Source organism: Leiobunum rupestre, chromosome 6, assembly GCF_980474605.1.
Source record: "Leiobunum rupestre chromosome 6, qqLeiRupe1.1.hap1, whole genome shotgun sequence".
Taxonomy (NCBI): Eukaryota; Metazoa; Arthropoda; class Arachnida; order Opiliones; family Sclerosomatidae; genus Leiobunum; species Leiobunum rupestre.
Window position 1 is genome coordinate 65,152,200 of NC_143389.1, and position 144,179 is coordinate 65,296,378.

General features: G+C 34.0%; 2 protein-coding genes across 3 annotated transcripts; both read left to right on the plus strand.

Annotated features, from left to right (window-relative positions):
- Positions 1–7,545: 7,545 nt before the first annotated feature.
- On the plus strand, positions 7,546–66,244 carry Msh6 (DNA mismatch repair protein Msh6). 2 transcript variants are annotated; one of them, XM_090180168.1, is made up of 32 exons: positions 7,546–7,857; positions 9,329–9,530; positions 9,596–9,771; positions 13,670–13,726; positions 17,453–17,607; positions 17,903–18,040; positions 21,990–22,087; positions 34,680–34,767; positions 35,503–35,562; positions 35,850–35,924; positions 36,816–36,954; positions 37,032–37,171; positions 38,033–38,101; positions 38,402–38,473; positions 40,167–40,374; positions 40,459–40,649; positions 40,841–40,946; positions 41,660–41,822; positions 42,252–42,428; positions 42,950–43,034; positions 43,976–44,030; positions 48,674–48,774; positions 49,051–49,277; positions 51,583–51,709; positions 53,490–53,585; positions 62,245–62,352; positions 63,028–63,115; positions 63,182–63,271; positions 63,339–63,493; positions 64,094–64,225; positions 65,255–65,322; positions 66,145–66,244. In XM_090180168.1, the coding sequence occupies exons 1-32, from the start codon at positions 7,656–7,658 to the stop codon at positions 66,203–66,205; spliced, it is 3,909 nt and encodes a 1,302-aa protein (XP_090036294.1). In that variant the 5' UTR covers positions 7,546–7,655; the 3' UTR covers positions 66,206–66,244. The 2 variants fall into 2 exon arrangements, with proteins under 2 accessions (XP_090036294.1, XP_090036295.1); XM_090180169.1 differs by lacking the exons at positions 9,329–9,530; positions 9,596–9,771.
- A 65,743-nt stretch (positions 66,245–131,987) lies between these two features.
- On the plus strand, positions 131,988–132,724 carry LOC149943183 (uncharacterized). The gene is made up of 2 exons (XM_090179574.1): positions 131,988–132,441; positions 132,499–132,724. Exons 1-2 carry the CDS (start codon positions 132,104–132,106, stop codon positions 132,722–132,724), a joined length of 564 nt encoding a protein of 187 aa, XP_090035700.1. The 5' UTR covers positions 131,988–132,103.
- The last annotated feature ends 11,455 nt before the right edge of the window (positions 132,725–144,179 follow it).

Genomic DNA, 144,179 nt, shown 5'->3' on the forward strand with positions numbered 1-144,179 from the left:
TGGAAATTATGGTAAAAAGAAAACTATTTCTAACACTAACCTGTGAAAAGGTGTTTTCTTTTGTGTATTTACTCTTACATGATTTAATTACGCAATTTTGACCCATTCTTTAACTTTAATTAAACATAAGTCGCTTTAAATATGTAAAAAACCGCGTTATCGTCGAGCTAAAGTCGGCCATTTAATGAGGAATGTCAGCCGAGGAAAACTTACCGATAATGCGAATTACGTCCAAGTATTTATAGGAGCTAAAGCGAGGATGTAGATAATTATGTATTCTTGGTAAAATGTGATTTTACGAGGTAGTTTAAGTCGTTCTATATCTATATCTCTCGAAATCACACTCTCGCGCGTTGCCGATAGCATTTACTGCTATTTACCATCATCTATTTAATACAGTCGTATCTGTTTACGCTCATATTTAAACCGAAGTTTTATGTGTTGATAGTGGTTAGTTTAACTAAAGTTGTTATATAATACGTTTGGTATAAAGTGGAGGACATTTTTTCGAAAAGTTTTTACCTTTTGGATAAGTAAATAATTTGTTATCTGGTATTTTCCAAAACTTTGCATCGTCGAAAATTCGCAGTTTTAAGCCTAGATTTAGGTTTCAGTTTTTAATCGGTTGCGCGAGTTTTAAAACGTGGCGCATTTCCGCGCGCGAAGTGATTTGAAATAATTATGACTCAAGAACAAAGCAAAAGAACGGCTAATGGACTTGATGACGCCTTGGCTTCGAAATTGTGTTGTTCATGCTGTGATCAGCAAGTTGCACAGAAGACCAAAAAAGTAGTGTGTGCGGAATGCCGCTCGGCATATCATATCAAATGTGTTAAAGTGTCAGAGTCTCTCTACTGGGCTCTCGAGGAGGACGAGAGAATGCAATGGTACTGCCATTTGGATGGCTGCGGTTCTACGAAATCAAACCAGTCGAGAACTGAATCACCCCAAAAACAGCAGATGGACGACGTCTTCTTTTCAAGGATGGAAGCCTTGTTCGACAAGAAACTCAAAGAGCACCAAGGTTCGTTTAAGAAAGAACTGGATTTGGCCGTCAAAGAGAGTGAAGACCGTATGACAAAGAAGTTCGAGCTCGCTTTAAATAACAGAGACGTCAGAATGACGGAATTTGAGAAACGAATAATGGGTGATTATGGTAGCCTAAGTGCCCAGAAAGGAAAAGAGGGGACAATTGAAACTCAGCCGGCGGGCCGTGAAGAAGTTAGTCAGCGCGTTAAAGCGGAACTGAAGTCAGAAATAATTGAACTCAATAAGCGTCGAGAGAGGAGAACCAATGTGGTGATTTTTAACTTGTCTGAAGCCGTATCGGCGGAAAATTCGATTGTTCAAGAGTGGTTGGAAAATACGTTGCACGTCTCTGAGATAAAGGTTTTTCGGTCGTACCGTCAGGGACAAAGTCGCTCTGGAAACCCAAGACCTTTAGTAGTGACTCTGGATGGGGTGACAAGTCGTAACACGGTACTGTCTGCGTCGAAACTCTTAAGAGAGCTCGAGGGACCCCAAATTTACATTGGAAAGGATCTAACGCCATTAGAAAGGGAAGAAGACAAGGCCCTTCGCGCCGAATTACGAAAGAAGAGAGATGGAGGTGGTGATTGGATCATTCGTGGCAAGCGAGTTATTCGAAAGAACAAAAAGATAAATGCTGAAAATAGTGACAAGGCGGATCCAGGCGAAGCTGCAAGCAGTAGTCCCTTTCGCCGAAGACACAGTCAATAGAGTGAGAAGACGCAATCGGAAAAGGGGTCCGAGGAAGGCGGGAAGGGAGAAGGAGAATAAATCATTCGACGAAGTTTCTTTAAAATTTGGTTTTTTAAATATGTGCGGTGGACGATCAAAAAGAAAATGGACTGAACTTTCTGAACTAATGTTCTTTCAAAACTACGATTTTATGGCTGTTACTGAAACACATTTACGAGGGGAGGAAATGCCGAATATACCAGACAATTTAAAGTGGATTGGCTTGAACAGAGATGGTGACAAAAAACAGGGTGGAGGAATTGGAGTTTTGTCAAAATTTAATGATTTAGTAGTAATAAAAAAATGCCATGAACATTTGTGGGTTGCACTTCCGGATTACCCGGACATTGCCTTTTCAATAGTGTATTGCGCTACGGGAAACACCTCGACTACAACGGAATGGAACAGAAAGATTTACGAGTGTTTGTCGCAGGACGTTCAAGAGTTAAGAATTGTCGCTGGGAAGACAAAATTGTTTGTAATGGGTGATATGAATGGACATATCGTTGAATTGGACGGAACAGATGATTCTAACGGGCGCTTGTTAAAAGAGTTTAGTTCTTACAATGATTTGGTAATAGGTAATCTAATGGACGTGTGTGACGGTAAAACTACTTGGCAAAATCACGGTTCCAGTTCGTCTATTGACTATATCCTACTGAGTGAAAACTTGATACTGAACGTTCAGTCAATTTCGATAAACGAGGACGGTTCCAACAGCCTGGGAAGTGACCATAATTTAATTACGACGTCGGTTTTGTTACCAAGGACCACACGTACCCGGAATTCGAGAATTAAAAGTGCACGATCCGCTGCTGGAGTGAGAGTCTTTTGGGATTTTTCTGATATGGAGAAGGTGGCGAATTATGCTCAAAAAATGGAAAGTTGGGCGACTGAGTCAGGAAGGGAGTGCTCATATGGTGATTTCGTAGAAGCTATTAAATCCACAATGGAAGTGACACTTTCTCGTTTAAAGAGCAAGGGTCATTATACTGGACAGGACAAATGTCTTAAAAGCTGATGGGATGATGAAATTAAGGAGGCAATAGCTGTTCGTAAAGCGGCATGTCGAGCTCACAGAAAAGCATTACATCAAAAAGAAGAAACGATCAGGACTAAGGCGAAATGGGATTTTTACATGAAAGCTAGACTTGACTGCAAGCTCTTGATTGATAAAAAGATACGCGCCATAAATAAAAAGACAGAGAAGGACATCATGACCGCTGGAAAAGAGCGCGGAAAGAAATTTTGGAAGTATTTGAAGCGGTTGCGAAAAACAGCGCCAACTTTGACAGCGGCCACGGGTATTAAAGGAAAAAATGGATCTTTGTTATTTCAACGGGAAGCTATTGTGCATCGCATCCAAGAATATGTTCGGGAGCTTGAAAATGAATTATTGAAAGCTTCGTCACTGTCAGCTCGATCTAGTGATGGTGCACCAGACCGACGCACCGCCTACATAGACATTGCCGTTGAGGATTTTTCTTATCAGGAATTGAAGAGTACGTTGCGAAACTTACGTCGGGCAAAGCCGCTGGTTCTGATGGTATTTACGCAGAAAGTCTCAAATCTTTGGGCCCATTGGCTAGGCGGTGTTTGCTTCGCTTATGTAATGAGTGCAGATAAAATAAGACTATTCCGAAGGATTGGACTGAAGCTCGAGTGACTCTTATTCATAAGGGCAAAGATAAACCGGAAGATGAACTAAACTCTTACAGACCTATAGCAGTTGCATCTGTGCTGTACAAGGTTTACGCTATGTTGGTGCGAGAGCGTCTGAGTACCGAACTCGAAGCGGCTAACTCTTTGGATGAGGCGCAAGGTGGCTTTCGAAAAGACCGTAGGATAGCTGATAACATATTTGTCTTGACTCATCTAATAGAAATCTCACGACATCGAAATCTTGACGTTTTTCTGGCTTTCCTTGATATCACTAAGGCCTACGATAGCGTGGATAGAGGTCGATTATGGACGAGTCTAGAAGCGAAGGGAGTCACTATGGGAAGCATCGAACTCGTTAAAAGCCTCTATAGCAGTTGTATCTACACGTATACTCTTAACGATGTGACGACCACACCCGTCGAAAGCAGAATTGGACTACGTCAGGGCTGTCCCCTGTCCCCTTTGTTGTTTATCGCTTTTCTGGATGAACTTGCGTTTCGGCTGTCTTCCCTTGGGATGGGAGCTTGTGTTCCTAAGTACAATGACATGGAAGAGCAGGTAAAAGGGAAGTTTACCATCATTCCCTGTTTGATGTACGCTGACGATATCGTTTTGATGGCAAATCACGCTGGCGATTTGCAGCTACTTTTGAACGAATGTACGAATTTCGCTGAACAGAAAGGGCTGTCCTTCAGCGCCGAAAAATCTAATGTCTTGCCCATTCTGTCGTCGACTCTGAAGTGTAAACGTGATTTCGTCCTTCAACATAGTACGATTAAAATTGTCGAGTCGTACAAGTACTTAGGAGTGGAGTTCTCCTCAGGGAGGAATTATCTTGAACAATGGGAAAAGTCCTTAGTGCCTAAAGGAAATAAATTTCGGTGGTTGGTCCGTAACCTCGCGGAGAAATCCTATAATTCGTACTCCGTTGCCAGAACTTTGTGGAAGACAGTAGCTGTACCGGCGTTAACGTACGCAAATGAAGTTCTCGACGTCTCTAAGCCTATTTTGGAATCTCTCGAATATGCCCAACGTGAAGTCGGCCGATACGCCTTGTGTGCTGGTCCGATGGCGGCGCATATAGCCATTCAGGGAGAAATGGGCTGGAGCTTGATGGTCGAGCGAGAAGCACGCAGTAAACTTAAGTACCTCGGACGCTTGAAGTTCATGGCTCCCCACAGGCTGGCGAAGAAAGTTTATGTAGTCGCCCGCAATTTGAGTCACTTCAGCTCTCGCTTCACGAGACGCGCGGCTATTCTCGATCGCACATATGGCGTTGGAACTCAACGATCTGAGGCACAATCAGAAGTGCAGTGGAACTGTTACGTCGACCAAGATGTTAACCGGCACGCGGAGATAAATTGGCTGAAAAAAGTGGAGAGTCACCGCTCACTTCAAGTGTACAAAACTAAAGCAAGACCGAGTGCTGAAGACTGTTACGATGGTAGCTTTCCCAGTGGCCTTCTTTTTCAAGCTCGGACAGGCGCTTTATTAACCGGTGAACGTTGTGGCCAGCTATTCGGATCTTCGACAAGATGCGTACAATGCGGTGAAGATGTTGAAACTTTAGAACATGTTTTATTGGCTTGCTCAGCTTCGGATGATCTCCAGGAAATCCAAGATTGGAGAGAGGAGACTTTTTATTTACCCGTTGAAGACCTTCTCGGACTATAAGGAAAGGAATGGAACCCCGCTCTAATCATGTAACCGCGTTTAAAATTTACCACCCAGCTAACTCTGGTTATTTATGCAATAAATCTCTTGAAAATGAAGCTATTGTGAAGGTTGTGTGAGTGAAAATGATGGGAAAGTCGGAATAATGGGTCACTTCAATTTAAGTTCATATTTACTGCCGTAAGGATTAAATTCACAAGATCAGTATCAATGCTTTGAAAATAAAACACGACACCGATGAGACTGTTCGACGTGTAGAACGCGAGCGAATCAAACGTATATTAAATTATATTTAATACTTTAAATTAGTATATAAATTGTGTATTATTTCAACGCTAAATGTAGACCTCAGAGCCAGCAAGAATATACTTGGTTAATACCTTATATAATCCTTTAGCAAAGACAGTTTCTCTAAACAAAAGTACATCTAATTTTAACAGAAGCCAACTGAAAACCTACTATAAACTAAGTATTATAAATAGTTAGACCTATGCGACCAAGGTAAAATTCCGAAACAAGCACAGAAGAAAAATTTAACTTTTGGATATGAGCTAGGTTACTAGGTAAGATATATTTGCATAACATTAGCTTACAAGAGTGACAGAATTAGATAGCAAACGCTAAGCCTAACTATCCCTAAATACCGTAAACAATTTTTTAATAATAAAGATAAGTTACAACAATTATTCAAAAGATAATCTATCATCTCGTAAAATAACAAAGAAATGCTGTATTTATCTTTCGAAAAATATGAATCCGAAAACCGCATCTTGCTTTGTACTTACAGCTAAAACCGTTAAAGAAAGTGGAAAAGACCACTAATGAATCAACAACACCTGTAAATGGTTATTTGCATCAGTGCCTACGTTATTCACATAGTAGACCTGATCACTAGTTAAAATAAGCTTCGTGCACGCGGTGTAGATGGTGTTACTGTCGTTTTAGCCAAGAATCTAATCGGTGGTCTGCCAGCCATTCGATTAAGCGTTCTAGTTTGTTATCCGATTTCTATGGTTATAACTAGGGAAAATCGATTTGTCATTTGTAATAGGTGCTTCAATAAAACATCTTCAAGGAAATTGCCAAGAAGTAATATTTCGGAGAGCCCGGACCTGCAATTGACCGATTTCAAAATTACGTTTTTGCGCGAGACAGTACCTTTACATTATGAGGTATAGCAGGCTCATTTACCTGCTTTTATACCCTAACATGGCGATGTATTTTCACGCGCAAAATATAATTGTTAAAATAATGGAAACTTTTAACCAGGAAATAAATCGTTGTGTTTTTGTTAAGCCTTAATTTGTAAAAAAAAAGGCACCTGGTTAAAAGGAAACACTTTTGCATACCGTTCAAGTGAAAAGTTTCCATTATTTCAACAAATATTAACAGTAACTTGCAGGTCAACCTTTACATTATAAGGACAGGCTTATTTACCTGCTTTTATACCCTAACATGACGGCGTATTTTCACGCTCAAAATGAATCCACCAATATTAAAGGCATGGTTCACAAGATAATAGCAAGAATGTATTGTAGTAACTTCAATACATTCTTGATAATAGGCACTTAAATCATTGAGTTGGGAATATTTATCTAGAGGTCCAATCAAAACGTCAGATTTCAGTATTTCGCGAAACAAGTTTTAAAAATAAGAATGCTGGCGTGTGCTCCCAAATCATCCAAATGACGAGAAAACTTTATCATTCTACCCGTGGCGTCGTCTATCTCTCAATTGTTCGTTCAAATAAGACGCGTTTTCCGGCAAAAAGATTTGTTTTTCAAAAATTATGGATGGCGCCACGAGTCATATGATAACTTTTTCTCTTCATTTTAGAGGAAACGACACAATCGTAATTTTCAAAAACTTGTTTCGCGGGGAGCAGATTAGATTGGATCTCTAGATTAATATTCCCAACTCAATGACTTAAATAAATCATCCTCCAAGGAAATTGCCAAGATATAATATCACCGAGAGCCAGGAGTCGCAATGTATTGTTTATATAGTGCTTGGTGATATAATGGAAACTTTTCACATGTAAACAGAACGGGGGGGGGGGGATAGGGTGTCGGTGGAAAACGCCGTTCGTCGCAATACTTTAGGTACGTTCAGTAACAGTAACGGGAAAAACCCCGATGGATTTATACTTTCCACCGATGAGCTTTTTCGTCGTAATGACGATGTAAGTTGCTGAACGCTTTTATTCAGTCACACCATCCTGGAAACCACTTGCTTTTGTGCTTGTTCGGGAGAAGGGAGTTTTTCTTGTCTCTTCTTTGACCCAACTCTAGTCTTTATCCTCTTTTCTGTCTACGCCCAAAATTAATTCGCTGCTGTCAATATATTTATAGAACATGCCCAAATTTTTATTTGTTAATTTTTCCATCTTCGCAAGAATTTTGGAAATATTTTTAAATTGTTATGGACTTTTTACAGAAACAATATGGCAACCCTGTTCCCGCCAAAAGTTCGTGTTTATTTTTTTAATATTTCATCTGTCATTTCGAGTCACGTTGCGTCGCAAAATTTGTTGTCCTTAATTTCGGCTTTTGCTTATTATGTCTAAGAAACCAAATACGCTCTTTGCCTATTTCAGCAAGTCACCCAAAAATGAAAGCCGTGTTTCAAACAAAGTACAATTTAATAATGATTCTGTCAAAAATGGAAAAAGCAATAACAAGTGCAAAAAGGAAGTTCAAAGGACCAAAGGCAATGCAAGCTTTAATGGAAATGAGAATCAAGAGAAAAGTTTACATTTAGGTATTATTATTGCTCACAGATAAAGAATAAACAACTAAGGAGTAAAAGAAGATTGTGCCTCTACCATGTAGAAAAGTTAAGGAGTTGTGTTTTAGAATAGTTTTAACATATTACCATGGGGTTACCTGGAGGTATTAGTGTGGTCTTTGTTCATGAATGAGATGATGTCAAAGCTACCATTTCGCCTCTCTTCTAATGTCATCATGTGTGAAAAAGACAAGACCACGTTATCCCACTGGCATCATGGTGACGCTTTAAAATTGTTTTTCAACACTACTCCTTACCTCAAACTTCATTTTTTTTAAATGTTGAGACATTTTGAATTGTTGCCATACAGATCATAAATATCACAGTTATAAATTTTCCACATGTAATTTTTTAGCCTACAACTATCTAAGACACTTTACTTCTTTTGATAAGGGTCTCATGAACCATAAATACCAAGGCTGAAGTCATTGGGAACTGCAATTTTCTTTTTGGCTTACCCATGTAACTCATTTTGTTAGCCATGATCAGCTCTCTTGATCCTACCATGCCCTAAGAGTATATGCAGTATTGTAGTCCAAATTGGCAGCATTAGAAGAGAAAAACAAAAAAGATGTTTTAACTCTTTTTTTTTTGACATCGGAAGATGAATATTCCTGAAACTAGACATTAAGATCCTCTGTTATTGGCAAAAAAAATTCTTAGCGTTGGGAGAAAATGTGTTTTGGTATGTTGATGTACAAAGATGGGTGCTACCATAAGTGTATTATATTGTTATTTAAGTGTGACATTTCCTATTCTTCACAAGCTAAAGTTTTACTGAGAGCTACTCACAAGACAGACTGCATTACAGGCTTTGTCACCGTCTTGCGTCCGCTTGCTAACGCATCACACGTAGCCTTTGTCAGAGCCTCGCTAGGGGGAGATTTTGTTCTTGTGATGATGTCACTCCATTACTAGCTCTCAGTAAAATATTCCCCAGACTTATAGACTCAGTTTCACTTATATTATTTGCCATCTTGGAAAATGACTGCCATTCTTCTAACTCATGTTTCTTGAAAACTACCAAGGTTAATCAAACAAATGAAATGTCATTCATATTATACGTGTCATACCTATCTACTGAAATTCTAAAGCTGGCAATATCTACGGATAATACTGGTAGCTATTGCTAACTTTTGCTGTTTTAGATATGGCTGAAGTAGTCAGAGGCTAGAGAATTGAACACCAGTTGTAATATTGTGCAAATTTTATAGATGTAGTATTGTTTAGAAATCAACAGAGGATGGGCCACAGTCTGAAAGCTTAGATCTATATATTGTAAATTAATGTTTTTAAAAATCTCCATGAAGTAGCAGTCTTTTACAAAATTTTTAAGTGATTAGAGAATAGATCTCCTTAAAATGTTGTGTAAAAACTGGATAATCCACGTAACTTAAAACGTCCCCTCTCTATTACTTCTATTCATGTAATTTGTTTCTGACAGAGAATGGAGGTATAAATATTTATGACATTGTTTGGGCCAAAGTTGAAGGACATCCATGGTGGCCTGGTTTGGTTTGTTTCGGTCCAGAAACTGATGGAAAAAAGTCATTTTTTCTATCGGATTCGAAGAAAAAAGATGGGGGAATGAAGTATCATATTCAGTTTTTTGATAACCCTCCAACTAGAGCATGGGTGAAAAACAAGTACGTTTGAAATTACCCTCATTTTTAAAAGTCGGTATCCTAAATGTTCTCTTTCATAAATACAGATTTATTAAAATATTCAATGGGCCAAAAAATTCTGAAATACCTAATCACAAAGACCACAAATGGAAGACCTCTGTTGAGAGAGCTACAGAAGCTTATGAAAAATCTTCTGTAGAAAGGAAAAGTCTTGTAGCTGTTTTCGAATCAGAATATTCTCTAAACCAGGAACCCGATTCTGGTTTGTTGTTTTCAATTATTACGAAGCTTTTCTAATAGTTGTTACAAGAGCCCACAAAATGTTTATGGTATAGAATGTATAGTAAAATATTTTACTGCTTTATTTCAAAGAAAGGTATATATTAATGAAGAAAAAGGTTTAATATAAATGAATTGTTTCCAAGATGCAGGCGCGGTGTTACAGTGTGCGGCGCGAGATATGAAATAGGGGCCCAAAAATAGTTTTGCCCTGAAAGCGGGGCCCGCGGAAAGCACTGTGAAGCGGGTTGCCCTAGGCAGTCACCTCGCTTGCCTTGCCCTAAGGCCGGCCCTGCGAAGATGTTTTGCTGGAATCAATCCCAGCCGTTGTCATTATGTGAAAACCTGAAAATCACTCCTGAATAAGTTACATAGTTTGTAAGATCTCTTTTAGTCTTTTAATGAGGTTTCTCTCATATTGCTTGAGTTTCCTTTTTCAAGAATTTTACCGAGGTTAAAAGTGGTAGAGAGCAAATGTGAGAAGAGTTGTATAAATATTTACAAAAACGCAACAAATCATGTATTTTTCTATAACCAAATGCTCAGTCAGGTGTGACCTTGATTAAAAAGAAATATATTAATTATTTAACCAAAACTTTAATGTTTGTAAAGCATCTCTTCACAGTTTAAATTATGGATTAAATCTTGGCAATTAAAAAAGGAACTTGGGGTTTTGTTTTTTTAAATAAAACCATAGTAGGTGGTTTCTTTTCACTTGTTCCGGGATTTTAGAGTAGGTACGAAACTAACGCAACGTCATTTTACTCCGATTCTGTAGTGGCCGAAGAGTTAGAGTAAAAACTTTATTCGAAAATTGTGGCCTGTGGCCTTTTTCGCAGATAAATTCTGGCTAGCAAAGCGACAAAATCTGATTTGTGTGGTTATCACTTTTGCGTAGCAGCAAAAGGAGCCGAGTTCGATCCCAGCTTGTGCCACTGGGTGAAAACTCGGAACAACTCCTGCGTTGAGTTTGCAAGTTCTCTCCTCACTGATTAAAGGGGTTTTCCCACGAGGTCTTCGGTTTCCCCTTCCATAGAAATTTGTTGAGGTTAACGGTAATATTAAGTGTAGGGAGCTGTTGGCTCGCGTGGCATGAAGAGCGTGCCACCACCCTCCTACGCATTGTTACCCCGCAACCTGAATTAATGTCTTTAAAAGTTGCTTGATGACTTAGGTTCCTTGGGTATTAGCCTAGCTGATTATTATTATTACTTCCTTTTAAGAAGGTGTAAAAAGAGTAACCCTAATACTCTGGAACAAGCAAATAGTTTATGGGGCAGAGTCGATCTCATCCCCGGAACAGGCGAATAAAACGTTTTCGGGTATAAAGAGTACACTTTTTAGTCAGAGAGCAGGCGAAAAGAAACCTATTGTTTTGTTTTCAATTAAACTTTTATTCTGCCTTTATCAGGAAATATAAACTGAATATTTCCAAATCGCATTCATTTTAATCTATGAACAGTTTTTTTGTATTTTTTTACTCTGTTTATAATTTTGGTTAATGTTGAATGGTATACAGGGTGCTTCGAATCGCTCTGACTGGGCTTTTTTTCAGAAACTGCAAGAGATAGAGTTGCAAAATCTTCAGGGTATTATATCTAAATCCTAAATTCCAGAAAAATTTAAATAATTTTGGGTTTTTGTAAAATTTTTTCACTGGTAGGTGCTAGAAAAAACGTTTCAATGAGAAAGTTGTAGAGTGCTGTCAAAAATATTAAAAGAAATTGGTTTCATTGGAAAAGAACACTTTTCACGAAGATATGAGTTGATGAAAAAAAAAGCTGTCCATAGGGGCCAATAGCCTTCGCATTTTTGTACGTAAATGAAAGAAATGTCTGAAAGATTTAATTGAACATTTTATTCGAAAAAACATAAGAATTTTACAACTGAGGTTTGGGCACAATGAAGCATGTCTTGAAACGAGCGTCTGATCGTATGAAGAGTGACAAGTTTGAAGGCTGCAGATCTTCAATGTTCTCAAGGGGCGTCACGGAAACTTGTGCTTTGATGAACCCCCACAAGAAAAAGTCCATAGGAGTTAGGTCCAGAGACCTCGCAGGCCATCAAACGTGACAGTTCCTGCCAACCGAACGCTGAGGGAACTTGTTAAGATGCTACACTACACATCTAGGTATGTGGGGTGGTGCGCCGTCATGTTGGTACTACATCTGTCTTTAAGCTTCTAGCGGAATATCTTCTCAAGCGTCTGCTATTTCGTTCTGCAAAAGCGCCAAGTAGCGTTGTCCATTAAGACGAGCTGGGAGGAAAAATGGGCCAATAATTCTATCCCCGAGCAAACCCACCCAAACAATCAGTTGAAGTTGTTGTTGATGATGGTGAGGAAAACCCCAGTGAGGATTTTTGTCACACCACTTGTGGGCGTTTTGATGGTTGAAAGGCCCATCTCTCCCAAAGGAACACTTGTCGGTCACCAGCGTTTGATTGATGAAATTTGGGTCCTCATCGGACATGGTTATTAGCCAGTTGCAGAAATCAAACCTACGTTCCATATCTTCTTCGTGCAGAGCTTGGTACGGTACGAAGTTGTGATTGTGAAGAGTGGTCCACACGTAGTTCGTCGATAATCCAAGATCGTCGCTTGCACCTCTGACGCTTGCTCAAGGATACGCAACAAAATAGGCTAGAACGGTGTCTTCCATGTTGATGTTTTGACGACCTGGTCCACGAAATCTGGGACTGACGTTTCTGTAACTCTGAAAGTCACGAACAGCTCCAAAAACGGTTTTGTGGCTTGGTCTTCTATCTGGATATCAGACGTTGAACAATTCACCAACCCTGTGCGCTTTACGATTGGCCTCACCATAAAATATCTCGACCATAAAAGCACACTGGTCACGAGAATAATTCAGTAGCATGTTTATTAGGCTCAATAAATGTTAAAGAATGGTTGAAAACAAAAAGATTTCACATTAAATACTAATTGAAAACTTGACTTTTGTGCGTAGTTGGCCTACTGATAAGTTTTTAGGCCTAAATTGGCGTTTTGGAAAATTACATGTGCTTTTTTAAGGAATTTAATCTTTTAGTGTGATTTCTTTCATTTACGTACCATAATGTGAAGGCTATATCATATCTTTGTGAAAAAGTGTTCTTTTCCAATGAAAACAATTTCATTGAACATTTTCGACTGCACTCTACAACTTTCTCATTGTAACGGTTCTTTCTACCACATACCGGTGAAAAAATATTTTTTACAAAAACCCAAAATTATTTCGGATACTTCTGAAATTTAGGATTTAAAGCGATCCCACTAGAAATAATACCCTGAAAATTTCGCAATTCTATCTCTTGCAGTTTCTGAAAAAAATGGCCAGTCAGAGCAATTCAAAACACCCTGTATACAGTTAAACAGCATTTATATTATTAGTAGGGGTTGGGTGGTTTACAAAAGCTACAATTAATTTAAGTTAATAAACTACTAAAACACGTGGAAACGTAGAAATGTTTTTTTTTATAAAAAGGGAAGGGGAAGCTAAACCGTAATTAACAAATCTAAAGTAATTACAAAACTATACAAATTACTCATACCAATAGGTCTCCGAGAATTAATTTAAATCTTTACAACCCAGGATCTCTCAGATATTTGTTTCTTAGTTCATGAAAATGCTATACTTTAAGCTAATGTTCTTCTCTTAAAAAAGTTACGTTTGGGAAAGTTGATATTTTAAGCGAGTGTACAAGTTTTAGGAAAGTTGTGCCTGTTATTTTCAATAATTTTATGATAGGTTTTATTGAAATTCTTATAATTTCATAAAAAATGGTATGTCATTTGTCCTAATGCGTTGAACATAAAGTTCTGTGAACATTAGATTTATAAGTGAAAAGTTTTGCATTGTAAATCTTTTTTTTTACATAATTAGATGCTGAATCAATTGAAAATAGTGATAATGAAGAAGACAAGTTCACTAATAAAGCAAGTATTTTAGTGTTTTTTAATCACTGGAGTTTTAAATTTGGCATCAACAATTTATATAGATGTTGTTTGTTGGCTGCTAACTAATTGTACGCAAAGGTGCTCTATGTTGCTGTATTCTATAGTGTGAACAAACATACAATTTCTTTTAATAACCACACAATGGGAGATACAAAAACAAGTTATAAAGCTTTAGTTACTATGGCACCAGACAGCAAAGTGTTAGTGGTTTGTCATAGTTCAGACTTGAATAAATTGAAATGTAATTAAAAGTTGTACAATTAGTATTTGTAACACTAAATCTTTTGATTTAATCCCCATTCAACATAATCCCTATTTCATTAATAGTTAATGTAATTCTACACTCCTTTTTATACCTACAGAATTTTCTACAAATAGAATAAGGTAACTTATACATTCAGTTTCTTCCAATGCTTGTTTAATAATAATAATAATAATAAAGCATGTTTATTCAGGATATCTACTTTAGTTAGTCAACTATTTTTCAAGAGGTCCTGACTAATTTAACTTAATAAATAATATTAATATAAAAATACATAATTTAGAAACTTGGTCATTTAAAATAAAAATCGTTCAACTAATTTTTAAAAGTAGTAAAGTCCGTAATAGATTTCACTTTGTTTGGTAAGGAGTTCCATAAAAATGCTCCCCTGTAAGAGATAAGCTTCTGTAGCCCCTCTGGTGTTGTATTTATGTATTTCGGAAGGACGCATAAATAATTCATTAATATATGTAGTAGTAAGCCCTTACGGGCTTTAAAAATTAGACACGTCAAGTGGAGTTTTTCGCCTAGATTCTAGCATTAACCAAGATAATTGTATATGCACGCTGTTTGTTGAAGTTCTTCTATTAACTCCTAAGACTCTGTTTTGCATGATTTGTAACTGATTTAAAGTTGAATTTTTGGCAGTTCCATATAGGAGGTCACCGTAGTCTAGAATGGGGATTACAGCCGTCTTATACCAAAAATTTAAAACCGTCATCAGAATATAAGAGCGAACATGCCGCAAAATAAATATTTGTGATTTTATTTTACTGATTATATTCTCAATGTGCGATTTCTAACTAAGCTTATCATCGATGTCAAAACCGAGATGCTTGATGGTCCTCACCGTTTTGATTTTTGAAACCGGGAGTTCTGTTACATGATCTATAGTTTGTAGTTTCTCCTTCGGTCCAAAAATATGACGTCAGATTTCGAGGGATTTATTTCAATTTTGATATCGTTAAACCAGTTATATTTATATTCTTTATTAAGGTGTTCAATTACTGTATTACCATTTTCATCATTTGTTGACATAGTGGTGTCATCTGCAAACTGGAATGGAGTAGTATATTGTAGACAGTTTGGGAAATCATTTTCGTAAACAGAAAAAAGAATAGGTCCAAGTACGCTTCCTTGAGGAATTCCGTTATGAATTGGTTTTTCTGATGATCTATGTCCTGAAATTTCCACATTTTGGGATCTTTTTGTCAGATAAGAGTTAAACCAACGCAAGGTTGAAGGTGCGCTTCCATAATTTGCCAGTTTTTGTAGTAAAATTTTGTGATTAACTGTATCAAATGCCTTTGTTAAATCAATCAACAAGACACCTGTTATTTTGCCCCTATTGGTATTTTCAATTATTTCCTCAATGAGATTTATTGTAAGGAACACCGTCGAGTGACCTCGGCTAAACCCTGCTTGCATTTCGTGTATGATTTTATTTTTTTATCAATCATACTGTATGGACGCTGGCTGTCTTTCCCTTTTTTTTCGGTTGATGATTTTACATCAAATGCTCGGCGAGTATCTCCTCCAGGTGTATTCGCAGGGTCGCTCTTATTATTGTTATTATTATTATTATTAATGAAGGGGAGAAGGGCTAAAGACATGCACGTTTGCGCACTTCGACCAGTGGTCCATTGTGCAACCCCAAACCTTATGACTAAAAAATCCCGATATCCGACACAAAACGGAGAATCCTCTTGGCCGGCATGTTATGGAAATCCGAGGTTTCCAACTGATGCATACCAAGGTGCTAGAATCTTTAGGCCGCGTAATAATCGCACCTACGAAGCACATGAGAGGCGGTTTCCTCCTCAACCTGACATACCCTACAGATTTGATCATCATTGATTCCAATCAAGTAAAGATGTCTGTTAAGAAAGCAGTGACCTGTTAGTTGGCCAATGACCAACCTAATATTAGATTTGGAGAGCGAGAGCAATTCGTTAGCTCTCCGCCTAGAGGGGCCCGAGATAAACTCTTTAGCCTGCCTTTGGCCATCCATCTCAAGCCAAAGCTTGAGTTGATGGTCAGTCATAGAGTTAGAGATAAGACCGCGTACTAGGAACGGCGGGTTCAGGACCAAAGAGCCCAGCCTCACTCCGCCTCCTTGGCCAAGACATCAGCCTTCTCATTACCATAGAACCCCCGATGGCGAGGAACACAATATAGCTGAACTTTATTGTTCGTGCATAGCTCCAAGAGGAGATTTAAACAGCTATAAACCATGGTAGCTCTTAAATTGGTTTAGAGGGTCTTATGGCCTTAGCCCATTATTCCCCGTATTGTCACTTTTGACCTTGTAGGTGCTCACTCAAAATAGTTTTATTTTACAACCCTCTTTTCCTTACCATACTTAAAGATAAGAACTGAGAATTGCCAGTAGTGGCTTATTTTTTTAATTTCTAAGAAGTGAATACTTTTGGTTATTTCTTTTTTTAATTGTATCCAAACATCGAAAGAGTTTACAATTAGAAGTTTAAATTTATGACGGGATGCTGAATAATTATGGAGGTAAAGTTGAGAAAATATTATTTTTGTTGGGAATTATCATCCATACCCGTTTAGGCTTATTATTTGATGGCATGGAAATCAATGACAACGAGGCATCCTTAGAACATATACTACAGACTACACAAGTGATAATACGTGAAGTATATTCGTTAGTGCTTGTCATTTTGACTATCAATTTTTAGGTTTTACGATGGGTGATACTGCGAAAGGCTTTATGGCATATATCTATCATGGCAGGCTTTTTTTTTGTCATGATGGAATTTAAGATTTACAACTATAGGCAATCTGGTCGTTTCGAGTCTTTTAATTTTTGGCAGAGAAATAAGTTTTTACCCTTTTCCAAAAATATCGCGAACACTCAAAAAAAAGGAAAACAGCATCGTAAATTATTTGACCACTGGCACGGTCTTTAACCCAAGGGTTTAGATAATTTATGACTGTTATTGAAGTTCTGTGCAAAAGTGCGTGGTAATTAACCTTTGACCAAAAGGGAGGTCACCAATAACTGGTGCCCCTGTGTCATAAACATTAGGTCAAAGCCAACGTCCGTCATAGTTACATTAAAGTATTCCACTTAAGGCTTACTAATGTAGAATTAAACACGCCACACATTATTCCTCAATACTTTTTTTTTTCATGAGTGCAAGCAACTTACATAAAACATTACATGGTTATAATACCGACGACTCTTGAATTTGAGACCTTCAAAAACTTTTATGAACTACCAGGGCCTGTGCAGCAGCCGGATGTTCTGGGACAACCAGGTATCCTTCACCCAGGTTTCTCCTCAAAATCATGTAGTTATCTGTAGTAGTAATGATTCTCATGTAAAACCGAATAATGGTTTTACATGACTGGGCACACACACTTATAAACTGTGTAAAGTGAAGTGTGTTGTAATGATTATCAATTTTGTAATGCAGAGAGCAAATGAAAATACCTCTTCTGCCGTGAAAAAAAGGAGGAGAATTATGACAATTAGTGATGATGAGTCCGCTGATGAGTACATACCAAATAAGAAAGAAGAAGAGTCTGATGATTCATTAAGCGCTGCAGAATCTGTGCAAGAAGAACCTGTCCAAGTGAGGGTTTAGTTTTCACAACCTAATTTTTTATAAACTTCTTGTGAAGATGAGTTAGAGACATTTACGCTCAATTGAGTTAAAGAAGTACAAGCTTATAAAAACAACAGCATTAACGGTTTAGTGAAATAATTATTTCAAGAGGTTTTATTGATGTTTTTCATTTTAATAATTCAAAATTGAAGTTCAATCCGGTTTCTTAAATCTTTTTCCTAATGAAAGAGACATATAAATTTGTTGTACTAGTCCCAAAAATACTCATAATTAGAAAATAATATAAAAATAATATTTTCAGAGTCAAAAAAGAAACTCTGCAGTGAAGACTTTTAGAACACCCAAAAATTCTTTGACTGTAAAGAAAATTGCTGAAGCGACTCCTCTAAGTGATGCTACGAAGTCAAAGCTGTCCACTTTTTCTCCAACAGTAGAAGAGGTATATCAAAGGGTTTTTCATCATGTGGGCTTAAGTTTTACTTAATGCAGTAGTATTGTGATTAGCAATTAATATTTCGGTTTAAAATGTAACGTTAACTTTCAGTTTCCTGTTGACTGTGCTAATTTTAAGTTAGAATACCATTACATATTTTTTCCAAATTAGTAGGAGATAAATTATGCTAGCTATGGCTTATAAGATGGGTCATTCCATGTCAATTTGACTAGCGGAAGTGAGTTTCTGAAAGTTTTAGACGTGTAATTAAATTATTTGCAACGTTATTATATTTTTATTATATTGTCACAGACAGACTACGCTGGCAAAATACGTAAGACACATGCCACAGACCGGACGTACCAGCTCTCCCTCTCGCGGGCGCTTGGTCTATAGGGTCGGGCTCCCCGCTTGCAAGAGACCTGCTTCTGAGGAGAGAAGAATAAGAGTTCCCCAGCAAATCGCTATCACCACCCTACGTTTGCTTTGTAAATTAAATGTAGTGTATATATTTCTGTAAATAATTATTCCTTGTATATAAACCAGTTTTCCTTTAACCCACGTCTCGTGAATTTATCGCGTGAAAATGTGGGCTATTTCGATTATAAATTACAGAATATTTTGATATGTCCTGGTGTAAATAGGGGGAGTGATCATTGGCATTTTGAGATAGGGCACTTTTAAGTAATTTTCCCGCCTTTTCTGACTCTCTCTCTCTCATGCGTTTTTAGTGTAGGTCTCGCTTTTTAACGCTCCAAATTTTTAGAGTATATTTCCTGTTTAAAGTCCTTTTTAGGCCCAGTTTTTATTTACTTCCTGTTTGTGAAGGTACCATCTACTCTGTGATATAAGTTTCTTCCCAAATAAACCGATATTTTCGGTTTTAGGACCGTCTTTCGAAACTTTCCCTTTTCCTGAAAAGTCGGTTTTTAAGGCTAGTTGCCTTTTGAAACTTTTTTATTTCGCTCGCGCTAAATAAAAATTACAAATCTCGCGGCTATGGCTTCTAAGCCTAACGTTGGAATACTCGACTTTGCGTCTTACAAAATGGCTTTCTTCCGAAACCATTTTGGACAAACTAACCCAACCATCTCTAACAGACATTTCCAAGCCAAGCCAAGACCTCCCGATTCAACTGAAGAAAACTCTTTCGATCTCGACCCAAAGACTCCTCTTCCACCGGCACTTCCATTATGAAAATAACAGCTGCTCATGGTATCCTTATTGACTCCTCCATCTATGCCTACTTTGATTGAAGAACGCTACTAACCCCGTCTCAAATCTACTCCTTTGGCCTTAAGCAAAGTACATTCCAACTGTTCTTTCCAAGACCAATGGTCTCCTGATGCCCGACCACTTAATGGTACAACGCCATGTACTTGGTACTCCTCCAACGCGGGTTGTTGTACCGGATGTGACAAAATTGACAAGTTTCTTTTGGGGTTGGAATTGGCTGGGAAAACCGGATAAAATGGAAAAAACCCTATTCAGGCTATATTAATCAAGGGCATATCTAATAAGTTACTAATTTGGTCATGGCAAATAGGAGAAATGAATGAAAATTGAATTTTGCCACCAGATGTGGAAAATTCGTTTTTTCCATACAGTTTCTAACAGGAAAACAACAGGTGGAAAAAACCACGTAAAAAAATGGTTTCCACCCGGTTTTTTCCTGGAAAACACTGAGGTTTTGGGCACCTTTGTCAAAATTGTGCCAACCCTGGTTTCTCTGTCGAAAAGAAGCATTTACTGTTGGCTAACATCAATGAACTTAATAAATTATTCAAAACTGTAACAGGATTCAATGTTGGCCTTTCCAAATTAGCTGAACTTCGACCTACAAACTGTGTAACTGTTGCTAGTAAAGGCTCTCACTTATTTTGCGTTTGCGCTATTCATCAAAATGTGAAGTTGATGTTGTCCACTATTGGTATATCTAACTATATGGAAACGATGGTGTTGTTTGTTTGCTCAACTGATTCAAAGGAATACATGCTCCAAAGCTGTAGTAACTGCCTGGGGCGATCAATATTCATAAAGAGGATTGTAGATCAAGTATGGGAGGATCGAGAGGTCCGCTGATACGATCAACAGGTAGGATAACTTCAATCACTCACCAAATGACTTTTCACAAATTCTTAGAAGACTTGACTGATAACACCGAGATTCTCCTTACTCATAATTACATGCTTAACATCAAGCAAAGTATTTAAAAGAACTCCAAGGTAAACTGTGTCGAGGAAGAAGCTATTGTTCTGCTTGATTTTGCTGAAACATTTTCGTTCATTGTTCAGTACGATGCTCAAGGGTATCATTAGGACAATAGTAAAGCTACCATTCATCCCTTCATAGTGTATTACAAAAGTGCTTCTAATATTCTATGTCACAGAACTATAATAATTATAAGCGGATGTTTGAAGCATGATGTTGTTGCTGTAAATTTTAAGAGACTCACAGCAAGGCAAAGAATTTAAGTCTACAAAATACATTGACCAACCATGTTTTAACTCCAAAGGACCTTTTAAACTGGGTATTGGTTAACATAAAAGGAATGTCATTTTACAAGGAATAGATGCTCATTCTGCAAGGAATAGATACTCATTCTAAACTCTTGGAAAAACGGCTTCAAGACACCATAACAGTACAGGGCACCAGGAATCACCATTCATTTGTACCAATAGATACCCATCATATGACTATATATATAAATATATCTAGGCTTTATGGAGGTATCTAAAATTTCACTATCCGTTGAACGTAATAAAGCAATTGAAACAATTATACTAACTGCATTATCACCAGGGAATTTTTTTGCCTGTGTATATGATGGAAAGATATATTGAGGGCTTTTAGTTGTAACCTGTCCACCTGTTTAAAGGCATTAAAATTTGCTCAAGGACTTGTTGGTGCCTTGGGTATAAGCGTAGCTGATTATTATTATTAAGTTCCTGATGAAAAAGATGAAGCTTTCGTAACATTTTTACACCCTCCCGGTTTAGTAACATCAAATCACTGGCGAAGAAGAGAGGACATATTGGATTCGTGAATGTAATATTCTTTATTGCAGTTGAATGTCCAACGGCTTCAATCGGGCAGCAATACAAATTTGAGAAAGTCTCGTGGAAAAGGAACTTGCAAAGTTTATTAATTAATTAAATACTTTTTGTTTTAAAAATCATTTCTCGTTGATGCCATTTATAATGTAAAGTAGCGAGGTGGTTGGACTAAATATGTAAAATATAAAATAAAATTAAAGGGCGAGTACAAGTGAAAATTTTAAAGTAATTTTAACCCCAAGTAGTCGGTTATTTTGTTTCCTATTATTGTTTTGAAATTTTTTTCTGCTTTAGAATAATTCCTTATTGATGCAATTTATATATTAAAATAGCTAGACTAGCCCAAAAATATAAAATTTTAAATGTTCTAAAAAACCGATTATCAAAATGGCAAATCTAAAATAGCCCAAAAATTAAAAAATAGCTTTGTAAATAATTTAATTACAAGTCTAAAACGTTACGAAAATCATTTTCTCAAGCTACTATATTTTTAGAAAAATATCATAAAATTTAAAAATTGGGCTAATTTTCTGCTAGTCGAATTGACATGGAATGACCTAGATGTTACTTTCAAAAAGAAACTACCCGTTAAAATGCCCATTCTGATGCAAAGCTACCTTGAATATTGTTAGCAGTGCAAGTAAAGTTTGTCCTAGGTCCAAAAACCTGATTCTGAAATTGGTTAGTATTTGTGCTATTTATTGGAGATCATTGTATGCATAGTTTAGAGTGTAAAACCCAAGGTTTATCTCAATGTCACAAGATTTGCTTTTTTAAATCTAAAACCTCATTGGGTTTAATTTAAATTTTTTGAAATTTTTATAAAAAGTAACATCATGGCATGTAGTTTATTAAGTTACATTTTATTTGTTATGCCATAGTGTTATTTTTAATTCCAGAATTCACGTCTTCATGAATCTGATGTTTTGATTTCAAACGAGGAAAAAAGTTGGCCCCATCTCACTGAATACGATTTTCTTTCTGATAAAAAGATACAGTATGTATTAATATTGTAGAATAACCTTGAATTGTATTTTTCTTGCCTTTTTATGTATATCACGAGTAGCAAACATTGAGGAAAACATTGAAATAACTGTTGAAATTTGACAGCAAAGTATGGGGTAGCGAAGTGGTTAGCACTCTCCCCTCGCAGAAAGAGGAGCCGAATTTGATCCCAGCTGGTTGAAAACTCGCAAACTCAACGCAGGAGTACCCTTACCAAAATTATGTTTCGAAAATTAAACCGTAAAAAAGACTTATTAAAATATACTTAAATGTAGATACAATCAAGTTTCATTTCTGGTTAAGATCTCGCTTTGAGACTCGTTTCAATGTATTTTCATAAAACACCTAATTTAGACTTGTTTTTTGTGATTTGTTTGAAACTTGATTTAAACACCTTTTTCGTGATTTCTGGGAGATTCGATTTAAACCCATATTTTTTATTAGTAGGGACCCAATTTAGTCCCGCATTTTACTATTTGTAGGAGACTTGTTTAAACTTGTTTTTTGCGATTTGTTTGAGACTTGCAACACTATTTCTGTGATTTCTAGGAGATTCGGTTTAAACCCATATTTTTTAATTTTTAGGAGACCCAATTTAGACTTGGTTTTTGCGATTTGAAAGACACTCGATTAAAATTCACTTTGTGATTTGTTGGATATTCCTTTTAAGCCCATAATTTTTTTATTTCTAGGAGCCTCAATTTATACCTGTGTTTTACTATTTGTAGGACTTTATTTAGATTTTACGTGATTTTTAGGAGACTCGATCTAAACTAGGCTTTTGAGGTTTGAAGGATGATAAAATACGTGAAAAGGTAGATTTGTCCATAATAAAAAGGGATAAAACAGCTAAATCCTAAACAAATTTGAAGAAATTTAAAACTTACCTTTTCACGTATTTTATCATCCTTCTCACAGTCCATAGGTGGTTTCTTCAAACTTAACTTTTTGAGGTTTGAAGCAGCTATACAGGGTGTTTCAGATGTCAGTGCAATAAATTTGAGGTGTTATAGGGGTTGAGTAAAGATGTTTGACTGTCTTTGTTGCTATCCTCTGCGACGAATAGGAAAAGCGCTAGAGCGTTAAAGTTTGGCCTAAAAACGCCTAAATGTAAGCTTTCAACAAACATAAGAACCCAGATAGAAAACCGTTTTTAAAGGGGTAGTAGGAAATTTTACTACTACAAAAAACACCATATTGTCGAGTGCAAAACAGTTTTATTTTTTAAAGCAAATGTTCAAAATGTCGTCCTCCAGCTCCTAAACAAAGTCGGCAGCGACGTTCGTACAGACTGAAACACTCCAGCTGTGGTACGAATCTTTTCCGAAGCGGCGTGAATTCGTCAGGGTTGGCAAAATCCTTGTGTTTTCAAAAAGAAAAAACAATGTTTTTTATTGTTTTAAACAAGATTCATGAATAGAATCAGACTCACGAGTAAACTCATTTAAAGAAATATTACGTATCATTAAACGTATTATCATAAGTGGCCTAATTACCCTAAGTGTGTCAATAAGATGAATTTTTCAATGATACCTTGTTTAACGAAAGTGACGTAAATGTCATTTTTCCAGTGACGAAATTTACGTAATGTGTTTGAACGGAATTCGCGAGTCCTACGTTTTGTAGGGGTACGTGAGACCAAGGTTTGGCCACTGAGTTATTTGTTAAATCGAATTGAATTAGAAACACGTTCTTAGGAAAAAGCCTTTTCTTTTAGCCAGCCGAAAACATACAGTAAAACCGCAAGGCAGAAGTGACACCCGGCCTCCTCGACCCGCTCCTTATATTGCATCCGAAAGAGCCCGCCGTCGCTGACCGTTGAACCCCAGATAAGGCCGACCGCCGCCGGACTGGTGGCGCCATCTCTTCACTCCTGAGGGTACTATAAACGTAAACAAACCCACCGAGGCTTCCCGTAACAGCTCCCCGTTACAGTTTCTTTGGTCTGTTTAGAACAAGCTCAAATTGAAGATTTTCTGTGGCACACTTAGGGTAATTATGCCATTTATGGTATTATAAATAAACTCACAGGGGAAGAACCAAAGAGTACACGCTTATTTAAACGAGCCAAGAATTTCGCTAAGTGTTGTTGACCAACCATTGACGGCCTTAGGGTTTTCGATGCCCCATGCAAATACTACCTAACTTGTAGTAGGGTTTTTAATATAGCTATTATCCTGGAATTTTCGGTCGCATAGTACTAAAAAAAGGAAAATAGCTAGTTATCCACCCATTGTTTTTAGATTTGGTTTATTGAAATGTGCACGTCTGCAGTCATAAATCATCACAAATAAACAACGTTATAAAATTAAGAACATAGATACTCCATAATATTTAAACTTCCATCACATCATAAAATTTCTAAAAAATTGAGAAAGGGGACTGAAATCCCTTGATTTTTATCTAGGAGTGCCGCCTAGTCGGTCTTAGCCCGATCTGTCCAGACCGGCCGTGTTTCTTGTTACTTAAAACCCGGCACAACCCGACTAAACAACAACACTACTTTTATCTCGTGCATAGGTAGTGTCTCAAATAGATGTATATTGGCAGCTATATACATTCTATTTAAACCAAAAGACAAAATTCAATGCGTTCGTAGGATTTTTGCACTGGTAGGAAATTTATGAAATCACATCGAGCCCTTTCAGTCGCTCTTTTCAGCCTTGGAATGGTTTTTTCTACCTTTTCCATCATATTGAATAACCAAAATCTTACAAAAAAAACAATGAAAATTTACCTTATATAAACATGTTTAAAACAGATAGTTTAAAACGTTTAAAACAAATTGGTGTTTGTTTAAAATATTTGTTTTAAACGTGTTTTAAACACTTGTTTTAAACATTTTGTTTTAAACTAGCCAACCCTGGAATTCGTGCTACTAAATCCACTTCTGTCTCCACTTGTGTTTCGTAGACTAGTTCCTTCATCCACCCCCACAGAAAAAAGTCAAGTGGGTTTAGATCCGGTGATCTTTCCTTAAAAATACTGTTCAAAGTAATTTCTTACCCTTGTTGTACCTGTCTCGCGCAGTCGCTGATGGACATTCGTGAAAGTTTTCGGTTTGGAATAATTCTGTTCGGGTACCTTTCACGGTAAAGTTGTTGAGCGACATTTGCATTACCATCCGCTCATCCGTACGTAAAATGAATGTCCGCAAGTTCTTCAGTCGTGAATCGAAAACGCTCCATGACGGGTAGTAATCTCAAATTGATTAAGAAGTTTGACCAACAGGCCTTTAAATACCTTTGTTAGTCGCAGTGAAACGAATGAGTAGACATGTTGCTAGCCAAAATGTCTATTCTTGTTTGGAAAAGGTTTTTAAGGGCTGTTTCCAAACAAGAATAGACATTTTGGTTTTCCTTCGTGATGGCTTACCTGACCTTGAAGACGTCCCGTTAGCAATTTTAAGACAAATGTGGTTTCAACATGACGGGGCTGCGGCTCACTTTTCTTTGGGGGTACGAGCGTTCCTCGACTTGCAATATCCAGAGAGATGGATTGGCAGGGGAGGTCCGGTCAACTGGCCTGCAAGATTGCGAGATCTAAACCCACTTGACTTCTTTCGGTGGGGGTGGATGAAGGAACTTGTCTACGAAACACCAGTGGAGACTGAAGTGGATTTGGTAGCACGAATTAACGCCGCCTCGCAAAAGATTGTACCACAGCTGGAGGGTTTCAGTCCATATGGACATCGCTTCTTCGTCGCTGCCGATTTTGTTTAGGAGCTGGAGGATGACAATTTGAACATTTACTTTAAAAAATAAAACTGTTTTGCACTCGACAATATGGTGTTTTTTGTAGTAGTAAAATTTCCTACTACCCCTGTAAAACCAGTTTTCTATCTTGGTTCTTATGTTCGTTGAAAGCTTACATTTAGGCGTTTTTAGGCCAAACTTTAACGCTCTAGCGCTTTTCCTATTCGTCGCAGAGGATCACGACAAAGACAGTCAAACATCTTTACTCAACGCCTATAACACCTCAAATTTATTGCACTGACTTCTGAAACACCCTGTAAACGATTTTTGGGAATTTGTCAGACATACTAGAAGCAAAAACCGTTGAAGCTATATCAAAAGTCATAATTTCAGCCAAAGATTCCAACAGTAGACCATTTTCGACCTCTTGGGGTATCAGTAAAACTAATATACAACCAGGGTGACCTATATGTGAGCAGTCCACTGCAATATATAGTGCAATTCTTCACCAATGATCGCATGGCAGTCGCTATACAGCAGACCACTTTTACAGTCAGATGTCCGTTGAAATCCAACGTTAAGATAATTACGTAACACTGAATCAAAAATGACTACTTTTTCAGCTGCCACGCGCGAATGCAAGTTGAAAAATCTTCAGACCTCAAGGCTGGCTCTAGATGCTAGGCTATTTTTGACTCAGTCAGTTGGTTTACACACTCATACGTAAAATTAATTTTACTTGAAATGAAATATCCTAGTTTAAAAGTTTCTAGTATATTATGTAGTGTACTTCAAATTTTTAAACTGTTATTTTATTAAACTTGTTGAAAGGACAGTCTTGTACATATTAGAATTGATTGAAATAAAACTACTATTGTACAAAAAAAACTTATAATTACAAAACTAAGCTATGGCCGTTTCGGCGGCAATGCTAATGCTAATTTACATAGTAACAATTAAGATATGATAACTCATTAGAAGCAAGGGACAGAGTAAATACAAATATAACCTACATATAACACTCAATCAACTCATGTGTCGTGGATAGAAATCAACAGTATAGATACTGTAAGACAACCTCATGCGCAGGGCCATCTATATTGTTGATAAGTTTATTTTTAAAATCAGTTTGACAATTTCCACAGATTGTCTAATGTTTAATTTAAATGGGTTATTTTCCTTCGCAATTAATTTTACCTGTTCAGTGTCTATGGTATGTGTAGGGCCAGCTTGGACGTGGTCTGCAATAGCCTTGGGTCTTTTTAGTCTCAAGTCTGCTTCGTGTTCTTTAACTCGTGTGGCAAGGCACCTTTTGGTTTGCCCTACTTACCCCATTTGACAGTTACATAACAGTAAATAAATTCCACTTTCTTCCAAACTAGTGACATTGTCTTTTCTACTTGGAAAAAAGTTAACAATTTTATTTATAGGTTTAAATATAGGCTTAACGCCATTATTTTTACAAATGTGGCAAATTGTTTCCGTGAGGTTGCTGTATGGTAGTGGTATAATATTATCTTTTTTGTTGTACAGTAGTGATTTTTATTTTAATCAATACTGTTATTTTATTACAAAAACTCTAATTCTAAGTATGAGAGGGTTTCAAATGAGTTGAGCTTAACCAAAATTAGCCAGCAAATCCCTTATGACAATTTTGGTAGAATCTTCTATTATTTATGTATAATGTCAAACATAGAAATTTTCCTCAATATGTGCAAGACTGGTTTGGGAATCCACCCCATAGTATTGACACTAGAGGGATGACTGGAAATTTTATATTGAGAAAATTTATAAAAAATTTAAATCCATAAGTGTTAAATCTAACGGCTCCTATGCTTGGAATAATCTTCCTCATTCAACAAAGTTAATTGATAATATTCATCATTTTAAAAAGAACTTAACAGCCCTCTATAGAACTAAAAATTGTCTTTTGTTGGATTTTGGGAATTTATTCTTAACTTTTAAACCGTAATTTTATCATTTTTACTTTGATTTTTATTGTTTTTGTTTATTTAATGTAATTAGGGAAGTACACCCAGGACTCTTGTAAAAAAGTATTGTAAGCTACGTAAAAGATGTTCCTAATAAATTATTTATTATTAAACAAAACTACATATATTTATATAATTGGTGCCTCACTGCGCCGCATGAGAACGAAACTCATTTTAGAGAAACCTACAAAAATAGCTAGATAAAGAGTATCCAGTCAAAAGTTCAACATGAAATTTACGTTAACTTTTATTTTAACTTCAAATTGTAACCTCAATTAAGTCTTTCAAGTCCCCAGAAATTAATCTACCCATATCAGACTAAATGAAGTCTTAAATGACACTTATTTTAATCTAATATTGTAACCCATAATCAACTCTCAATTAAGCTTCTTTCAAGTCTCTAGAATTGTCTTCCCAAATGAGGCTATAATGAGTTTCATTTAAATATATAATAATAAAACTCTTAGTGAGGCTAAAATAGATTTTATTTATGACCCAAAATTCTGATCTCAGTTTTTATTCTTACATAACTTAAAAATCCTTGATCCTACATTGAGACTAATTGTCGACTCACATTTCGGTAAGGATAGTTATAAGTTCTCTCCCCACTGGTTAAAGGGGTTCTACTAGGGTTCTTTGGTTTTCCCTTCTTTTAAAACTTGTTGAGGTTAACGGTAATAGTAAGTGTAGAGAGCTGTTGGCTCTTATGGCATGAAGGCCCAACGAAGCACTCTGACCAAAAGCATTAAAAGTCACTAGATGACTTGGGCCTAAGGTGGTGCTTTGGGTATTAGCTTAGCTGATTAAGAAGTAACCAAGCAATTAATAAGTCAAAATAAACTGATTAATATAATATAACGACGTGTTAGGAAAAACCAAACTATATAGAACAAGGCATACTAAATGAAGTGAACTGATTATTGGTTACATGAGGCGAGTATATGTACAGTAAATTAAAGTACAACCGTTATTGTTAGAACTATGTACAAACATTAGGCCTCATAGCGTATTGTTAAAAAGTCATTTTTATTTTCAACTTTCACAGGAATAAGGTGATGCTATGAAAATAGGATTAATTTATTGTTGAAACTTGAAAGACAAGTTGCATGCCTTAAATTTATGTTCAACCCATATTTAGTCTTTCAATCCTCTTTACTTTGGCATCTTATTGACTATTATAAGTTTTATAAATTTCATTAATTACATTAAGTACCTTTTGAAACTCACCATTGAACAGCAAAACAAAATCTGTCATTTATTTAGTATTTAGCAAAGGAATATAGGCGATGAAAATAAATTTTGGATGTAGTGAGATTTTTAATGGGAATCTATGTAGATTAAGGGTTTTACTCAAATCGTCTCTGAGGAAACGTGAAAAAAATTAAAACTCTTCTCCCTACATCTTCAGAGCTATTACTCTAAGTATTCCGAATTGGTTTCATTGTAATGAAATATAATGAAATATTTTAAGCATTATTTATGGCTGCAAATCCATAATTAAATCTCAAAAGTGTTTTAATTGGAATGGCCATTTAGTTAAATGACTGTGGGTGGTGGTCTTAAGCATGATAATACTTTTTAGGCCTTTCAAATGAAGCAAATCAATGACTACCAACTTCAGTTTAACATTTTAATGCCTGTGAATAAGAGTTGGATGATTTCTATGACATATGTAGTTTCTAAAGTCTATTCAGTGGGATTATTAATATTTTAGTTCACTGATCCCAACAGGAAATTTCAACTTTGATTTTAATTAAAATACGTCATATCTGTAAATAAAGTCTTATTCTCCCAGTCTCTAAAATTACAAAAGAAAATAATCAAAACGACGAGGTATTCCCAATAGAAACTTTATGGATAGATATCGACTTTCCAAGTTCAAGTAAATTTGTTATCGGTTTCCTATATATTCCTCCCCAAAATACCATTAATAACACGAGTGTATTTCTGTGACAATATATTGATGAATTCTTAAGTAAAGGAAAAACAAAAATAATCCTAATGGGTGATACAAATTTTAATCTACTTGCCAAGCCAAATTCAGCAAAAACCAAATTCTTATAAAAAGCTTAGTCAACTTTAAGCAACTAGTAACTACTCCAACTTGAATAACCCTTAAAGGGGCATCGCTGATTGGCCATATTTATGTGAATGTACCCGATAGGATCCAGTCAACTACAGTCATTCCAAATAGTATATCTGATCATGATATAATATGTCTGGTTAGGAAAAAGATGGGCCCAAAAATTAAAAAAGTCTTAAAAATTTGAGAAATTATAGAAAAATGGACACTAAGGCTTTTATAAATGCAATTCAGTTAAATGTTTATGATAACGAAGATATATCAAACGTTAATGAAAGTGTGGCAAAGCTGAAAACTGTAATTACAGAACAATTGAATATTCACGCACCAATTCAGAAAAGACACGTCCCTGAAAAACATACCCCGTGGATGACAACTAACATAAATCAACAAATTTATATTCGAGGAAAGATAAAAACAAAAAGTAAAAACGCAGCTACGGGTCATTACTTTATCGAGTCATATAGAAAACAGAGAAATCTGGTTACGAATTTAATCCAAAAGGCTAAAAATAACTACTTTAAAGATAACTTGAGGAAGGAAAAAGGCACCTAACATTTCTGGAGAATTCTTAAGCCACACTTGAAATTAGAAAATAAAAAGATTATCAATAAAATATTACATGACAATAATTTATCATCAGACCCTCAAGATATAGTAAATTACATGAACGATTATTTTATTGGAATAGCTGAACAACTACTGTCTACCATAATAATAATAATAATAATAATAATAAAAGCTTTATTAGGATATCTCATATCAGTTGTATAACTGGTTTACATTGAGGTCCTGTTTACATTAAAATAAATTAGTTAAGTTAAAAGCAATTTAATCCACTATTCCTTTAAGTATAAAAACATTCAGCTTTTTTTTAAATATGTTCAGAGATTTTTGGCATTTCAGTGAATTGTCTAAGGAGTTCCAATTAGTTATTCCCTTGACTCTTACACTTTTGTCACTAATGTTATTAATTTTCTTCTGTACTTTGAAGTTTGTTTCTGTTCTTGTTTGGTACAGATGTTTTATTGTAAAGGAGGGATTGAATATTTCTCTTATGTATGTGGGGCACTTCTGGTGATAGGTTTTATACATCAAGATCAGAGTTTGAAATAATGATCTTTGGTTTAAGTTCATCCATTGCAATTCTTCCCTTGCCTCTGATGCTGATGACCTGAATGGTTTCTTCAATATAGCTCTAGCACTGTTATTTTGTAAAGTTTGAAGTTTCTTTAATTTGGATTTTGCTGCATTATTGTAAAATATATTGCCATAGTCCAAGACTGACTGGACGAGCGCATTATACAAGATGCATAGGGCTTTATGATTTAAACTTGAGAGAAATGGTTTGAATAGCCAGAGCTTTTGTTTGACTTCGGTAAAAGTATGGTCAATATGATAAGTCCATTTAAGTCATTCATCAAAATGCCGCCCTAAGTACTTAAATGTTATTACCCACTTTATGCTTGTATTTCCTAATTCTGTTTTGGTTGAGGCTACCCATCTTTTTGCTTTATCTGGGGAGAATATCATAAACCCTGACTTCTTTTTATTTATGATTAGGCCTTTGGATAATAGTGTGGTACGGAGTGCAGTTACATCTGTCTCGAGGTCTCTTAGAAGGGTTTCCAGGTTCTCATTTGAATTGAGAAGAGCTTCATCATCTGCGTATTCTATTGAGGTAGAGGAGTCCAATGCTTTGTGATTGTCACTGGTATAAAGGTTAAAAAGCAGTGGTCCAAGAACACTGCCCTGCGGTACCCCTGCTTTGATTGGGAGGGGGACATGAATTATAATATTCCATTAAACAACGATTACAGTGGTAAAAATAATGATGGATGTAATAGAGCAGGCCTAAATAGTTTTACTCAAATAACAGAAGACAATGTTTTTAAAGTCCTTAAAAGCATTAAAACGAATAAAGCTACAGGAATGGATGGCCTAGCTATCCCCTACTATTATATGAAACCTAGCAGCAGTTATTGCAAAATTTGTAACAGACCTGATAAACCTCTCCTTTTCGAGTGGAGTCTTTCCGGATGAATGGAAGATTTCAAAAATAGTACCAGTGTATAAAAAGGGAGATGACAGTGACCCATCAAACTACCGCCCTATTAATGTACTGGCAAATTTATCCACAACATGTGAAAGAATAGCTTATAAGGACATATACCTATATTTAGAATCAACGTGTGCCTTTTATGAAAATCAATCTGGTTTCAGAAAGGGTTTTTCTACTACTTCATCCATTTTTAACATAAATGAACATATTCTGGATCATTTAGAAAAAGGACGGTATGTAATTATAACTTTTATAGATCTATCAAAAGCATTCAATACAGTTCAACACAATCTCTTATTAGAAACACTGATAAATGCTGGTATTGATGGGAAAGTACTATAGTGGCTTCGGTCGTATCTGAGTTACAGAACACAAATAGTCATGCATAATGGGTTCTCATCAAAACCAATGAATGTAAAGCACGGAGTACCACAAGGCAGTGTCATGGGCCCTTTATTATTTAATGCATATACAGCTGACCTACACAAATCACTTGAAAACTCCCTGGAAAATGAATATGTGGATGATGACACAATATTAGGAGCGGACGAAAATCTTCAGGTTGAAATAAAGAATATGGAAAAAGACCTAAATAATATAAGCATTAAACTCTTACAAAAGGACTTGGTTTAAATAATTCTAAGACAAATTTCATAATCTTTAGTCCAAATAAAGAAATGAAAAAAATTTCATCAGAAATTGAAACCATCTGCCAGGGTACAATCAAGAGAACAAGCTCATTCTAATGTCTGGGTCTCTGGATAGATGAGAATTTAACATGGGCCCCACATATTGACTACACTGTAAAGAAAATTAAGACCAGACTATGGTTATTAAGACCACTACAAAACTCACTATCCACTGACACTCTTAGAATGTTATATAAAGTACTAATTAAACCAATATTGGATTATGGAAATATATTCTACCTAACAGCCAAAAAATCAACAAAAATAAATTACAAAGCCTTTTTAAAATGATAGTAAAACTTGTTGCAAAAAAAATTTAAATATTCTTCCTTATCAGAAGCTATCGAAATAGCGAATGTAACAAATTTGCAACAAAATTACGAATTAAACTTACTTCTCTTTATATTTCAAGCTAGGCAAGAAAAAGCCCCGCCGTATATTTTGAAGTGGTACAAAGCAAAATATATTAATGATTCTGGACCAGCTACCCGGGGTCAAAGAAATAATTTCCATGTAGAAAAAATGGGAAAATTTGGTGAAAAAAGTGTAAAGAGAAATTCAGTTACTATGTGGAATACTTAAAAGTATAATTCATACAAAGATTTAAAAAATAAAATGTTTTAATATGTGAAAACCAGGAAGTTCTCAATTGAGTCATAATTTTGTCCCACCCCTAAATTAAGTTTTAAATTAATGGACGGTGGACCCTTTTGTAAACAAGTGTTAAACTTAAAAGGTGTTCCGATAAAAAGCATTTTATTATTATTATTATTATTATTATTATTATTATTATTATTATTATTATAAATAGTTAATCTGAGTTCAAATTCCAAATTGCCTTAGAGAAACTTTTTAGGTATATTTAATTTCTTGTAAATTATTTAAAAATGTGCCAACTAGAGGTGTGCAAATACCATTTTTCGGCGATCGAATCGAATATAAAATATTTTTTTCAAGGCACGTCAAATACCAAATCGAATATTTATAACGTCAAATAATTTGGTCGAATATTTTTAGAGCAAAATTTCAAGCCAGTTAACTGATCAAATAACAAATAGTATTTTGAATACCAAATATTTCGACGTATTTGGTTTTGAAATAACCAAATAGTTTGCATAGTTGTCAAAAAAATAAAAAAGTAATTGAAATCACTGTTCATTTTACTTGCAATAGTAAAATACTAAACCAAATGTATAATTTATATTTTATTTTATTTTATTTAATAAATTTAGACTATAATACTAAATTTTTTAAAGAAAACTTTTACAAATAAAATTTAAAATACACATTTTTAAAGTTTAACTACCCCAGGTCCAAGTCAGCTAGCGACTTTTATTTTTTAGTAACTACTAACTACAATTAAAATCTCGATCTTTTATTACAAATAAAAAAATATTTAATTTAATTTATAATAATTTTAAACCAATAATTTAGTGAACTCAAAAATTTAAAACCGAAAAATCCAAAAAGTTACTTACTTCAACCTTTCTCCCAGTTATTAGTTTGGTTTTGAACTTGGTTTACGTTTTAGTTTTACTTCGCTATTCTAGAAAATTCCATAACAAAGAACACGCGAATAATCTAGCCAATAGGCGCGAGAATAAACAGCTCCTGCGTTTCGCTAAGAAGTTTTGATACACGGTATGAGTAATGGACGTGCAAGTTACTCTTTATATGGTCCTTGCCGCTGTGCCCTAAGGAGAGGTGCCAGAAATAAGCACTAGTTCGGAAATTTCACAGCGTTCTCCTCTGATGGCCTTGAAACTCAACAAATTAGAAAAATCCCCGCTGTTATTCGACCAGTTTGCAAAATATTTGAAACTACCAAATAATTTTTTCCTATCTTTTGGAATATTCGACTATTTGATCAAGAAAAACGAATATTCGCGAATTTTCCCAAGTGCTATTCGATTTGACAAATCGAATTATTTGGTCTAACCAAATATTTTGAACACCCCTAATGCCAACAAATTATTTATAATTTATATGATTTCTTGTGGTGTTTTTTGTTATATATATATTTTAATGTTTCTGAATCTATAAATTTTTTTCAATTTCATATAGAGACGCTGAAGGCAGAAAGAAAAGTGATCCTGAATACAATCCGAGAACGTTATATGTACCCGAAGATTTCAAGAAAACACTTACTCCGGTTAGTAAATAGTATGTGTTGGAAAGTAGGCAGATAAATCAAACATGATTGCTAGTAATAGGTCTATTATTTATTCCGTTAAAGTAAAAGTTTAAAATATCATACATTATTTACATGTTGAATTAGTAGTGACCACTTAGGCCTATTATACATATTAGATTCTTGGGGCAGCTCATCCTACACATGTAATCATATCCAGTGCAACTCATACAATGACCCACCTCCAAGCCTACAACATTAGTCAATGTGTCATTCGTTAATATACAATGTCGCCACTAGATGGCGCCACCCTAGGGTTCATTCTTGTTAAGATTAAAGGTCAATAAACTAAAGGGTCAAGGTAAGGACTTATTAACAAATTAGCAGATTAATATACTATTTCTAACAGTATGCCGTATTTAAGCTTTTTTTGGCCCGAGAAAGGAATGGAAGAAGAAATAATGTTGGGATCAATGGTGTTGCATAATAGATTTGAAATAAACGTCTTTAACTTAAAACATTAAATGCGGAACAAAATTTCACATACAAACATTCATGGTGACTGGCTGTCTACAACAGCGGACTATTTACACATGTAGTCTCTAGAAAGATCAAGTTTAAGCTAGATCATTGTGTTCTGTTTTAAACTAGGTCTCATATAAAGTGTTTCAAGCTCAGGCTTATGTTTAATGAAAACTAGCAATAGGAATATTGTTGTGTTTTCTAGTAAATTTTTCATTTTCCCCCCCCCAATAGGCTATGAAGCAATGGTGGGATATTAAAAGTAAAAACTTTGATGTTATCCTGTTTTTCAAGGTACGATGTTTAAATAATTTTTCCTCTCTGTTTTTATTATAATTAATTCAGAGTGAGGGAATTTAATTTGTGTTACAAATGGTTGGTGTGATAATGTATCATTGTACTTTCATATCTTCTGTAAGGTAAAACTACCTAAAAAGTTTGAATGGGGAAACAACTTTTGTGTTTGGGCTTTCACATTTTTTTCATAAATACTATTTCACTCAGTAATTTTAATTTTGTTGTTAATTGAAAAGTATGATTTGGTATTTGTAAAAATGAATCTTTTATTACTTATATTATAGGTTGGAAAATTTTATGAGCTTTACCATATGGATGCCGTTATTGGCGTTAATGAACTTGGTTTCACCTATATGAAAGTAAGATACTGCAATGATGTATATTGTATTACAAATAATTTAAATCATTTATAGTAGCACCAATATTTAAAAAACCATAATGGCTGAAGACTTTTTGAACAGTATTAGGGATGCACCAATATGGGTACAGCTGGCCAATATATTCTAATTTTGTATGAAGAAAAGTTGCAAGAGCATATCCGAATATGTTTATTTTCATTTTACATAATACATATTTTCTATCACAAATCCAATATCTTTGTTTTTTATTTGTTTACACTCGTAACCCCCTGTCTTAAAAAAAGGTATGATCTAGCTTCTGAAGTCTGGCGTGCGTGGAGTGGCCAATCAAATAAAATATTATCATTAGTTAATTAATCACGAATTTTCTTATTTTTAAATGTTTTTCAGAAAATATTTTTCTAATACCGGTAACGGCCAATTTCGGCTTTGCTTAAGCCGGTATTGGCTGATACTGATATTAGAAAAATAGACTGATGTATCGGTGCATCCCTGAACAGTATACATTTGTATGCAGTTGTATTACAATTTGTTTGGGAATGAATCCTTCCCCTATGTGTGATATGGGTGTAACTGGAATACTAATTACTGCTAGATGTGTGATAGAACTGACGCAATGCCTAAAAATAAAAGGCCCTCTAGTGCGAAAAATTTGCAACTTTATTAACAAATTATCATCTTGACATGGCGAAGTGGACATGAATACCACTTATTTCAATATCAAATTAAAATTGGTGGTTTATTTTGTTAATATTGATGTTAATGTTGATTTTAATTACACTAGAATCAATTACAATAAAACAAGGCCAATTTTATTGTAATGGATCTAAAGTTTCGCTTACCTTATACATTTATTTGTATTTGTTTTCATTATCTCATTGCTATTTACAGAAAGACGACTTTGCCCATTCTGGTTTCCCTGAGAAATCTTATGGACATTTTGCTGAACTACTAATACAAAAAGGGTATGAAGTTGGAAGAGTTGAACAAACTGAAACTCCTCTAATGATGGAGGAAAGATGCAAAAAAAGTATATATACCATTTTTGTATTATGTACTGCTACATTATTAAACATTAAATATGATTGTAAATATTTTGTATTACAGCCTTAAAACCTACCAAATATGATAAAGTTGTCCGCAGAGAACTCTGCCGAGTGACATCATTGGGAACAAGGACATATTCATACTTAGAAAATCAAACCACCGATAGTAAAACTTGTTACTTATTAGCCTTAACTGAAAAGGTAAGCAATTTTTTACCCTTTTAGAGTTTTGGTTTCAAATAGTTTGTTTTTGTCAATCTTCTTTTTTGAAAAAATATTTTTGCTTAATTGAAGTACGTTATTACCGATTACACAGACTATTCATGTGTTATTTCACTTAAATTTTTGCAGTGACAGTGGGGTAAAAGGTTAATTAAAATGTAACAATGATAAATGGTTTTTAATGGATCTCTTTCAGATAAATCTGCGTTATATATTATCAAAAATATTATTTGAAAATTTTATACAAATACTACAGTAGATTTATATAATCAATTAGATATGGTCATAATAAATTTAGTAATCTTTTCTCGAAAGTTTTTATGTAGAACTATTTCTTTCAGCTCTGGCTTTAGATTATTCCGTATTATTTTACAACATTGTCGGGACTTTCCAAATTCACAACAAAAATAATATAGGTAGACCTGAATATAGAAGTTGTGTACCTCTATTGGTGTTTTAAAATATTCAATTAATTAAAATAATTTTTGTTCTTATTAACGCAATATTAAAATTTTGAGCCATCTTCATGAAATGGTGGCAGCCAGAAAATTTTGTATAACGGAAGCTATAGGGGTGGAAGAAAAGGCTATAGTGGCTTCGAAATTCCAAATAAAATGGTTTGTTATTACAACTTTATATCTTTCCTTCGGAAAATATTTCGAGCCACAATATCCCTTAAATTTGGTTTGCTAATCAAACCCATAAAAATTATATAAGTTTGGACTAGAAATGCCGAAAAATATTGTTAGTATTGCTAAAAAATACCACTTTATATGTTGTGAATTTATTACAAGCAAAGTAATTTTCAAATTAGCTTTAAAATAATTTAAAAATTTTTAGGTGGATTTGAGTACTGGTGATATCTTTTATGGTGTATGTTTTATTGACACTTCAATTGGACAATTTCATGTAAGAATTTTCATCTTTTTTAATAATCTTATTAGAAATGTATTAAAAAAAACTACATTATTTGAGAGATGATCGATTTTAAGGGGAGTCATGTATGATGATGTATCCCAAATTAAATTGTATTTCATATTAAATTTGTGATGTTAAATATTATTTTTTTACTATAAATTTTTAGACCCAATTATTATTTTCCTAAGATATAATAATTTAAAGCAAATAGTAATGAGTGTATGGCAAATAAAGTATTGCCGATTTCTTTAACGTGAAGTGCTCATTTACCTGTTTCACTTTTCATTTTAGTTTGACCAGTTTTTGGATGATAGAAACTGCTCAAGACTTAGAACTTTAATTGCTCACTTTCCACCCACTCAGGTTTGTATAAATTTTGTTCTGTAATAATTATTCAATTTCCCAGAAACGTGAAGTGTGTGACACTTTTTAAAATAAATAGGAAGTTAATATTAAATTGAAGTTAAGATACGTTGTCCAGGAAAATTAATTAAGATATTAAGATTAACGTAAGTGTCAGCATTGGATAAATATAAATAATAATGAAATAGTGCGAGAGTTAAATTAAGTTACGATGTTATTTAATAAATGAAAACTAAGGTTTACGAAATATTGAAACAAAACACATACGGCTGGTCAGGGCACAAACTACACATATTTATAAAACAATCGAAGATTGTCAAAAAGTGTCCTAGTCAGGTATACTGATAAATATAATTGTTAAATAGTTACAACAACGGTTTCAGTCTGGAAAAGCACTTGGTCCGTTAGCGTCCAGCAACTACACGAAGGGCATTTTGCCCATCCCAACAGGGCGCGCACAAATCACATCTTTTCGGTCTCACAGCTAACTCAATTCTCTTGAAAGTCTTTCGCGCGAAAAGGTTTTAACCCTGTCGGGCACAATGGGTCACCACGTGACCATTAAGCGCGCGAAAGTGTCCGCTCTCTCACTTTCGATTGCACCATTGGTAGCAACTCGATTTAAAGTTTTAAAAGCGTCACTGGTAATACCCTATATATTGACCATTCTTAGAAGGAAATGGAAGTATTTTTAAATATTGGGAGAGAACATAAAGAATATTTACAAAATACGTTACAAGTGGACTTTAAGACCGAGAAGAGAGCAAATTTCCACCCCTCTCATCCTGTACTTATTTTTTGACGAGTGACAACTGTTTGACATCTCTGACAGATTGAGTGATGCTTATTATCGATATTCTATTCAAAAACAGTCGGTCCAGCTGTCCACGCTGTTATTCCTAAAGAAATTTACAAGATCAGTTTTGAGGTGGTCAAAATTCATGTACGAGAAAATAGAATCTCTTCTCGACCTTTAAGTATAGTGTTGAACTGTTGGTTCCTTGAATGCATTCTTGAAAGTAAAAACTGAAACATATATTTTTTAAATTTAAGTTTCCAATAATAAAACAAGATATCCATTGCTACTATTCCTTGAAATGTAGCCTTATCTTGCACGTCAAAATTTGTGGAAAACATTTTAATAATTTTTTATTAATTGGTAAATTACGGGAAATGTTCACAGAACAGGGAAGCGAACCTACCTCATTTCCCTTGCACATCTTTAGTAATTATTTCATCAGTAACATAAATAATATTAGTAATAATTAATTATGGTTTACAAAAAGAAATTCCGGAATTGACGAATGTCTTTAACAAATCTCTTTCTAGATTCTGGTTAAATATTTCCCTTAAACTGGGTTCTAATAATAGCTGTATAGTTTTTGATCTTTGTTTTTTATTTTATAATTTTATCACTTAATTTTTGTGAACATTTTTTGGCACCTACATATCAAATCAAATTTTATTAAAATGTTTAAAAAAAGGGATGGTTTACAAAAAGTTGTAGGGCTAAGTTATCCTTTGTGACTTGTAAGCTCTGAGCGTAAATTATATTTTATAACACCCAAAAATAATATATAAGGCTATTGCCATCAAGGGAAAAGTGCTAACTAAGCTCATTAAAAGAGTGTTTGAAACAAAATCAACATGCTTTTATTTTTGAGGTCTAATAACAATAGCGTTTTCATATTAGGTTTTGTATGAAAAAACAGCTTTATCACCTAAGACTTTAAATATACTGGAGAATTGTTTATCATTTGTTATAAAAGATGCTTTGAAATCTGGATCAGAATTTTGGGAGGCTAAAGATACCTTAAAGTTTTTAAAAGAACAGAAGTATTTCGAAGATGACAGCACTCAGTCCTGCTGGCCAGAATCTCTCCTCGAGGTTATTGATCAAGGTATGTTAAAACTAAATACTTGAAATGACTCACTCGCTCTTTGGTGAAGTATTTGAATTAAATTAAGATATTTCATTCTAATAGATGATCCTTTACATCAGACTGCTAATGAAACCTATGAATTAGCTGTTAAATGTTTGGGAGCTTGTATATGGTACCTGAAATATTCGTATATTGAAGACGAAATACTCACTATGAAGAAATTCATAAAATATAGTCCGCCAGATGAGAAGCCGGTAGAAAATTTCAAAAATGTTCCATTCTCCAAATGTATGGTACGTGTTTCAATTTAGCATATAAACTTTCTGAGATAAATATTGGTCTAAATTTCTTAGAAGTTATGTTCAACTTATCTCATTTTTGTTATTCTCTAATTAAATTTAACAATGCTGGTGTGACCACTAGTAAGCGAAAGTATTAGTGAAATATTTATAATTCTTGAATCCCTTATTTTTCATAACTTTAGGTTTTGGATGGAGCAACGTTATTAAATTTAGAAGTTATAGAAAGTGATTGTGATTCTTCTGAAGGAAGTTTGCTAGCAACAATGGATTATTGCTCAACTCCTTTTGGTTTGTTATTTTTCTGTATTCTTACTTCTGATTATCCTATTTCAGTGATTGCTTATACAAAATGACTCTTCTTTGAAATTGTATCCTCAGTTAAATAATCAAAACTTTGTTTAAAAAATGTAAATTTAAAGGCCAAAACTAAATTCAAATTCAAATGTCCAAGATCAAAGCCTAAGGAAAAATAATACATGGGAAATGTGACCTTTTTAGCAATAATATATTAATACCTATGGAGAATGACTTTGTTATAATGAGACGATCTGCTACCACCATGTGTTATAATTAGACAATCTACTACCACCATGGTTTTCTTCTGCTACTGGTATGTGATAAATTGGGAGATGTAAGCTTTAGGGAACCAATTTTTAAATTGGAAGAAACACTAAAAGTATTCTAAACATAGTCATTATCTCTAAATATAAATAAATACATCCTTATTTATATTAATGATTTGTTAAAAAAGTTTTAGAAATTCAGCAGGGTGGGAATTGAATGTAGTCAAGTGACATTTTTTGATGACATACTATAAATCCACAAGATTTCACGAACATCAACTCTTAAAATGACAAGCTTGATAATTTAAATATCATTTGAGAGGTTCTTGAACAGTTGTTTAATGCAATTTCCGTAGAGGGCTATTAAATCTGAAAAATTCTTAATATTTATAACAAGTTCAGGCAGTACTGATATTTTTATAATTTTATTCATTTAAGGGAAACGTCTTTTGCGCCAGTGGCTTTGCGCTCCTCTTTGTGATTCCGAACTTATTGAAGATCGACTTGATGCTGTTGAGGATTTACGACATAACAGTTCAATTATTGATGGAGTAATTTCTCTTCTTAAGCAAATTCCTGATCTCCAAAGATTGCTGTCAAAGTAAGATGTAAATTTGTTGAAATATGCCTCTATGCCCCCACTATAGTGAAATATTTGTCAACTCGTTAAACCATTTACCAAACACACCTTTTACACATTTATACTTGTGTACTAACAAGGGGAATACCCGAGATGTCTATGGGCAATTTAGTTAAAAGTTGGGTGTTGTGTAGACCTATGTGAGATATGAAATTTCCCAAACAGAGACGTTGCACTACCCAAGCTAGAATATATGTAATGAAAATCAGTTTGCATAATACGGCTATATAATCCAACACATTATCTCTACTTGTTTTCCAGTGTTAACTAGTCGGTTTCATTTGTTTTAAGTAACATATTTTTAAAAACAAAATTTATAAATTGGAGGATTATAGCAAATTTTTAATTAATGAACTTCAGTAAAATAGTTGATTTTCATCTTTTCATTAGAATTCATTCACAAGGTTCTGAAAGGCGAAGCCAGTATCATCCTGACAGTAGAGCAATATTTTATGAAGAAAAAATATACAGCAAACGAAAAATTGAAGAATTCTTACAAGCCTTACAGGGTTTTCAAACATGTTTGGATATTATAACCCTCTTTCAGAAATCCATAGGTTCAATCAAGTAATACACATTTATAAAAGCTTTTTTACTACTGTAAGTGAAACTTAAAACAAAAGCACAAACAAAGTCTTGCATTGGCAATGGTTTTTGTGTAATCTGAGATGAAAACCCTTCGTTCCCATCAACTTGATAAAGCCATACAATCAGAACGAAGATAAATATCAATGGAAAAATAGTGCAGGCTCTGGTGAAAGGCCATGTTTTATATTCTCAACTACTAATTGTACAGCTCAGTTATTCAAATGGACTGAGCACCCTTCAATAAGCACGGGAAACGCTGGGTAATATTCAATGTAAATTATAAATGGTACTTTTTAAAAACTAGCATTCGCAGTTATATTTAAAAACAGCTTATCTTAAAGAGGATAAAAAGCTTTTCAGCTTACATGATTCGAATGTAAGAATTTGTTATTTTTGTCAGTTTATTCGATAGCAATAATATCTCCTAGGCTTATATGCATGTTTTGTACACTTCTGTGTAGCTCTAAAGATATCACCTTTTCTTTTCCCCTCCCCAAAAGGTCAAAGTTACTGAAAAAATGTCTTCAATTTGAAGAGGATGATGGTAATTTTCCTGGAATTAAACCACATCTGGAATACTTTGAGGTATTATACTATTGCCAACAATCTAGCTGGTATCTAGAAATATTGTGGTTATAGTTACTTAGTATTTGGCTAAGGTGTAAGTACCTTATGTAAATGGTGCTACAGGCAAATGTGGTGGAGCTCCCTGGTGGAAAATAAGTTTGTAAAAGGACTAGTGCTGCTGTGCATTACTCCACAGTTAGTAGTTTGCTAGTAGTATAGGAAGTGTCATTCTTATTGTTATTATGTTACTTATGTTATCGCTCTTTTCTGTGATACTTGGTTACAAACTACGTTTTTTTCTAAATCATGAATTGGTTTTAATGACTCATCTATCGCGGATTCTAAAACTGGAAAAACATGTAAATAAACTATGCCAATGGGTTATGCCATTTTTTCCAGAAGATAAAAACTAGCAGACGACTAAGAAAAACCTGTATATTTTTAATAACGAATCAAACGCGAGAGCTTTCACGTCACCAAATTTAACATCATTTAAGGCGGTATAAACGTTTTTGGCCCAACCCATAATGTTCCTCCACTAAATACCACAGGGAATATGGGGATATATTCATTCCAAGTAGCGTTATGGATTCCTGTCTAATGTTGTACATAAGTTATGGTAGTTATCATTTTTATTTCACAAGTATAAGTACAATTTGTAGCCTGTTCTGGGCCTACCTGTTAGTTTCATAACAAAGTGTTTTAGAATAATAATCAAATAATTGAAAGGGTACCTTTGAAAAACCGGGGTCAAATTATTTTCCAAGTAATTTCAGTTTTCTTAACTTTATTTAGACAACTATTTTTACAAAAATTAGTAGAATCATTTGTAAATTATATAATTTTTGCTTCATCACAATTTTATACGTTTATTTTTTGCTCTACTCCAGCATATACTTCTATTTCTTCATTTGAGGCTTTCATTTCACCCTGTAATAATGTTTTATTTTCCAATTTAGAATGCATTTGATCATGAACAAGCTAAAAGAGAGGGCAAAATAATTCCCAATGCTGGTAATTATTTTTTCTAAAATATCATTTTGTTAAATTATAATCAAAGGTTCAAGTAACACCTCAAAAGAGTATGACAACATTCTGAAATTTTGTTTCCTTTATTAGCTTGGTGCTAATTTTAATTGCCAAAAAGTAGTTAATGCCGAAATATTTGAAATTGCCAAACATGTTGAGGAATTTTGTATCCCCCTGTACAGTTTGTCACATTTCTGGTTTTGACATGGTGTTGCCCTTATGGTGGTCAATAAAGTAAAGAACGGTACAAACATTAATTTGTGTTGCCCTTATGGTGGTCAATAAAGTAAAGAACGGTACAAACATTAATTTGTCTTAATTTAAATACAAGTGGAGTGTCTGATAATTCTTCTGTTTTTTATATAATATTGCAAAGTAATTATGACTAACCAAGATAATTTAAAAACATTTCCAATATTTTATCAATTTTTTAATTTTTATTTTAGTCATGCTTTTTTTGCACATTAAAATATATTTTTTAGAAAAAGCTTCTTCTCCACTGACAAGGAGACGACCCGAGGTGATAATCACCGATTTTGTTCAAAGTCGGGTATAATGTACACCTCCATGTAACTTGAAAAACTTGCAAGGGAAAAGTTGCGACGGGCTTTCGTTTTGCCATGGCAACCAAAAACGTTTTTGACAACATGATTTGAAATTATTTCCATTGTAACATGGAAATCTGAAGGATTTTAAGGGTCCCCCCTGTGAAACCTTTTAAAAAATTAAAAATTTGAAAATTTCAAAAACGTTAAAAGAAATTTAAATTGATTTTAAAAATTTAATTTAATCAAGTTTAAATGCAATTTGGTCAATTGGGGGACCCTTGAAATCCTTCAGATTCCCATGTTATTTTCAATGGAAATAATTTCTAATCATGTTGTCAAAAACGTTTTTGGTTGCTATAACAAAACGAAAGCCCCTTGCAGGTTTTTCAATTTACATGGAGGTGTACATTATACCCGACTTTGAACAAAATCGGTGATTATCACCTCGGGTTGTCTCTGTTGTAGATGGGTTCAATAAATATAACTTCTTTATTGAATGAGTAGTTTATTAGTTAATTAATTAAATTAGGCATAGTTAAAGATATACATTTTACATACAGTAGAGTGAACGATTAGCGAACGATATAATGGCTTGGTCAGGAGTAAGACCACGAAAATAAAAACCAGAATGCGGACGCTATGATTTTACAGGGTTGCCAACCACTAATACTAAATATTGCCCCAATGACATTATGGCATAGATCTATTAACATTATCACAGTCTCCTTGTGAGTTCTACTGACAAGGAGACAATCTGAGGTGGTTCTCAGCAATTTTGTTAGGGGATTGATAGACCTAGATGTAACATGAAAAAAGCTAAAGGAAAAGTTAAGCTGGGCTACCGTTTTGCCATGTCAACCAAAAATGTTTCTGAATTTTTAAAATGACAAAAATTCCACGTAAAACAACATGGGAAAATGACTGCCAATTCATTCAGACACACAAGTTTTTCGACCAAGTGTTACATTTATTTGATACCTTGGGTGATGAGGAATATTTTGGTGCAAGAATTATGCAGCGCAAATTTATATTCGCGGAGATATTTAATTTTAAAAATTTAGATTTTTCAATGGATTTTTACTAAAAATTCCTGATTTCAAATCTTTAGATAATGTAGAACACCCGACGACTGACTTCAGCGCACAAACTAACCTAATCTATTTCGTCCAGTTACGATTTTACTACGTTACAATTCCACAACGTTATGCGTTAACTTTGTATGATTTCAGTTTTCACCGCTCATTTGGCGGTTGGACGATACTAGGTGCGTTTGGCTAGGTTCTGTCCTCTAGGTCGCGCTTTAGAAGGCCCATGGTGATAGCAAGAATGGGGTTGGGGTGGCGCCGCGCACCCCCAGTGCTTGAGCGAAGCAAGTGCGAGGCGCCGCCAGGCACCAATAAGGGGAACGCTTGATATTCGTCGTGTATTCTGAGGCAGTTCCGTTTATTATATTTTACATTCATTTGCTTTTAGACGGCGTTTTCGTACGTGTTCTGCTATTTTAATTCGTCAAAAAGAGCAAATTTTGAAAAACCTCATTTTGGTTTTTTAGAAGCTGCTGCAACTTTGCATTCATTTTCTTATCATGCAAGGAATTAAAATAAAAAATTCAAAAAATACAAGTGGCTGTGTACCCTATTTTAGGTGGACTCAAACTAAATTGAATAAATACGTCGTAATTTTAAGTTTAAAACAAAATATTTGTAAAACTTATGCTGTGATTAATTGACAAATATCAATAAAACTCATAGTGCGATAAGTGATAAGACGAGCCTGGCTCCTTTCACTCGAAGGAAGGACTTGTTTAACGATGTTTCTTTCTGAGCTAAAATACCTTGGTGTTATTCTCGACAGTAATTTAACATGGACGCCTCATCTTGATCTTAGTATTAGGAAGGCTAAAATGTTATTCTGGAGAGTAAGGAGTACCATAAACTAGTGATCGTACGGGGTGACATTTGGGTCTGGGTCGGGGAGTGAAAAAACCCAGAAAAACTGGGTCGGGTCGGGGTTTTTTGGAATTTTTATTTTTAAGCGGCCGACTATTTAAAAGTAAAAGTAAAACCATAATTGTATAATATTGTAACATAAGTGTGACACTTCCTATTCTTCAAATGCAAAAGTTTTACTAAGCGCTACTCACAAGACAGACTGCATTACGGGCTTCTTCTCTGTTTTGCGTCCGCGTGCGAACCCGTCACACGTAGCCTTTGACAGCGCCTTGCTAGGGGGAGATTTTCTTCTTGTGATGACGTCACTCCGTTACTAGCTCTCGGTAAAATATTCCCCTTGCCAATGCGTCACATGTAACCTTTGACACCCCTTACCAAAAAATAAGTGGTCTAAGAACTATTTAAGTTGGTTTTAAGTTTGTATTTGAGACAAATACCAACTAAAGACCTACTTAAAAACAACTTAACACCAACTTAAAACCAACTAAAAACTTACTTAAAATGTTACTTAATAAAGACCACTTAAAGCCAACTTAAAACTTACTTAAAATGTTACTTAATAAAGACCACCTAAAGCCAACTTTAAAACTTACTTAAAAAATATGTAATTTTCTGACCACTAAAAACCAACTAAATACAAACTTAAAGAAAAAGGCATTTTCCCACCAACTTAAAACCAACTTATTACCAACTTAACTAGTTTACTGAAATATGCTGACCACTTAAAACCAACTTAATATCAACTTAAATGTGAATACCAACTAAAAACCAACTTATTTTTTGGTGAGGGACCGCCTCGCTAGGGGTAGATTTTCTTCTTGAAAATTCATATAAAATGGGTAAATTTGAATACATTTCAGCAAATTAAAATAATATTTGGTAAGTTCTTATATTAATGGGTTAACTGAAATAATCACGGTTAAATTCATATTAAAATGGGAAACTTATAATGCATTCATGTAAATTCATATAATTTGGGTAAATGGAAATAATATTAATTAAGCTCAAAGACATTGTCTACATTCATATAAATTTGGAGAAGTTCAAATGACATTTTGTGTATTTGAACAATATTTGGTAAATTCAAATAATATTAGGCAAATTCAAATAATCTTGTTTACATTTGAACAATTGAGTAAATTCCGAACGTTAATTGATATAAAATTGGGCAAATTCATTATAAAATTGGGTAAATTGTAATAATATTTGAATAATATTGGATAAATTCCAATAATCTTGTTCAATTCATATAATTTTGTTTACAGTATTAATTTTGACTAAATTCAATTTACATAGTTTAATTCATTTACCATTGGGTGAATTAGAATAATATTGGAAAGTTTATTTATTATTGGGTTAAAATTAATATTTTTATATTGTTAATCAGCTTTTAAATTTTTGCTACGAACAAAATTATATGAATTGCACAATATTACTGGAATTTACCCAATATTATTCAAATGTACAAAATATTATTTCAATTTACATCCGCCATTTTATTAAATGGCGTTGTATTTATATCAAAATGTAAAAGGCTGTTTATATCATCCAGATAATGTCATGAAGAAATTTTCAGATTTATCGGATAAAATATATGGCAGTTATCACAGCATAAGTTTTACAAACCCTTACCAAAAAATAAGTTGTCTAAAAACTACTTAAACCTGGTTTGAAGTTGGTATTTGGAGTTCTCAAATATTTGTAGCCATGGGTGATAACCCTTACCAAAAAAATAAGTTGTCTACAAACTTGGTTTTAAGTTTGGATTTGAGACAAATACAAACTAAATATTAACTAAGACTGTACTTAAAATAGTTAAATAATTTGTTATTAAGTTGGCAAGTAAATACTTTTTTAAGCTTGTAATTAGTTGGTTTTTAACAGTCTAGTTGGTGTAAAGTTGTTTTTAAGTATGGCCTTAGTTAATATTTAGTTAGTATTTGTCTCCAATACAAACTTAAGACCAAGTTCCTAGACAACTTATTTTTTGGTCAAAAATTAAATTTTGAAAAAATAGTTTTAGATATTTACTATTATGGGTGTAAAACTACTATAGGTTGTAGCTTAGTGTACCAAGTGTGACAATTATGGTCTTACGTCTACCAAAGAGTTTTGCATTTTTTTATAGGTGTTGATGAAGATTATGACCAAGCCGTCACTGATATTAGAAGAATTACCAGAGAGCTAGATGAATATTTGGTGACACAAAAAAGACATTTTGGATGTCAGGTAATTTTTTTTAACTGATAAACTGGTACTGATTGTAAGCTTAAGTCAACTGTAGATGGGCCACGTTATAAATATAACTATAATCCACTATTGTGCTCTAAGATTTATTTGTAACCATGGCAGCTAATATTCGTAAATAATGGATTATAATTATTTTTAGCCTGTCTGGTTACGTAAATTGATGTCCTGTATCTATCTCTTGACTGGCATGGCATTTTTGTGTGTAAAACTATCTAAACAAAATAAATTGAAAAATATTAAATTTTGTTGTTGTAGGTTGTCTATTTTGGAACAGGAAAGAACCGCTATCAACTTGAAGTTCCTGATAAGGCTTCAAAGAAGGCCTCTAACGAACATGATAAAATAGGACAGCGCAAAGGATTTAATAGATACTGGACTGCTACTATTAAAGACCATCTAAAAAACTTAATGGCAGCGGAAGATAATCGTGAAGCTGCCTTAAAGGATATAATGAGATCAATTTTTAAGAAGTTTGATGACCAGTTAGTTTCTACTTTCAGTTCATTGATTACAATTTTAAGCCAAATTTCAGCAGTGATGTAAAATGGTTTTAAACAATATTCTTTTATGCAAAACCTTTAGGTTAAAATGTGTCTAGTGTCTCAAATTTCAGGTTTTTAGTCTTGTTCCAATTTCTTTCATACATTTAAAGCAAGTGGTGGCTCCAAACTCCTTTTATGCTTTCTCTTAAAAAGACCCCATAAATTATTGCTTCCTAGCATAGTGGAAATATTTTAATTTTGTCCCAAATACAAACTTAAAACCCAGTTTAAGTAGTTCCTTGATGATTTATTTTTTGGTAAGAGATACTATCTAGTAGATGGTAATTGGTGCTCCTTAAGTAGTTTTTGGATGTAAATGCCCTTCTCTATTACATAGTTGCTTATAGTTCCATCAAGAATGTATATATTTATACTTAGGGAGACCCTTACCAAAAAATAAGTTGTCTAAGAATTGCTTAAACTTGGTTTTAAGTTGGTATTTGGAACAAATGCCAACTAAATACTAACTAAAAACCTTCTTAAAAACCACTTAATACCAACTAGTCCAGACTTAAAACCAACTCAATTTCGCTTAATGGACTTGAAACCAACTTAAAAATAATATTTTCTGACCACTAAAAACCAACTAATTCCCAACTTAAAAAAAAGAAGTATTTTCCAGCCAACTTAATAAAAACTTATTACCTCTTAAACTAGTTTCTTAAAATATGCTGACCACTTGAGCCTACTTAAAACCAACTTAATGTCAACTAAAATGTGAATACCAAACTAAAATCCAACTTATTTTTTGGTAAGGCGAATGTTGAGATGATTTTTAGCATTGCTCCCACCCTTACCAAGAAATAAGTTGGCTAAAAACCACTTAGGACAACTTGTATATCAACTTGGTTTTCAGTTTGTATTTGGGACAAATGCCTACTTAAAAATAACTTAAATCCTCTTTATTAATCAACTTATTTCCAACTAAACCAGAATCAACATTTACATTTAACTACTTAAAAATAACTTAAATCCTACTAGGGAAACATCTAAAAACCAACTTAAAAATATTATGTAATTTCCTGACTACTAAAAACCAACTAACTATAAACTTAGCAAAAGCAGTATTTTCCTACCAACTGAATAACAACTTATTACCCCTTTAATAGTAACTTGAAATATGCTGACAACTTGAGCCTACTTAATACCAACTCAATATCAACTAATAATGTGTATACAAACTAAATACAAACTGAAATCCAACTTATTTTTTGGTAAGGGCAATCTCCCTCATGCTCAAAGAGTAAACTCATAAAATAATCAAATCAGCATGGTATCCCTAAAACTGAAGTCTTTGAACGTGATAGAAGCAAACCCTTGTGACGTTTTACCTTCCATCCATTACCAAAAAATAAGTTGGCTAAAAACCACTTAGGACAACTTGTATTTCAACTTGGTTTTCAGTTTGTATTTGGGACAAATGCTTACTAAAAAATAACTTAAATCGTCTTTATTAATCAACTTATTTCCAACTAAACCAGAATCTACATTTACATTTAACTACTTCAAAGCAACTTTAAAAAAATGTGTAACTTCCTGACTACTAAAAACCAACTAATTACAAACTTAGCAAAAGAAGTATTTTCCTACCAACTGAATAACAACTTATTACAACTTCAATAGTAACTTGAAGTATGCTAACAACTTGAACCTACTTAATACCAAGTTAATATCAACTAATAATGTGTATACAAACTAAATACAAACTGAAATACAACTTATTTTACCAATAATAATGCAAGCCTTTTTATGACCTTCGTGGATTTCTTGCATTTTTTAATTTAATTAATTATTTTTTTTAAAAATTTGCAATTTTCGTTTTTGAAGCAATATTAAAAAAATTGAATTCAGCACAACAATATTTCGACTTTCTTTCGTAGCTGCCATTTATTCTAAACAAACCTCGTGATCACGTAAAGTTCGGAACGGGCTCAGGATTTTCCTGCCAACTTAATAAACACTTATTACCCCTTTAACTATTTTATTGAAATATGCTGACAACTTGAGCCTACTTAAAACCAAGTTAATATCAACTAAAATGTGTATACAAACTAAAATTAAACTTACTTTTTGGTAAGGGAAAGAAAACGGTTATTGGAAATATTTATAATTTCAAGAATTTAATTTAGTTACCCAGCTGATATTTTGGTGAAAATGCAAACCAAATTCCATTGCTAAGTGATATTCTAATTGACACTTCTGATCAAGTAGTAAGATTAATAACAAGGTAAATTTTGTTTTTTAGTATTGAAAATTGGGAAGCAGCCATTGAATGCATTTCAATTTTAGATGTCATGCTCAGTTTCACATTGTACAGTTTAAACACAGGAACTGATATGTGCAGACCTGAAGTGGTTCAATCTATAAATGAGGTAATGTTTGTTGCTATGCATGTTTTTGAATGATTTGATATCAGAAGTTTAAAAGCTGCCCCCATTTTCAATTTATTACCATGTAGAAGACAATTAAACTAGATAACATTTGTAACACTTTTTATAAGTGGGATTAAACAGTTAAGTTAAATTGGTTCGTTAGTAAATTATAATGGTAAAAATGCTGACATAACTTAAAAGTCATAAAAGATTGAGACGGATATTATGACCCTTACCAAAACATAAGTTGTCTAAGAACTACTTAAACCTGGTTTTAAGTTGGTATTTGAGACAAATTCCAACTAAATAATAACTTAAAACCTACTTAAAAACCACTTAATACCAACTAGAAGTAGACTTAAAACCAACTCTGATTTTGCTTAATGGAAGCAACTTAAAACCAACTCTGATTTTGATCAATGGAGGCAACTTAAAGCCAACTTGAAACCAACTTAAAAATAACATGTAATTTTCTGACTACTAAAAACCAACTAATTATTGACTTAAAATAATAAGTATTTTCTAACCAACTTAAAACCACCTTAAAACCAACTTATTACTCTAACTAGTTTCTTGAAATATGCAGCTGGCAACTTGAGCCTACTTGAAACCAACTTAATATCAACTAAAATGTGTAAACCAACTTAATATCAACCAAAAACCAACTTATTTTTTGGTAAGGGTGAATCTAATGCATTTTAATTAATAAGGTATTAGCAACGGAAAGCTACGCAACTCGTTTTGAAATTTTTAATGTTTAGGCTTAGTTTCTCTTTTCGGTGTAATAGTCGCAAGTCAGCCTTCCCGCACGGTACTGACGAGTCCCAAATAGGACGAAACCGGTCTACCGTAGGAAATTCTGGCTATTTATTTAATTTAATTTAGTTTTTCACTCCAAGATCTATTTGGTCCGAGTTTCATGTCATTTTGTTCGTTCGAATTAAGCCCTATCGGTACGAGCTATTTGTAAGTTTTATATTTCTTCAAATTTGTTTAGGGTTTAGCTTTTTTATCCCATTTCATAATGGACTAATCTACATATTCGTTAATTTTATCATCCTTAAGTTTTCTTGACTGATGCGATTGAAATGTGCTATATTCCAACAGTTGTTTGGGACCACATTAAAATCAACTTTGCCAATGGGGATATCCCTCTGAATAATTTGCAATTATTTAAAAAAAGAATATTGTGGGAAAGACTATGTACAAAATCCTTTCGTGAATTTTTCACCCATATTTAGTGCAGTGACAAGAACCAGGTTTCCATTGATTGAAAAACTACAATGAAAGTATTTAGATGCCTGATTAAAATTTACAAATCCTGATAGCCTTCTCCAAAACTAACACTTTCTTTAATTGATACTCACCAGATGGCTTTATTTCTACATTTTAACTTAATTCCCTCTCTAATGTGTACCCTTCAATTTTACTCTGCGATTAACCTTACCTAGATGGTGCCACTACAACACTGAGGTAACCCAGCTGGTGGTGGGAGGGGCAGTAGCAGGTAGATTGCTACACATTAAAGTTAACTATAAATTTAGTATTAATAAATATGGTGTTAATAAGTTTAATTATGTAGGACAGTGAAAGTATTATCCACAGGAGAAAGGTGATAACTACAAAACCATTTTGAAAACGCTCAAATTGAGTGATTGTCACCTTTTTACTTTATTATTAGGGTTTCTAATTTTACTGTAAATTAACTATTACTCTAAAATTCATATTAAAATCATATCACGGAAGTATTTTGTAATGATTGAAAAAAAAAATTTACCAGCCATTTTTAGAGATCCGCAATGGATGTCATCCAGCATTATTAAAACTTTTCCAAGATGAGGATCTAGTGGCCAATGATATAATTATTGGAAAAAATGTAAGATTATTTTATTTAATCAAAATCTGTTGTTTTGATCATGCTATTAAAGGGAATATAACCTCAGGTATTTGGTGTGGAACAACAATGTCTGCCGCTCTTGCCTTTGGCTTTAAAAATGTTTGGCGCCATTGTACATGGAAATTTGAAAAATTGAAGTGGTCTTCCATAAAGATTGCTTTGCAGTTTATACTCCCTTTAATTTTAAACATAATGTAAATTGTATTAAGCGTAGACAAAGAAGTCCATTACTTTTTTGGCCACTGGCATTGGGGTCATTCCAGGACAGATTTTCCCACTTGTTCACCCGACCATCGCCAAATTTCGTGAAAACTTGTATTTAGGGTTATTTTGGCCGTAGAAGTCGATTTTGAAATTTTCAGGAAGATTGATTGAGCGGTTGTTGAGATACAGTGTAGTCACAATTTTGAAAATGACATTGAACCCTACCATTAACCATTTTTTATCTCAGCTTCTACTTAACCCAAAAATTCGAAAGAGGGCTCATTTTAAAGGAATTGAAGAGTGCAATGTAAATAAGCACTTAGGTTCATGCTATATATAAGATAAAATACAATAAATCAAGTTTTAAATATTTGACCTTTGACCCTGAAAATAGCTCATTTTTAATTTTAAAAATTAAATTTTTTTCCGCATTCCCTAAACGCGCTTTAGTTGCAGTCAAAAAACTGCGAGGGTAATATTTTTTTTTCGAGAAAAAAATTATTTTGTATACCCCTCCTTGAAAAAAATATATAGAAATTTAAAAAAATATATACAGGGTGTTAACTAAAAAACGATACAGAGCCAATTACTCAACATGTGTTTTAAGTAAGAATTTTAAATTTGCAGGTTACATAGAGGGTGCAGAGGGACAATTACAACGAAAATTTCCATGACCTTGAACCGGGTCTTCAAGGTCATTCAAATTTTATCTCGAGAACCATTAGGATTAGAAAAATGGTTCCAATTAGAAATGTGTTCTACGTTTAATTTTAAGTCTAATCAACTTTGACCCGATCTAATTTGGCCGAGAAATGTTAGACCAAAAACCATAAGGTCGTGTGTGGTATTCTAATCTTAAATTTCTATATATTTTTTAAGGAGGGGTATACAAAATAATTTTTTTTCTCGAAAACAAAAAATATTACCCTCGCAGTTTTTTTACTGCAACTAAAGCGCGTATAGGGAATGCGGAAATTTTTTTTTGAGAATTAAAAATGAGCTATTTTCAGGGTCAAAGGTCAACTATTTAAAAATTGATTTATTGTATTTTATCTTATATATAGCATAAATCTAAGTGCTTATTTACATTGCGCTCTTCAATTCCTTTAAAATGAGCCTTCTCTCATATTTTTAGGTTAAGTAGAAGCTGAGATAAAAAATGGTTAATGGTAGGGTTCAATGTCATTTTCAAAAATGTTACTACACTTTATCTCAGCAACCGCTCAATCAATCTTCCTGAAAATTTCAGAATCGACTTCTACGGCCAAAATAACCCCAAATAACCCGAAATTTGGCGATGGTCGGGTGAACAAGTGGGAAAATCTGTCCTGGAATGACCCGTTGATGTTTTTCTAGTGTTGATTATAATTGCGGATTAAAATTAGATTAATTATAATAGAATTTTTGTTAAATAATTTTTAGTCATTTTGAAAATCAATGTATAATAGGGGTAAAACTACATAGATGCTACTCTGTGAATTTTAGTAGATTTATATACAGTGGTGTAGTCCAAAAAAAATAGGACTGGGGCGCTACCTAGGTACGGCCAACTTCGATTTCGCGCATGTTCGAATTTGGCTATACCGGTCGCTATAAATGTACGTCCAACTTCGATGTTTATCGTGATTGGAGTTGGCCGTACCTAGGTAATGATTTGAAATTGTTATGGTAGTTTCCTTTCATAGACATATAAAATAAAAAGACCCCCCCATTTTACACGGAGCTGGTGTAGCAGTCGTGAGCTAAAAACTGTGGAAAGCACCTTCTATCGGTGACCAGATTAAATAAGAAATTATATAAAACCATGTGAATTCACGAAGGTCACAGGTGTCGAGAAAATGATTATTTGGTAATCTGATGAAGTTGCTATTTAATTTTCATTAATTTTCAGGTTTATTCTTAGGCTTATTTTATTTTATTGTCTTGGTTTTCTACCAGCAAAATTCATAATAAATTCGCATACCCTTTTTCGAGGTTGAGTGGATAGGCTAATAGTAATACTCAGCATTCCTATGTCACCAAATTCTACGTATAATTTTTGAAATAAAAATTTCTATTTTCTAAAAATCATTAAACGTAAATCATAGACTAGACTATTATTGATTGGGGTGGCAAGCCAAATACCTCGACCTAAGGTCCATTGTGCATCCCCAAACTGGGTGACTTAAATAAGTCCTATTGCTGACACAAAGCTTAAAATCTGCCTGGCCGTGATATTAGAGACGTCTGTTTAGATGGCAGTGGCCTGTAAGTAGGCCAATAACAATCCTGATACTAGCCCTAGAGAGCGAGAGTAATTATCTGGCTCTCTCCCTAGAAGGGCCAAGAGTAAACTCTTTGGCCTGCCTTTGACCCTCAATCTCAGACCATTGTCTGAGTTGACGATCTTGGAGATCAAGCCGCGTACAAGTCCCCGGGAGATGGGGAGAGCAGGTTCTGGCTCCATGAACCCAGCCCTCGCACCTTCCTTGTCCAAGGCGTCGGCCCTTTCGTTCCCAAGATGCAACTTATGTCCAGGTACCCAACAAAGTTGAACTTTATTGTGCAACCCAAGAGCACAGAGGAAATCTAAGCAGCTAAGAACCAGTTTAGAAAGAATACTATACTGGCGGAGAGCTCTAAGAGCGGCCTGGCTATCTGAATAAATCTGGATAACCTTCCCATGATACCCCTGATGTAAACAGTAAGCAACACAGGAGCAAATGGCAAAAATTTCGGCCTGGAATACGCTAGTGTGTATCCCTAGGCTTTCATAAAAGCCAAAATTATTAGTAAGGCAATACATCCCCGCACCAATGCCATAGTGCATGACGATCTCTCCTCTGGTACCGAGAGTCAAGTTACTCCACTCCGCACGGCTAGGGAAGCTGACCTCAAAAGGACCCATTGTCAGAATCGGCATCTGATGGGAAATATCCCGATAGAGCTTGGTGTGGCTATGCTCCCAATTATTAGCCTTTCACCAGCCATTTTGGTTATGCCTATATAGGCACCTAAAAAGGCAGCTTCCTCTATAAAAAGGTGGAGAGGATGCATATTCAGGAGAATTTCCAGAGAAGCGCTTGGGGCTGTTCTCATGGCTCCTGTAATGCCGACACAAGCCAGCCTTTGTAGAGTGCGCAGATCAAACTGCACAGTCCTTAAAGTAACTCTTGGCCACCAGACCACAGCTGCATAAGACAGGATAGGTCTGATGATCATGGTGTACAGCCAGTACACAGCTCTGGGGCTTAGGCCCCAGGTCTTGCTAACTGTACTTCTAGTTCTCAAAAATAACATTTGGCCCTTCTTGACTATAAAGTCAAGGTGTGGCTTCCATATTAGTTTCCTATCCAGGATGACCCCAAGGTACTTCACCTTGGTGCTCTCCACTAGGTTCTTTCCAAATAAGGAAATACCCTTGAACATGCCTTTTATCCTTTTACGAGTAAAGGAACCAAGACAGTTTTATTAGGATTAACCATGAGGTTGACCTCCCTGCACCCAGCTCTCAACTGATGCTAGAGCCCTACTCATTACGTCCTACACTGTTACCGGGAATTTCCCAGTAATGATGATAGCAATATCATCAGGATAACGGAAACAGCGGCATCCTCCCCTGTTCAACCTCCGAACAAGTTCATCCACCACCAGGCACCAAAGAAGGGGAGAGAGAACCCCCTCTGTGGGCAACCACCATAAGGGAGTCCCCCAGCAAGGAGGATGTCACTTTCCGGTCAGTTAACATAGATTTGACCCAAAGGCACAATGTGTCATTGATACCAAACTTTTTCGCAGCCTTAAGTATAACTGCGCTGGAGACCTTATCAAAGGCTCCCTCAATATCAAGAAAAACTGCTAACGCAATTTCCTTGTGCTCAATTGCTTTTTCCAGGCAGGGCGGTCTCAGTAGTCCTGCCTTTCTGATAGGCATGCTGAGCAGCCGACAGAGGAGAGTTGCAAAGAACCTCCTCTTTAATATAGTTGTCTACGATTTTCTCCAGAATTTTTAGGAGAAAAGAGGTAAGACTAATTGGCCTAAATGCCTTAGCTTCCAGGTAATCAGATCTACCAGGCTTGGGTATAAAGATTGCTTGAGACAGCTTCCAGGTGCTAGGTAAATGCCCTAGAGCAATACAAGACCTGTAGATTCTCAGCAGCAGAGGGCATAGAATATCACTGCCCTCCTGTAAAAGGATAGGAAAAATCCCATCTGGTCCCGGGGACTTATAGGGTTTTATGACTTTATAGCCCATATAAGTCTAGAATGCGTGACGACCTTTTTCGCCACTGCCCAATCTTCCCTTTTGGTTCGATTGATCCTGAAAGGGCGAGTGTCAGTGTTACCATTGCTGGTGAGCTTAGAGTCTGGAAAGTGTACATCTAACATATGTGTTAGAGTGTCCTTACTGGACGTGGAAAAACTACCATCTTTCAACTTAATGGTGTCAAGATGCTTAGTATTATCGTGTGCCAAAATTTTCATTAATTTGGCCGTACTGGGAACATCCGCTATGTTCTCACAGAAGTCTCTCCATGAAGCTTTCTTGGCATCGCGGATAGACTTGTGGTAGGTGGTGAGGGTGCGTTTATAGGCATCCCAATCACCCCCCTTCTTTGCCCTATTAAAGAGCCTACGAGTTTCTTTGCGCAGTCTGCCAATCTCGTTGTTCCACCAAGGCACTAGCCTTGGCCGGTTGGCAGGCTTTGCTGGACAGTTGCGGTGATAGGAGTCGATAATGGACTGTTGAACGCGTTCAACAGCCAAATCAAAATCCAACACCGATGACAGCCTTGGCTTATCACCCTTAAGGAAGAAGCTTAGGTCTTCCCTGTAACCGGACCAATCTGTGCCCCTAGGGTTACGAATAGCGGTACAAGCCCATACAGGTTTGACCAGAATATTAAAGCAAATGTGTCTGTGATCCGACAAAGACGGTTCGTTAGACACATGCCAGTTCTTGATTTTATCTGCGACATTTACTGTACACAGTGTGAGATCAATGACCTCACTTCTGTTAGAAGTAACAAAAGTTGGTACATTGTTCTTATTCAAAATGTGAAGTCTGGTACTAACCAGATATTCCATTAAGTCGTTACCACGCTGGTTGCAGTCTGAGCTGCCCCAGATTTCATGGTGCGCATTAGCATCGCAACCGATGACCAGCCTCCTCCCCGAACTCTCACAGTAGTTGACCAATCTGGTCACCCCCTGTGAGAGGGGGGGGGAGCATCGTCGTATGGTAGGTATGCCGATGCCATAGTAACCTCCCCACCATCCGTGATGAGCTTTACCGTGGTAATATCCCTGGAGGTGTGCATTGAGAGCAGAAGGGCATGAATGCCCTTGCTTGTCAGTGCACAAGCCCTGGGTATAGCAGAGTTATAATCATAAAATATATTACCTGCATTTTGGAGACCAAGTATCTTTCCATTGGCAGTCCATGGCTCCTGTATGAGAGCGACGTCGAAGCTCTCCTTTGCAAACCTCCTACAGAGAACTGCAGTGGCTGCCTTGCAGTGGTGCAAATTAATATGCAGCACCTTTACACTCATCTTGGTTAAGGTGAGCTCCATTGCTGGCCTTAGATGTCTATTCAGACACAGTGGTGGTTGTGGAAACCCCAACACACCCACCGGTCTGACTTACATCCCTAGCATGCCCCCCCTGTTGCACCCTCCAGTGGTGCAACCTCTTTAATCTCGTCGGTGTCCGACAAGTCAAAGGCCTTTAGCTCCTCCACGAAAGTATCTTCCATTGGAATGTCCTCTCCGGAGTCCCCGCCAGCCAGAGCCTCATCTTCCATCCTTGAGATCTTCAAGGCAGAGGGTTCGACTGAACCACCCTCCTTTACAGGATCCACTGGAGCTGTCGGGTCAGGTTCATGAAGTATCTTAAAGATACCACTGTCCAGACCCGTTAAAGCTCGGTGTCCACAACAACAAGTAGGAGATTTGGAACCTCAAGGCACATTACCAGGATTACCACCGGGATGGAGCCACGAGGTTAGAATACGAAAGAAGGGAGCCACCAAAGGCAAAGCCGATATCTACTACTATAACCCAGAGTTAAGTAAACTTCGATCATTACCAGAAGTGAAAAGATATCTGGCAGCCAATGAGTTAAAGCACGATTTATCACTGTTTAACTTTTCTAAAGCATCAGCCCCCACTATAGCGATGTACCTCACCGAGGATAACTCTGATGAAATATTCCAAGCTTACTGTTGCGAGTTGACAGTGCCTAGAACACATAGGGAAGCGATGGAATCTCCACAGTCTGACTACTGGCAACAAGCCATGCAGGATGAAGGGGATATCCTGGCAGAACGAAATGCCACTGAACTAGTCGAGAAACCAGTAACTAAGAAGATAGTCGGATGTAAGTGGATGTATACGTTAAAGAAAGACAGTTCCGGACGTGTCTCACGATTTAAAGCCCGATTGGTAGCGCAGGGTTAGACCAAGTAGAAGGCTTGGACTACGATGACACCTTTGCTCCAGTAGTTAATTTTAGCCTCATCCGATTCTTCCTCGCACTGTTTGTGATATGCCTTGGCTGGGTACATTGGCACTTGGATGTGAAAAACGCCTACCTTTATGGTAACCTGGATAATGATGTCTACATTAAGCAAATCCCTGGATTTGAAACTGCAAGTACCTCCACCTATTGTTTACGTCTATTAAAAGCACTGTATGGTTTACCTCAGAGCGGGAGGATGTGGTATGAAGAGCTTGACAAGAGGTTCAAAGCACTTGGGTTTTCCAAACTAAAAGGGACTAATTGCGTATACTATCTACCGATGAAGGCAATTGTGTTGGTATACGTTGATGACTTGGTGCTATTGGCTCGAGATACTGGAGGGTTAGAAGATGTATATATCACCATAGCACAATGTTTCATCATCAAAAACCTGGGACCAATTAGCAAGCTATTGGGTATAGAATTTGATTTCAGGGAAGATGGATCACTAAAAATGCACCAGGAGTCTTATATACGGCAACTTGAGAAACGTTACAGCATTAGAGTGGAAGAACCCATAACTCTACCTATACCTGCTGGAATTGTATTGACGAAACAGGACTCCCCAACTGATGAAGCTGACAAAGAAAGGATGAAAGAATGTCCATACAGATCTCTAGTTGGCAGTTTACTATTCATCGCACAACGAACCAGGCCGGACATTCTGTTTTCAGTTATAGCCCTATCGCAATATAACAGCAACCCTGGACCGAATCATTGGAATAGACTGCGACAGTTGGCAATGTATGTTTTAACCACCTCCAGGAAAGGACTTAACTACATCCCTGCGAAGAACCCTGGGTTGTCAATCCATAGTGACAGCGATTGGGGCGCTGACCGCGACACCCGAAAATCAACTAGCGGATATGTGGTCCGTGTAGGCAGTTCACTGGTAGCGTGGCGTTCAATCAAACAAAAATCCGTTTAACTTTCCACCATGGAAGCGGAATACATTGCAGTATCGGAAGCAACAAAAGAACTTTTGTGGTTGGAACCAATTGTAAAGGACTTAGAACTTTTGGTATCAATATGGGACAACCAGTTATTTTTAGCGATAGCCAATCAGCAATATATTACGCAAAGAACTGTGTAGAAAACCAGAGGTCAAAACACATTGACATATGGTATCACTTCGTACGCGAGGTTTTAAGTAATGATCAGTTTTTGCTAAGATTTGTAGAATCTAAAAAGAACATAGCCGACATTTGTACAAAATTACTAAACAAACAAGACTTCGATAATTGTGTAAATATGCTAAAGATAGCCAACTAATTTATTGTACTATTTGTTTTTACTGGATACCAAAGTAGGGGGAGTGTGAAATATCAAACCTAAATTTCTCTAAGACTTTGCCATACAGTGTACCTTGTTGACTACCCCGTTTTACATTCTTACCACAAGGCGGCGTCTATGATGATGTAATAATGATGACGTCATTAATCAGTTAACAGCTAATCTCTCTCCCCCACTTCTAACTCAGAATGGCGTGGGTGCAGTTGTAATCTATTGTAATTTGTTGAATAATATTATTCCTTTTACATTTTGATTAAAACAAGTTATGTTAGTTATTTATTGATGTTCTTTCTCCACCTACAACTTAACAGTGAAGATTAATTTGTAAATGGATAAAAGGTACTAAAAACCAATATTGTTAATAAACATACATTTTATACGAACTAGTATGCAAGTCACAGCGCCCAAGCAAGTTGGAAAAAAAAAGCAGGGCACTCCCTGGCAAGTTGGAATAAAGAGGCTGGGCGCGCCCTGGTTAAACAAAAAATCTAAAGCGGGGAGGAGCCCTGCCTTTGATAAAAGCCCTGGCCCAACTACACCACTGTTTATATAATTTCTTAGTGTAATTTTTGTGTACATTTTACCTTGCATGGTCTTGTAAGTTATAAATTGAAAGCTTATTACTTTCGCAACTTTCAGAGTCATTCGTCCGTTAATAGTAAACTGGTTCTTGTCACTGGACCAAATATGGGTGGAAAATCAACTTTAATGAGAGAAGCTGGACTTTTGGTAATCATGGCTCAAATGGTATGGCAATATTTTACACAGTAGTATAGTACACATTTGTTAAGTGATAGTGCTTTATAAATGTGGCTTAGGTTTTGAGTTATTAGTATTTGTAAATGCTATGCAAATAAGCCAAAGAAATCTCCACCAGAAACCTATTTAATAGAGCAACCTACGCTTATTAAAATTTTAAGTTTCAGATACAAAAAAGTGAGAACATAAATTTTACTACAATAAACAATTACTTTTTTTTTAATAGTATGACAGCCCATTTTGGCTCATATTTAGAGAAGTTTGTTGCTCTCAAAGTTTTGATTACACATTTGCTCTTCGGCTTCCTTTTGTAAACTGAGTTTTTATGTCATACCTAGCAATCATGTCACTTATGATAACAGTAATAATCATCTCTTTCATTGAGAATTTAATAATTAAACTAGATGGTTAACATTGTTCCTTAGTCTAATTAATTTAATATTAAAATATTAAATTTATTTAAAAATTAAAAATTATGAACTTGTATATCTTAATCAAAACATAAGTGATAAATGTGAGTACCCTTAATATTTTAATGTGTGAAGCTCCTAAAGTGTAACTAGAAAGTCATGGGAGGGTCCAATCCTTCAATGACGAAATAAAATTACATGAGTTGAAAATTTACTACTGGGACCAAAAATAACATGTTTATTTTTTTACTAGGGTTCTTTTGTACCAGCAGAAGTATGTCGTTTTAGCAGAGTAGACAGAATATTTACAAGGCTTGGAGCCAATGACCAAATAATGGAAGGTATAAACAAATATTTAATATTTCATAATGCTCCTTTCTGATTTCTTTCATGTTAATTTGTCTAAGGTGAAAGTACTTTTTTTGTGGAACTAAGTGAAACTGTTAGTATCCTCCAACATGCAACTAAAAACTCATTAGTGCTTATGGACGAATTAGGTATAAAACTTTCCCTTGGTTTAAATTAAGATACATTTCTTATAATTTATACTTCCTTTGATTTTAGGAAGAGGTACCTCTACTTTTGATGGTAGTGCTATTGCATATTCAGTTGTAAATGAGCTCTCTGATAAAATTGGGTGTAGAACTTTGTTTTCAACGCATTATCACAGTCTTGTTGAAGAATTTGCTCACAATACAAAAATACAACTTGGTCACATGGTAATGTATTTAATATTTCCAAAACGTTTTTATGTTGTCAAGTATATAGCACAAACGAACAATTATTTGCCTCTTCTAATAATTTGAGTTAAAGTAAGATTTAGTTCCTAGTATCCAATTTGGTTTCTAAATATTTAAAAAGTCTAAAAAAGAAACTAAAAAAATTAATTGTGGTTGTTAAATAAATGCGCACTTAAGAGTTCTGCGTGAAAGCCCTTCTAGCATATTTTAAACTTCAAAGATTATAGACAATGACATTTTAAATTATTAAATTATTTTATTTCATACCCATGGTTTTTTTTTGCAATGTAAATTTGAATTTTAATCATATTTAGTGGTCATAATGTATCTTAATTTAGTAAGATGATATCTAAATTCACTTTAAAGAACGCAATTCTTTGATTTTGTGCAATAAGATTTTCATTCATTCGGCACAAAATGCCAGGATAAGTCCTTTCAGAACTACTAAAAAGCGCTATTTTAAGTATTTTTAAGAATCATTATCCATCCTCTTCAGTCTCAACCCTGAATTTGATGTTACATCCTTGTTATTTGGTTTCAGGGTCGAAAATTAACAACTCATATAAATATTTTTTACAGTCATGTATGGTAGAAAATGATGATACAGATATAGACCAAGAAACTATTACATTTTTGTACAAGTTTGTTGATGGATCATGTCCTAAAAGCTACGGCTTCAATGCTGCAAAATTAGCTGGTATTCCTGATGAGGTGTGTTCACAATTTCCTTTTATCATAATAACCATAAGTATGACACATATAGCTTTGCCTTTTTTTCTCTATGACCTTTCTTCGCTATAGTCAAATTAGTAGGATTATTAGGAAATCTGTAATAGTTGTGGTGGTTTATTTCTTATTGTTCAGTCAATTTCATATTCATCCAATTTTGTCGTACTCTGAAAATGTAGGATGATCTTGGGGTGTGGAAGTGGCTAGCACTTTCGTCTCAAGGAACAATTTTTTCTGTGAGTCTGCAAATTCTCTTCCAACGGGTTCTGTTCTTCGGTTTCCCATTTGGAAAATTTGTTGAGGTTAATGATAGTTAATAGCAGTTGGCTCGCCTAGCATGAAGGGCAATATAACCTGGCCATCGGGAATAATGGCATTAAAAGGTCACTAGATGACTTGGGCCTGTGGTGGTGTATTGGGAATTAGATTATCTGATTGTTATTATTATTTTACTTAAAAATATTACGTCTGGAAATGAAGAGAGCTAGCATTGTAATTTTTTTATAAGGCATTATTTGGTTTAATTTTAAACAGTATTTTTTCTAAGCCTAACTTAAGGTGAGTGAAGGAGATACATTTAATTCTTTAGCTGGTGGTGATATTTTTTTTGCTTCATTGTTAAGAAATCAATATGTCCCCCCCCTTTTTTTCCTTCCCCGGTTGACCCTAGTTTTCCGTTAGTTCCTAACTCCGCCGCCAGAGTGCACATTTAATAATCGAACAAAGCAAATATTCGGAAACAGGGCGTCCCTGTGTGAAGTACATTAATTAGTCCATGGAAGGACTAGTACGAGTTGGTATTTGCCCTTGCCCTTCTGGTCGCGTGTTTTTTAAACTGTTGCTACAAAAAATAGCTCTAATATTTATACAAACGCCGGCGTACACTGCTGCCGCTGGTAAATTTAGGATGAAACGCCGCCGCCGACCCATATCAGATTGACGCAGACCTCTAGTTCCAGCTATTTTACATATTGTATTTTGAAATGTTTATAAGTATTTTTATTTTTATAGGTAATAAAAATAGGTCGTAAAAAAGCTCAAGAATTTGAACATAGTTTGAACAGAATTAAGTATTTTCGGTAGGTTTCATTTTCTTTTAACACTTACGTACTTACCTTACATGTTAGAGTATCATCTGTTTTACTTGAAGTAATCTAATGTACAAAAGTAAAGCAATGAGATATAAGGTGGTTGCCTAGCACATTTAGCTCAACTCCTTTATCAATTCTCTACTGCCTAATTGTACATTAACCACACTTCACTACGGAGCTGCCTTCAGTAACACTCAACAAACTGTTGAGTGTGGTTTCCAACTGTATGGTTTTGATATTGCATTGTAACGACCCATATTTCATTAAAGCAGAAATTATACCTAAAACCTACAATAGATGGTGCAATGTGTATTTTCATAAGACTATCAAGGCCCCCTAAGTTTGAATTGGCCCTAAAGGGGGCATGCATTCAGCACTGGACTGGTGTGGGAGAAACTAAAATAGAATCCACGCTACCTGGCGGAGAAAAAGAGCAAATCCTCCCCTCCCCCTTATACTACCTCTTGCCATCCTGTAGCATGCATTGAGGGAATTCAGTTTTTCACAACCCGATGGATTCATGACGCCAATTTGGCTGGTCATTAGCTTGATGTTAAAATCCTATTTGTTTCGAACTTAGGGGGGGCGCGCCTTGATAGTCTTATGGAATTTAAGCGTTTGAAAGATTAGGTTAGATAAGAGCCAAGCCTCACCTATGATTTTTTTAATTAATCAATATAATGTATCTAGTTCAAAGATATTAAGACCATACACTTTTCAATTGTATGTCTATCAAGAGGTGACTCCAATTTTACTGAAATGTGTACAGTGGTAGATGTAACCATTATACTAATATTTTTTTATATTCAGGTCTTTATTAACGTCTTCAGATATAAAAGAAACCATACGCAAAGTTTGTGAGCTGTGCTAATTTCAACTGTAAAAATTCAAATAAAGTCATGTTTAAAACTATTTTAATGTGTAAAAATTGAGGCATGCTTAAGCAATACAGGTGTCTGGTTTTGCTCAGAATAATTTTTTATTTAGAAAACGTGAGTTAAATTTTTAGGGTATAAAGTAGGTAATTGCTGAATTTCTAAATTTCAGAGGAATCTAATAAGATTTTTTTGTTTTTCAAAAATGTATGTTTTGACTGGTAGAGCATACTTGAAAACGTACAAATAAAGTTTGTTTTAAAATAATGAAAAATAGCCAGTTGTTCATAGGAGGCAATAACCATGTTAAAAATGTTGGAAATTTACTTGTTCCTAATTTGTAGCTTATCAACATGAAATCAAAGATTATGAGTTAAAAGGTTCAATAATACCCACTTTTGCTGCGATACATGTTTCCGTGCGATGGAGCAAATCTCTTAATGAGCGCTGGATTAACTCAACAATGCTTGCCATGAGCGTTTGGTGTACGTTAAAATCTTTTGACCTTTGAGGCCATCTCATGGGACCGTTCCTTCTAATCGGTCGCTGAGGGAAATTGGTACTAAGATAATATGCAATATAACAAGCTTGGTGTGGTGTGGCACCGTCATGTTGGGACCATGTACGTCTGTAGTTGGCCAACGCCTGCGCTACTTCATTCTGCAAAGAGGTCCAAGTAGTTCTGCCTGTTCAGACGTTGTGGCAGGAAAAAGGACCCTTACGTTGTTTCGGAATTGTTAAACCCATGTCTTCGCTTGCATGAGGGGATGCAATAAAGTAGGCTACTAGTGTCGTCCATATCGATGTTGTGATGGTGTTGCCTGTGGAATCTGGGATAAATATTTCAAATGTTGAAGTCTCGGGTAATGGCGTCACAACTTGGTGTTCTTTCAGGATAGGGATTTTGAAACTTAGTAGGGCTACGGTTTCCTTGACCGAAAAATAATGTGGCTACTAAAGCGTGCTCTTGGTGAGTATAAACAGGCATACCTGATTGTAATGAGAGACTGATGACAGTTACTACTAGTGTCGCTTTAAATACTAAATTGAAAACTGACCTTCGTACAAAAAATTAAAAGGTAAAAATAATGTTATGTAAAATCGAGTTCTAATTAGACAATGAACATTTTTACCAAAGTCTGTAATGAACATTAATTGTCGCTTATAAATAAAGAGGCTGTTTACTCACATTTAACCATTTAATTTTCTCTAAATAATAGAACCTGGAGGGGTTCCCTTAAATTGTAGCTCCCAAGTCCCTTTCTAACCTTCCACTACAACAGCTAGACCAATACTGCCGTCATAGAGCCATATTAGGCAGACTTTATAACATTAACTCCCTAGCGGCGGACTTGCACATAGTTTAGGGGGAAAGCCCCCCCCTGAAAACACCACTGAGTTCCATCAATTACAAAAATAAGAAGAATAAAACATAATAACAAAAAGTTCAAAATGAAAGTCTTCTGGACCAATAGTTTCACATTTACTGAGTTCTTCTGCGCAAGGTACAAAGAACAGCATGTAATGACTGGCACTGGCTACCGCTGGAACCTCCTCCTGATTGGTAGACAATTACTGGGCATTACGCACTAGTTCTTAAGCAAGGGTAGCTCCCTGAGCCGGCCCAGAAAAAACCTAAACATGGTAGTTTTTAAGCCTTCAGTATATTCCAGGTCACCGAGATGCTGCCACATTCTCTCTAATTCCTTCTTTGATCTTAATCTCTTCCTTGCTTGGGTTTTTTACGGTACACCAACTCTAAGGTCCACCCCAAGTCCAACGGTTTCAAGTTCTCTATAGATTCAGAATCCTTCTGTGCCACTACTGTGGACTGTCATCCCACTAACTTCCGATTGCGGGACTTCCGCTGTTGAGAGTATTGTTGGTTCGACAGAGTCAGGCTCAATCAGACTTGTTTCTGAAAATTCCTTATCTGAAGACTTACGCTCTGAGGTCTCTTCATCTGACCTAGCTAAACCTTCGGATTTTAATTTAATTCATCTCTTCTCAGGGAAACTGCATGGCTTCGTCTCCATCAGGACCTTCTTCGGTCGGTTCTACAAAGAATTTCAACTGATTGATATGCCATCTACCTACTTTCTTACCAGTTTTACGTTCTAGCAACTTGTAGGTCATGGGACTAACTTTCTTTATAACCTTAAAGGTTATTCCCATTTTGGCAAGAGCTTCTCCTTAACACCAGCTGCAGTATTGGATGATTTATGATTTATCTTCCAGACTAAATGACATTCTTGTAACTCATCTCCTTGGTACCGCTGATCATAGTAGTGTTTTTACTTCTCCTGCGCAATCGGAGCAAATTGTCCAGCAATCTTCAATTGATCTATGCAGCTCCGTTAGTGGTCTCTTCTCACAGTTTTCTAGAACAATCGGGTCCAATTCCTCTGAAACACTGTTTCCCATTCTACATCAGCTGCAGCTTTGTCAAAATGGCTTTGACAAAGACCTTCAGGTTGAAAGCTCAGTGTTTAAAGTATTGGGTTCAATACACCTCAATAAATTTAATTAGATCCATGCGTGTCTCTTAATTTTCAAATACAAATTTTAGTTAGTTATTTATTCCATGGATATTTAAAAAAAATACTCATTTTAAGTTAATCAGTTTAATTTATGGCTTTCTTGGTTAATTCATCATACTGCTCTTACTTTGAAGTTAAACTTGAACAGGTTACGGGTCCAGCACGCTTCCACTGCGCCGTCTGATAGTCTAGTAGACAGACAATGACTGTATATACTAAACATGACTGTTCGTGAATCAAGTATCTTGGTTTCCGGTAGTAGCACTGATCCTTCTCAACGTATCCTATATTGGATGGTCTTATGCATCAGGACATAGAGAAGCGGTCTGGTCCAGGAAATAGGCGGAGTTAGAAAAGAAAAGCCCTAGACGTCCTTACACTACGAGAAATCACAAAGGACTGCAGAGTCAGTGACGACGTACGAAGCTACATTAAACAAGTTCAATATCGCTCCCACCCACAAGCTTCTAGAAGAGCAGAAGTCGTCGAACGGTCTCCGTAAGCTCCTTGCCGCAGACGTTGACCACACATGTTGCGCGTTCTTTATGGGCAGATATTTTGATGACACCGAAGAAGGATAAGGATGTGTCTTTCTGATTTATTGCTAGCATCTTCGAGTCATTGCCACATGTCGAGTATCGGGAGTTTGATATGCTGTGAGACACTACCAGAACAGACGCAGACGGTTGACAAACACGAAATACTATTCATTGGCCGCGCTACACGTAAAGGATACATCTTTAAAGATCCGTCTGTGTTTCTGGCACGGGGAGCCGAGACGAGCAGTTCCAGTAATGTATCAACGATATCCAGTGCTGAGAACTGGCCGAAGAGTCAAACGAAAAACCTGAGATACCGGCCGAAATGCTTTAATTGAGCAATTCAAGTTGTAAATAAAGAGAAGTTGGTTGCCGATGGAGAAGGAGACATTAGAATCCGTTTCTACGTTGGAAAGACGAACCGCCATGAAGTCATCCGCAGCGTATGGCATGTCATTGTTTTCGCTTGTAACGTCTTCTCCTTGAAGAGCGCTATGAAAAGGAATACCGACCTAGAATTCAAAACTACCGCGACTTCATCAAAGGAGACACCTTCGTCTACCAGGAAAAGTCGAGAGCCTTTTCCGTCTTGATGTCTAAGTAAAACCGCCAACGAATTCTATTCATGATGCTACTGATCCAGGAAAGGAGAGAAACCGGTTTGCCAACGCCACGTCGTCACAGTGTTCAAAAGACTTGGTTACAAGTCACGAGGTCATTGGTCAGAGCAATGGCAAGCTCGGCGAGGCTGTATCTTTGGCGAGGATGACACAGCACAGCACCGGCACCCGAATGGATGAAGCAACGAAACCAGAGCAACGTATACATTCGGATCTCTGGGGGCCATCACCGACGCCATCTATGAAAGGCAAGAGATATTACCTGCCCCTGTAGCAAATCGGAGGTCGAGCTGACGTCGGCGGCAGACGTAATTCGCGTAGTCGGGTGGACGTTGGCCCACTGCACTATTTATGGTCGAAATGTCCTATTTGATTTAGGGTCGGCCCGACGTCATATGTTCGACTTCTGCCGACTCTAAAGTTCGTCCTATGTACTCCGAAACATCGGAGGGCCGACTTGGTCTTATTTTCGACCCAAAAATTACTTAAGGGTGTTAGAACCAGACGAGTGGTGTTTAAGAATTAAAGAAAAATAAGTCAGAAAGCTGTGAAGATAAAGATTTTTAGTCATTTCTTCGATCACGGCGTTCGTCAGCTAGTTTTATCTTTAATCTTGTACACGATTAAAGTAAAGCAATTTGACAATGCATAGAACTTTTTCAATAAATTTTATTTAAAAGTAAACAAAATAGGTCAAGCTAGCACAGTAAAATTTATTGATTTAATCGTTTATCTATAGACGTATTCAAAAAGTTAGCACAGTATTATTTGTAATATTTTGGGTTCATGAAACCCATAAGATGCCCAAAATCTCAATTATCAGAAAACAGTGTAAGGTCTTTTTTAAGTCGGAAATTGCACTATAAATTTCCGTCGGCACCCTGACTAAGAAAAGTCTGAAAAACGTACGTATTATTTTTTAAGATTAAGACTTTTTGGGTCGGCCTTTGGTCATGGACCTAAAACGACTTTTCGACCCAAGACCGACCCGTAACTGACTCCCGTGTGCTACAGGGGTGCTGTTTAAAAAAGTTTTATCTGGTATAAGAGTCCCATATTTCCCGACAGGGCCTTTCTATCCAATGGGCACTGTGCCCAGGGCCTACGAAAAAATTCATTTAAAAAAATGGTTTTTAGAAATAGGGTTTACAAATGGTTTTAAATCGACAGTATTTCCTAACGAAGAAATCGAAATTCGTCGACTTCCTTGCTTTGTGCAGAAGATACAAGCACACTGTTCGAGAGGTGGTTACCAATAACGGTAATGCATACGTGAACGAAGAGTTTCGCCGGGTGACAGCAAAAAGGGCCTAAAGCATCGAAAATCAATACCAGAGCAGACTGGGGTTGCTGAGAGAGAGAATCACACGATCGACCTATGCTGCACTCCAAGCCAGATTTTCCACCGAAGCTATGGGCTGAAGCCGTGAATACGACGACATACATCTTTAACCGTACAGCTCATCCGACAAGTATCGCTGGGAAAACGCTGTATGAATTGGGGACCGGTAAGCCAAATCCGTCAATGAAGCACTTAAGTCTTTGGGACCCATTGCTACATGTACGTTTACATCCCAAAGGGAGAAAAGGAGAACGTGGGAGTAATTGTTGGTTACGAAGGAGACGGTGTTATATCGTGTCTACGATCCGACGGTTCCGGAGATCGATGATGTTCTGTTGTCAGGCCACATCCGGTTTATTCCAGACAAGAGTATCCCCAAGCTACAATAGAAGATAAATTACAGATCAGGTCGGGCAAGTGTCTGACGCCAACAACGATGGCTCTGAAGACGTCTCCAGCCCGGGCGAGCAGATACCCGGAGCAAAGGCCTGTTCCGAGACACCCGATGAACTTCCTACACGAAAAGACGTGGCACCCATACTCGTCAACGAGTTCCAGAAGGAGACAACAGTCGAGACAGTTGGTGCCGTTCTCAGAGACTGTTCAAGACTGAAGAAACCTGTGCTCTGCACACTGTCCTTCTGTCAACAAGGTCTTCCTGGTTTACGACGTACTAACAGCGGCAGAACCATGTCCCGGAGAAACAGCTGCCTGCAGAATCCTACACCCGTCTACGCTAGTGGTTGAGTCTTCATCGAGGGCGAGTATTGAAGTTTAAGAACATTAATAATGCGCTGAAGTCGAATTTTTCTATATGTATAGTATTTTAATAATAACGTATTTTTTATTTTGCTGTATATACAGTATACTCGTCCTGTGCAATCCTTTAACCAGTTCGCACATATTTTGCTGACGTTGAAGTCAAATTTCAACCAAGACGCATTTAAAACTTCGTAAAACCTGGAATCATAAGCCTATCAACCCTAAGTTTGAATCGAAAGGCAGTGTTGGTTCAAGCTAACGACTGTCGAAAGTACAGCGCTAAATCCACCCGGTGGCGGAAAAGAGAAACGTAACGCGTCTCGCAATGCATGATGCCAGCTGCTTCAGTAAGAGAGAGGTGCGTAGAGAGAGAAACGGGGGAAGGAAGAAGCTTCAATTTATCTCTACCAGGTGCCGATACTATCGCCTGATTTCTTCTTTTTCGCCCGTCCAGTGGTGGTACAAAGGGCGCTATGCGCGTTTCAAACTTAGGGTTGATAGGAATGTATAAATTTCAACCATGAATATTCAACCGTTTTCTACCACCTGGGACCTTGATTGGTTGGTGCCGCTCTGGGTTTTACGTAATCACTTGAGCCAATCAGGAGACATGCTTTGGTCGTTGACTTGGTCCATAGGTATACCGGGTGTTTCAAAAGGTTATGCAAAAATTTTAAGGAGTTGTAGGGGGTGAGTTGAGAAGGATGCGTATTTTTTCCCCATTTTCCTACGATGACTTAAAAGAGCGCCAGAGAGCTTCACAGTGTGGCCTACTAGCCCCTGGAAGTAGGCTGCAACAATCGCAGAACCAAGCAGAAGGTAAATGCGAAAATTAAGGTTTGGGTTCGTGTGATAGGTAAAAAAAGATTTTGTAAACAAATCGAGGTAACCAGCGTAAAAAAGTGAACTTAAACAGTATTTAAAGTCGTGATGGACCGTGATTTCTCATAACTTTCAAACTGCAACAATGTAGTTCACTTTGGAAGAACTGGCGGATATTCATTTCGTGTATGGACTAGCGGATGGCAATGCATTGGCTGCTCAACGTCTCTACCCGGAAAGGTACCCGAACCGGCTCATCCTCGTCTCACGGACTCTTTGTTATAATTGGACTTTTTGGATTTTACCACGTAACTAGAACTAATGACATTAACCTTATGGAATGATTACTAATGATGTGGTGAAGTGCTGTGTATACTAATGTTGCCGTAGATAGGTGTAATAGTTATTATGTATTGTGCCTTTGCAGTCTGAAAGTTAGTTGCTTGTTTGACGTGGGTCAGTAAGGCTGTTCCCTCCTCAGCTCAGTATTAACGTTATAATTTAATACATTGTAAATATAATGTTCTAACAATTAAATATATTTACATTATTTATTTGATTGCATTCATTTCCAGTTAATTAGTTAACACTCTTACCAATGTCCATCGTCGATTACGTGGGACAGGCACATCCTGAGTACGTTACTTAATTTTTTACTTGAACTTCTCCGCGACTGGTTCGTTACAAAATGTATTGTTCTGTTCATTTTACAAAACAGGAAGTAGGTCGACCACGGGTTGCCCGCAATGTTCAGTTAGTTTTGTGCTTGTTGCAGTCTACTTCCAGGTGCTAGTAGGCCACACTTTGAAGCTCTCTAGCGTTCTTTTAACTCATCGTAGGAAAATCGGAAATAATAGGCATAAGTAGAGTAGAACTAAATATGAACATGTAAATCCAAGATGGCCGCCATAACACCCCCCAAAAACACCCCCAAAATATTTTCCAAAAACCAATTTTTGTCCTTGGAAAAATCGAAAAACATATTTTTGTTTTCAATCTCAAATTTCACCTTGAAGATGATCCTTGACCTCGACGCTCGAGCACTGTCCACAACCCTGAAGCCTTGGTCTATCACCCCAACAAGTTTGGACACGATCGAACAAGGTCGGCCCGAGATATGGGTGACCCCCCGATTACTTACGCTTATTAACTTTTGATATCGTTTTTTTATTTTTTTCGTTTTTTCGCCATTTAAAATGCTAATTAGTTATTTGCGAGATGGGGAAACCTTCGCTTTATAGCCTTGACAAGTTTGTCTGTCACGTGCTATCGAAATAAAATACATATTTTAAAACACAACAAATTACAATAGGCCTGATTGGTCAATATCCGCCCAATAACTTATGTTTTACCCCTGTTGAAATGAAACTTTATTTACTTTTGGAGATAAATAAATAATACAATAATGACATAATAAACAATCAATACATATTTTAAAAACACAACAAATTACAATGGCGCTGATTGGTCAATATTCGCCCGAGATATAGCCAATTTTGTTTATAATAAATAAAATAAAATGTATTTACTTTTGGAGATACATTTTTTTTACATTTGCAATCCAAATAGGAAATTGGTTTTCAATAGTACTCCAATACATTCTAAAGTAACATAATCAATAAAAATTCCCAAAAAACAATGATTTTATATAATAAATTAATTACATAACCAATCAATAAACATTTTAAAACATTACAATGAACTTAATGTTTTAGCAATTCAAAAGTATAATGTTATCCACCTACAATAAAACGTATTACTTTACCAATATAAAAATAATTCTTACATTTTTGAAGATACAATGTTGTTTTTATTGATACTTTTACTAGTGTTCGCAATTGTTTATTCATTATCCACAAATTTTCCGATTTATTTTAAAAAAGATGGGAAAAAGAATATCATTTTAACTTATTTATGTTTTTTACGCAACCATGCATTTATTTGAATAAAAGCGGTATTTATTTAAGTAATTGTTTGTTTTTATTTAAATAATAGGCTTATTCACTTTCAATTATTTAAACATTTTGCAATTTTTATTAAACTATTAGTTATTTAAATAAATATTGAAATATAGCCGAGCTTATTTTATTCATGGAAATAAATTAATCGACTGCCGAACACTAACTTTTGCAACCCAAAAGACTATAATTTTACCCAAATAGATGGGGTTAATTTTTAATAGTAAAATAATATATTCTAAAGTTGGAAAAACATTTTAAATTACATAATCAATAAGAATTCCAAAACCATTTATTTAAAATAAATAAAAAATTAATAACTTTTTTAAATTAAAAATAGCAACATTGTGAATACACGTGGATAGAATTTTCTCTGACTATACACAGTGAACGAACGGTTGTTTAACGGTGACTAAATTAAAACAAAATTAAGTTTATTAATTTTAATTATTTTTCAAATAAAAAAATACTTACTTTAATTGATTTATAAGTTTATTTTTCTGCTGAACAACGTTACCAGAAACACGCAAAGCCATCGTACAAGACACGGTCTATGAAATTCTGCCGGATTGCGAGCTATATCTTTAAATTCATAAATTATAATTACATCTTGGATAGAACTGGTTCAACATTCTATTGCATTAGCCTTGTAGAAGTAATTTGATACCCACCCCTTAATTATCGTCACGTGTAAACGTTATCAACTACAGTTACAGCCTTGTAAAACTAGTTTGGATTTTTCAACAATTGACTAATTATATCAATTAAACGCAAAAATGTTTATTAACATCTGGTATTATTGATCCTACTCTTTTTTTTTACCCAACTTTCGCATCTCCGCGCCAGATTGAATTAATCAATAAAATTATAAACGCAGATCACGTTTTGCCAGGAGACATTCCACAGAGCCCCGTTATAAAGAGAAAAAAAACTGGTTGCTCTAATAAAACTGATTTTTTACAAAAAATTAAATTTTATTTTGTATTGCTCTGTTGTTTATGTAACTTTTCTCTATATAATACAAGAAATATTTATAAAAAAAGATTTATTTCATTTTATACACAGTGTTTTTTTTAGATTGAGGATAAATACATACCGAACTATATTCGGATTCTATACAATCTGTATCTCTCGAACGTCTTCTATTTCCTCTTACACCACATATTATACAAATTAAATGTTGAGGAAAGATTAATAATGCATCCGATGGAATTCTCATTGATAAACAATTGCCTTGTCTAAAAACAACAGGTTGGTAGTAAATTCGACATTGTTTATTCCAACAATAATATAGGAGTCCACCATAGGTTTCTAACGACTCAGTATATCCAAAACAATAAGGACAACAAATAAAACCATCTTTTTGTACTTTAACAGAACCTCTTTCTAACAAATTTTTGCAAGAAGTCTCGTCCACTGTATAAAATGAAGAAATAATTAAAGAATATTAAAATTACTAAATAACATACTTTTATCTCCAAAATTGAAGAAAAACTGTATTTCTTAATATTCAACTTCTCTCGTTTACACGGCGAATATATTTCTAATGATTAAAGGTATAATTCAAGTTTTTTATACAAATGCTGTATGTGTAGATATTAGTATTATCATAAATAATAATAATTATATAAAAATAAGTCAAGGTAAAATCTTTTTTCATAATATAGTATATTTAAAATCACCTTTAGAAATGATTAATCAAATAATTATGTCTCAAAAATAATTTATATTTTGTAATTATTTTCATCCTTATTGAACGTTAATTATAATACAAATTTATCGTAAATACATGTTCTTTTTATATATTAAAAAGGTTGTTCGTATCGTTGGAATGTGCTTTCCCCCATCAATACACAAACCTGCTAACCTTGAGGAATTTAATATTTTTCAAAATATAAGTTATTTGTTGACCTTGTTTTTTCAACAGGTAGTGGGCCCGATTGAGCTGTATAATATCACTGTAAAAACCTAATTGCGAGTAAATTTTTTTTATTATATCACAGTTGAAATGGGAAAACGCAAGATGTCTCAAAAATCGCCCTTTTTAAAAGTTAAAAAAATGAAGTTATTTATGGGGAAACCAGAATTTAAATGCGATTCACTCGTTGATAATTCGTGTTATTTTGACATGACATGTTGAAAACACGCGTTTAAAAGTATGGAGGGATTTACCTTTAAGGAAAAATGTTGGATTTGCAAAGATTTATTTCTAGACAGGAGAATTTTTAAGCAACATTTAATGAACCATTTAACATGTAGTTTTTCGAATAAAACACTCACTAATAAAAGAGTGTGTGATTGTTTAAATTCAAAACACCAGAAATACACACTTGAAGATAAACTATTAGACGATCAAATTATTGATTATTTGAACGAGTTTATCGTAAAATATCAAGAATGGTACGATGATTTAGTAATCGACTCAAATGTTGAACCAACTAGTAAAGAAGAAAGTATAGATTCGAATATTCTTAACATGGCTGAAGAAACGTTGAATTCTTTAATGGAGTCTAACCCTGTGCTTACAAACGATTTGAAAATGCCGAGCGATAATCAGCTGGAAGCACTTATTTATTTTGAAGAATATTGTAAAAATAATCAAATTTTAATCCCCAACAATGCGGAAACTTCTATTGAAATATTGCAAAATCTTGAAAAAACTTGTAAAATGATTTAAAACATGTAAATAAATCTTTTTTCTATAAAATCCACTGTTATTATTTTCCTACGTAAGATTTCTTTCAAACAAAATTCAATAACAATTTACTTTTGAAGATACAATTTTTTATAATATTTAATAATATTTATTTTGCCAAAGACAAAATTTGTAGGCAACCACAGAAAGTCTATAGGTAACGAATACCATCCTAGTACAAACCACTCAATAAGATTAAAATAAATAAAATTTTACTCGAATAAAATCATTTTTTGCGAAGAATTACAAAATAAATTATACAATTTATAAAGATTTTAAAAATAAATCAATTCCAAAAATCTGTACAAAATAAACCATCCAATAAAGATATTATTAGGAATATGAAAAAAATAATGGTTGTAAAAAACTAGAAATATTATAACGATATAATTAAAAATAATTATAATTACATTATTTCGTAGAAGTTTTTCTTCTTAACTAAAAAATGAGGTATTATGTTTTAGGCTAAAATTTGTAATAGTTAATTACTATAATTATAAGAATATATTGTAAAATATAAACCTAAAAAATTATTTAATTTTATACTCTATCTCTAGTTCTTATACATAAAATATCTATAGATCCTTTTATTTAAATTTATGCACAGTGTTTTGAGATCAAGGATGATTACATACCGAGCTTAATTCGACTTCTACACAAGTTGTATTTTTTTATATACTACATATCTTAATATATCTATTTACTTATAATTGTTTTAACCAAAAATATCTTGCTATTAACTAATTGAAGATAAATTCTCAAGTTTTTATTTATTTTGTGAGATAAATATAAATATATAAATTAGTAAAGAATTTAAATTAGAATGCTGAGAGTTAAAAATATTGATCAAATTTGTGTCAAGGTGCAGTTTTTTAATACTCACATATTTAAAAAACATTTCTAGAAATGATTAATCAAATAACTATGTCTCAAAAATAATTAATTTCTTATAATTATAAATAATAGGTGTAACCTTCTAACTTAATATCAAACGTAAATTATAATACATCATTCTCGTAAATACATATCCTTTAAACATATTAAAAGGGTGATTTCAAATTTAAACAAAAATGAACTATACTTATTTTTTAAATTATAAACCTAACCTTGGATATATTATACATTAAGTATAGTTAATTGTTAATTATCTATTTTAGATATGCGTATTCTTTTGTATAAAAATAGGGCGTTGTCAGATTAAAAAAATTACGGTTAATAGTATTACACATACAGTCACATTCTGTATAAAAAGGTGACATTTCCATGGTAGGAAAGCACACTGACTGACAAATTTGTTTCGTTCCGGGGACGTAGTTCAAATAAGACAAGTGTTTGAACATTTTTCTTACATAAAAGTGAACTAGATTTAAATGGAAATAAAATTTGTAAAAATATCAAAGAATGCTTTCGATCCAGTTCGCGCAACCAAATTTTCAGCAGGCTTAGATTTAAAATCTGCATATGGTTATATATTGGTTTCTGGAGCCAGATTGTTAATAGAAACAGATTTAAAAATTTTACTTCCCGAAAACACCTATGGTCGTATTGGTAAAATTTTTCATAATGTTGTAAAATTTAAGAAATCAGTTCTTAATTTACCATGTTTAAAAAGCTCCTCGCAGTGGTTTGGCCCTTCATTACGGAATTGATGTTTTAGCCGGAGTTATTGACATAGACTATACTGGACCAATTGGTATTGTTTTAATCAATCATGGGAAAGTTGATTATAAAATTTTAAGAGGTGATAAAATAGCGCAATTGATTTGTGAGATAATATTTTATCCATCAGTAGTAGAGTGTGAAGTATGTTTAACCAAGACTTTACCTAAAGTTTTGACATAATATACTATTTCTTGTTATTAAACAGAAATTTAAAGAAACGGAAAGAGGATGTCATGGGTTCGGTTCAACCAACTAACACAACTTAATGTTTATAATTTAATTTATGTAAAATAATCAAATAAATATTTAACCAACAGTTAAAAAATGTTTTATTTAATTTTTATATAAACAAATATTGGTATATATGATTATATATAGAATTTGTTAAAATAGAGTTAATATAATTTTATTACAAGAAAACAACAATGTATAAATACAATTCCGATTAAAAAATTAACTGGGTATATATGACCAATTCTTTCTAAATCAGATCATCCCTTCTATGATTGTTTGATAAATATAATTATTGATAAAATAAGTCTCTCCAAGTTTAGTAATAAAAACTCAATAACGCATAATTTTTATTAACAATTGATAGCATCGACCTCAAACTAAATTTATATTGCCACACAAAATTATTTAAAAGCTTTAAAAATTATAAATGTGAAGCATGAAATATTTCACTGAGTTTTTAAAAAACTGGGATCAGTTTGAATTTTCTGAAATAAGTTGACAACAAAGATAAATCTAAGCGTAAATTAAACTTAAAATTAGGTAAATGAATATTGTAAGGTACCAGAATTTACGTACGTCTTATTATCTGGAATTTTTAGGCATCTTAACTACTATAAGCGTATTAAAACTTAATTTCATGTATTTGTCCGCGTGAAAAAATTTGCATTCGTGAACGTTTCTCTTCGTGTATTGAATAAACGTAACAAATTAAGAATAAATCGTTCTTATCGTATCTTAGTCTGTTTATTGTATTTGTACGTTTTCTGGTTCAATAGGCTACAATAAGTTTTGAAGATGACATATGGAGTTATTTATCTCCCGTCTTTTAATGTAAACAACCTATATTATGTGTAAACTATGAAATACATTTATAATTACATTTATTATTACCACTATTATAATTTCTAGAGGGCTGTATTTTTAATTTGAATGGTTTCTTTATTAAGCGTACAGTCAATGGTTTTTATTGTCGCTTGCTTATGCTTCATTTTAATTATATTTATAATTAATTTAATTGGGTACAAATATTAAATAATGGAAAATTTCGTTACAAAAATGTATGTATGTATTGCATTTTTAATACATACAGCCATCTATTATTATTTTACATTTTAGCGTATACGTCACAAGATTGGTTTAAAGACTTAGTTATTGGCAACAGCAAATATAATATATATAACTTAGATTAGTCAATTTATCATTTTCACAAGCTCGTTGGTATTTTATAACGACAAAACGATCGTTAGGTTTCATGGAAAACGAAATAAAAAGAAGAATTTTATTTAAAACCGGCACTCTATGAACAAATACCAAAAATTTTGATTTTTATGGATTTTGCCTATTTCATTACTTTTGACACATAACAGAATAAAATCTGTTGACGACAGTCGAAAAAAATGAGTGCTGAACAAAATAAAGAATTGTGTAAGGAGAATGAATTGTTGTCACTACAGCATACAATTATAGAATTTAAAAAACAGAAACGAAAACTTCAAGCGGAATATATAGCATAGAGAATACTCCTTGAAAGTTTGTTACCTTTCATACGAAAGGAACCTATCTAACGAATATTTGCAAAGGATTTCGGAAGAAAAAAGATTATTGAGTTAAGATGAATTATCCACCTGGGGCTTTTTTCGCCCTTTCTACAGTTTAATTGTTGAAAGACGGAAAGATTGTGATGCACCATTAATAGTTCGCGGTAATCAGATTCATTTGTGTCCATTTATTCTTGCCAAATTGGAAATGTAAAATAATATCACAAAAAAAGTTTAAAAAAATTATTATTTATAATTTTTATTTCAAGGTGTAACGATAAAATATTTTTGTGTAACCTGTTTAAAATCGGGTTGTTAATGTAGTTTGTATTACGTGGTCTGTTAGAAAAAACAAACCACATCGCTTTCTATACAAACTAGTTTCGCTTTGATTTTTGTTGGCGAATAATGACTTATAAAGAAAATAAGGAACCGTTTAAGGACTATGAACTGATTAAACATTTAAATAAAGAATTGAAAAATCTAAATCGAAGACTTGAAATGGATTTGATTGCACAAAGAATGATATATTTTCAAAAAGAGCATAATTCTCACGAAATGCTTTTGTAAGGAGCCCCAAAAACTGGGTTCTTAAAGGCGATAGACGATTTAGTGGTTTTTATTGATAGCGTGTTAAATGTTATTAACGATAGTTCCTTTGTGTCAACAAAAAATGTTGTAAAATATTTATAAAGTTTTAAATTTTAAATCAGAGTTTTTATTTTAGAGTGTGATAGCTAGAAGGATGTAAGATAATTTAAAAACAAATTATAACAATTTTTTACAAACATATTTAATTTCAGGTTCAGAGTTGAAAATTATTTTATAACATTGTAAATTCATTTTTGAGTTTTATGTTAAAAATAAAGTTTTGTAAAAAAAGTTCTATTATTAATTTTATTCAAATAAGCAACACATTGGCGGTATAAGTTAGTCTTTTTAGATGTAAACTAGATTAATTGTTAAAGAACTAAAACCCAAAAATTAACATATCAACCTCACAGACTAATACGTAGCAGACAGTAAAAGCGAGTCTTAAAATGTATTATAAATCAAACAAATTAACGATGTTTCGTGTAATTGATTTCTTACTATTTTGTACGATCGCTTAAATGTATCTGCTGCATTTTTTAAATTTTAATTAATTTACTTTTGTATTGTCTTTAAAAATGTTAAGTTATATTTTAATAGTTATATTTATAATATGTTGTATGGATGAATACAGGAGGATTTTAAATCGCTATTTGACTTGGCCATCTACCGCACATTTAAAACCGTTTTTACTTGGTAGCGTTATAAATTTACATAATACTATTACATACTAAACAATCAGATAAAACAACCCTCATCAAGGCGGAGTTTCCCCAACTGTCTTAGCCGGCGGGCTATCTTAGCGTGAGGGAAAACGTTACGCGCACCAACTCCAGGGTATACCGGGAGAAAAAGCCTTACGATAAGGAAGAACGGTGAGAAACGCTCTCTATTAAACATTCCTGCACGTGTAACAGTATCAATTTTTCGGAAAGAGCCCGGAATTTACATTTCCAATGGGAACCAAAGCACTATCATTTCCTTGCAAACATGGGACGCCCTCACAAAATCATGGTCTTCAATTATTGAAAATCTAAGCTCTACATCAATAAAAAAAGTTAACCTGCCAATTCCGATCGTTGATCCTTATTCCGATTGTACTTTCCATCACAGTTTTGAAGTGTCTTCCGATGGTGGAAAATTTATGTGGTCATTATTACCTTTTACGCAAAAGTATCTTGAATACGAAATGAACTATTCAACCAGTTTTTCACTTAGTAGAGTGCAAGTGCTAGCTTTAGACGAATTTAAACTGCGTATAGATGAACAGTTAAATCTGTTAAGAAATAGCATGTTTGCTGTAAACCAAATGTTTTCTGTATTGGTTGATAATTTTTCGAAATTTCAAGAGTTTTATAAACCACTGGAAAAGCGAGAAGCACTGTGATTTCGTAGAAATCTACGCCGCCTTTCGTATTTCACAGTATTATCAAGTGGAAGAAGATTTTTTGGATCAATTTATAGGTTATTGCCCATTTGACGTAAGGGAATTAATGGATCATTGTTTAAATGACGTACAATATTTAAAAAGTGTTTTCAGTTTGTAAATAAATAATGTATTCTCTGTCATCACATTTAAATAAATATTTATTAAAACAAAATTTAATAAATTTACTACTTAACAAATTTTATATTTTCGCAATAGTTTCAAGCTTTATAAAACAGTCTTACACGAATTGAGCACACTGTCACGAAAAACATTTCAAACTACCAATTTTGCATAGTTTTTAGTCATTTACACCGTTCTCGAGGAAAACAAGTTAGACGAATGATAATGTCGCACAAAATTAACAATCTCGATTTTTTAAATGTATTTTTGTCTGTAAAAAAGTACAAACCTCCTTGCCTCAGCCAAAATGTTTAGTAAATATGAAATAAGCCAGCTTTATAAGGTTTAAAAAAATTTATTCAAAGGAATTTCAAAAGTTTACAAATTTCTAAATAATTTAAATTTTTCATTATGTTGATAGCGTTGTGTAAAAAATTCGTTCAATTTTTCCTTGGATGTTAACCCTGTAGAAATTGCATTCGGGTGCTTTCAGTAATATCATCCGATGGAGTAACTTTTCAATAAATCTTTGCACATAAGGATTGAAATTATTTGTATAATTGTATATTTGATTGTCAGTTTTGCCGTTTATATAATTTACCAATTTCTTTGATGTTTGACTTTTGTGACCTATCAAAACACTTGCTTGTAACTTGTATGGTGGTTCGTAAGGTTTATATATTCCACACACATTTTTTTAAAGTTTGTAACATTGGTTTTTTAACTTTGAAACATTTTTACTGTTTCATTTTCGGAGTTTTTCGGTAGTTAACTTTTCTTTTAGACACAATTATAAGTATTGAAAACATGTTCAAAAATAAAAGTCTTTCAAACTCATACTACCTTTTTTATTATTCAACGTAATATTTTTAGTCTAAATTACAAACAATTTAATATTTATTTTATCTTTTGTTTTAATTTAAATGTTAACTAAATAATATTTTTTATAGTACTCGATCGACCGATATTTTGCTAAAAAATTAATTATAAAATGCTACAAAATGGTTTAGATTTCTTTCGATCTAGACTGTTAATTAAATTATTAATTAAACAATAGACCAAAACCTTCTCGTTTAAGCTAGAATAGGGTTTTTGATTTGAACGATACTCGCACGGATTATTACCACAGTTCTGCTTTAAAACAAATTTACATCTCGGGTAATATTGTGCATGTTCTTCGAAAGGAATATCGTTCTTTTTCCAGCATAGCAGCTTTCCATTGCAGGAGAAACATTTCACACAATCTTTGAAATCTGTGTAGTAAAAACCAGCTTGTGCCAAATCTCTTACATCTATGTGATCGATCGGGAAATTTTTAAACGATTGTATTCGTACCAATTCAGATCGCATTGGGCTTAAATTCCAAGGATTGTTCGTTATGCGTAGCACGGGAACATTTTCTGTAGATTCAACCTGAACAAATTTGCAATTCGGATACCGCTGTATATGAATTAGTAAAGGATGATCACCCTTTCTACAACTGCCAACTCGTTTACATTTAAAAAGGGTTGCCTTAAAATTTGAGTTGAAACTCTTTATCCTTTTACTTTAAAAATTCATTTTTTACGTATTTTACTGACTGTCAGTCATCGGAAAAGATTCGTTGATAAATGCTGGATGATTATAAAAATCAAGAAAAAGTTGCTGTAGTCACATGATGGTTAAATGTGACTGGCGTCTTCTAGCGGTATTTCCCAAAATTAAATAATTTAATATTATCTCACCTGGAATGACTCTAAAATTTAATAATCACATAATTTGCAACATGTTCTGAAATATCAAACTGATGGACTGTTACTTTTAAATTGACAATCGCATACTACATTAAAACTAACATTATGGAAAAGTTTCCTAATGCGATATTCTACTATAATCTTCATAAATACCGCAAAAATAATGTAATTCATAGTATGTCAAATCTGTTATAATATATTTTACATTTTAAAATTCAAAGCCCATTTGATATATTATTATATTGAAAATGGTCTTTAAGCTTGGTCTATTTATCTAATAATGTTCTTTTGGCATGTAAATATTTTACCTAGGACACCGTTATTAATATGTTAAATTTGCTATGATCAACTTTAAAGGATTATTTGTATAGTATGTGGTAAATCCAACTATCGGAATAAATAAATTAAACTGATTGTAATAATTGTAACATACAATACACATTAATCAAGGCGATGGTCAATAAATCCTATTGAATCACAGAGAAGTGAATTGTGAACGTTCAATAACAGACCGTAAAAATAATACCTAATACCAAGGTGAACAAGCTCGGCAACATGATAACACCCCAGTTTTACTACAGGTTCGATTGACTCCATTTTCATCACTTTTACCCAAAGGTAAAACGACTAGAAGTTAATTACCTATCCATTAATAGTGTGGCCCCCGGCTAGAATGTGTTTTGCGATTCATATACTCTTCTCTCGGTTAAGTGGAACTTATTCTTGCCTGGTTTGAAATATTTTACTAATTCAAGCATTCAAAGTTTTAAATAACACTAAACATCGCGATAATTCTTATAAGATTTAATCATACGGTTATTGCATAATACATCCAAACATGCTTTTGTAGAAAATATAATAAACATTTCGTATAAGTGTAAATTTTCTTGTCTTATGTGTACATTTAACAGTTTCGTAGGACTATGACGGAAATATTTGTCCAAAAAAAATAGATTTTTAAATTAAATTATAATTTTTCCAAATGTGGATCTTGGTACTGGAAAGGATATCTACAATTTCCACGTTAATTGTAGATTTTCTTTATTATAGAATTAGAACGTCGTAAAGATCTTGTATTCGGAACGAAAAATGGTTGTAATGTTGAGGTTAACGGTAATAGTTAGTGTATGGAGCTGTTGGCTCGCGTGAAGGGCTGGCCACCACCCTCCTACGCATTGTAACCCGGCCACCTGAATTAAAGGCTTTAAAAGTCGCTCGATGACTTAGGCCTAGGGTGGTGCCTTGGGTATTAGCCTAGCTGATTATTATTTATTTATTTATTTATGTTAAAACCTTGAGCCACCAATTGCTAATGTTGTTTAAATCTTCAATGTTTGTAATAGAAGTAGTAGGAAACTAAATATGAACATGTAAAATCCAAGATGGCCACCAAAACAACCCCCCACCCCCCCAAAATATTTTCAAAAACAAAAATTTTTGTCCTTGGAAAAATTGAAAATATTTTTGTTTTCAATTTCACCTTGAAGATGCTCTTTGACCTCGACGCTCGAACACTGTCTACCCCCCTAAGCCTCGGTCTATCACCCCAATAAGTTTGGTCACGATCGGACAAGGTCGAACCGAGATATCGGCGGTAATATGTGACCCCACCAAATACTTCCACTTATTTACTTTTGGTGTCATTTTTTTCGTTTTTTCGTTTTTTCGCCATTTAAAATGCTAATTAGTTATTTGCGAGATGGGGAAACGAATTCGCGACCTTCGCTTTATATCCTTGGCGGTTTTGGCCCCACCCAAAATATTTTAAATAATTAAACTAATAAGTTTTTTTGATTTTTCGCAAATATTTTATTATTTTAAAACAATGCTAGTTGAAATAAAAGTAAAAAACAATTAGTTATTATAATATTTAATAACTATAATATTTCAAACAATATATTTTTTTAAACACTTAACAACATATGAAACACTACAAATAAAACTAAAAGCTAACAAATTAAATTAATAAATAATAAAGAATTAAAGAAGGTTGTATAAATAATTTTGAAGGCTGAAAAATATAAAAACACAATGTTAAAAATATTTTAAGTGTATAATTAAAAAAATAATTATAATTACATCAATTCGTATAAGGTATTTTTCCTCTTCGGTACAAAACGACATGTCGTGTTGGAAATTCGGGCTAGAATTTATAAATATAAATAAATTAATCTATTAAAAACGAATATATCTAAATAAATATTTACCACAAGAATTCTTTTTGTTGCTCTACCATCGCACGAATAAAACACTGGTTTTGGTCTTAGTCGCTTCGGAAGTATACAGCTCGAGACTGTCTGAATTAAAACAGATCAAACGGTATGTTGTACAGTGTCAACATGATGAATTTGATCTAACACATGAAGTTCAGACTCAAAATGATTTAAATTCTTGTGATTCCACCACGAAATTTGACGGAGTATTACAAAGATTATACATTCTTACTACTCGAAGAGAGAGAAATTTTAAAGATCGCGGCAAAGAAAGTACAGGCTTTAGATGTAATTCACCAGACATATTGATTCTAGATTTCTTTTGGTAAAATCCTTTACATTGAGATTTTATAGTTTAAACCCGACCTTTATTTTAAAAATTTAAAAATATTGTCTTTGGGAATAATTATTAATTTTTTAATACAACTAAGGTTAACTAATTATCCCTATCCTTCTTAAACAAGTTTTTATAAATTAATAAAAACAATTATATTCAATTTTTAAAAACAACCTAGGTACTAATACAATTTTCAGTTAATATACTAATCAATTACCAAAAAAAATCATAAAACATTAAAGTTTAACCGATATTAGTATAAAAAAGTACATAGAGTACATGAAAAAAATTAAAAAGAATAATAAATAATCAATGGGTCGTTTGATATAGGCGATAGATTGTAGCCCAGATGAACTTTGTTGAAATCGGTTTTAAACAAGAAATTTTCAAGAAATTTTTTAAATAATCATTATAATAATAATAATAAATATAAAAAACTAATATTAATAAAAAAACAAAAAGATATTTATATCAGACAATTAATTTAACCAAAAAAAATTTGATACCTGACAAAAAAGATAAGAATATCATTTCTTGAAAACTTATTGGATAAAAAAGATGAAAACAAAGAATGTTTGCTATAGAAAAGAAATGTTAATAATCTCAGGTAGACTTTTAAGGTTTCGGTTAGGCTCAAGGGTATATAGCGCAAGAGATGAAAAAGCAAAGAGATTAATAATAATAATAATAATAATAGAAAAACATAAAATCTAGTACAAAGCGTACTAATAAAATTTCAGTTAATAAAATCTAATACTATAAATTAAATTAATAAAGCTAAAACACTTAAAATAAAAAATATAAAACATTTCAAAAATTATCACTTTCACCAAATAAAAAAACAATTAAAAAATAAAAAACACAAATATAGTCTTTAAATAAAATAGTCTGTTGAACAATTCTAAAATTTTATAAGATTTGAGTCCTATTTCAAAAAATAAATAGTTTTAGTTTTTTTAAAAAATAAATAATATATTGTAAATACCTTGATTCGCAGTTGGAAAAGTTGCCGACGATCGTTTAAATTTTGATCTGTTCGAGATAATTTGCGACTAAATAAAAATATTTATTTTAATTATTGTAATTATTTTTTAAAATTAAGTATTCCTTACTCTAAAGTTGTAACTATTTTAACTTCCTGTTTATCCAAATCATTAATAAAAAATAAAACTATCAAATAGCAACATTGTAAATAGAATTTTCTCTGACTATACACAGTAAACGAACGGCCGATTATTGGTGACTATATTAAAACAAAATTAAGTTTATTAATTTGAATTATTTTCAAAATTAAACATTACTTACATTGATTGATAATTTTAACTTTCTGCTGAAACACGTTACCAGAAACACGGTCTATGAAATTCTGCCGGATTGCGAGCGATATCTTTAAATTCATAAATTATAATTACCTCTAGGATAGAACAGGTTCAATTGCATTAGCCTTGTAATTTGATACCCACCCTTAATTATCGTCACGTGTAAACGTTATCAACTACAGTTACAGCCTTGTAAAACTATTTGGATTTTTCAACAATTGACTAATTATATCAATTAAACGCAAAAATGTTTATTAACATCTGGTATTATTGATCCTACTCTATTTTTTCCCAACTTTCGCATCTCCGCGCCAGATTGAATTAATCAATAAAATTATAAACGCAGATCACGTTTTGCCAGGAGACATTCAACAGAGCCCCGTTATAAAGAGAAAAAAAACTGGTTGCTCTAACAAACGTTGTATATATTTAATGTGAATTAAAAAACGGGTTTTTTTCAAAAAATTCAATTTTATTTTGTATTGCTCTGTTGTTTATGTAACTTTTCTCTATATAATACAAGAAATATTTATAAAAAAAGATTTATTTCATTTTATACACAGTGTTTTTCTTAGATGAGGATAAATACATACCGAACTATATTCGGATTCTATACAATCTGTATCTCTCGAACGTCTTCTATTTCCTCTTACACCACATATTATACAAATTAAATGTTGAGGAAAGATTAATAATGCATCCGATGGAATTCTCATTGATAAACAATTGCCTTGTCTAAAAACAACAGGTTGGTAGTAAAATCGACATTGTTTATTCCAACAATAATACAGGAGTCCACCATATGTTTCTAACGACTCAGTATATCCAAAACAATAAGGACAACAAATAAAACCATCTTTTTGTACTTTAACAGAACCTCTTTCTAACAAATTTTTGCAAGAACTCTCGTCCACTGTATAAAATGAAGAAATAATTAAAAAATATAATTAAAGAATATTAAAATTACTAAATAACATACTTTTATCTCCAAAATTGAAGAAAAACTCTCTCGTTTACACGGCGAATATATTTCTAATGATTAAAGGTATAATTCAAGTTTTTATACAAATTATGTATGTGTAGATATTAATATTATCATAAATTAAAAACCCCGAAGATTTCAGGTTATATAAAAATAAGTCAAGGTAAAATCTTTTTTCATAATATAGTATATTTAAAATCACCTTTAGAAATAATTAATCAAATAATTATGTTTCAAAAATAATTTATATTTTGTAATTATTTTCAACCTTATTAAACGATAATTATAATACAAATTTATCGTAAATACATGTACTTTTTATATATTAAAAAGGGTGTTCGTATCGTTGGAATGTGCTTTCCCCCATCAATACACAAACCTGCTAACCTTGAGGAATTTAATATTTTTCAAAATATAAGTTATTTGTTGAGTTGTATAATATCACTGTAAAACCTAATTGCGAGTAAATTTTTTTTATTATATCACAGTTGAAATGGGAAAACGCAAGATGTCTCAAAAATCGCCCTCTTTAAAAGTTAAAAAAATGAAGTTATTTATGGGGAAACCAGAATTTAAATGCGATTCACTAGTTGATAATGAATGTTATTTTGACCAGCCATGTCGAAAACACGCGTTTGATTTTATAGATAGTTTTAAATTTAGTGTTAAATGCTGGGTTTGTCAAGCTTTATTTCTGGAACGAAGAGTTTTTGATGAACCCTTTGACATCTAGTTATTCTAATAAAACACTTCTTAATATTGATGTTTGCGATTGTCTTCATTCAAATCAACCGAAATACACAAGCGAAGAAGAAATATTAGACGACCAAATTATTGATTATTTGAACGAGTTTAACGTAAAAAATCAAGAATGGTACGATGATTTAGTAATCGACGGTAAGATTCAACCTTCGAACTCAAATGTTGAACCAACTAGTAAAGAAGAAAGTATAGATTCGAATATTCTTAACATGGCTGAAGAAACGTTGAATTCTTTAATGGAATCTAACCCTGCGCTTACAAACGATTTGAAAATGCCGAGCGATAATCAGCTGGAAGCACTTATTTATTTTGAAGAATATTGTAAAAATAATCAAATTTTAATCTCCAACAATGCGGAAACTTCTATTGAAGTATTGCAAAATCTTGAAAAAACTTGTAAAATGATTTAAAACATGTAAATAAATCTTTTTTCTATAAAATACACTGTTATTATTTTCCATAAGAGATGATAAAATAGCGCAATTGATTTGTGAGAGAATATTTTATCCATCAGTAGTAGAGTGTGAAGTATGTTTAACCAAGACTTTACCTAAAGTTTTGACATAATATACTATTTCTTGTTATTAAACAGAAATTTAAAGAAACGGAAAGAGGATGTCATGGGTTCGGTTCAACCAACTAACACAACTTAATGTTTATAATTTAATTTATGTAAAATAATTAAATAAATATTTAACCAACAGTTAAAAAATGTTGGTATAAATGATTATATATAGAATTTGTTAAAATAGAGTTAATATAATTTTATTACAAGAAAACAACAATGTATAAATACAATTCCGATTAAAAAATTAACTGGGTATATATGACCAATTCTTTCTAAATCAGATCATCCCTTCTATGATTGTTTGATGAATATAATTATTGATAAAATAAGTCTCTCCAAGTTTAGTAATAAAAAAACTCAATAACGCATAATTTTTTTATTAACAATTGATAGCATCGACCCCACACAAAATTATTTAAAAGCTTTAAAAATTATAAATGTGAAGCATGAAATATTTCACTGAGTTTGTAAAAACTGGGATCAGTTTGAATTTTCTGAAATAAGTTGACAACAAAGATAAATCTAAGCGTAAATTAAACTTAAAATTAGGTAAATGAATATTGTAAGGTACCAGAATTTACGTACGTCTTATTATCTGGAATTTTTAGGCATCTTAACTACTATAAGCGTATTAAAACTTAATTTCATGTATTTGTCCGCGTGAAAAAATTTGCATTCGTGAACGTTTCTCTTCGTGTATTGAATAAACGTAACAAATTAAGAATAAATCGTTCTTATTGTATCTTGGTCTGTTTATTGTATTTGTACGTTTTCTGGTTCAATAGGCTACAATAAGTTTTGAAGATGACATATGGAGTTATTTATCTCCCGTCTTTTAATGTAAACAACCTATATTATGTGTAAACTATGAAATACATTTATAATTACATTTATTATTACCACTATTATAATTTCTAGAGGGCTGTATTTTTAATTTGAATGGTTTCTTTATTAAGCGTACAGTCAATGGTTTTTATTGTTGCTTGCTTATGCTTCATTTTAATTATATTTATAATTAATTTGATTGGGTACAAATATTAAATAATGGAAAATTTCGTTACAAAAATGTATGTAGGTATATTGTATTTTTTAATACATACAGCCATCTATTATTATTTTACATTTTAGCGTATACGTCACAAGATTGGATTAAAGACTTAGTTATTGGCAACAGCAAATATAATATATATAACTTAGATTAGTCAATTTATCATTTTCACAAGCACGTTGGTATTTTATAACGACAAAACGATCGTTAGGTTTCATGGAAAACGAAATAATGGGCGGGAATAATAGAACTGGCACGTGCTTTCCATAATGATGTTAGTGTGATGATTAAAAAAAGAATTTTATTTAAAACCGGCACTCTATGAACAAATACCAAAAATTTTGATTTTTATGGATTTTTGCCTATTTCATTACTTTTGACACATAACAGAATAAAATCTGTTGACGACAGTCGAACAAAATGAGTGCTGAACAAAATAAAGAATTGTGTAAGGAGAATGAATTGTTGTCACTACAGCATACAATTATAGAATTGAAAAAACAGAAACGAAAACTTCAAGCGGAATATATAGCAGAGAGAATAGTCCTTGAAAGTTTGTTACCTTTCATACGAAAGGAACCTATCTAACGAATATTTGCAAAGGATTTCGGAAGAAAAAAGATTATTGAGTTAAGATGAATTATCCACCTGGGGCTTTTTTCGCCCTTTCTACGGTTTAATTGTTGAAAGACGGAAAGATTGTGATGTACCGTTAATAGTTCGCGGTAATCAGATTCATTTGTGTCCATTTATTCTTGCCAAAAAATTTTTATTTATAATTTTTATTTCAAGGTGTAACGATAAAATATTTTTGTGTAACCTGTTTAAAATCGGGTTGTTAATGTAGTTTATATTACGTGGTCTGTTAGAAAAAACAAACCACATCGCTTTCTATACAAACTAGTTTCGCTTTGATTTTTGTTGGCGAATAATGACTTATAAAGAAAATAAGGAACCGTTTAAGGACTATGAACTGATTAAACATTTAAATAAAGAATTGAAAAAACTTAATCGAAATCTTGAAATGGATTTAATTGCACAAAGAATGATATATTTTCAAAAAGAGCATAATTCTCACGAAATGCTTTTGGAAGGAGCCCCAAAAACTGGGTTCTTAAAGGCGATAGACAATTTAGTGGTTTTTATAGATAGCGTGTTAAATGTTATTAACGATAGTTCCTTTGTGTCAACAAAAAATGTTGTAAAATATTAATAAAAGTTTTAAATTTTAAATTTAGAGTGTGACAGCTAGAAGGATGTAAGATAATTTAAAAACAAATTATAACCATTTTTTACAAACATATTTAATTTCACGTTCAGAGTTGAAAATTATTTTATAACATTGTATTATTCATTTTTGAGTTTTATGTTAAAAATAAAGTTTTGTAAAAAAAGTTCTATTATCAATTTTATTAAAATAAGCAAGACATTGGCGGTATAAGTTAGTCTTTTTAGATGTAAACTAGATTAATTGTTAAAGAACTAAAACCCAAAAATTAACATATCAACCTCACAGACTGTAAAACGTAGCAGACAGTAAAAGCGAGTCTTAAAATGTATTATAAATCAAACAAATTAACGATGTTTCGTGTAATTGATTTCTTACTATTTTGTACCATCACTTAAATGTATCGGCTGCATTTTTTAAATTTTAATTAATTTACTTTTGTATTGTCTTTAAAAGTTATATTTTAATAGTTATATTTATAATATGTTGTATGGATGAATACAGGAGTATTTTAAATCGCTATTTGACTTGGCCATCTACCGCACATTTAAAACCGTTTTTACTTGGTAGCGTTATAAATTTACATAATACTATTACATACTAAACAATCAGATAAAACAACCCTCATCAAGGCGGAGTTTCCCCAACTGTCTTAGCCGGCGGGCTATCTTAGCGTGAGGGAAAACGTTACGCGCACCAACTCCAGGGTATACCGGGAGAAAAAGCCTTACGATAAGGAAGAACGGTGAGAAACGCTCTCTATTAAAACATTCCTGCACGTTTTATTCGATCTAGCTAGAACTAAATTTACTGTGTTTTATAGCCGTTACGTTGAATTTCTAATTAACTCGGCAAAAATTGTGTATTTTTAAAATAACTTATATTGTTTTAAAATTGTTTTTTTTTGTTGTTGTAGTATCTTTAAAATTTAAGTCGGACAGTCGACTAGTTGTAACAGTATCAATTTTTCGGAAAGAGCCGATACATTTAAGCGATCATACAAAATAGTAAGAAATCAATTTCATTACACGAAACATCGTTAATTTGTTTGATTTATAACAGCGAGAAGCACTCTGTGATTTCGTAGAAATCTACGCTGCCTTTCGTATTTCACAGGATTATCAAGTGGAAGAAGATTTTTTGGATCAATTTATAGGTTATTGCCCATTTGACGTAAGGGAATTAATGGATCATTGTTTAAATGACGTACAATATTTAAAAAGTGTTTTCAGCTTGTAAATAAATAATGTATTCTCTGTTATCACATTTAAATAAATATTTATTAAAACAAAATTTCATAAATTTACTACTTAACAAATTTTATATTTTCGCAATAGTTTCAAGCTTTATAAAACAGTCGTACACGAATTGAGCACACTGTCACGAAAAACATTTCAAACTACCAATTTTGCATAGATTTTAGTCATTTACACCGTTCTCGAGGAAAACAAGTTAGACGAATGATAATGTCGCACAAAATTAACAATCTCGATTTTTTAAATGTATTTTTGTCTGTAAAAAAGTACAAACTTCCTTGCCTCAGCCAAAATGTTTAGTAAATATGAAATAAGCCAGCTTGATAAGGTTTAAAAAAAAATTATTCAAAGTAATTTCAAATGTTTACAAATTTCTAAATAATTTAAATTTTTCATTATGTTGATAGCGTTGTGTAAAAAATTCGTTCAATTTTTCCTTGGATGTTAATCCTGTAGAAATTGGATTCGGGTGCTTTCAGTAATATCATCCGATGGAGTAACTTTTCAATAAATCTTTGCACATAAGGATTGAAATTATTTGTATAATTGTATATTTGATTGTCAGTTTTGCCGTTTATATAATTTACCAATTTCTTTGATGTTTGTCGTTTTGTGACCTATCAAAACACTTGCTTGTAACTTGTATGGTGGATCGTAAGGTTTATATATTCCACACACATTTTTTTAAAGTTTGAAACATTGGTTTTTAACTTTGAAACATTTTTACTGTTTCATTAATTAAATTATTAATTAAACAATAGACCAAAACCTTCTCGCTTAAGCTAGAATAGGGTTTTTGATTTGAACGATACTCGCACGGATTATTACCACAGTTCTGCTTTAAAACAAATTTACATCTCGGGTAATATTGTGCATGTTCTTCGAAAGGAATATCGTTCTTTTTCCAGCATAGCAGCTTTCCATTGCAGGAGAAACATTTCACACAATCTTTGAAATCTGTGTAGTAAAAACCAGCTTGTGCCAAATCTCTTACATCTATGTGATCGATCGGGAAATTTTTAAACGATTGTATTCGTACCAATTCAGATCGCATTGGGCTTAAATTCCAAGGATTGTTCGTTATGCGTAGCACGGGAACATTTTCTGTAGATTCATCCTGAACAAATTTGCAATTCGGATACCGCTGTATATGAATTAGTAAAGGATGATCACCCTTTCTACAACTGCCAACTCGTTTACATTTAAAAAGGGTTGCCTTAAAATTTGAGTTGAAACTCTTTATCCTTTTACTTTCGAAATGCATTTTTTACGTATTTTACTGACTGTCAGTCATCGGAAAAGATTCGTTGATAAATGCTGGATGATTATAAAAATCAAGAAAAAGTTGCTGTAGTCACATGATGGTTATATGTGACTGGCGTCTTCTAGCGGTATTTCCCAAAACTAAAGTTTTACAAAGATTTGTAATATTATAGGGCTGTTTAAATCAGCTACCTGTTTTTGAGCTAGTTCTTAATTATGCCATTTGTTTTCAAAACACCTGCCACCAAATACCTCATGTTCCGATAAAATCCGTAGTTATTCTTCAATAATTCGGTCTATTTGTTCGTTGCAAGCACTTATCTATTTACAAAAACATTACATAAATTTACCCAATATTTATTTTAATTAGATAATAAATGTATCGATATTATTCCCATTAATAATAATAATCACCTAAGTTAATACCTGAGGCACCACCCAATGGTAAATGAACTTACACTTAGTAAATTGAACTTAGTCAAAATTAAAAAACTAAACAAAATGATATTAATTACGCAATATCATTGGAATTTACCAAAAATTATTCAAATAAAAAATAACATTTGAATTTCTTAAAATTTATATAAATGTAGACAATGTTGTTTCTATTAAATTTATTTATTTCAATTAACCCAAGATACAAGCATTTATCAAAATGTATTCGAAAGTTTTCAATTTATTATCAAGTCAATCATAATAATTTCAGTTAATCCAATAATATAAGAACTTACCCAATTTAATTTGATTTAGCCGAAATGTATTCAAATTTACCCATTTTATATGAAATTGCCCATGGGTTTTTTCTTCAAATCGCTAATAATATAGAATTTATCGCAACAAAAGATACATTAATTTGCGCTATTTTGCAAAACGGTGCACAATTTCTTTCAAAAGAAATAGGATTGATTTACTCTGATGATAAAAATGTTGTCATTGTTCCATGTTATTTAATAGAACCAGTAAATCTTGAAAGATAAAGACTTTATTCTAAAATAATTTAATATTATCTCACCTGGAATGACTCTAAAGTTTAATAATCACATAATTTTTTTATAATCACATACTACATTAAAACTAAAATTATGGAAATGTTTCCTAATGCGATATTCTACTATAATCTTCATAAATACCGCATAAAATAATGTAATTCATAGTATGTCAAATCTGTTATAATATATTTTACATTTTAAAATTCAAAGCCCATTTGATATATTATTATATTGAAAATGGTCTTTTTAAGCTTGGTCTATTTATCTAATAATGTTCTTTTGGCATGTAAATATTTTACCTAGGACACCGTTATTAATATGTTAAATTTGCTATGATCAACTTTAAAGGATTATTTGTATAGTATGTGGTAAATCCAACTATCGGAATAAATTAAACTGATTGTAATAATTGTAACATACAATGCACATTAATCAAGGCGATGGTCAATAAATCCTATTGAATCACAGAGAAGTGAATTGTGAACGTTCAATAACAGACCGTAAAAATAATACCTAATACCAAGGTGAACAAGCTCGGCAACATGATAACATCACAGTATTACCAGAGGTTCGATTGTCTCCATTTTCATCACTTTTACCCACAGGTAAAACGACTAGAAGTTAATTACCTATCCATTAATAGTGTGGCCTACGGCTAGAATGTGTTTTGCGATTCATATACTCTTCGCTCGGTTAAGTGGAACTTATTCTTGCCTGGTTTGAAATATTTTACTAATTCAAGCATTCAAAGTTTTAAATAACACTAAACATCGCTATAATTCTTATAAGATTTAATCATACGATTATTACATAATACATCCAAACATGCTTTTGTAGAAAATATAATAAACATTTCGTATAAGTGTAAATTTTCTTGTCTTATGTGTACATTTAACAGTTTCGTAGGACTATGACGGAAATATTTGCCCAAAAAAATAGATTTTTAAATAAAATTATAATTTTTCCAAATGTGGATCTTGGTACTGGAAAGGATATCTACAATTTCCACGTTAATTGTAGATTTTCTATATTATAGAACTAGAACGTCGTAAAGATCTTGTATTCGGAACGAAAATGGTTGTAATATAGTATATGTTAAAACCTTGAACCGTCAATTTGCTAATGTTGTTTAAATCTTCAATGTTTGTAATAGAAATTAAAATAGTTGGTGGAAAGTTACCGTGCACATATAAAGAAAAATGATATTGTGTTTATAAGCGATTGTTCAATGATTTTTATACATCAAAAACAACAAAATCATAATCAATTCAAATTGAAATATTCAACAAAGGCTATTTTATTTTGAACATCAACCTAACATTTGTTTCAAAATATCAAACTTATTTTTTTTAAATTTCAATCTCAACTATTTGACAACAGATACAAATATTATTTACGGATAGAGGAATTTATTACATTGTTATTTAAATTGTTATAAACTAATTAATTTTTCTTTAATTAGAGCTCAAACTTATTTTTAATGAATCTTTTGATTATTTTTTCTATTAAATTATTATTCTTATTTTTGTTTTTGGTTTAATTTTATTTTATTTTTTAATTAACTCAATATTATTTTAGTATATTTGTTTGTGCTGTCTTGTTTACCAACATATATAAACATCCTTTTTTTATCTGCAAAGTTTGTTTTGGTTAATATAAATTATAATTATTATTGAATATCTTCATCTTGAATTTTTTTTAACAAATATTAAAAATAAAATTTTAAATTAATTTTTAAAATATTTTTATAAATAGAATTCCTAACATATTTAACATTAGTTGAAAATGTAAAATTCGCTCTGCAAACATAAAAAACCGAATATTTAAATTTTAATAACTAACAGATGAAATCCGAAGCGCATTGTGAATTTAACAGAATTAATAATGAAACGTTAATAACGGTTTAAAATTAAAAAAATAATCGATTTAAATATCCTCTTTTTTTTAAGGAACATGCTTCTGCAATTAATATTTCTATTTTGAATTCTATGTACTTAACAGTTGAATTGTCTTTGTGTTTAAACTGAAATCCATAAATAAAACGGTTATATGACACAGGTTGTAGAACATGTCGTCTAATTAGTAAATAATAATTTAAGCTAAATTGTTCGAAATCTGATACCTTGGATTGAAAACAGAATATAATTAGTGTTAATTAATGTTTAGTTTTATCTTTTTATTAGAATAACGAAATCTAAGACCGTTGCAAAACGCCCGTACGTTCGAAAAAGCACACAAGTTCAACAAATTACGTTGCCTGTTTAAACACGTAAATAATTCCCTCTATATAAAAACATATACGATAAAATTAAATTGTTTTATAATTAACATTCGATAGTGTACCAGGTTACACTTATTTTTTATTAATATAAGATAAACGTATTTTTGAGAAAATTCACTTTATTCTAGTGAAATCTTAATAATGATTCTTATATTTTTTATCTTAATTTATAATAAAAGCTTTTACAGATAATTGATTTATAGAAACTACGCTACAATATAAAAATACAAAAATGATACTGTTTTTTATTTATTTTTACGTTTTTTAATAATTAAATTTAAAAACATGTTTATATTCAAAACCAAATACATTCCATTATTAGCAATGATGCTGTTCTTCAAATGTAATGTGTAGGGATAATTCAGCATAAAAACTGCTTTTTAACTACGTAAACACATTACAACAGCATAAAATCAAATAATTTGTTAGTTAATATTTATCATTATATTAATTTAATTATACTTATTAACAATTACAAGATTTAGCTCGAATTTCAAACCTGATACCTAATTTCGTAGTAAAGAAATATCTTCTACGAATTAAGGTAAATATAACTATTATTAATTGTATCCTTATAATATATAATTTCTTTAATGTTCTATTTTTACAACCTTTAATTTTTTCATATTACTAATTATCTCTTAATTAAATAGGCTATTTTGTACATATTTTGAGATTGTTTTGTTAATCTTGATTGTTTATATAATTTAATTTGCAATTGTTTAAAAAATAATTTTATTGGTGTAAATTCTTTTATCTTATTTATTGCAATATCCTGGTAACCAATACATTTAGTCTTTTGCGAAAGAAGTATTATTATTATTACTATTATTATCAATAGTTGTTAAGTATTATAAACGATTGTATCTTCAAAAAGTAAATTGTCAATAAGCTTTGTTTTTAAAAACATTCATTTTTATTTACAATTTTTTTCAAATTAGAGGATTTATTAATTGATATTTTATTAATATCTAGCGGTTGTTTGTAAAAACCAGTTTTTTCTTCTCACTGGCTCTGTTGAATGTCTCCTGGCGAAACGTGATCTGGGTTTATAATTTTATCGTTTTACCGCGGAGATGTGTTACAATGTATTTGACAAGATAAGGGTAAAATCGATTTTTATGAAGATTTTTGCGTTTGAAAGTGTGACAGTAAATTGTTGAAAAATCCAAACTAGTTTTATAAGGCTGTAATTGTAGTTGATAACATTTACACGTGAAAATAATTAAGGGGTGGGTATCAAATTACTTCTACAAGGTTACAATGTTGAACCAGTTATATCCTAGAGGTAATTATAATTTATGAATTTAAAGATATAGCTCGCAATCCGGCAGAATTTCTTAGACCGTGTCTTGTACGATGGCTTTGCGTGTTTCTGGTAACACTGTTCAGCAGAAAAATAAACTTATAAATCAAAGTAAGTAATGTTTAATTTTGAAAATAATTCAAATTAAAAAACTTAATTTTGTTTTAATTTAGCCGCCAATAAATACCCGTTCGTTTACTGTGTATAGTCAGAGAAAATTCTATTTACAATGTTGCTATTTTTAATTTAAAAAAGTTAATTATTTTTTATTTATTTTAAATAAATGGTTTTGGAATTCTTATTGATTATGTAATTTAAAATGTTTTTCCAACTTTAGAATATATTATTTTACTATTAAAAATTAACCAGACATCTATTTGGGTAAAATTATAGTCTTTTGGGTTGCAAAAGTTAGTGCTCGGCAGTCGATTAATTTTTTTCCATGAATAAAATCAGCTCGGCTATATTTCAATATTTATTTAAATAAATAATAGTTTAATAAAAATTGCAAAATGTTTAAATAATTGAAAGTGAATAAGCCTATTATTTAAATAAAAACAAACAATTACTTAAATAAATACCGCTTTTATTCAAATAAATGCATGGTTGCGTAAAAAACATAAATAAGTTAAAATTATATTATTTTTCCCATCCTTTTTAAAATAAATCGGAAAATTTGTGGATAATGAATAAACAATTGCGAACACTAGTAAAAGTATCAATAAAAACAACATTGTATCTTCAAAAATGTAAGAATTATTTTTATATTGGTAAAGTAATACGTCTTTATTGTAGGTGGATAACATTATACTTTTGAATGGCTAAATAAAATGAATTTTTACCTCTCCGAGGGGACAAAGTCCCCTAGGAGGGGTTATACAACGACCGTGTCTGTCTGTGGGTGGGTCTGTCTGTCTGTCAGGACTGCGAACGCGTTCGCATTTTCGGTGCAAAGTGTAATCACTGCGTACGCAGTTTCTCAAAGGGTTGGCAAAACCACCGTGTGACGGTGAGCGTTAACGGATGCATTTGCGGTTTGGTTTGGATGGTGTTTTTTCGCTCACCGTCGTGACGGTTTGGTGTATTACGTTTTTGTAATGTTTATGTGTAGGTTGTGAGTGTTGAATTTGTTGTGTTTGTGTTCTGATGGTTGTGCATGTTGAGTCTGTTGTGTTTATATGGGCGTTTTCTCTCCAACTTCTTCTTAATGACTTTGGGACGGACCGAGTGCTGAGTGTAATGCTACCTCTCAACGTCCAATGGCAGGGTTTCCACCAGTTGTACACGGTATTCGTCTTAGTATCAATTTGCGATCGCATCGGGCGGGATTTGAACCCGAGACCTCCTGATTGACAGGCGGACGTTCTACCACAGAACCACCGACACTTGTTACGCCTTATTGAAAATTAGACCTTCAGCTTTATCGGAAGCGTATTTAATAGAGTACGAAATTTTGGTTTAATTGAAATAGAATTGAAATTGAAATTATTGCATCGAAGAAATTCTAATTTAGCGTTTCTCTATTGATTAAAAACAAATGCACCACCCAGGTTTCGAACCCAGACCATTCGGCTTGACAGTCGAGCGCTCTACCACAGAACCACCGATAGCTGCTTAGATTCACTGAAATTAAGACAGGCATCGTAAGCATAATAGGTAATAAAGTCTTTTTTTATTAATGAATTTATGAAGGCCTAATCTGGTATTTTTTAAAGGTTAAATCTTGTTTTAGCGCAGTCAGCCGAGATTAGAGGGTTAAAGGGTAGACCCTGTGGGTGGTCCACTTTCTTAACGACCTATATATAGTTCTGTTAATTCAAAGGAGATAATTTAACGTTAATTGCTTTAAGCGGTGGTGGTTAGTCAAGTGGCTCTCTGTGCTTTGTTGATGGTAAGGTTTTTGCTTCTTGTAAATACATTTGGTGTGGATATTTGGATATCTACGATTTCTAACGCAGTCAATGATTTCTTGGGTGTGCGAGTCATTATATGATATTGGAAATTGGACGGCATTGGTCTTTTTCATGTGGTATGCGTCACAACGTCAACAGGAAGTGAACGAGTCGTCCACTACCAGATATCTACGGTATCTTCATCAAGGGCGAGTGTTGAAATAAAATGAGCGTTAAAGATGCGGCAAGTATTTCGTAAGCGAGTAATTCCAAAAAGCCTCTGTAGATATTTCTTTCATTAAAATTTGCTTCGTATTATATTTAACTGATAAACTTGTTCTGTAAAAGGGTTTAATTCAATTGTGCATTGTTATAGTACGTCTAACTTACTGTTGTAACTACTTAACTTATGATATTCTGAATAAATTAAAATTGGTCGTTTCGTCTCAATTATTTTAATTATAATTGAAATTTTATACCGGGCGGGATAGAAATGGGTTAATATTTTTAACAAATAACTCTAAATTGCGGAGATATATCTTTAAGGGTTATTTCGAGAAATTAATACCACTAGGGACAATTCTACCGAGGAGAGGTATATTTTGGCTTGCCAACTTGTTTCATAATACATTAGTGACTATATCTCTGGCGGATATCGCCCGATTAAGTTCATTGTAATGTTTTAAAATGTTTATTGATTGTTTATGTAATTAATTTATTATTTTAAAATAGTTGTTTTTCGGATTTTTATTTGATTATATTATTTTAGAATGTATTAGTGTACTATTGAAAACCAATTTCCCTGATAAAATTACCCCTTTGTATTGCAAATGTTAAAAACTATATATCTCCAAAAGTAAATACATTTTATTTTATTTATTATAAACAAAATTGGCTATATCTCGGGCGAATATTGACCAGCCCCATTGTAATTTGTTTTAAAATGTGTATTGATTGTTTATTATTTATCTCCAAAAGTAAATAAAGTTTCATTTCAACAGGGGTAAAACATAAGTTATTGGGCGAATATTGACCAATCAGGCCTATTTGTTGTGTTTTAAAATATGTATTTTATTTCGACAGGGGTAAGTTAGATAGCACGTGACAGACAAACTTGCCAAGACTATAAAGCGAAGGTCGCGAATTCGTTTCCCCATCTCGCAAATAACTAATTAGCATTTTAAATGGCGAAAAAACGAAAAAAGTGATATCAAAAGTGAATTAACATAAGTATTTGGTGGGGTTACATATTACCGCCGATATCTCGGTTCGACCTTGTCCGATCGTGACCAAACTTGTTGGGGTGATAGACCGAGGCTTAGAGGTTGTGAACATTGCTCGAGCGTCGAGGTCAAAGAGCATCTTCAAGGTGAAATTGAAAACAAAAATATTTTCAATTTTTCCAAGGACCAAAATATTTTGGGGGGGGGGGGTGGGGGGTTGTTTTGGTGGCCATCTTGGCGGCCATCTTGGATTTTACATGTTCATATTTAGTTTTAATAATAATAATAATAATAATCAGTTAGGCTAATACCCAAGGCACCACCTTAGGCCTAAGTCATCAAGCGACTACTAATAGAAATTAAAATAGTTGGTGGAAAGTTACCGTGCACATATATAAAGAAAAATGATATTGGGGTTTATAAGCGATTGTTCAATGATTTTTATACATCAAAAACAACAAAATCATAATCAATTCAAATTGAAATATTCAACAAAGGCTATTTTATTTAGAACATCAACCTAACATTTGTTTCAAAATATCAAACTTATTTTTTTTTAATTTAAATCTCAACTACTTGACAACAGATACAAATATTATTTACGGATAGAGGGATTTATAACATTGTTATTTAAATTGTTATAAACTAATTAATTTTTCTTTTAATAGAGCTCAAACTTATTTTTAATGAATCTTTTGATAATTTTTTCTATTAAATTATTATTCTTATTTTTGTTTTTGGTTTAATTTTATTTTATTTTTTAATGTACTCAATATTAATTTAGTATATTTGTTTGTGCTGTCTTGTTTACCAACATATATAAACATCCTTTTTATCTGCAAAGTTCGTTTTGGTTAATATAAATTATAATTATTATTGAATATCTTCAATGAAAGTAAATGGTTGTTTTGAATTTTTTTTAACAAATATTAAAAATAAAATTTTAAATTAATTTTTAAAATATTTTTATAAATAGAATTCCTAACATATTTAACATTAGTTGAAAATGTAAAATTCGCTCTGCAAACATAAAAACCGAATATTTAAATTTTAATAACAGACAGATGAAATCAGAAGCGCATTGTGAATTTAACAGAATTAATAATGACACGTTAATTAAGGTTTAAAATTAAAAAATAATCGATTTAAATATCCTCTTTTTTAAGGAACATGTTTCTGCAATTAATATTTCTATTTTGAATTCCACAGTTAATGTAAAATTAAAAAACGTGTACTTAACAGTTGAAATGTCTTTGTGATAGGGAATACGATAACTGGTCTGCTGTTTAAACTGAAATCCATAAATCAAACGTTTTTATGATACAGGTTGTAGAACATGCCGTATAATTAGTAAATAATAATTTAAGCTAAATTGTTCATAATCTGATACCTTGGATTGAAAACAGAATATAATTAGTGTTAATTAATGTTTAGTTTTATCTTTTTATTAGAATAACAAAATCTAAGACCGTTGCGCCCGTACGTTCGAAAAAGCACACAAGTTCAACAAGTGACGTTGCCTGTTTAAACAAGTAAATAATTCCCTCTATATAAAAACATATACGATAAAATTAAATTGTTTTATAATTAACATTCGATAGTGTAGCAGGTTACACTTATTATTTATTAATATAAGATAAAAGTATTTTTGAGAAAATTCACTTAATTCTAGTGAGACATTCCAAATCTTGCTATTTTTTAATAATGATTCTTATATTTTTTATCTTAATTTATAATAAAAGCTCTTACAGATAATTGATTTATAGAAACTACGCTGACAATATAAAAATACAAAAAATGATACTGTTTTTATTTATTTTTTACGTTTTTAATAATTAAATTTAAAAACATGTTTATATTCAAAACCAAATACATTCCATTATTACCAATGATGCTGTTGTTCAAATGTAATGTGTAGGGAGAATTCAGCATAAAAACCGCTCTTTTAACTACGTAAACACATTGCATCAGCATAAAATCAATTAATTTGTTAGTAAATATTTATCATTATATTAATTTAATTATACTAATTAACAATTACAAGATTTAGCCCGAGTTTCAAACCTGATACCTAATTTCGTAGTAAAGAAATATCTTCTACGAATTAAGGTAAATATAACTATTATTAATTGTATCCTTATAATATTTATAATTTTGTTAATGTTCTATTTTTACAACCTTTAATTTTTTTCATATTACTAATTATCTCTTCATTAAATAGGCTATTTTGTACATATTTTGAGATTGTCTTATTTTTAAAATGCTTATTAATTGTATAATTAATTTGCAATTGTTTAAAAAATAAATTTATTGGTGTAAATTTTTTTATCTTATTTTTTGCAATATCCTGGTAGCCAATACATTTAGTCTTTTGCGAAAGAAGTATTATTATTATTATTACTATTATTATTAATAGTTGTTAAGTAATATAAACAATTATCTTCAAAAAGTAAATTGTTAATAAGCTTTGTTTTTAAAACCATTCATTTTTATTTACAATTTTTTTCAAGTTAGAGGATTTATTAATTGATTTTTTATTAATATCTAGTGTTTGTTTGTAAAAACCAGTTTTTTCTTCTCACTGGCTCTGTGGAATGTCTCCTGGCGAAACATGTTCTGCGTTTATAATTTATTGATTAATTCAATCTGGCGCGGAGATGCAAAAGTGAGTAAAAAAAAAGAGTAGGATCAATAATACCAGATGTTAATAAACATTTTTGCGTTTAATTGATATAATTAGTCAATTGTTGAAAAATCCAAACTAGTTTTACAAGGCTGTAACTGTAGTTGATAACGTTTACACGTGACGATAATTAAGGGTGGGTATCAAATTACTTCTACAAGGCTAATGCAATTGAACCAGTTCTATCCTAGAGGTAATTTTTTAATTTATGAATTTAAAGATATATAGATATTTTTTATAGTTCACAATGCGGCATAATTTCATAGAGCGTGCTTCTGGTAGCGCTGTTCAGCAGAAAAATAAACTTATAAATCAAAGTAAGTAATGTTTAATTTTGAAAATAATTCAAATTAATAAACTTAATTTTGTTTTAATTTAGCCGCCAATAAATACCAGTTCGTTTACTGTGTATAGTCAGAGAAAATTCTATCTACAATGTTGCTATTTTTAATTTTAAAAAGTTAATTATTTTTTATTTATTTTAAATAGATGGTTTTTGGAATTTTTATTGATTATGTAACTTAAAAATGATTTTCCAACTTTAGAATATATTATTTTACTATTAAAAATTAACCAGACATCTATTTGGGTAAAATTATAGTCTTTTGGGTTGCAAAAGTTAGTGCTCGGCAGTCGATTAATTTTTATCCATAAATAAAATAAGCCCGGCTATATTTCAATATTTATTTAAATAACCAATAGTTTAATAAAAATTGCAAAATGTTTAAATAATTGAAAGTGAATAAGCCTATTATTTAAATAAAAACAAACAATTACTTAAATAAATACCGCTTTTATTCAAATAAATGCATGGTTGCGTAAAAAACATAAATAAGTTAAAATTATATTATTTTTCCCATCCTTTTTAAAATAAATCGGAAAATTTGTGGATAATGAATAAACAATTGCGAACACTAGCAAAAGTATCAATAAAAACAACATTGTATCTTCAAAAATGTAAGAATTATTTTTATATTGGTAAAGTAATACGTTTTATTGTAGGTGGATAACATTATACTTTTGAATTGCTAAAACATTAAGTTCATTGTAATGTTTTAAAATGTTTATTGATTGGTTATGTAATTAATTTATTATATAAAATCATTGTTTTTTGGGAATTTTTATTGATTATGTTACTTTAGAATGTATTGGAGTACTATTGAAAACCAATTTCCTATTTGGATTGCAAATGTAAAAAAATGTATCTCCAAAAGTAAATACATTTTATTTTATTTATTATAAACAAAATTGGCTATATCTCGGGCGAATATTGACCAATCAGCGCCATTGTAATTTGTTGTGTTTTTAAAATATGTATTGATTGTTTATTATGTCGTTATTGTATTATTTATTTATCTCCAAAAGTAAATAAAGTTTCATTTCAACAGGGGTAAAACATAAGTTATTCGGCGGATATTGACCAATCAGGCCTATTGCAATTTGTTGTGTTTTAAAATATGTATTTTATTTCGACAGGGGTAAGTTAAATTGTATTTTATTTCGACCGGGGTTATACATAAGGGGCTATATCTCGGGCGGATATTGACCAGCTCCATTGTAATTTGTTTTAAAATGTGTATTGATGGTTTATTTAATTTTCAACAGGGGTAAGTTGGATATCACGTGATTGGGTGTGGCCAAAGGTTGCCAAGGATATAAAGCGAAGGTTGCGAATTCGTTTCCCCATCTCGCAAATAACTAATTAGCATTTTAAATGGCGAAAAAACGAAAAAAATAAAAAAACGATATCAAAAGTTAATTAACATAAGTATTTGGTGGGGTCACATATTACCACCCATATCTCGGGTCGACCTTGTCCGATCGTGTCCAAACTTGTTGGGGTGATAGACCGAGGCTTAGGGGTGGTGGACAGGTGTCAGGCGTCGAGGTCAAGGATCATCTTCAAGGTGAAATTTGACATTGAAAACAAAAATATTTTGATGACTTTTTCCAAGGTCAAAAATTGGTTTTTGGAAAATATTTTGGGGGGGTGTTATGGCGGCCATCTTGGATTTACATGTTCATATTTAGTTCTACTCTACTGGCATACTTTTTAACTCACCCCTTACAACTCCTTAAAATTTTTGCATAACCTTTTGAAACACCCTGTATGAAGAACGATGTAGGTTAGGCTAATAACGTTTATAGCTCCGAAATAACATTTTCTGCGTTTTGCATCGCCAAATTATAAATGGTTAAACGTTGTGTAGCAAATTACTTCAAAAACTATTCATTATTTTGCCAAACTGTATCATTTCATCGATATAATATAATATTTGTATAATTAGATGTAAGCTTATTATTGATATTAAATTAATAGGTTTCCTCTATCCAAACCATGAAAACTGAAGTCCATCTACACTGATTTCATTTAAAGAAAGTGACAAACAAGTTAGAAATAGCAAACGGGAGCAATTCCTACCGCAGTTTTATAAAATACCAAATATTTGAACAGGTATTGTAATAACCATGTATTATTTTACGTAAAGCAGTAAGTTATTTGTCAGATAATCTTCAAATTTTGATCACGGATCGTTACGTGTATGTCTAAGAATGATGTTATTATTATGAAATGGAATATTGGAGAGTTTCGGCAAACCTAGGCGTTTACGAAAACATCTGCAACGTTCAGGAGATTGGTAGACGTTCGGGAAAACGACAGGAAAGGTGTTTGCTGAAACTCTATTATCTAGTCTCTGTGGCAATTGAACTTGCCTGTCTACGCGAGATAGTTGGGAATCCTTGGCATGGATATTTTCCCAGCCTTTCATGAACTATGTTTGAAGCCGAAGTTGGCATTGATCATCATCTCTATAACTTTAATCAAGAAAATTATTCATTTATATTGCAAAGTTATCCTACACAAGAGACAAATTAGCCAAAGACAAGAATCTGGAATGTATCAGGGCCAAACAATCGGGCACAAATACTCAAAAATAAACTTATTTCATGGACAATCATTTCTTATATTTAGATACTCATCACACTTTCTTGTAACTGACGAACTGTATGTCAGTTTCAGTATTTAAAATGTTTCTTTAATTAACAAAAACTAAGATACCTTCTTAATTAATAGATTCACTTGCCTTTCCCATTGATTTCCCATAAATGAGTAGACTTTTTCCGACTTATAATTTAAATAAATTTTATATTTTAAAACTTTATCGGTGGAAGTTAAAGTCACTGGCCTTTTTTTGGTCGATAGATGGCGCTGTAAGTTATAGCGCCATACATTCAGCAAAAAATGACACGTGGCTTATAGTCTATATCGTAGCGTTGTCTGCTGGTTGTCGCTTCCGTGTTCTTCCTACAGACCCGTGTCCAGCCGCTCCAGTGTAAGGTATTTATTTACAGGGTGTTTACTGAAAACCGATACAGGGCCAATAACTCAAAATTTGTTTTAGCTAGGAATTTGAAACTTTTAGGACACACAGAACGGGCCGGGGTAACTTGACAAAGGAAATATCCATGACCTTGAACCATGTCTTCAAGGTAATTTAAAATTTATATCGAGAACCATTAGAGATACAAAGTTGGTTTCAATTAGAAAAGTGTTCCCCGTCACATTTGAGGTGTAAATAACTTTGATACTTTCTTATTTGACCAATAACCAGTAAAAGAATTTAGACAAAAACCGGAAGGTTGTGATGAAAATAATGTACCAGAGACCAGGTTTAATTAACTCGAAAAGTTAACATGCTAGAGTATCAAAATTTGCTAGATATACTCATCTAATAGGAAGTATTTAGAATTTGCAAATTCGAGTGACATTCAGCTCACGATTCAAGGTCATTATAAGTTTATCTAGCAAATTTCCATACTTAGCATGAGTATTATTCGAGTTATTAGCCCTTCAACCTTGGAGTAGAGAAGTTGACTGGAGGGGAAATTCCCATAACTGTAGCATTGAGTCTCTTCCCCCATCAATTCGGCCTAAGCCCTCCCAGCATGCACTGCGTTTTTGGTAGGGGCCTACGTTTTACCTTACTCTAGCGACGAAAAAGAGAGTTATTTCCAAATGTGTTGTGAATATTTGATCTTGATTTTATAGAACCAAGGCCGAACAAACCGTTAAAGGTTTGAACTTAGAGGTTTGAATGGAAAATTGGTAACAATCAAAATCATGTTTTAAAGACGGTATTATATAGTTTAGCCATTGACAGTTAGAATTGTTCATAATGAAAAAGTACTGCTGTTATAAAAATGGCAAATGTGATTCAATTAATAATTTTAATTTTTAAAAGAGAAAAAAACTTGTTAGGCCTTGGTTTATAGTACAATAATAGAACAAAATTTACTCTCAATTTTTTTTAATAATATTTGAAAATTTGATATATGTGTGATCATGTTGGTATCCAAAAAAATTTAAACTAAAACAATCCATTATAAAAAAGAACTAATACAATCGGAAATAAAAAATTCATTCTAAACTACTACAAGCTTCAAAACTAAAGTCTCTGGTACATTATTTTCATCACGACCAGGCTCCCCGCCTGTAATAGGCACCAGTAGGCATGTGCCTACCAGGGGCGTAGGAACGTTCTAGAAGTTGGAGGGGGCAAAGATATCCGAAAAGGGGTCTGGAGAATGGTTTTTAATTTTCAATGGAGTGTAGATACGTAAATTGGCGGGAAAAGACTGAAATTTAAACACAGTTGAGGTTCTATAAACTGTATATGCTTTTAAAATGAAAATTTGAAAGTTTTGAAGATTTCAACTGACCAAAGGTTGGAGGGGGCAATAATATTAGTTGCCCCTCCCAGCAAAATTCTAGGGAGGGGCTTTGCCCCTCCCGGTTCCTATGCCCCTGGTGCCTACGTTGAAAAAGTGTAGGCCTACTTCAGAGGCCTCCAAATATTTAAAAAGGTGCCTATGATTGGGCCTCCAAACTCGAAATAAACTTTCAGCTTGTAAAATTTTACATTTGAACCTTCTAAAAATGCTTATTTTGAAAGCAGCTATCTTCTTCAATTTCAAGAGGGTAGAAAGAATTCCAGCGTCCCCAAGCCCGGACAGGTGACAAATCCAGCATGGGTAGTAGTACCCTACTACTGATGGTCGCACCTTGAACGCAAGCCACGCAACCCAGCAGAAGGTGCAGCAACGGGTAGACCAATCCCCACTTCGCATACAGCAGTGGGAGTAAGAGTGGATGCTATAGCAACTCCCGCCGACACCCTACCTACAATGTGCACCTGCCATTTGTCTGTTTGCCTTGGTGTCAGTGGCGTAGACAAGGGGGGTTTCCGGGTCCAGACCGCCACCTTGGGCCTACCTTTGACTGTCCTAAATTTCCACCCCTTCTCGACCCCCTCTTAACATTCACATTCTTCGACCCCCTTGACGAATTTCTGGGTACGCCACTGCTTGGTGTCAGTGAGAAGCTAAAACACACTGTGTTACACCTAGGAGCAACAAACAGCACCACACACAAGGAGAACGCAAGTACGCAACCCGTTAAAAGTCGTGCATTTTATTGTGTACATTTTTCATTGGTTAGAGGCTTTAGCGCCTGCTGCCGCCGGAAGGGAAAAATTCGGAAATTGTTACCCCCCCCCCCCGGCCGTAAAACGTTCAGCGTAAAGGTTTGTCAAATGAAATTTGTACACAACACTGCGTTAGCATTTTTAAAGGCTAGCTGCATTCTCCTTGTGTTTGTTGCTCCTAGGTGTAACACATAACAAACACGTTTAGTTTCTTGGAATTTAAAGACGTTAGTGAAGAGGATCTGAGGGGGGATTGTCTCTCTTTCTCTGATATGAGGGGAAGGCTCAGAGGACAGTGGTAAAGCCCAAGCATATTACCATGGAAGAAGTACTTCTTCCATGATATTACTTTGATAGGAGAGGGTTATTCTCAATATTCTGTCAAATATGGGGGGATTTGGGTTTACCCTTTTTTCCACTTTTGCAAATTCATGTGATTTTTGTGGCCACCGAGCTGGGTCCGTCGGTGACAAGGGCCTCTCGTTTCGTCATTTCGTTTTCTTCTCCTGACAAAGATATCAATTTCGAGCCAGTATTTAAATTGTCTTTAATAGTTGATTTTTCAACAGCCTTTTTGGTTTGGGTCCGTATTCGCAGTTCCCGTTTGCGCAATTCACCGTTTACGCAGATTACCATTAGCGCAGTTTTTCCCCATTAGCGCGGGTTTCCATATGCGCGGCTTCTCATGACGTAAATATTGCGTATTAAGCCCTTTTTCCTTGAAGAAGGGTTGTTTGTGGTTTTTTAAAATTAATAACCTTGTTTAGCATCCACCTGAGCTGTAGCGTACGATTAAGGTCCTGTAGCGCTGTGAATACCAATGATATTCATGTTTTCCTCAGGTGAAATGTCGTTCGTCGAATAACTATCTTCATAATTAGATTAGAGAGCCCACTGTGGGCGCATTTGACTTACCAGAGAGAGGGGGGGAGACTAGGTGGGATGACAATTTTGGCACCCCTATCACGAGAGTAAGACCGAGATCGGTACCTGGTGGAAATTTATAGAAATACGGGAAAATGGCAGCCGATATAACCGCTGAAACGTCTTTGCGATATATTATGGATATTAACACTCGGTGGTGGAGTAAAAAAAAAGGTGTTTTTTATTTTATAAATTTTAGACTCGATTCCGTAGTTTTAACTTTAGATAATCTAATTGAAAACGGAAAACCTAATGAAGCTGCTGAGTTTTTGTGGGTATATATCCCCATTACATAACTTTAACAACTTAATATTAATTGTCGCATTAGACGAAGTATTAGCATGAATGTATTCATTTCAACCATGAATATCGAACTATATCATTACCCTTTCTACCATCTGGGGCTAAAATGGGCGGTGCCTTTTGCGTCTTACGTAATCACTTGAGCCAATCAGGAGACAGGCGATTGTCGTTGACTCCATCCACAAAACATTTCCGGGATTGCGCGATTTAACCGGCGAAGAAAATGACTCGTGATTCTTAGAACAATTCCTGTACTTTAACAATATTACTTGAAAATCATAAATAACGGAATTTATTATTAATATTCTTACCTATTTTCGTTTAATCAAAACGATGTGTATTCAAATATTTTAAACTAAATTTATCGCTAAGCTTTGGCACTGAAAACTAGTCAAGTTTCAAATCGTTGCCCTTCGATACAACCTTCGAGTGGTGGCGCGTTCCCAACGTCATAATAACCATGGACAAATTAATTAATTAGTCCATGTAATAACTAAGCTCTTCCCATTCTGGCGACTGAGGCCAGACTACCTAATGCCGTTCGATATTCATGGTTAAAATGAATACATTCATGGCATTAGGCGTAACGAATTCCCTGTCGGAATACTTGCAAAGCTCTAATGTTATTTTAACGGAAGCCGTTGCCATTTGCCATTGCCAAGCTACGGTTGAGACCTTAGAAGAATGTAAGAACTCCGAACGCTTTGATTCAATTTTGGTAGTGTTGTAGTATTATGTAAATATCCCTTTAAAAATGTATATCATTATCGATCCTTAAACTGATAATAAATGACCCGTCAGCTGATAAAAGATAAGAATAAACCCTTGCTCTATAACAAAGCGGGTATCTGAACTATGTGAATAGATATAATAAATGGTTGCTGTTTCTTAACAAAGTCTATGCGTTCTAATTAATACATCATGGTGTCAGAAGATGTGCGTTGAACCCTATCGCCGTGTTCAGCTGGTTATTTTAATACTTGCTCGCCCCTTCAACGGCTCTCGTGGTCCGGATCTTTTTGACCTTGGTACTGATAATCATGCTGTTGCCTGGAATGCGTACAAAACAACATTCAAGATTTTTCTATTGCTTCAAAGATCTCTACTGAACCACCACCCACGCAAGTAGCTCAATTTTTGTATACTATAGGCCAGAAGATTTATAATACTTTAGACCAAATATATACGGCATTTGATAATTATTAACCATATTGACCACTCCCATCGCAAACTGACCATTTTTAACCAGCTCGACCAAGGTAAAAATTTCGAAAGGTCATAAAACCTTTTGACTCAGCTTAAAAATCCGCCCGGCTGATACCTTCCTGGGGCATGGTCTAAAGGTTGCCATAACTTTTTCTCGGATCCCAGACTTACAGTCCAAGACCTTCTCTTATAAGGAAACAATTAAATTCTTGTCATGATCGAGGATAGTTTTTTCGAATGTAGGACCACATAAGATAATTATATTATCATCCGTCATGACTTCTACGCCGTTGAGACCGTCGATGACTTCATGTAGTCTTCTCTAGAACTCTTCTGGGGCATATGGAGCCACATGTAGCGTCCAAATGGTGTCCAAAATGTTGTAAGTTTACGGCAGTCCTTGGCTAAGCGGACTTGCCAGAAACCATCTTTAGCGGCGAGAACTGTAAAAACCTTAGCTTGAGCCAATTTTGGTAGAAGTTCTTCGATTGTGGATAGTTGATTTTTGGGGCGTTTGGGAGCCTCATTTAGATCTTTAGGGTCTAGGCAGATACGTATTTTGTTTGAGTTTTTCACCACCAATAGGCTAGAAATCCAACCAGTAGGTTCCGCAACCTTTTGTATAACACCTTGGTTCACAAGTTCGTCCAACCGTGCTTTGAGAGGTTCACGGAAGGCTATTGGAACATTCCTAGGCGTATGATGCACCGGAGGAACGGATTTGTCTATTTCGAGATGGCAAAATCCTGGTAAACATCCCAGACCTTCGAAAACTTCTTCGTATTCAGATAAAATATATTTTTCTGTCAGCGGACTCAGAACATTTGCAGGCGTAGACCCAAGAGTTTTCGTAGAGACTTCGTGGATGCGTTCGACAGACTTGATGAGTCCTAGAGCTTCACACGTAGCACCGGAGAGTAGAGGCGTTTTGAGTGTCACCCACTTGAAATTCAATGTCGTAACACTAACTGGTCTTTATTTGCAACGTATAATCGCCGCACCATTGGCTTCCATAGGTGTATCGTTGTAACCGATTATATAATTAGCGAATAAGTAGATTAGTCCATTATGAAAAGGGATTTAGTATATACGAAATGTAACGTTAAAAGGAACCACCTATGGACTGCATTGCAAAGGATGAACAAATTAGACAAAATTAGTAGATAAGTAGAATAAGAAAAGGGATGAAAAAGCTAAACCCTAAACAAATTTGAGAAACTTAAAAACTTACTAATAGCTCGTACCGATAGGTCTTCGAGCGAACAAAAAGACGCGAAACTCGGATCAAATAGATCTTCGAGTGAAAAAAATTAAATTAAATAGCCAGAAATTCCAACGTTAGACCGGTTTCGTCCTATTTGGGACTCGTCAGTATCGTGATGGAAATCTGGCTTGCGTCTATAACACCGAATAGAAAAACTAAGCCTAAATATTAAAAATTTCAAAACGAGTTGCATAGCAACGGAATTTAGTTTTTCACTCGAAGATCTATTTGATCCGAGCACGGCCAACTTTGATTGTCACGCCATAGCGGCCATCCCAATCGTCTAAATTTTGCAAGTATTATTTTTCCCGCCAGGGGATATTTTGTCGTCTTTACGAACTAACATTTTTCTTTACTAACGTTGTGATCTGTGGAAAGTAGGCCTAGCTCTCCATATTAAATGTAAGTTGAATGAAAAGTAAAATTTTTAAAACAAGTTCATTTTTTAAATTTCACTGTAGAGTTAAATTCTTAAATGAGATATGACAACTGAAAATGGGTAACTAATTTGTTTATCAGCTAAATTTAATTAAAGTTTGTAGACTTTTCTAGATATTAGCTTGCTTACAATCTCTCTAACCTTTTCATGATTTGCAGAAATTGTGTGGGTTAAATTATCAATAGCAGCAGGAATTAATGTTTGACAGACTTTTTTGCAAAGAGTTTGGCATGGTTTGGGTTGTGACAAACAAATACGGGGCAAAGTTCAAGTTTTGGTAAAACACATTCCTCAATTTTAGAGAAAACCTTTGGAGAGTCACAAATGTAGGAATATGCGCTTTGCACGAAATTTACATTTGTGGAAATTACAGACACAAATGGTTGACTTGGATACTTTAAATTACTTCTGTCGTGGTCTTTAATCAAATCGAGAAGAGGTGAGTTTTGACAAGGATGGGTTAGGTTTTCAATACAGTCATTACAAAACTCTTCCTTTTCCAATTGTTTCATATGCTCTACTTGCTAGGTTCATTGTAGCCCTATGAGTTTCAGGATGTAATTAAAGAGCATCTAAAATTCTTACACATTCTTTTGCGATGACATCTTTGCTTGATGAATTGGACGGTCCTGAGTCAGTCTTAGAGACAACACAGTCATCTCTGTAACTGGTTTATTGAAGTTAAACTGTTAGCTCCTACATTTGATGAGCTTACTGATGATATAATGGTACCCTTTTTAAATATGTTTATATGTATGTGTGTATATTTAAAATGTTTTTAAAAATACTGATTATTGTGTACCCGAGGATGCTCTGTTCTGAAACGAGCCGGATATTGGTCAGGCAGAAACACCCCCAGCAATTGTAAGCTTCACACACAACCAAATGAACGTTTAGAACGAACAGATCGGAATCGGGCTCACACTAAAAAGATAATTTTCAAATCGTAAATAAAGTTTTAGCAAAAGTGGATAGATATCTATGGTCACATATGCAATAAATGCAAAGGAAAACTTCATTTCTCCCGATGCTGTGACAACGGGATGAAAGCTGCTAACTCATCTTCGCAGAAAAAATCTAAGTCGAACAATAAGAAACCAGTCAACGCATTAAACAACACTACCGAAAACTGATAACTCTTCGGACGACACTGACAAGACCTCGGTTTCTCAAGAATCTATTTACAATCTCGATTATGTCACCACAACAGTAAGCAAACATAGCAAAAAATACTTCGCGCATCTTATCGTGGAAGATGATCAAACCAACGAAACTCGTGATGTTAAAGTTCAACTGGACTGTGGGTCAACTTGTAACGTTATTGTTGAAGAAAATTGGAAGCGATAAAGATATGCGATGTGTAAACAAAGGAAAAAAATCTTTTTATTGTGTAAATATATTTTTTAAAGCATGTTCTATTGTCACTGGTCCTGTGCTTCGAGATCGATCGATACTGAAGACAAGGAAAAATGTCTGCTGTACCTGTACACCAGTGGGCAAGGTCTTTCTTATCTGCGATGAACTTCCGAAGACTGCAGAAGAGGCACGTTCCAGTCACGACTCTGAAGAATGGAAGCAAGCTATGGACGAAGAGCTATCAGCCATGGCGGAGCACGAAGTCTACGATTTGGTTGATCCACCACTGAATAAAAGCATCATTGGGAATCGCTGGGTTTTCCGTACGAAGAATGATGCAGATGGTACGGTCATCAGACACAAAGCTCGTCTTGTAGCAAAGGGCTATGTTCAGCGTGAAGGGATTGATTACGATGAAACTTTCGCGCTTGTTGCCCGCTATGAAACGATCCGTATCTTCTTGAATATAGTCGCTCAGAAGAATCTCAAGATAAAGCAGTTTGACGTAAAGACTGCATTCCTATATGGAGATCTGACTGAAGAACTCTATTTGCGTCAACCGGAGGGTTTCGACGACGGTAGCGGAAAGGTCTGGAGACTTCGCAAGGGAATATATGGTTTAAAGCAATCACCACGTTGCTGGAATCAACGAATTGATCAAGTATTACGAGACTATGGTTTCAGTCAAGCAGACGGTGATCGTTGTCCATACGTCCTATCGACTGGAGATACATACCTTATCCTGGTTCTCTATGTCGATGATGGTTTGATTGCTGGAGGGTCCGACGAAGGCATTGATGCTTTCCTGGAGTCTTTCAAAGACGAGTTCGAGATCACTACTGGCCCAGTCTCTACTTATCTTGGTCTGAAAATCGATCGCACGTCCGATGGTTCCATTTTTGTCCACCAGAGTTCATATCTGGAAAAAGTACTCGAGAGGTTCAATATGGTCGACCCTGGGGCTGCTGTTTCCATCGAACAATACGATGACTACAATTCCATATTCTGATGCTGATTATTGGGGTTTGTGAAAAAACGAGACGCTCTACTTCGGGGATCATCTGCTTCATTGGAAAAACGCCTGTGAGTTGGGCTAGCAGAAAGCAAGTATCAGTCGCTCTTTCAACGACTGAGGCGGAGCTAGTAGCTGCCACAGAAGCCGCTTGGGTTAAAACAATTCAACGAGGTTCCAGTTCTGCGGGTCGACAACGCTGGAGCAATTAAATTGATCAAGAATCGGGAGTTCCACCGTCGCACAATCAGGGCCGGATTAAGACTTTATGGGGCCCTAGGCCTCAGTTAATTTTGGTGCCCCCCTTTCAATAGCGAGCGAAGCGAGCTAGTCGCTTCCTCATTTTATAATTGAGAAATGGAAGGAAAATTCATTTTGCTGCCAGATTTAGTATGTCGTCAGGGGCTAGACGGTAGTCCGTCAGAGAATGTGACAATAAAACATTTTTGGTTCATAGGGGTGGACGCATTTACTAAAATTACTCCGGAAAATATTTTTTGAAAAGCAAATGATTAAAGTTTTGTACTTTTCCGAACCCTCTTGGTGCCCCTTGTAGGCTTGGTGCCCTAGGCCCAGGCCTATTCGGCCTATTGGTTAATCCGGCCCTGCGCACAATACATAAGTATCCGGCAATTTTACTGTCGGGAGCTTGTTCAGAATGGTCAGATCGACGTAACGTACGTGTCTAGCGAGAATCAACTGGCAGACATCCTAACCAAGCCATTACCTGCCACAGTCTTCATACGCCTACGTCAGATGTTGAATCTTTTTGCGTACAACGATATCTTCATCGAGGGCGAGTGTTGAAGAAAATTGGAAGCGATAAAGATATGCGATTGTGTAAATATATTTTTTAAAGCATATTCTAATTTTCGCACCGATAACGTTTTTTCTTCCATGTTTTTAATGGTTGCATTTTCAGTATAAAAACAGCCATGCAAAATGTAACCTTGCTTCAGTTCGTAATATGTTTCGTCAAGAATGTATTGAAGTTACTAAGAATATTGGACTACAGGATTCTGATTCCCATCCTCGCAGCCTTTGTAGCTTAAATTCGTCTGCTTCCCCATTCAAGTTTGCTTTATGGTATGACTTTGAATGCCCCTTAAATGCAGACGAACTTTCTCCACAAAAGCTGTGAGGATGGTACCAGGGGTTAATGCTATGCTGAAATATTCTTAGTAACTTCAATACATTCTTGGTTTCATCTTAAATAAACATGATTTATCGTTTTAAAATGTTGACTCCGTCTTAATTCATTTTCATCTTGTGTGGAAGCTGCTATTATCATTGAAGCGTAATAACTTCAATAGTTATTAGTGACTCTTTAGTAAAATCACTACCTTGCAACAGAGTAACCTTAATAAATAGCGAATCACAGCTATACTGTAACAACGATACGTTAAGTTAAAAGGAACCACCTATAGACTGCATTGTAAAGGATTATATAATTAGCGAATAAGTAGATTAGTCCATTATGAAAATGGATAATAAAGCTAAACCTTAAACCAATTTGAGCGAACAGACGCGAAACTCGGACCACGGCCAACTTTGATTGTCGCTCGCTGTCGCGCCATAGCGGCCATCCCGTTTGTTTCCTATCTTTCGCAAAACTGCGTGAGTAAATTAGTTCCTAGTGATAGCGCTAGGGGCGCTTTTACGAACGAAATTCTACTTCTGTATTAAAAAGCCAAAGGCGGGCGATTTAAACTTAATCACAATAAAGTAGTTATTTCGTGATTAACATAACCTTTTTTCACAAAATAAGCTGCAGTAAGTAAAAATTTAATATTTTTTTATTATATTCAAGTATAATAAACAGTATATGAAATACTTTAACGTATTAAAATTAAAGAAGACGCGTTGAGGTTAGGAAACGCCATATTGAATGTGTTAGTTTTGCGACCAGTTGACAACTTTTTGCATTTGAAAGGTATAAAAGAAAGGTAATATTATAAGTTTTAAAATATTAACTGTAAAATAAGAAAAAAACGCGTTTCCTAAAGGTAAATTTAACAATGGCTTTATAGGACTAATATGTAATGTTTTGTCTGCAATATTTATTTTTCTCAAAAATGCTGTTTATATATAACTTTAATGAATTAAAATAAATACATTGGAAAAATCATAGTTTAAAAAAATCATTTGATAAGTTATAACATGAAAGTATTTATTTCTACCATAAATATAGAATTGCCATAAGGTAGTCTGACCTCTATCTCAGAGATATATTTCGTACTAGTAGAGGTCATATTCTAACATAGGAAATCTGAGGATTTTTCGTCAATCAAGATACCAAAGAACAGGTCTCTTCTGATTGACTTTGGTGAAAACATAAACGAAATTGTTACCACCCACCAGAGACCCAAAAATAGCAAAAGCTAATGTTGTTGTTTGTAGAATTTTTAGTGATATTTACCGGGTTTGGGAGAGCTAAGTATTATTATTTGTTACCGACTGTAAAATAAAAACTAAACTTTTCCGGGAAGCTACATGTATATTATCGGTGATTTAAATTTCAGTTGAAGAAAGACAAGATTTTGATGCCTACTATACCATATTTTTTCACAGTAGTAACAAGGTTTTTTTTAACATCGGAGTTGTATTACGGAATTTTCTTTCCGACGACTTTGCATTTTTCTTGCCTTTAAGTGACTTGTTCACAAAGTTAACAGGTTGTGACTCTTCAACAGCTCCTAGACGTTTGAGTTGTTGATCTGTTAGCTCATTGGTTCGACAAATATCCATGGCCTTCATCAGAGTCAGAGTTGGTTTTAATAACATTTTAGCTCGGGATTTGGAGTCAGCAATTCCAAGAACTAAACGATCACGAATTAGATCATCTACGAGAATTCCGTAATCACAAGTGTTTGCGAGTTGTTTCAGTCTATGGACATATTGATCTACAGTCTCCGTTGTTGACTGATTAGCAGAAGAGATAGAAATGTGGCAATTCGTATATCTACTGCTAAAGTGTTGATACCGGTTGCCTTTTCATTGTCCCTTGAAGAGTTTCAAATTTCCATAAACATCCCCATCAGGCTTGGAAATAAGCGGTGGTCACTTATTGCTCGGACCACTTTTTTATTTTAAAACTAGGGGTTCACTGGTCTTTCGTACCAGTTTATTAATTCCACCTAATTATGAAAATTCAAATTGAATATTTGCTAGTCAATAGGAGACTGGAAGTTCAGCAAATTATCATCCTGAAAGTTCAAAGCAAATCTGATTGAACTGTGAAAGTTAACTATTTTTAACAATTTAGAAAAAAATATTTACTAATACTTACGATGTTAGATTAAGCCTGGGAGGGTTTTGTGTTACTGTGTAAACAATTTCTTCTAATAGTAAAAAATAAGAGCAAGGGGTCACTGGCCCAAGGACCACTTAAATAATGGTAAATATAGGGGTCCGAAAGCATTGAGTTGGGAATAATACTATCTAGAGCCCCAGTTAGAATTTTCCCCATAGGCTTTAACCACTATTTAAATGAAAAATTCTTCAATGGCCCGTGCCGCCACCTATGAGCGACTTTGTGAACTACTATAATTTAAAGCTAAAAAACAAAACACCGAAGTTTCTTGGTAAATCATATTTCATTTTGAAATTGTTTAAGATTAAATTGCACTAAAACAAAATAAAGTATGTAAAAATGAATACAAATAAATTATAATGAATATAAATAAATAAATAATGAATATAAATAAATAAATAATGAATATAAATAAATAAATAAATAATGAATATAAATAAATAAATAATGAATATAAATAAATGATGAATATAAATAAATAAATAATAAAGAATCCAGTACATCTTGAAGGCTGCCTGAAGCTTGCCAAGGTGAATATTATTGTCCTTGAAATAGGATTAGTTTGGTCAATTTATTTCTAATTGATTCTCTCTTCATTTTTTCATTTAGAGTCTTGGCAGTCTTACGCAATCTGATATTGATATAAATGTTTATGGCGTTTTTGATAAGTTGGTTCAAATGGTGGTTCCAGCCAAATTCTTGTGTTCGGTTAGATTTGAAAAAATGTTTTCGTTCATCAAGCATCGTCTTACAAGTGTTTCAATTCTGAGTGGAATGTTTTTCAAAGAACCACCACATTTTTCAAGGTTGAGACTTTTTATGCATTTTTCCGTGAGTGTAATGATCTTTATTACATCTTTAGATGGATGTACCAGCCCACCATGGTCGCGAATTAAAAGCAACGATTTTGATGAAACACAATAGTCATGAAAGCTTCTATCGTTGTCATCTGGATTTTCCTGTAATGTTGCTTTGCATTGATGACAGCTTAGAATTCTATTCAGCTTCCTTACAACAAAGCCAGCGATATAGTGAAGGATGTTGTCCATAATCAAGTTTGAACCATCAAAACAAAACTCTAAATCAGCATCGTCTTCAATTTCATCAGTAAGTGAAACATCAGATGTGGTGTCCTTTTGTAAAATATTATTGGAACTTTCGCATAAATTAGGAATTGATGTATCATCGAGGGCTAAAATATTGGCGCAGCCAGATGCCTCCAACTTTGCCATAAAAGACCTCTTATAGGCAGACTTAAACTGAGCTACTGTGGGGTTATTGTTATAGCCTCCCTGCTGTCGATAAACACTAAATATAAGTTTTAAGTGATCTTGAGATAACTTGTAGGTAGGGAGATATCTGTATAAAGTGAAATTCTTAAAATTTGATTCTTTCAACTCAACTTTTAACCTAATCAGTACTTCAATGGTCCTTAAAGCGTAACTAGAGTATCTACCAGATGTAGAATACCAGTGATGGAAACTGCAAAACCCAGAGGTCCAGTTTTTCTAGTTGATTGTGAAATCAAGTTTCCTTCGTAATCACATAAATTTAACATCAAATCTTTCATTTTCAGGAGGCTTGTCCTTGCTCTCTTTGTTATAGCTATTGATTGGAGCCTTGTACCCTTTAGCGTATGGATTTCGTGAATTGAGGATATCAAAAGCTATGAGGTAAGCAAAACAAACTTAATACTAACACCCTATCTCTACCTATCCACAATTTCAATGAAGTTAACTGTTGGATCACATTTCTGAAACTCTTTGACCTTAATTTCTTTCAGACATTTCATGGCGCTCGCTACTGAGGCACTCATTGTTTGTACTACCAATTTTACTTTCATCTTTTGTGTATGAAACTTTATGTGAAAGCGTGTAAGTTTGTTGGCCAGACTAAGACCCTCTACGGCTTGGATGCTCTAGAGTAATTCCACCAAAGACCATAATATTTCCTATTATTTGTCAAGATGTTTATAATGTTACTAATTTAATTTTTTTTCCAGAATTTAAAAAAAATTTGCTTTACTTCGTTATAATCATTTCGCTGATCAAAGATGACCTTGAAAAATTCCCTCAAGTTTCTTAGAAGTTTGAACACATGACATATATCCAAAATGAATACCACATTTTTCTCTGGGTTTGCTAAATTAATTTTTTTTTATAAATTTAAATTTCAAATTTCAACATTTAATAATTATGAATTTTACCAGGGTTAGGAAAAACTGATTTTATTTCTTTGGATGACATAACCACTCCTAGTCGATTGGCCATTGCAATATTGGAAGAAAGTCCATCATCTACCAACGCAACACATTCAACACCAGCGGCTTTGATGTGATGAAAAGCTTCCCGAACCAGCTTGTCCAACAACCAGGCTGGTGTTCCGTGAACAAAAAAGTAACCAATTGGAATTTTCCAACTGCCATTAATGGCAACAACCAAAATAACCAAGGCAGAAGTTGATATGGTGTCGTTGTCTAGAGATGTCTCTAGGCTCGTACCATAATTGATGTACCCATCAAAAAACTTTCCATTCCATCGTACTTCCTTGCGGACAGACATTTCATCTATCATAAGTGACGTTAGAATGGGGTAAGATGACTTTTGAACTTCTTAAGTTATAAAATCTAAGCTTTACTTGTTAAATCCAGGGTCTCCATTAACTTTAGTTGCCCAATTTCTTAGTGAGTTAGGATGTGGTAAGGTGAAGAATCGCCTTAGATAACGGTAAGCTTTAGAGCTGTAAAAGTGAAGGGTGACTGCAAATTCCCGTAATGTATTATTGTATGGTTTTTTAGCCAAATTTTTGGAACCAGCTTCTTTCAATTGTTTAAAAAGTTCTTTGGCAACAGGGGAATAGAGCTCTTCTATTTTGGCAAGATTGTTTCTTCGGCAAGCTTTCCTGTACGCAATGTTGTTAAAATTGCTTTAAAACTTCCCAATTTATTTCTTTGCCGCTTGACTTTTTGCTTTACACTCTTAAATGCTTTTTTAATTCCTTTTCTTTTAAGAGCTTGTTTGGTTAACTGCATTTTTAATTTGAGTATTTTTTTATCCTGAAATTATTTACAAGTGGTAATTTTAATTTAATTTATAAATGGATATTTGCATGCATTTTCTTTAAACCTAAGACCATTTACACCTGGACTGCAATGAAGGTAGGCGTTGTTGTTCGGCTAGTGTCACCGCTACCCCCACGCCAGCATCGTTATTTAGAGGCAACTCTCGTCCACAAGGGAATTCGGACTGAAAAAACGCGTTCACTTCGCGCTCCTCTCTCGACATTTTACTCGGTCGCCCCACGAGTCGTGACCAATTTTCGCCCGTTATTTACGGCCTCAAGAGAAAAACAGGGGAAGAGAGCGCGAACCGTTCGCCTCCTAAAGAAGGGGTATCAAAAAAGGGGGGGTTGCTGCATGTTTGTGGATTACTATCGCGGATTTTCTCCACTTGGTGTTGTTTTGTAGCGGACACTCTGAAATCGAAGTTATAACGTTGGTATTGTAGTCCAGTTGTAAATGGTCTTAGTTTAAACCAAATTAAAAAAAAACCTTTTTGTGTCTTCTCTTGTCTTCAAAATTAATTTTATTTTATTTAATCCACGAAAACCTTTAACTTAAATCAAATGTGTAATCTGTACCTCAATTGGAATAGTATTTTGATTTTCAGATTCCATTGCGATATCAAGGATCTCTTGATTTGAACCTGTATCCAAATCCACAAAAATTAAACTTTTTGCATCCTCTATAACTTCTTTAACTGGGCAGTACCTTCTACTGTACGTTTTCTGTAAAACGTTATCAAAGTAATGGTCTAATAATTTATTTTCTTCTTAAATAGTACCATGCCAGCTCTAAAATTTGTATTTAAGAAAAGTGAAGGCGTTGCGGTTTTTGTAAGGATTTTTAAAGTGGTGTTTTTCCTGAAGTCTTCCTCTGTAAAATGATCACCGCAAACTGCATCTGTTGCGTTTGGAACCCAGTCTGATCTTCCAATGGCTTTGAGCCATTTTTGCAACAAAGGATTCACTTTACCTGGAAACTTTATTGTAATTTTGAATAATTTAGAATAAAAATGTCTTCTATTTTTTTTGGAATTTTAGTGCTGCTCCTACTTATGCCAAGAAAGTTTTTTCTTTCTTCCATTATTTTCGCAAGACGAAACTGCGCATTTCCTACCCATTATGCTTAAAAAGAACTCACAAAAGAAACCTTTATTGTGTTAATAAAGATTTTTCAGATGGATATGACTTTAATTTAAAAAAAAAGCGTTTTCAAAATATTTTTTAAAAACGCGTCGCTTACCCTCTTCAATTCATAAGTTATAATTATAATACTTCACAAAGTCGCTAATAGGTGGCGGCAGGGGTCATCAAAGAATTTATTTTTCATTTAAATAGTTGCATTGTTCGCTCATAGGTGGCGGCAGGGGCCATCGAAGAATTTTTCATTTAGATAGTTGCATTTTTCGCTCATAGGTGGCTTTTGTCGTAGTTGATAACCCTCCCATGATTTTCGTTCCTATCTTCTAATGCTGTGTTAAAGCTTGGAGGAGGGAAGTATTCTGGAGTGGAAAAGTCGGGCACCACCTGCGGCTTTGTAAAATTCCCATCATGCTCTTTTTGGTCGGACGTCATCAAGCCAGAATGATGGCAGATAAAGCTGACGTCCGACCAAAAACCGGGGTAGTCTGGGTAATTCTAACAGCAATAGGCGGGAAAGGACGTTCTTATTACCGCTATGGGATTTTCCACTCCAGAATACTTCCCTACTCCAAGGTTAAAGCCTATGGGAAAAATTTGAGCTGGGGCTCTAGATAGTATTATTCCCAACTCAATGTCCGAAAGTCACAAGGGCCAGTTTAAAAAAAACCTTATTTGCAAGCCTGATCCCCATCCAAAGAAACTGAGGGAGGAAACGGAATAGCAGCCGACGGAGCAGTAGCAGCCATAAAAAAAAATTCAGTAGCGGAGATCTGGCGGGAAAGAGACGACCTTGAGAAGGCCGTTACAAGCACAGGAGAGCAAGAAGCCGAGGCTAAGTGAGCGCAGACAAAGTCAGAGTTTAAAGTAGGTAGATAAAGTCGAAACACGAGGGTTGAAGAAAGTAGACATAAAGATTAATAATGTCTAAATACCTTATTGAATCACTTCTGGCACCGCATGTTTCGTTATGCTTATTTTAATAACTAGACCGTCCGGGTATAGAGTAGAGCACCTACCCGAGCACTTGCTATATTATCTCGAGTCAGAATGAAGCCGATAGTACCCCCTCGTATCTCAAAAACTATAGGTCGTATCAAAACAAGTGATGCATCATGCATCGTTTGAAAGGTTACAGGCACGCGACAAATATATACGAATTCCATCAAACAGGGTTGAGGCGACGTTGCGTAGTAAGGGGGCAAAGTTAGGCTTAATTTTTCTTCTTCTTCTTCCATCTTCTCCTCGCAGACCGCTCTACAGCAAATACTACTGAACCGATTTAAATGCAAATTAGTATACAGTATCAAATTAAGCTACCATTGTGTCCTTCCAAAGGAGAAGTTCATATCTGGTATAGTTCTTGAGCTACGGCGACAAATGTACAATTCAGCGAGTCGGTAACGAAACTATGGAGTAATTAACACATAAGAAGTACTAAACCGGAGCGACTAGCGATTTAAAAAAATTAATGCAAAAGGTTTGAGGGTTGATTCTAGGTGAAAACGTGGCGCTGTGTTCGAAAAATAGTCTTAAAGGTTAAAATTAGGGCTGTGCGAGTCCTCTTTTTTGGATTTCGAGTCGAGTCCGAGTCCCAAAAAATTGGACTCACTAATTTGCGAGTCCCACTTTCGAGTACTCATTCGAGTCTTCGAGTCCCTAAGAATTAGCCACGAGCAATATTCGAGTCTTAAATTTCCGAACGAGTCCAGTATGAGCATTAAATTTATTCCGAATCCAATTCGAGTCTTAAATTTATTCGCGAGTCCAATTCGAGTCATAAATTAATTCAGAGTCCCCAATTTGCAGTTGAGCCCTATCTAAGCCTTATATTGCTAAAAAGTCAGAATCATCCTAAAAATTAAATCAGTAATTAATATTTAAAATACTTAATTTACTTATCTACAATTTTTATAATAAGAAGTAATTTTACTAATTTACTAATTTAAGTAATTAAAATTTTCTTCAAAAATGTTTTAATATCTGGAATCTGGATTTTTTTGGTTACTAAAACTTACTACAAGAACTATTCACCATGCGAGTCATGTGACCTCTGACTAAACAAACTGCGTTAACGCTACCGCAGCGCCAATACGGGACTTTTACCAAAAAAATAAACAAATAAAAATGACGGACTCGGTGGAAAATAACAGACTCGTCTTATAAAAATTGGACTTGCGAGTAATTTTTAGGACTCGGTGAACGGCTCGCAAGTCCATTCATGTAATAAAAATTAAAATATTCGAGTCCGAGTCCGAGTACTCGACTCGGACTCGAGACCGAGTACTCGCAGTTTTCGAGTACTCGCACAGCCCTAGTTAAAATGCCCGCTATGATGGATATACTTGGAAACTATGTATGCAACATATTTATAGGTGGATTGTAGGTAAAAAGGGGCGCGGAGTTCGACAACAATAGTCTTGTGAATGTCAGGGTGGGGGTTGTCCGCCATAGGGCGGTCAAGGTCAAAATGGTCGATACTAGGGAAATAGATTAAACATTCGAATGGTACTGATTTATAGATTGTTTCTAAGTGAAACAGGTGCAGTGAGTTCGAAGTGTCTCGCCAGTGTCAGGGTGGGCAGTGTGCCGCCAGAGGGCGGTAAACGATGCCAATGAGTAATAAACATAGTACAACAAACCGTGTAAAGTTTAATAACAATCGTAAAAGCTTATTTATTATCATTAAAAAATGAATTAAATAGCATTATGACGTGACCTTTTTAAAAAATTAAAGTAAACAATAACTAAACGTACACAATGTTGGCGAAAGAGCTAGGCAGTTCTCAATATTCCAAATAGGTGAAAGTTCACTTTCCAATTTTGTTTATAAATATTATTTCCGCTTTTTTACGTTTAAAGGTATTATAATAACTTTACTTCTATTGTTATAAACGAAAAGGCGTAAAATCCACCCAAAAACCATTCGGTTAAAAATGGCAAGGTACTTTAAACAAAAACGTCACGTCCTATATTACGATAAGTTATGTAAGAAGAAACCACCTATGGACTGTGAGAAGGATGATAAAATACGCGAAAAAGTAGATAAGTCCATAATTAAAAGGGATAATATAGCTAAAACCTAAACAAATGTGAAGAAAATTAAAAACTTACTAATAACTCGTACCGATAGGTCTTCGAGCAACGCGAAACTCGGATCAAATAGATCTTCGAGTAATAAACTAATATTAAAAAAAAAATTAAATAGCCAGAAATTCCAACGGTAGACCGGTTTCGTTCTATTTGGAACTCGTCAGTACCGTGCGGGAAATCTGGCTGGCGACTATCAAATCGAAAAGGGAAACTAAGCCTAAACATTAAAAATTTCAAAACGCGATGCATATAGCACGGCCCCCTGCACGCGCTCACGCTGCTCGCGACGATAGCGGCCCCGGCGATCGACTGAAAATTGCGAAAGTGAAATTAGTTAACTTTTTTCCTACATCGACCTTTGGCGCTGACGTAACAACTAAGAAATGGCTGGAGTATATGGCGAAAACGTTCCAATTTTTAGAGTTTCATTAATTATTACTAATTGTGTAATTTTAGGGTTATAATTTCTTTCCGTAATCTTTAAATTACTTATTAATAAATAAGTAAAATACGTTTGGATATTTTTAAATCAAAATACGCGCCGAGAAAACCAGACAAAGAAGACGCTGTCGACGTTAATAATGTAAACAAAAGAACTAGTCATGTGTCCGCTTATCAGCTGTTGTTTTTCGATTTTATTCTTAGAGTTCTTTGATAGTAAGTTGTTTTAATATTTACAAAGTTAACTTCAATTTAAGTAAATAAGTAGTAAATGTAATGCAGATTATAAAACTAGAATATTATTTTTACAGTTAACAAAGTCAGACAATGTTGAAGATTGCTGAAAATATATGTATGAGTCACATGTAAGCATTCTAAATCACAGACTCACTAGTCTCAGAGATCCTGGCAGTGAGTCTGTGATTTAGGATCTCTGCTAGTCTCACTCACAGTTCACAAATCACAATATGGGTTAGGCCTAAATGTAGAGATTCCCATTTTTTTTTACCAAAATTTAAGTTAAAATTGGTTTTGGTTAATTGCCTTTAATCCATTCCTGACTAAGAATCTCGATAACTTAGTAGTCCCACGCTCACATTAAAGTAATCAGCTTTTTTTAAGTAAAATTCATTAAGATTCAATTAAAATTACTGGATGATGTAGGAACATGCTGGATGATGTAGAGAATATGCTGGATGATGTGGATAAACATTCTTTTCGTTTCTGATGGTAGTTATATTCGAATTTGAGACCTTATCGTATATTGGCTCATATGTAATGCCACCAATTAAGTAATAGGTAGTGACGTACATCTGGTTCCAAATTCTACGATTACGCATTAGCCTCACAACAGACTATCATTAACTGAAGTACCTTAAAATGCAAACCACAAACCAATCTTCCATGTGAAGTGTATGCTTCGTTGACTACAAAATCATTCCTAGAGATGCTCTTAATCCACAGTTTGTATAAATTTTCATCAGCGGGTAACTGATGAAATGACACTTTGGCCTTCTTAAAAGTAGATGAACACAATGGAACAGAACAATGCTGGTATTTTTTAATTGGGTAAATTGGAGGGGCAGGTCACTTCCTTGATTAACGACGCATTTCTCAAAAGATTAAATCGTGATTATTTTGATTAAATTCAATTTAATCACGATTATGTTGATTAAATCATGTTTAATTAATTAATATAAACATGGGGAGGAAATTCTTTGCCGGGGCCGCTATCGTCGCGAGCAGCGTGAGCGCGTGCAGGGGGCCGTGCATATAGCAACGGAAAGCCGAAAGGGGGGGAGTGTGGTGGAGAATAGTATATACGATAAGTTAAGTAAGAAGAAACCACCTATGGACTGTGAGAAGGATGATAAAATACGCGTATTTTATCATCCTTCTCACAGTCCATAGGTGGTTTCTTCTTACTTAACTTATCGTATATACTATTCTCCACCACACTCCCCCCTTTCGGCTTTCCGTTGCTATATGCATCGCGTTTTGAAATTTTTAATGTTTAGGCTTAGTTTCTCTTTTCGATTTGTTAGTCGCCAGCCAGATTTCCCGCACGGTCCTGATGAGTTCCAAATAGAACGAAACCGGTCTACCGTTGGAATTTCTGGCTATTTTATTTATTTTTAATTTAGATTATTACTCGAAGATCTATTTGATCCGAGTTTCGCGTATTTTGCTCGAAGACCTATTGGTACGAGTTATTAGTAAGTTCTTTTAATTTCTTCAAATTTGTTTAGGATTTAGCTATATTATCCATTTTAATTATGGACTAATCTACTTTTTATCGTATTTTATCATCCTTCTCACAGTCCATTGGTGGTTACTACTAACTCAACCTATTAGGATGGGTATTGCGGATATTTTACCAGACTTCATTTTAATTTAACCAAGGCTTAGATTGTTTTGGACTAATTTTAACGCTATTCGGGTGCGATTTGAGATATAACTTTGAAACTGGATATAGTTATTAGGATGGTCATTGCGGATATTTTAATAGACTTAATTTTAATTTAACCAAGGCTTAGCTTGTTTTGGCCTAATTTTAACGCTATTCGAGTGCGATTTGAGATATCACTTTGAAACTGGATGTAGTTATTAGGATGGGTATTGCGGATATTTTACTAGACTTAATTTTAATTTAACCAAGGCTTACCTTGTTTTGGCCTAATTTTAACGCTATTCGGGTGCGATTTGAGATATAACTTTGAAACTGGATGTAGTTATTAGGATGGTCATTGCGGATATTTTAATAGACTTAATTTTAATTTAACCAAGGCTTAGCTTGTTTTGGCCTAATTTTAACGCTATTCGAGTGCGATTTGAGATATCACTTTGAAACTGGATGTAGTTATTAGGATGGTCATTGCTGATATTTTACCAGACTTAATTGTAATTTAACCAAGGCTTAGCTTGTTTTGGCCTAATTTTAACGCTATTCGCGTGCGATTTGAAACTTGATGTAGGTATTAGGATAGGTATTGCGGATATTTTACCAGACTTAATTTTAAATTAACGAAGGCTTAGCATTTTTACGCAGTCTTGACTGGATTTGAGATACGGGGCTCAAACTTTTTATACATTTAAGAAGCTGAAGTCTGACCCTATGTTTAAAGGCAAGTTCCGGGATAGTTAACTTTTGGTCTTAAAACAATGGCATAGACTTAAAATGCAAAATAAAACTTTTAATATATTTTTATTGCAATTAGTTTAATTGCTATCATTAAATAATTAACTTTAAACTTGAAGAGTAGACGCCTAAGCGATAGGCTTCTCCGTGAAACGATTGGACAGGATGTTTATTGGATAAGGGGACGCAAGGCTGGGATTGGCTGCTTTCGTTCGTCTCTTTTTCACGATTGTAGGAAATTAGTTTTCCCTAATCGTCTTTTCAAGTTTTCATGTAAATATAAAATGCCACGAATTAATCCTTTTGACGTTGAACCAGAATACACTGAAGAAGAGCTAAGAGAGTTAGAGAGGGTAGAACAAAGCCGTGGTGATGAAAATTTAGGCGATATAAATATCGAGGAAATGATTGAGAACTGTTCTTGTGGAAATTGTGTTCCAGACTGGTTAGGCCTTGGTACCAATGAAGAAAAAACACTAATATTGAAGAAATTTTTGAATGAGCGAGACATAAGAGCTGGGTTCATTTGCTGCCAACAAATTGATAACATTCTTCAATTGTTAAATGAAAACACTGATCATCCTTGTCAATGCATTACTCAACAGGAAGATTATCAAGTCTTGTGCGGTACTAGAGTGCGAATTTTAAGGGCATTTTATACAAGTTATTTACATTCTAGGAGACTTCCACGTGCCCCAGCTGTGTTAGCCAATCGTACTTATCGATATACTGCATATAGGAGCTGCACTCATCTAGTTTACGACAAACTTGGAAGAAATGTTAGACGTGTTTTGCCAGTCTGCGTAATTCTCAATGTAAGAAAGAATTATCCCGAAGCTAACGTGAATGATTATAAAAGTTACAAGCCTGGGACTGAAGTTGAACAGTTTAGGCTCTTAACCTAGAATAATTGATTAAGATCTTTTACCATTTGATCCATATTAGTAAGGGTAAATATTTTACTCAAAAGTTAGTTTTAAAATTCAAGTTAAATTTGTTCCCTAACGGTTTTTCAGTGATATTATCAAGTTCCTCAATTATCTTGCTAGTAATTCATTAACCTTTAAATGTTTGGTTATTTTTGTCATATTTAGAGCCAAAAATAGTAATTTTTTATTTCTGTTAAAATAATTTTTAGAAAAGCTTAGTCAAAACAGACTTAAATGAGAAATGTTTGTAAGTGAGAAACAAATTTGTGATATAACTTAATTTTTAGTCAAAAATAATTTAACAGATCTGTGTGAAAAATACGAGATAAATGGTTTATTTTAACAAACTCAGTTAAAATTAAAAACCAAGTTAATTTTGTTCCATAATGTTTATTGTTTTTAGTGATATTGACAAGTGCCTCAATAATTTTACTAGTAATTCATTAACCTTTGGTCCAAAAATTAGTAATTTTTTATTTGTTAAAAAAATTTGAGAAATACTAAAAACAGACCTAGGTGAGAAATGTTTTTAAATAAAAAAGATCTAAGTGATAAATAAATTTGTGATTATACCTTAATATTTAGTCAAAAAAATAAAGGGACAAATCTGTTTGAGAAATATGATATGGATGGTTTATTTTAACAAACTCTTTAAACAAAGTCATTAAAGGCACACTGTCAAGGGCATTTAAAAAAAATCGAAGATGAGCTTTCTGTTTTTAATCCAGGTGGCGCCACTGCTGCGTTGCGACACACTAGAAATATTTATTGGCAAAAATGCACTGGATAGTGTGCCTTTAATGTTAGTAATAGTTATTATTAAACAGAATTATCAATTAAAGTGATAAATATAAAAAAATGATTTTTATTTTTATGGTTCCTATAAACCTTTTTTTATTAGGGGCAACTATGGCTCTCTGAAAATATTTTAAATAAAACTACATTAAAAATGCCAAGTTTTGAAATATGGTAATTATCTCTAAACAAATCTACGCTTTTTAGCTGCAGCGATTAACTCGGTCTTATCAGGACAAGGAATTGGAGCCATATTAGTTTTTTTCCTTATTTTTGGCAAATCTACTAGAGGAATATCCTCTTCGTCCATCAATTTTCTGTTCATAATGTTTTCTAGTATAGTATATATGAAACCATATGTTTTAGGCTCTTTAAGCGGCCTAGCGTGCCATTCACCGGTAGCTTTGGAGAAATAAAAATCAAATTCTTCTTTGCATTGTTTCTGTGCATCTAAATGCTCTTCTTTTTCAAAATAAAATTTTCGGCTGATGTTAAAATTGTGGTCTAATGCAGTCAGCATGGTTCTAGCTTCCATGACGTCACTGTCAAACTCTTTCTGTTTAGGACAATACTTTAGCATTAAACTGTGATATGACTCCAAAGTTGATGTATGTGAGAATGCATTTACTTGTTTAAGGTCTTTTAGTAGATTTTTGTTCAGAACAATGTTTACAAGTGCATCATGACTAGGTGTGTCAGCCTTAAGCCATTTTTTTTTCCTAGCCGCATCTTGTGATAAATCTTCATGCATGCAAGATTGATAGTGAGGAAGGTTGGGAAAAGTATGTACGTTAGTGATGTGAAAGCAAATTGATTTCCACATATCTATTAATACATCAACATTCTGGTTACAGTGTTCTGAACAATACCACAAATGACGACTCAACGATTTCACCCATGGCTCTAGCTCCTGATTTGATTTCTTTCGAGCAATTAATTTCAGTTTCGTTCTTATGTTCTTAGATAGATGCCAAACATCAAATTGATGATTAATCTCAGTATAATTTTCTCTGATAAATTTCCTAACTTGAATATAGCGATCACTTGTTAATTGACTAATTTTGACTCCAAATTCATCCAACTTTTTTAAGCCTCTTTTAACTCCTTCCAACTCCATATTAGTAGATTTGTAGTTAACTTCCGACTTGTTCACGATTTCAAAATGCACACATTTGTTTGAGTCTTGATCCATGAAAGTTACACTACAGTACTTTGCGCTATGACCTACCGAGTCAAAACGACCATCAACAGCGACCTTCTTTTCTGACATTTGCTTTAAATCTGCTATAACACTAGTTTGTTCTTTTCTCCAGGCTGCTTTTATTTCAGGAATTACCATATTTCGTTGTATATCATAATAAACACTTTTGGCAATGCACTTCAAGCCCATAAATTGAAAAATATAATTTATTCTGTGGAAAGTTGACCCCGAAAGTAAAATGCTAGAAGCTAGAAGCAAATTTCCGGCAGGCATTCTACCTAAGACTGGTTGAGATTTCCAAACACTCTTGTGACCACCTGTACAAATTAATTTAATACTCAATTGTGTTCCCTCGTTCTCGCTTTTCGAACATCCTGAAATATCAATTGGGCTTGAGCAACTACTTTCGTGGCATCGCAAACGACATAACAATTTGTCAAGTTGACTTTCAAAGATAATGTATTTTTTCTCCTGGAGTAAATTTGTTTGCAAAGATATGTCTGATTCCATAACAGAGGGAGAGTCCAAACTAGGCGCATATAATGAGTCATTAGAATAGGCAAAATTATCCTGCTCCGACTGTTCAGAAATTTCACCAAGAGAAAAGGGTGATTGATTATAATGCGCACCACGTACATTTTTCAATGGAGTAGAGGTAAAAACCATTGGCGTTGTTATCGTACGACTTGGACTAAATGTGTGAATTGATTTTGTAGCATAAGAATGATCTTTCACAGCCAAAGTGACTAATTTATCTTTGAGAGTAGCCAATTCCAATTTGATACTTTCTTCAGTACATGTATCAGTTCCAACACTAATTTTATCAGTCTCAACCATCACATCAGAGATAGTTTGTACGAAAATAGACCTTGTAATGGGTATTGCATTAATTCCAGCATGAACCTTTTCAACTTGAGAACCAATTACTTTTGAATGGCTAAACTCAGTTGATAAACTATCGCATTGAGTTTGAAGTTTTAATTCAACTTCAGAAGTTTCTTCAGTGGTCTGTTCAATCAATTCAGGAAGATTTAATGTTGGAATTGAACCAATTTTGAGATGTTTACTTTTTTTAGGACCAGTGCCTCTGATTTCTATGCAATCACTAGTAAAATGATTTTCACAAACCCTTAGGTTACTGCTGGGTGGCAAAGGCTTAGACGCAGACGGTGACCCAAAATACGGAGCTCTTACATGTTCTTCCGCGAACTGAAGCCATTTTTGCGCGAGTTCGGGGTTTTTTAAAAAATTAGGAACTCTATATAAAGAAACCCCAAATTTTGCAGAGAAAATTTTACACCCTTTTATTATACAAACTGGCATTATGATGTTGTTGAAGCCGGTGCCCGGATTATCTACTGATTTCATTGAATACTACAGCCAATTTCGATGAGGCGCTGTTCGCCGAACAGCCCGTCAACGAAGTTGGCCTTGCTACAGCAGCCAATTAGGACACGATCCGAAAACTTTGAGGGGAAACCGAAATACAGGGGGTTATGGCGGCGCACATAATAATTAATTAAATGCTTCTAAGTTAATTACAATTATTTGTTGTTTCGTATAACAAATTTTATTTTGAATTTTAGGCGTGTGCCATTGTTTTAAGACCAAAAGTTAACTATCCCGGAACTTGCCTTTAACTTATCGTATATACTATTCTCCACCACACTCCCCCCTTTTCGGCTTTCCGTTGCTTTATGCAACGCGTTTTGAAATTTTTAATGTTTAGGCTTAGTTTCTCTTTTAGATTTGACAGTCGCCAGCCAGATTTCCCGCACGGTACTGATGAGTTCCAAATAGAACGAAACCGGTCTACCGTTGGAATTTCTGGCTATTTTATTTATTTTTAGTTTAGTTTAATACTCGAAGATCTATTTGATCCGAGTTATTAGTAAGTTTTTTAATTTCTTCAAATTTGTTTAGGATTTAGCTATATTATCCCTTTTAATTATGGACTAATCTACTTTTTCGCGTATTTTATCATCCTTCTCACAGTCCATAGGTGGTCTCTTCTAACTTAACTTAACATATGATAGTATGTAACCAAAGTTACCCCTTCTTCTTTTTATAAACAAGTGGTTCCTATTTTAATAAAATACATTTTATTAACCCTGTATTTTTTTAAAATGTGTTTAACAGTTTAAGTTCTAGCGGTCTTTTAAAAGGCTGGCGCTATTTCGGGGGGGGGGGGACAGTTTTCCCTCTTAGGCGCCGCCGCCGCCGATTTTTTTCAACGCCGCCGACTATTTTCTGCCGCCGAACTAATTATCGTTCCCGCCGCCGCCGTTTGAAAATTGGTTCGGCGCTATGCTCTATATCATGGAGGAAGAGAGAGGAGGCATTATGAATAACCTTGATGCCAACTCCCACAGGGTAGGAGAGTGGGGGCTGACAAAAAAAGGATCAGCATCCGTCGGTTTTCGTGTCATCTCACGCGTTCCCTATTTGGCGTCCTCTTTTAGTGTTTAGGCGTACTCGGTGTAATTTCTCAACGGACAACAATTTCAACAAAAATAGGGGGTGCCAACTAGAGAACGCGCAGCCAGGCCGTAAGAGTTGACGTGTGCTGATCCCCTTTTTTGTCAGCCTACACTCTCCTACCCTGTGGGAGTTGGCATCAAGCTCCCGGAGTTAAAAACTTATTCATAAAGCCTCCTCTCTCTTCCTCCATGTCTGTATATAACCGATCACTGGCATATAGGTTTAATTAACTGGAAAGGAAAGAAAATATACGTAATGGATGGTTATAGGACTGAGCAAAGCCAATTGACATACCAAGCTTTGAAACGTTTGGTATCCTTGTTTCGGATAAAGCTGGAAAACCAAGCACTGTTTCAGAATCGATTTGCGTCTCAAGTGGAGATTGCGCCCAACAATGGCCTGGCGATTGTAAGCCATTTATTGTATATTATTGTTTGGCTTTTCTATTGGGTCGTAAACGACATTTACCAAAGGACTCTTTACTTGGTAGAAAGTGGATGTTATACCTTATGTCTCACAAGTCCGACGAACATACTATGAGATACTTTTGACCTTGTTCAGATATCCCCGAAGTAAATGCTTACGAATATAAAAACATTGTCGATGACGTCATACGTAAGTTGTCAATGATAAAACTTTGATAGGAAATAAGTCGATGACCGTTGAAAAAGACCTTAGCGATTGGGCTAAAACAATTATGCCACCAATCAAATAAACTAAGCATTCCAAGAAAGTTACCGATTGGGTCCTACTGGTAATATTCAGGAACGCCACTAGGCTTTTTTCGAACATAGGCTAAGAAATTAGAGGCCCCCACGTCGCGAATTCGTGTTAGTTTAAATAACCTGGGCTTGCTTAAACCGTGTGGAAGAGTGGGGGCTAGCCCTCATGCCACTGCTAACAACTTGCGTCCTTTTATACAAAGGGAAACCGAAGACCTCGGAGGAACAACCCTTTTAACCAGTGGGGAGATAACTGCAAACTCTACGCTGGAGTGGTTCAGAATTTTTCACCCAGTACCTCAAGCTGCGATCGTACCCGGCTCCTCTTGCTGCTAAGCAAAGGTGCTAAGCACTTCGCCATCCCACCTACTGCCCTTGAATAATACATAAGTTATTTAGGCTTAGAAATTTAATATTAAAAAATTACTAATTTGGCATATTTTGCCCGTTTTGATATTTTGAGATTATATTTGGAAATTTGGAAGCCCGTTTTTGGTTCTTTTGAGGTCCCTCAAAATCTCAAAATAGGCTACAGCCTATGCATGCCTACCTGTAGCGGCGCCACTGGTTATATTCCCACATTAGTTGTTTATGAGATTAATTTTAATTTATTTTACTTTAAAACAAAATAGAAAGTCCCACATGTAATATATTTTGACCTTTTATTTTCAATTTTACCACCCCTGGCTTAAACATTTACCACCCATATAGTAGAATAACAATTTTTAATCTTTACGATTTTTCAAAATTTTCAATTTCCTTCCCTAACCAATTTAAATTTATTTATAAAGAGTACTTGATTTGGTTTCAGATACCTGTATATTGGTCGAGGACTTAGTTCCTCTATGCTAAGAGAAATCGTTTATAAAAACGTCGCCCGTGCTTCTTCCAAGAAAGAATAATCGTGTCTAAAATGGTGTGTTTTATTTTATCAATCAATTTCAAAACTACTGTTTCTTCCGAGGGGTCAGACATTTGTACAAAATCCCGTACACATCTCAAGAAATCTCCGACGAAATCGCAAAATCTCTGACGAAATCGCAAAATCTTATGAAATCTCGAAATTTTTGATGAAATCGCAAAATCTCAGACGAAATCTTTGACGAAATCGCAAAATCTCTGACGAAGTCGCGAAATCTTATGAAATCGCGAAATCTTTGACGAAATCGCGAAATCTCTGACGAAGTCGCGAAATCTTATGAAATCGCGAAATCTCTGACGAAATCGCGAAATCTTTGACGAAATCGTGAAATCTCAGACGAAATCTTTGACGAAATCGCGAAATCTCTGACGAAATCGCAAAATCTCTGACGAAGTCGCGAAATCTCCGACGAAATCGCGAAATCTTTGACGAAATCGTGAAATCTCAGACGAAATCTTTGACGAAATCGCGAAATCTCTGACGAAATCGCAAAATCTCTGACGAAATCGCAAAATCTCTGACGAAGTCGCGAAATCTCCGACGAAATCGCGAAATCTTTGACGAAATCGCGAAATCACAGAGATTTCGAAATCCGGTACGCTTTTTTTGGGAATGTCCGACCCCTCAGTTTCTACAACATGAATTGCAAGCTTCCGCTGAATACTATTTTCTGACATAGAAACGGCGCACTATATTGGCGATACAGCATGGCTTACGCCCGAAGATTCATTTCTTATGACCTCAAAGGGGAAAGGTCAACCAAGCGCTCATTATCTTTAGTGAAGAAACATTTTGCAAAATGTATGCAAATTTTATGCACCACTTTCTATGTCGTATCGCCTAAAAACTGCATTTGCATTCATTATTGCTTGTAAAAAAACTTTTGTTAGGCATATTGCTCACAATGAACATTGACTAGCGAATTATAAGATAAGGGGCAAGTGAATACTGATGTATACATTTTCCAGTTGAATAGATAAACGATAATGGTCGATTTATTAGTTAAAATATAACATTTATGGGACTAAAATTGTACTTTAAAAATAAAATAATACAATTTTAATACATTTTTGTTACTTCGATATTCATTTTAGAAATGTGTACTATATTGGCTTTTTTTAATACCGAGAAACCTGTACTGACGAAAATGTTGCTATTTTCATTTTCATAATTTCAATATGATTAGTTTTTTCTATTTAATTAATTTAAATTTCATTTATGGCAATTTCAAATATTTTGTACATACCACATTTTTTTGGTCAACGCTTGTTTGGTTTCGTTGCGTTACTCTAAAATGTAAAATGAAAGAAAATTTCTATTACTATCTGTATAAATAAATTGGTAATAAATTGTATAAGTCCAAATTATTTACTTTTTGTATCAGTATTTCAACATAAATTATGCAGGTAATCTGCGCTAGGTCCTGCGTTAGAGAATGCGGGGCCCAAGGCGGAACTAAGGTCTTTCTTTATGCGGAGGAAGTTTCATACCCAAAAAACGGTGCACCGTACAAGCTGGAAACCAACGCCATGGTCCAGCCTTGATACTTCTCCTAGTACACCGACGCACAGCGGGTTGAATACTTCTAGAGGCGCTGCAGGTAGGTCAAAAATCTAAAACTACAGTGTCCGTTCAAAATTTGGTTGAACCTAGAAGGACGTTAGTATACGTCCTTCCAGGTTGAACCTGCGTTTGTTCATGCTATCACGTTTTTTCGATTTTAATTATGCGTTTTTTGTTTATTTTAATTTTTGAATTTATGAACTTTAGATTATTATTTTTTTTAAATTTGAACCATATTGATTAAGAAATTATTAAAATACCTTTATTCACCAGTCGTAGGATGGCGCCACTAATTAGATTTGACGTTCAAAATTATTCATGGTGTATACGATGTCCAATATAATGGTTTTTTTAGGTCAAATGGTCTGGGCGCAAAGCCCCACAATTGTCAAAAAGAGATGTAATAGTGCACAACGCCGTGTGTTTTTCTCTCAACGGGTAATAAATGATTGGAATCAGCTCCCGACAATTGTGAAAGTTAAATCTTCAGCCTCAGCGTTCAAAACCCGCCTTGATAAGTTTTGTGGCTGGTGTTGAGTAAAGCAAAAGGGGAAAAAAATATCGTCGCTTTGGGACCAGGACCACGTAACTCTGTACATAAATTCTTATAAAGAATCGTGGTTTTGGTTTTAAGGCGACGATATGCTGTATACCAATTACTCGTATTGTATTTCAGTTTCGTTTACGTTTTTTTTCATTTGTATAATACGTCTTTCAGGGCTCAATAAGTGTATTTCACTTTCTTTTTCTGACTGATAAATATTATAATTATTATTTGACGTTACTCAATATGGAGTAGATACAAAGCGAACAGCGAATTATAGCATAAAAAAGGAAACCCTATAGTCAAAATATGGGAAATTTTCTGTTTTTCGCGACCTTTTTCTACCTCTTTTTTGGCCGCCCGCTGTTCCACCATTACCCAAATAGGACGAAACCGGTCTACCGTTGGAATTTCTGGCTAATTTATTTCATTTAATTTAGTTTTGCACTCGAAGATCTATTTGGTCCGAGTTTCGCGTCTTTTGGTTTGCTCGAAGATCTATCGGTACGAGCTATTTGTAAGTTTTTAAATTTCTTCAATTTGTTTAGGGTTTAGCTTTTTCATCCCTTTTCTTATTCTACTTATCTACTAATTGGCTAATTTTTTCATCCTTTGCAATGCAGTCCATAGGTGGTTCCTTTTAACGTTACATTTCGTATATGCTATTCTCCAGCACCCTCCCCCTTTTCGGCTTTCCGTTGCTACGCAACTCGTTTCGAAATTTTTTATGTTTAGGCTTAAGTTTTTTCTTTTCGGTTTAATAGTCGCAAGGCAGATTTCCCGCACGGTACCACGGCCAACTTTGATGTCTCGCGCATCTCTCGCGCTACAGCGGCCATCTCATTCGTTGACGTTTCTGTGTTAACCTATGAGCAAAAGATGTGTATGACGTCAGCGCCCCTAGCGGATTATTATTTTTAGTATAGTTTTTACATTGAAGACAATATAACAACCGGACATGGCGCTGACCTCCTACACATTATAGTACAGTTTATAGGGGGAAAATCCTTGCTCGCGGAATTTCGACGAATGTGTTGGCCGCTGTAGCGCGAACAGCGCGTGATCAAAGTTGGCCGTGACGGTACTGACGAGTCCCAAATAGGACGAAACCGGTCTACCGTTGGAATTTCTGGCTAATTAATTTAATTTAATTTAGTTTTGCACTCGAAGATCTATTTGGTCCGAGTTTCGCGTCTTTTGGTTAGCTCGAAGACCTATCGGTACGAACTATTTGTAAGTTTATAAATTTCTTCAAATTTATTTAGGGTTTAGCTTTTTATCCCTTTTCTTAACGGACTTATCTACTCATTCGCTAATTTTTTCATCCTATGCTATTACAAACAGTCTTTTTCAAGACTAATGTTTGTAATAACTTAATAGTCTTGAAATAGACTGTTTGTAATAGCTTAGTAGTCTTGAAAAAGACTGCAGTCTTTTTCAAGACTACTAAGCTAATACTAGCTTCGTTAAAAAAAGGTTTTAAAATATGCGCACCCGAAAGTTTTTATCTGGGGCCCAAAACCGCCATAAGCGTAAGAGAGAAGATAGTTTTGATAGTAGTCAGAATGAAGCAATGGAACGTTTTTTGAATTCATCTGGCTAGAGCCATAATGAGTTAATGATAGCTCTGGGGAAACCTTGGGAAATAAACAGGGTTGTGAATTCGAAGGTGACCATATTTCTGAGGTTCTTTCAAACATCAGTTTTGCTTTAGACATTGCACTAACTAATAAAGCTGAAATTATTAGAAATAATACTATCTCTGTCCATGTGCAAGATTTATTTAATTTAAAAGAAGTGTGCTTACACGCATCGGATATTAGTTTTGATAAGAATTGCCTTCCAGTTCAGCCTAAACTCAATCATTTTTCCTAAAACTTTAATTGGTGGTAAAATCGCGGTTTTGTTTCTTCTCGGTACGACAAATATCAAATACTTGAATATTCAGTTGCAAATAATGCAGTTCATTGCTTTTATTGCCGTCCTTTTTAGGCAGTAGATATGGTAGAACCATATGTAACATAATCACTCATAAGTATGCCATAAAAGCATTTTCGTGTATAAAACCTTGTTCACGGGATATGACGTAAATTACGTCATTTACAACTCCGTGACGAAATATGCGTCATCAACTTTACTGATGGGAAACGGAAGTTAGTGAGAATTCCTCACGCGTTTCTGGCTTTGCCCATGTCAAGTTTAGCTCGTGCCTTGCGATCACATGATTTCATTTTCATGGTAAACTTTTCGATAGCGCAAGGATTATAAGCATTTTTGCATATTTGGGTCCGCTCAATATATGTTCCGCTTGAAACAAGGTCTCATTGAATTTTTTTCAATGGAAATATTATACAGAGTCATACTTATGAGTAATTATGTTACATATGGTAGAACTAATGGATTTGTTAACGGATTTTCGGATTGGAAAAATATGGCGAAAAAATTCGAAGAACACTTCACTTCTAATAAATCTTCTCACCAACTAGCCCATAGACCATAGCCTATAAAATGTATTTAGACTACACTGAATCCAAATCTCGTGGATCAATAGAGTGCCAGTTTAATGACCACCATAGACTTGACGTAATCTGCACACGTGAAAGTCAACAAGATTTAGCACATCAAGGGAATGCATCTGCCGACAAAATTGAAAACAGAAGAAATTTTAGAACTTTTGAAACGAAAATGTCCCGATTTGAAAGCCAAGTGCCAGAGTATGCCAAATATATTTACAGCACTGTACAAAATGAAATAATTGGCATTTGTGCAAATTTAGTAAGGAGAATGATTGTTGAAGAGGACATTGAATCCACTCCAGTGGGGCGGTGGGTTTTACTCTGTAATTGCCAATGAAACACGAAACAATGCAGGGTAGAGCAGCTAAGCGTTTGTATTCGATATACTAGAATATAAATAGGTGTCGTAGAAAAATTTCTATGGTTCACAGATTTACACAAGTTGGATTCTGAGAGTATTAGCTTGGCAATTATAAATCTTTTGACGGAGGTTGGTTTAAAACTGGAGAATTGCGTTGGACAGACTTATGACGGGGCAAGTGCAATGAGTAAACACGTAAAAGGAGGAGGGTGATAGTAGAAGAGGTAGTAGGTCCGTACGTGCATTCCAAGGCGCACCGCTTAAATTTAGTTCTAGTTGACTGTTGCTCCAAAATATCGGCAGTTAGGGAACTACTTGGTTTGGTT

What these genes read in the sequence shown, in the direction of transcription:
- LOC149943183 (XM_090179574.1), top strand. Translation starts at nt 132,104, where the DNA reads ATGCCACGAATTAATCCTTTTGACGTTGAACCAGAATACACTGAAGAA. An exon ending in CAGGAAGATTATCAAGTCTT is followed by an intron (nt 132,442 to 132,498) that starts GTGCGGTACTAG and finishes TTTACATTCTAG; the next exon opens with GAGACTTCCACGTGCCCCAG.
- Msh6 (XM_090180168.1), top strand. Translation starts at nt 7,656, where the DNA reads ATGTCTAAGAAACCAAATACGCTCTTTGCCTATTTCAGCAAGTCACCC. An exon ending in TTCCATTCTCCAAATGTATG is followed by an intron (nt 40,650 to 40,840) that starts GTACGTGTTTCA and finishes TCATAACTTTAG; the next exon opens with GTTTTGGATGGAGCAACGTT. An exon ending in TGGTTCAATCTATAAATGAG is followed by an intron (nt 51,710 to 53,489) that starts GTAATGTTTGTT and finishes AAAATTTACCAG; the next exon opens with CCATTTTTAGAGATCCGCAA.